Source organism: Miniopterus natalensis, chromosome 3 (genome assembly GCF_054644295.1).
Source record: "Miniopterus natalensis isolate mMinNat1 chromosome 3, mMinNat1.hap1, whole genome shotgun sequence".
In the NCBI taxonomy this organism is placed as follows: domain Eukaryota; kingdom Metazoa; phylum Chordata; class Mammalia; order Chiroptera; family Miniopteridae; genus Miniopterus; species Miniopterus natalensis.
This window is the reverse complement of record NC_142083.1, coordinates 67,512,310-67,656,488: the sequence shown is the minus strand read 5'-3', so window position 1 is coordinate 67,656,488 and position 144,179 is coordinate 67,512,310. Positions and strand designations below refer to the sequence as shown.

Here is a 144,179-nt window from a genome sequence, read left to right as displayed (position 1 = left end):
TCTAATGCACCATCTCAGAGGATCATGCCCAGGCTATATTGAATTTAATAACTTTTAGGGTTCCGGGACAGTGAAGCTGAATGCAGGAAGAGCTGAGGAGCAGCAAACAAGCTGGGATGTAGACGCGGAGCATGCCGTACTCTATCAGTTAAAAACAGAAACGACCCAGCACACCCACAGCCTGGAGAACAGTTGCCTCATTGTCATTGGACAGTCCGTCAGGCTCAATCAAATCACTTGGACTTCACTTGTAGGCACTTTTGCCAACTGGCTGATTCCTTATTTTTGTGGTCAATATAACCAAATTACTTTGAACTTTGTTTCACTGAATTTCAAAGACCCATTCTCCTATCATCACTTCACCTCTTCTCATTTCTTCCATTTTTTGTTATAGTTGCTAACACTATTTAATCGCATATGAATATGCATTAAAGACACCAGAATGAAATGCTTTTCCATTCCCCAGGGTTAAGTTCCACTTTTCCATTCCCTAGGTGGCCCAAGGGGATAGGTAACCAAACAAGATATATTTAAAATTCATTATTTCTGGAATTCTCCTACCCAGTCTGTTTACAAATTTTTTTCTTCCAGTCCAGTCTTGACACACAGACAAGTGTGTACCAACTGTCTACTTTTTATATTTGGGTGAATACCTGGAAGTGGTATGTGGCAGAAGACAAGAACGAGAAGGGAACACAAGCACACTGTTAACTTCAAGACTACTCCCCTCCATTTTACTCCAAGTGAAAAGATTCCTGGTTCTTTCTTTCACTCTGTTACCCATTCCGAATGGCCTCTTTAAAATGTGCTCCTTGTGTTGGATGTCATACCTACCTCTCTTCTCAATCATTTTCCCCTTATAGATCTCCAACTTCACATTTTCTTTATTCTACTCTCTGTGATGTTTTCAAACTACATGGCATCAAAGCACATATGAGCGTTAGTCTTTACCAAGGAACAAGATTTATATGAACTTCCTGAGTCCCAAACAAAAGAATTTATGCTCAACCCGGAGTCCTCTGACAATGGCATTAGTGCTCTGGCATTGGCCATTCAGTAACACTGCTATATGGTATGGGCTTTCTGTATAACACTATTTTCCACTTATATGAATTATCCCCAAAATGCAAATACAGTTAACTATCAGGAATATAGCCTTATGACAGACAACTTTCACTTTTCAGGTCAATGGGCCAGACATGACAGTTTAAGTCTTTAATATTGATATTCTAGAACCTTAAAAAAAAGTGACATTATTCCATCTCTCTTCCTCTTATGGTATATGCTGCAAAATTGCCCACAAAAAGAAAGTCTCAAGGTCAAAGTGAAATCAGCTGTGGACCTTACCAAAACTAAAGGTATCTTGATGTAGCTGTAGTTATTTATTCAATATTGTGAATAATAGTTTTGTCATTAAACAGCAAGCATAATGTGTGTCTAGACTATCTCCCATAGGGCTCACAAACACTTTCAATTGTCCCCAATGTGGTAGCCACATGTTTGTTTTCAGCTGGCTGAGTCTTAAGCCAGAGTTTAGAGAAAGTGGAAGAGAAAACCAATTAAGTGTCTCTTTAGGATGTGTCACAAAGGGTAATGTGTTTTCTCCCCTAAAGTAAATAAAAGAAAACAAATATTGCACACCATCACTGTTTTCCTTAGCTATTTGTACTCTGATAAGACATTTTTAAGTCTGCTGGATCAAAATTAAAAAAAATTGGTGAATCTCATTCAGCTATAAATTTTGAGAATGAGTGAATCTGTGACATTCATTGATCGCTCATCTGTGACAATTACCATTATGGTATATACTGCACTTCAGAGCATAAATGTGTTCAAAGTATTTGTAAAACAAAAAAATATATATTGAATTTCACTGATAGGAAAGAAGTAAAAGAGGAAAATGACAGTCTGCAAACTCTAGCTCACACGTAAAATACATCCAGTGTTTTAAAGTCCAACTGAAGAAGTTATTCAATTAAATAATAATTATAACGAAACATTATAGTGAATGAATTGAAAGTAGTCAGAATTACTTAGACATTCACAAAAATCAAAGACGTTAAAGCTAGGAAAACTACTTTAGAAAAGATCTGGATTAATTCTTGATTCCTACAGATAACTTAAGAGCCAGGGAAAGTAAATCAGCTGTCCAAAGATACACAGCTTTTTTGTACAAGCACCAGGATTGGAAACAAGGCTATTTTATCTGAGATCCAGCATAAACTTTCTTGCCTCCATTAGGAGCTGCTGTGGTCGGCCACTCTGACAGTGTGACCTGACCTCCGCAGCAGAGGTCTTCCCTCAGGACCATGTGGTCACGCACCAGCAGTTACAGGCCTCTCTCTTCTGGAACGTGCACTGCTCATGGGTGCACACTGAATCTTTTTCAGCTGAGAGATAATTATACTCTCTCCCTTCCTGCTACTCCTATAATTTGGCCTGTCCATTCAAATCATATACACCTGCTTCTTTTCACTCTATCTTCTCTTTGTGGGTTTGGGGAAGTTGAGAAGTTTAATTTTAACCACGGCATCAAGTCTGTGAAATGACCACTGGAGATGTCTCTGACCTTCACAGAGATAAATGACACGGCTGACCTGCCATAAGTGGGATTTGAACTTGAATTTTTATCTCTTTGTGACCAAAGATGTTATGTGGTCATGGGCAGGGCAAATCTAACTTGACTCAAAAAGAGCCAAACCCATCACCTTGGACTCAAAATTGTGTGATCTGACTAGCTGAGAGAATCAGCCACAACTCCCTCAGTGCCAGTCAGGGATCTTTAGGTAGGAAACAACAGAAATTGACTCTCATCAAAGGGACACATTGGAAAAAATGGAAGGAAAAGTCAAAGAACCCGGTGTTGGAAAGTGCTGGCATAACACAGCTCAGGGAATCTGTGTAGCAAGAGCCCACAGACACTTTCTTTGGTAGCAGGGAGAGTGGATGCCAACATTTTTGACCCTTGTATTATTCTGCTCAAGATTCAAATTCTAGGGAGACAACTGACTGAGCCAAGCTCGGATCTCATGACCACTACCTGAAGCCGGAGAAGTCTCATGAATGCTCAGTCAGTCCCACAATTCAACAGGGTAAGGGAAGTTTCCCCAAGGAAAATATGGTTGCTCTGACCAGAAAAAAAGGGAAATGGATGCTGGGCAGACAAGTCAGCAGATGTCCATGACACCAACAAATTGTGGTGATTAAACGTGGAGAGACAGCCTGGCCGGGTGTGGCTCAGTGGTTGAGCATCGACCTAGGATCTGGGGGTCGAGGTTCAATTCCAGGTCAGGGCACATGCCCGGGTTGCGGGCTCCATCCCCAGTCGGGGGCGGGCAGGAGGCGGTCGATCAGTGAAGACTCTCTCATTATTGATGTTTCTATCTCTCTCCCTTTCCCTTCCTCTCTTTGAAATCAATAAAGATATATATTTTTTTAAAAAGTGGAGAGCCAGAGTAACAGAGATAGCTGAATACTGAAGTATATCTAGACAACAGCTCAAGGATGACACCAAAGAAAGGTCATTACAACCCCCTATTGAGTCACAGTTTTAAATCAGGCCATTTAGCAGGGATTTTCCTTTGTAATATCTCCAGCACCGCCCCAAACCTGCCTGGTATGTGAGTAGCCGGTCCATTAAGCATCTCTCTCCTACCTCCCACTCTATCTTCCTACCCATTCCCCACCGCCACTCCCACTCCCTTCTCTTTACCAAAATCTGAATCCCAGCTGTTTCTTTAGCAACCTCTTTGTTTAAATTGGAAGCCCAATCAAACATCATAGGGCTTTTCAACATTTCACAAATGCTGCCTTACCTTTTTTTTTTTTTAATCCAAAGTAAAACCTAATTATTAGATGTAAAAAAGAGAGGAACAGGTCAGATAAAATGCTTATTTGGAGCTAGTTGTCCGAGTGCTCACAGGCAGACCTGCTCCAGCCCCTGTTCAATGAAACTTCCTGATGGACACTGTAGAGGGGAAACAGGGCTCTTCCCTTCCACTCCGGTACAAACCAGGCCAGCATTCTGAAACACAGACAGGTTTCCGTATTGCTGGCTTTTGTTCCCTGCAACATTTCGCTTTTAGTTATTAAAATATTCACTGTAGGAAACAAATTTGTAACCCATTTCTCATATTACCTACACACACAAAAACAAAATTTGATACCCTGGGGTTTATTTGCTGAGGACACTTCCCATAAAAGGAATGAGTATGCATCGGGAAATGTGTCTGGGTAACTCCTTATGGATAACCGTGAGTCACAATCGGTCCGCCCCCACCCCCAATTCTCGCCCCTAGCGCCCTCCCCACCTCCCGACTTCCCGCCTCTCCAGGGCTGGTGACCTAATAGCATTTTTCTTCATGCATATTTTGGCGTCGCCCCATGGCCTGGCTGCCTTCGCCTGTCTGAGTCTTTTGAAATTCCTGCATGTTCGCCCCAGATTAAACCGAGCGTGTCTCAGGATGTGTGTTCCGTTTTTGTTCTTTCCCCTTAACTCTCCCTGTGCAACGTGTCTGGGGGGAGGAGGGCTGGCCTGGGAGGGGAGGGAGGGGCAGAGGCGAGGAGCTGTCCCCTTGCACGTTTCCAATCGCATTACGTGAACAAATAGCGGAGGGGTGGCCAGGCCAGAACGGCTTGTGTAACTTTGCAAACGTGCCAGAAAGTTTAAAATCTCTCCTCCTTCCTTCACTCCAGACACTGCCGGCTCGCCGGGCCGCCGCGCCGCTCCCCGCCGCCTCCAGAGCGCTGGGAAAGCGGAGAGAGGCGGGTGCCACGTCCCAGCAGCCGCCTCCTGGAGAAGGGTCAGCAGCCCACCCTCGGCGCTGCGCGGTGGGGACTACGTACCGGCGCTCCACCGCCTCCCGGGTTGAAGATTTCTCCCTTCCTCACTTGATTTCCGTCCCGTTTCTCTTTCCTCCGATCGTCCTCCCTCAGCGGGGGCGACCCGGGGACGGAGAGATGCGCTTCGCCTGGCCCGCGCTCCTGCTGGGGCCGCTGCAGCTCTGCACGCTCCTGCGCTGCGCCGCGCCCGCCGCCGGCCAGCAGCAGCCCCCTCGCGAGCCCGCGGCGGCGCCCGGCGCCTGGAGCCAGCGGATCCAATGGGAGAACAACGGGCAGGTGTTCAGCCTGCTGAGCCTGGGCTCGCAGTACCAGCCGCAGCGCCGGCGCGACCCGAGCGCCGCCGCCCCGGGCGCCGCCAGCGCTGCCGCCCAGCAGCCGCGCACGCCGATCCTGCTGCTCCGCAACAACCGCACCGCGGCGCCCCGGGCGCGCGCCGCCGCCTCGTCGGGAGCCGCCGGGGGTCGCGCCAGGCCGGCCGCCCGCCACTGGTTCCAAGCTGGTTACTCGTCGTCGGGGGCCGGCGGGGCCGGCGACTCCGGCGCCTCGCGCGCAAGTAACCGGACCGCGCCGGCGGAGCGTCCGGCGCTCAGCAACTTGAGGCCGCCCAGCCGCGTGGACGGCATGGTGGGCGACGACCCGTACAACCCTTACAAGTACTCCGACGACAACCCCTATTACAATTACTACGACACGTACGAAAGGCCCCGGCCTGGGAGCAGGTACCGGCCTGGCTATGGCACCGGCTACTTCCAGTACGGTAAGCACCCCAAGTCACCGGAACCACCCGCGCACCCCTTTTCCCAACGTGGCTGGTGGCTCCCCGACGTGGCTGCCAGGGCGCGGCAGGCCCCAGTCCCCGCAGACCCTCCCCTCCCCCTGCGCCTGCAGAGGCAGCCCTGGAATCTGGTGCAAACCGCGCGCCTGGCCCCTCCTGCTTCCTTTCCACATCGCTTTGCAGCCGGCGGCATCCCCCGTGCTCCTGCTACCCGCAGCCCCACGGCCACACAGCAGTCCGTTGGATAAAGGTTGAGAAATCAGGGACATGGAGAGCCCAGGAGCCAGGGTAGGGGGCGCAAGGCTGTCTCACTGCTATGCCCATCGTCTGCTGACGTTTAGGTCTCCCGGACCTGGTGCCGGATCCCTATTACATCCAGGCGTCCACATACGTGCAAAAGATGTCCATGTACAACCTGAGGTGCGCTGCGGAGGAAAACTGCTTGGCCAGGTACGAGCTGGGGTATCAGCGGCCCACTGCCCAGTCTTGGTTCCGGAGGGGGGCTGATCAGGTGTCTGGTTCTGACTATTCTTGTTCCTACAGACAAGAGTTAGGAAGTTGTACAAGAGCTGGGAAGTAGGACCTGATCTCCTAGGCATGCTGACCTGGAGGGAGAGTTAAAAGTTTGAAGATTCTGTTGGTTCTCTCTTTCAAACTGCAGCACAAATCAGGGAGATGGAGCAAACCCTTCTCTTGGGGTGGGGTGGGGGATCTTGTGTTCGTTTTTCCAACTTTGGAGCCAACTGTTTCCAATAGCTTTCCGTTAAACAACTAACTGTTCAATAATGTGGAAAAAATACTGTAATGGAAGAGCTTGTTTAATACACCCTTACAAGACTGGGGGCTAATTTACCAGTGTGGAAACCCCTCACTGGCGAAGTTGAAGTTTTCTCCTTTTGTTTGAATCCATAACTAACTTAGTTATTTGGGTATTACTTCAGCCAGAAGAAGACCATGAGCAAGAGGTTTGTTTTTCCATCAGTCCTAAAATAAAATCATAGCAATTTTGGGAATGGATTTCTCTGAGGTTGCTGCCGGGAAGCCAGCAGAGGGAGCTAAAGGACGTTTTGCTAGGTCTCAAAATTTTTTTACAGTGTAACATAAGGTCATCAATAGTATTTGAACGCATATAACACAAAACATATTAGAGGGAACAGAGTCATGTTTATTTGTATATTTCTTCCACTCTGACCCATTATAACTGTCAGGCTAAAGGAAGGGAAGAAATCGAAGCTCATCATTTTCATTCTTGAGTCCTGGCGTCCCTCACACCATTCACTCCCTATGTTGTTATAGCAATGCTGTTGTTTTACAGGTAGTGAAGTTACAGAATTATTTGTCTAATCTCGTGTACTCTTTTAGAGTTATTTTCCCACTTTACATCTTAGTTAATTGTTCCCGAAATGTATTGTTTGCTCTGGCCGGTGTGGCTCAGTTGGTTGGGCAACATCCCATGCACTGAAAGAGATGTACTGTTAAATTCAAAGTTCTTAAGTAAATATGGGTGGTTTTTTTTTTTTAACCTGGGATAATTTCTGCCTCAGTTTCATTCATTCATATGGTTAAACTTGAATTGATTATAAATACATAGTTTACTTATCACACTGCAAAAAATTTATTTTGTTTTTGTTGATTTCAGAGAGAGAGAGAGAGAGAAACATCAATGATGAGAGTCACTGATCGGCTGCCTCCTGCACGCCCCCTACTGGGGATGAGTCTGAAACCCAGGCTCATGTGCCCTGACCGGGAATCGAACCTTGACCTCCTGGTTCATAGATCATGCTTAACCACTGAGCCATGCTGGCTGGGCTCACAGGTAAAAATTTTAATGCTAATTTTATTGTTTTTATATTTAAACTGAGGATTTCCATAGTTGTCATTCATTCACCCATTCAACACATATTCAGAGCTCTGGCTGCTCTCCAGGCACTCTCCTAGGATCTAGAGATTCAGCAGTAATAAGCTGGGAACCCATAGTCTAGTTGGGGGAGGGTGGGAGAGAGTCACCATTATACACTGGAAAGGCTTTGCTTATAGTTTTGTCTTTAGTTAATATTATGTAAAGATAATAATGTTTCTTTTTTTCAAAACGGCAGCTCAGCATACAGGGCTGATGTCAGAGACTATGATCACAGGGTGCTGCTGAGATTTCCCCAAAGAGTAAAAAATCAAGGAACATCAGATTTCTTACCAAGTCGACCACGATATTCCTGGGAATGGCACAGTTGTCACCAGTAAGTGGATGGGCCTCCTTGGGACTTCTGAGTTGGTCTTTCAGTTTTCAAATGATTCCTACACAAAGGCAGAAAATTGCTGTTATTTATATTTAGAATTTTTCTCTATGTAATCTGACATAATCAATGGTGTCTGTCTTTAGGATAATACATCAGTTACCAGATCCTGTTATTTTTTAAATTAGAAACTCTAAATCCAGCTTATTAAAATTGTTGACAGGATACAGCAGTTGGCTCCACTGGAATTTTATTTACTCTAATATATTGCAAGTAAGATTTATTAAAATGTCCACTGCAGACAAGATCATTTATAGTTAGTATTTCATAAAGACCACAAATTATTATCAAAAGGGTTCAGATACCTTTCCCAAAGAAAGGTGTATATGATATACCCCATGAGCTGAGAAGGACCTATCTCCATCTTTGAAAATACCTATATCAATACAACTTCGCCTGTTCTGTCTTAAATGTAAAGGTTTTCATATTATTCTGTAATTTGCCTGGATGAACTGCCCAGGTGTTTACTGCCAGAAAGCCCAGATGTGTGCCCTTAAACGCTCTGCAGTTCAAGCCATTTCCTCTTGTTCTTTTCTTAATGTGAGATGGACAACTCAGCACCTTCATGAAATGGTAACAATAGATATGAGCACCTAATTTGCTGATAAAATAGATTTATTTCCAAATAAAAATTTATGTTAGTTAAATAATAATGGTGGATAAAACATGCCATTTTTCCCTTTTGCATTTTAGTAATGATTTTAAATCTATGAGAATTCAAATTTTTAAAACCTCATAGAAACCTCCCAAGAGTCGTGTGCTCCTCTTTTTTGGAATGAAACATCACTAGTGGCAGCCAAGAGAAATAGACTAGAGAACATATGGCAAGTTTCACTTATACACAGAAATTTGTATTTAATATTCAAAGAAAAAACAGATATAATAGCAAAGTGAAGTACTCAAAATAGGTCTTTTATTACCCAAGTAGCAAAGTTAAAAGCTTACAAATTATTATTATTTTTTTAAATCCTCACCTGAGGATATTTTTCCCATTGCTTGTTCAGAGAGTGGAAGGGAGAGAGAGAAAGAGAGGAGAGAAACGTCGATGTGAGAGAGACACATCGATTGGTCGCCTCCTGCATGTGCCCTGACCAGGGCCGGGGATCGAGCCTGCAACTGAGGTACATGCCCTTGGCCGGAATCAGATCCAGGACCCTTCAGTCCACAGGTCGGTGCTCTAACCACTGAGCAAAACTGGCAAGGGCAAAAACTTACAATTTTTGATAGACTTCTGACCCTCCGTGGGGTGGGAGGGAATCATGCATGAATGTGGCTTTAAGAAGATAAACTTTATCTCAATTGTAATGTGCAAACAAATGCGTGAGGCAGCGGGAAGTCATCTAAAGTTCCCATTGCTTTTCCTCTGTATGTCACTGACCACCGTCCCTGTGTTTGTGGCACATTAGACATTACCACAGCATGGATGAATTCAGCCACTACGACCTGCTTGATGCCAACACCCAGAGGAGAGTGGCTGAAGGCCACAAAGCAAGCTTCTGTCTTGAGGACACATCCTGTGACTATGGCTACCACAGGCGATTTGCATGTACTGCACACACGCAGGTAGGTTGGCATCATCAAATCAGGAATCTGCAGGCTTCAGAGAGAAAACAAAGTGGTCTTCTATTTTCCTTCCTCCCACCTGTTCTTTTACAAACTTTCATTTAGGGGGTCATTACTGAGAAAAGAAAGTGATGGCTTGATGACCCCAATTATTTTTAAAGTATTTCATCATTACAGAAGGTCACTGCAGACTCATTATATTCCACAATCAAAAGAGGCACGCTACTCTCTGAAAAACTCTGAATGGTTTCCAATATCTGCACTCGTTCTGTATTCTTTAACAGGCTTGGTAAGTAACTATAGAAAATATACCTGTTTCCCCACCTGCAAAACCATTCCTTCCCCCCACCTAGTAAGCTAAAAATAGGACACCCAGTGATTGTGGTTAGCAAAAGGAGAGAAAATAGGTTTCTTAAAAAGCACTTTTAAAAACTGTCTCTTTTAATCATGCAAATAAGAGCAGAAGGATACAATTTCTTTCTTCACGTACATATATTTAAGCCTACAGTATAATTGATGTCAGATGTTCTTTGGGTGGATTTTTAAAAATCGTGCTGAACTAAGCAGTTTGTGTGTCTTATAACGGGAAAATCTGTGTCAGTTCAAAGCCATGCCAGTATTTCCATCAGAAATTCTAATTTGTAAAAGGACATTATAATTTCACTCAGCCAAAATCTTGGCAAGGAGTAGTGAATGTATGTGACTCAGGGCACAAAGGGATCAGCAGCTGGCACCTGGGGAAGCAAATTCCAGGGCTGTGGCGGGAAGTTTTTGGTGACCTAAATGACCGTTGCTTCTTTCCCTGAGCTTAGAACATCATAGCAGTTGGAGGGGGGAGGTTCAATTCCATGTGCCCTGAAGCAGCACTTATTCTTTAAGTAAAAGATGTAACCTACCTGCACATTACAGATAGGAGTGTATAGAAATTCCCTTTTCACTCAGTGATCTCTGAGTCCCACAGCACCTGCCTGTGCAGGGACCTGGAGTTTATTCTCAGTGCCTTTTAGAAAGAGGCACTGTGGACAGCCCACTGCTGAAACACTTGACTCTAGGACCATAGGTATTTGTAGCGCTTCCAGTCCCCAATGCTTGGAATAACTCCACTTCATTTTATATGGTAGCTTTCCTGCTAATCATCCTCCATTTGTGTCCTATTTAACTGTTATCTGCCAGGCCTTGGATTACAAATGATTTAAGTTTTTGTGTTTTTCACTTAGGTGTTTCATTTAAAGGAACAAGTATTTCTCACAAAGCCCCAATGTTGACTTAGGTTAGTTGTATTATAATGTTGATAAAGTGTATTCAAATATAAAACTAGATATAACTTCCTTATGTGTATACGTATACTTTCATATAACTTAGACAACAAACTTGCATATTAAATGTATACGAAACTAGAAATTATCATATTAACCTCATTCATCTAATGTAATGAACAGTTGTGTTTTGCTAAAACCAAATAGCTAATTTAGACATCCTCAGGTAAGGTCCTACATTTAATCTGTTTTTAAAGCATGACTTTGAATATATGAAATACCTGTTTGCTTAATGGCCTTAAAAACTCCCATATCTGCTTGCTAGTTCAAATAATCAGAGCTCATACTTAATTTCTGCTAGCTGAGTTATCCTACAGGACCAATTTCAGCATTCTTTAAAGCTCTTTTGTTCACTTGAAAGTAAGATAAACATTGTAGCATGATTTGGACCTGTAGCAAAGAGCTATCTAATCTAATGAATCCCTTATAACATAAATTTAGTGGTAGCAGTAGCAACAATAATAAAAGCTAACATTTATTAAGTATTTATTATGTGCCAGAATCAGAATAATATGCTGGGATCGGAAACAAAAAAATCTTGTTATATATTTACTCCTCAACATACTGTCAACATGTTGCTATGAATCAAGGTGTGTATATGGTTCTCACTGCTATGGATGGTGCAGGTACTTTTGAGTGTAGCCTGTCTGTGCTATGTTGTGTGCTGTACAAGAGCACAATTCTTTCTCTTTCTTCCCAAATCAGGTTATAGCCAAACCAGCACTGGTAGGACACACTTAGATGATTTTGTCATCTCTTTGGTGACCAAGGTGATCTTAAGCACCAAAGCAATTTTGAGTGCTGAAATTAAATGGCAGTATTGAGTTAAAATGATTCTAGCATGTGCTTTTTAATTTAGATTACCATTAGAACGAAAATACAACAGTAAAGCTTCTCACTAAGAACTAATGGAATCAAGAATATACCTACAGACTTCAATTTGAATAAACTTCTCCAGACTACAACTTTCTGCAGAGAAAGGACCATATCTAATTGGTATTCTCCTCTCAGCCTGCAGAAGTCACTTATTTTACTTATTTACATGAATACCTTAGCAAGTGGAGTGAGGTAGGATTCATACATTGGGACGTACATTCATCCCTTTAACGCGACAAGATATTTCAGTGACTATACGAGAGAGAGTACAGTGTGGTGGTTAAGATCAGAGACTGGATCTGATGGCCTGAACTCAAAACCAACTCAGCCACTTCCTCAGCCACTTATAGCCTTCCACGAGTAATTTGACTTTACTGCGCCTCAGATTCCTTATTTGTAAAATGAGGATAATACCAGCACCTACCTCATGCAGTTCTGGGAACTGAATTTATGTATGTAACATGTTTAAAATGATTCCTGGCATGGAATACACTGTTACTGTTAGCTATTCAAAAGTGCAGTCATAGACCCTGCCCTTGGGGAGCTTACGACTTGTAGTAAGAGATGTTTTTATATAGTACGATTATAATTCAGAGCATAAAAGGATGGACACTATAAAAGCTATACACACAAGAAAGTATCATGGGCAGAGCACAGGAAGGTAATTTCCAAAAGGGGGAGCTGGGGAAGGTTGTACTGAGAGGAGGACATTCGAGCTAAATTGACTATGACATGACCTTTATTCTTGAACTGGTGATGGTCGAGAATTTTGGTGGAGGCCTATTTTGTCACTTAAGATTGTATTTGTCACTGGTGACCTATGACACTTTTAAGAAGCTAGATGTACTATTACTTATATTAGTCCTGTATTTTATTTTAGCTGGAGGTGCTATAAGGGTGAGTAATATATACTTCTCAAGGGAGAGGCAATATAAGTATAGTTTTATGTCAGACTCTTGTAAGTACTAACTTAAAATTTAATTTGCAAATAATAAGCATATTCTTTAGCATACTCTAACCATACACCATCTTTTTAAATTTTTTACTTTGTTTTAGGGGTTGAGTCCTGGTTGTTACGATACTTACAATGCAGACATAGACTGCCAGTGGATCGATATTACAGATGTAGCGCCTGGAAACTACATTCTAAAGGTAGAGACCTTTAAAAATATGTACCTGTCGTTTATCTCCATTGTAATCCAATAGATCTCTTCCTCTGGATTCAAATGTTAAATAATCATGGCCCTGAAAGCAATGATACAGCTTCTAGAACTATTTCTAAATGATCTTAGATGAAAAAATTTATTTTAAAGAACTGGAGGGGAAAATATATAACCTCTCCCCAAAACGTCTCCAAAGTTGAACCACTTGCTTAAGTTCACCCTGTGCTAGCCCTGTGAAAATAGGAAGAAATTAACCAGTAAACACTGCTGATGAAATCTGAAACTTGGATGATGTTTGTGTTGCCTAGGTCAGCGTGAACCCCAGCTACCTGGTGCCCGAGTCGGACTATTCCAACAATGTCGTGCGCTGTGACATTCGCTACACAGGACATCATGCGTATGCCTCGGGCTGCACAATTTCACCGTGAGTCTTACTTGCCTAGCTAAGTGGTACTCTTTCCCAAAGCACTGTAGTTCATCGACAGGCATGACCCAGGATGTGTCTGCTGCTATCACTAGTGCGGCCTCCTTGTAAGCTGGATCAAGGAAGGGTAGGAAATGGTAGCATCTGCACTGTCATGTCATGAGAGCTGATTTTTTTTTAGGCATGCTAGAGAAAGGGGAATGTGCTCTGGTTTTTAGCATCGTAATGCTTAGACGTACACACAGAATACATTGTGTACCGAAAAAGCCTGTGTGGAGACTGAGTATGTAAAATATGCAATATGCAATGTGGGCGACCTTGTGGGAGCCCAAATGGGTGGGTTTCCTGCTGCTGCCAAATAGTCCATGAAAGGGCTCTGAAGAAATTCCTAGAGTTCTTCAAAGTTCATGCTGAGAAATCACGGCCTTAAAGAATGCAACCTAAGGGATCAGACTGCCTGCTCTGTAGAGACTGAGAGTTCACATATTTGAGTTCTAGAACAAGTCCTAGGGGAATATTCCGCAAAAGAAGGGATGTGTGGAGGTGCTTCATAAGTTTCTTAGTTCTGAAACCCTTCTTTGAATGAAATCTTAGATAGAATCCCAGCACATTAATATCAACAGGGGTGGTGTGTTGATGAAAGTACTTAGAGAAAGCTGGGTAGATTTTCTGCTTGTCTGATCCCTTAAGCACTGCCTGCTTTAGTGTTGCTGGGTTACAGATTCTAGCTGCACATGCCACCTGTGAGTGACACTTCCCAAACAGTAAGAACACAACTACAGTAATACTGAACTTCACTCGTCAGCTTTGCTTTGACGTTGGAGAGGACTCTAGGTCATGTGGAAAGGTATAACAGGTACACGAGAAGCTTACAATTAATAGAAGTTTCTCCCTGATGTACAAACCACAACAGTGGTTGACCACACATGAACCTGTAGTTTGTAGGTTTCCCCAAGACCACCAAACCCTGGTTGTGCAGGTCCTGCTGTACACCTGGGCTCCTGGCTAGGGGAAAATGGGGGTTAAAGCAGCCCATGCTCTATTCACAGAGCCAGGCACTGTGGCTTGGGCTGCACGCACCTTGCAGGAGTGCCTTTTCCTCACTCCCATAAAAGGAGCAAAGTCTGTGCTTGACAAGTGTCATCACAGCATTAAAAATAAATGAAACTCATAACAGCAAAGAGACAGTGCTGAAAAAATGATAACAAAATATATATTCTTCTGAACATGCCCACAATACAGGAAACCTGGATGGGTTTATGACCCACATTGTATAGAGCTAATCAGAGTATAACTGCAAATCCCCAGAACATCAGCGTAATTTGAGCTAAAATAAAGATAAGTGGGTTAACTAATTCCTCTTAATTTTTATAATTCCTTAATTTATTCACACATTCTCTACTTATTCCCCATGCTCTCACATTTGCACTTATGTATTTATTGAGATCTTACACTAGATCTTAGAGAGTAATGCAGAGATAAAGAAGGTTCCTGACATGTATTTGCTCCCTTGTAGACTAATTATAATAATTCCAATTCATTACTTAATGAATCTTGGTTTAATGTTTGTCTTCTGCTCTACTCTGTCATGGCCGGGACCTAGCTTCTTGTCTACTGTATACCCATCCCCAGGAACAGGTCTTCCATCAGGCAGCCTCTAATTCAGCACTTGATTAATAGATTAATTACCCTCTCTTTAGGAATTTAGAATTGAGAGGGTGAGAGAAATACATACATAACTGTAATAGAGAAACAGTCTGAAAAGTTCCATGAGGGATCAAATAAAATGCAGTGGATCCAGAGCCTCTGTTATAAGCTAGGTACAACCGCTGACCCTCCTCTAGGAATAGGTCTAGAGAGGTGACTCTGTTGTTGCACAGATTGTGTCTTGCTTTTCATCAGTAGAATCCATTGAATTGGATGTTGCCAGATATTTTGAGCAAATAAAAATTGTTATATTGCTCCAGCCTAGAGTTGCCTTTTTTTTTAAACCAGTTGCCACTAATTGTAACTAAACTGCAAGACTGGGTGAGGTAGAATTTTAACAATAATTGATCAGGTGAAAATATGAAAAAGTGTAATGGACCCATAGTTAGTGATTCATAACAAGACCACACTTACCCATGAGTGGAAAATAAAGGGAGAAGTGCAGAAACCTTGGCTGAGGGGGAAGCCTTCACCCTCGGATGACCCTCTTACATTCTGACTTGCACTTCGGCCTCAGTTCAGAGGAAGGACAACGTGCCTCGGCTGAGTCAGGAGTGGCCTTAGGACAGCGTTGGGATCGGGCCTGGAAGGCTGAGGAGGGAGGCCTGCCCTGGGCGTTAGGCAGAGCGTCTCGGAGGCCTCAGCATCGCCGCACCTACATGGCAGGGAGAGGCTGCAGGACGCTCAGGAAAGCAAGCGTTTGGGTCTGGCTAACACCGTTCCGTGGGGAAGAGTGAGGCAGGAAGGATGGAGAGGCAGCTGCACCCAGGCGAGGGAGGCCCGACGGCACGCTGCAAGGCTGAGCTTGGTTTTGGAGGCCACCGAGCCTGTCTGTCTCGGGCGGGGAGTGTGCCTGGCCTAAAGTTACCTGGTCAGGCCGGTGACCCTAAGCAGCGCTGGGTGTGATTCCCTCGGTAAAGTTGTACTTGTTTAACTCTTACAGACATGTCCCTCTCGGGTCACTGATGTTTGTGACCGTAATGAAATATTTGAGGGCATTCCATTGGTGGAACAAACCACCCGGTTAGGAAGCGTCTGCCTTGGACGTACCCTCTTCCCCGCACCTTCCTCACTGAACAGAGCACGCAGACCTGGCGACTGGGGCCGAGGTCAGGTCGACGAGGCCACAATGAAGTTCTCTCCTCACAGACAGTGCTGGCTGGACATGTATGGCTACGATTTGGACTCAGTGCATCCTTCCTTCCTTTACATGGGGATCTGTGGCCACACTGTACACACAGTGATGCTGATCACTGGCTCTGACCCGGTGTCCGGCCGGTCAGTGCCTCGCGGTGCGCCCAGGGTCGGGCTGGGAAGGACTAACCCGCCGGAGGCGCCACGCGCCTGCCTGGTGCGCTCGAGGGCGGCTGCTGGCCTGAGGAGCCCCGCTGACTCTGGTAGTTTCCGGGGGCGATCCTTTTAACTATAAACATAGGCATACGCTTTCTGCCACTGACACAGTTACTTTCTTTAAATCAGTGTTAAAATCAAGTACTGGCCCTGGCTGGGTAGCTCAGTTGGTTAGACCGTCGTCCTGATACGCCAAGGTTATGGGTTCGATCCACGGTCAGAATTAACCAATGAGTGGAACAAGAAATCGCTCTCTCTCTCCCTCTCTCAAATCAATAAAATAAATAAAAAAATAAACCAAGTATTAAGGGATAATTTAAGAAGGTGACTTGCTTAGGTGGAGGGAAAACGACACCTCAGTTTTTTAAAAGATTGACTTCAAACTTGTCTACTGTATTCGTTTATAATATTACCAGGTTAATAACTTGTCTTATTTTGTTTTTTAATATAGGTATTAAAAAGCAAGCCAAGACTCCCAATGGATAAATCAGTGCCTGGTGTTCTGAAGTGGGGAAAAATAGATTAACTTCAGTAGGATTTATGTGCTTTGAAAAAGAGAACAGAAAACAACAAAGGAATTTTTGTTTGGACCTTTTTATAACTAAGCACAAAACTGGATTTTGAACATTTAAATTGACATTATTTGGAAAAACTTTAATATTATTATTCACATTATTTTGTGAATTAACATATTTCAATTCTGTAGCTGGCACACTTGGCTCTTTCAAAGAAATCCAAATTTCTTAAGCGCTTTTTCAAATCATAATACAGAAAGGAAAACCATATTTCAATGAATGAGCCAAAATTAGTTTGAACTGGGAATTTTCTGAAGTGCTGTCACTTCAGTGAACCACCGTAAGAACTGGCTTATATATGTCCTGGCATAGGTTACTTTAGAAACGGGGCTCCTACTGTTTAAATAGGTATGGACACATTTGGTGCTGAGGAAGGAATAAACACATTACCATTGGTGTCAAGAAATATTACTATATAGCAGAGAAATGGCAGTATATGTATTCAGATAGTTACATCCCTATATAAAATTTATGTTTACATTGTTAAATTAGTAGGTAAACTACTTTCTTTCTGTCAAGTGTACAATTTCATTCTGACTTAAGTCAGCTTTTGTTTTGGAACAAATTAAGTAATTGAGCTGCCCAACCGTTCCCTGACATTTGTTGATACTCCCCTCTAATCTTTAATTTTCCTACGGGCAGAGGCCTTTTAAGTGGCATCTTTAAACTACCATTTTGGGGACTGGTATACATAGGACAGCTGTGTCAATGGGAAGTTATTCTGATGACAAATGTGGTACATTCAAAGATAATGCATAATTAAGTATATTTAAGTATTAGCCAAAAAAATTTCTTAGTGACATCAAATAAAATCATACGGACAAGTCCCTCAAACCACAACTGTCTCAAATACTTTTAAAAAATTAATGAAAAAATCTTAGAATTTTTCTAATTTTCTACATGTTTTAAAAAATGTTCAGCTCTAAAAAGAAGAATGCTAAAAACTTTTAAGTTATTCAGAATAGATGACATAATATGTATAGATACAGGAACCTTATCCTACGTCATCCAGGAATCAGTCATACATGTTTGTGTATGTGTGTGCATGTCTGAAATATAATCCAATTAGCAAAGCACACAGCATTACATACTTGAGGGGTTGGTGAATAAGGGAGGAAAAAAATACTTTCGGCAACACCAAGGAGTGTGCTGCATGATGAGACAGCTGTGATTTTATTTTAAACTGTGAAAGTATGTGCCACAACCGAATTTGGAGATTTTCTCTTTTTCCTAGATTCAAAAGGTGCAGAAAGAAATCAAGTTACATTTTTTTAGTGGTGCTTAAGCAGAAGTTTTCCTATGATAACCAGTATTAAAATCTCAAGTAAGGTATTTCAAGTGCCAGGACACATTAGGTAGAATTAAAAAATGAGTGAGCATCCCCGCCATGGAGTTGTAAGGTCAACACCATTCTGCACTCATTGGGTGCCTAGCACGGTAAGAGGGGCTAGAGATGGACAGTCATCAAGGGAGGACAACAGAGGGCCACACGACCCACATCCGCCAGGGCACATACTTACTGATAGAGAATACAGACAGCTTAATAGAGATCCAGAACTTTCATTGAGCTAGTATCTGAGCTATGGGATAGCTTCTTTGATGTACCTCTTTGCCTTAAATTGCTTTTTAGTTTTAAGATTACAAAATGATCCTTTCTTTTAAGTTGTAATCTTTTCAAATATTTTAACATGCTTTTTAAAAAAACAAAAAACTACTGTCAGTATTAATACTGAGCCAGACTGGCATCTACAGATTTAGGTTCTATAGTTTCATCAAGATTCTCACCCCTGTATTAAAAGCTAGCCAATATCATGGCCATTGGATACATATGAGACGACACATATGCTATCATTCATTCGGCCCTCCATCTGTCTGTCCATCCATCATCATTTGAGGGCCTAATATATGCCAGGCACTCACATGCTAGGCATTGGAATATAAAAAAGATTGTCTCTACCCTCAATTATGTATTAAAAATGTCATTATCACCCATTAGGTTCACTTTATTTCATTTTTAACAGCTGTAAGTACATGTCTAAAAAAATTTATTTTGAGCACTATTTTTCATGACCATATTTTATTTTAAAAATAAGTTAAAAATTAATAGTTATATGCATGTATGTGTTACTAATAATTAAAAATGTGTTTCCAATCCCTGAAATGTCTGCCTTTTAAATATAAAATGTACTATTTGGTTGATTTGGGGGGAAAAAAGTTTCAAATAGGAGACTAAAGATTCTCACTCATTCCTTATGTAAACATTCTTCCCCCTCCAACATCCCTAAACACTCCCAGATAACTCACAATATTGATTTAACACTCAGTATTTTTGAACCTCAAGGGGCCTCTTCTCTGAATAACCACAGAAAATGACGAGCTGGTAAAAATTATACATTAATAAAATAAGCAATCTAGCCTTACAAACTCTACATTAAAAAAATTAAATAGAAAGTAGAAATGATACAAAGAATGCTGAGTAGCGAAAAGAGACTGGCTTTTAAACTAATAAAGACTGTGAAAAAAAATAGGCTAAACAGGAAAATAATTTAGTGAGTCTTCTCTATGTCATTTTCGTGGCCTCGTAATTATTCACACCATAGTCTGGATTAGAGATGTCCTGATCCTGGAGGCTAGGATTCAGTCTCCCAACAGTACCAGAACATGTGAATCCACAACTTGCCTCTTTCTAGGAAATCTTTATATTTTTACATAATAAATGCATTCACAATTTCAGTCACTAGGCATTATTTATAATAATGAACAATAATTTTTTTTTCTTTGAAACCTCATAGAATAATCACATCTAAACATGCCGAATATTTGGATTCCAGAGGAAATGCAGTTCATTAAAATTATCACGGCACTGAGAATTCACCTTTAGCAAATCATGTGAAAATAAAGAATTTCTGCTCAGAAGATACCTTTTTTAACAATAACTTGTTCTGATACTAACAGTATAGTAACTGATAAGTAAAAAATTACCCTTTTTCTATATTTTTTATATTTAGAGTTCATATTCACAATTAATATATTCAAACAACAGCTATATTTCATTTCTAGCTACCGAAAGTCCTGGGCCACTTTTAAACACTTAAGCATTTCATTTATCCTTTAAACTAAAATGGTGCTGAATTACTTCAACTTGAATGTAAAATGTGTTGTCTTAGTTCACAGGATATAAACATTTAATTAATATATAGCTGCTTGCTACTAACTACATGACATGTCACTTGGTATTGTAGTATTTTTAATGAAGTTTTAGTGTCTTCCAAAGTTTTCAGGAATCCTATTTGTAAAACATCTCTAACTTTTTTGAGGAGCTCTTATTTTAAATGACCAGACACTGGCTTTATATTCTTCTTTACACTCTCCCATTCTTTCATTGTACGCCTATACTATGAGTGCAAAATTATATAAAAATGCCTCGAATAAATGATTTCAAGTACCTATAGTGGTCATTTGTTGTTACATATAAATAAATGATATAAATTTCATTTTAGGTTAAAATCTTATAGCCATGTATATGATTGGTGGTTTTGCTTAGTTGCCTTTTGTATTAACAAACTGTTTAATAAGCTCACATGACTTGAAACTTGTCTATGATGGATAAATAACCTAGCTGATGTTTTAAAAAAGAAACTATCATACTTGAACGGATCCTCGCTTTTGTCACCATTACCAGTCACTTCAGGGACACAGAGCAGGCACTGTGAGAACAACCACACTCTGTTTCAATTAGGATTTATAAGAAATATGCATAAGCATACATACACTCAGGGGACACATCCAACTCAAGTTACAAACTATATAAAGAGAAACATTGCTATCACAGAAATCCTTATTTAAACGTGTCCCAGATTAGCCTGGAAACTGGTAACCAGAGAGAATAGACCTGACCCAAACTGTGGAAAAGTGTTTTTTGGGGGAGAATTGACAAAATTAACACACAAAACAATTCACCTTTAAAGAGCTCTTGCAGGTGAAACAGATGTAGGCTTGTGGCTGGCAGTTTGCAGATTTGCGTTGTAGAATATTGGTGATAACTGAAACCACCAAAATCCTGCTTTCCTAGCCTGCTCAAGGTGGAGTATCTGAATACGCTTTCCTTATTAACACAAAAGATGATTTCCTTTGTTCCATCAGTGTTCAGTATTTTAAGCACTGTTCATCATTAGCTTATTAACCAAAGACGAGAGCACAGGTCACTCCTTTTTGTCAGAACACTTGACTGCCTTGTGCTACTTATTTATTAATATTTCTAATCCTTGCCACAGATGTTATCAACACACAGTTTGAATAAATCACTTCCATTGTAAAAATTTGCAGCTTAAATTTAAACAAAGTTCATGAACCATACCTCTTTTTAATTTGAATACGTAACTCTATGGTGGATATTCACAATACATATGCCATGTTCAAAGATTCTGAGAAGTCCTGTAGTAAAGAAACCACTTTATCTTCAGTGTTTCTCAGATTTGTTTTGCCATAAATCTCTTTTTAATAGCACTTACTATGCTGTTAAACTGTCTTTTTCATGAAAAACTCTGGGACATGCCACATTAAGTAATTATCAGTTCATAAAAATGAGATTATTTGCAAATTACTTAAAACAAATATATGACAGGGGCAGCATTTGAGTGGTAGGAGACATGAAACCCATCAATTTACTGCCTGCCTTGCTTCCTAAAAACTGCATGATTAGGTCAAACAGATGTAGAATGATCCTTTCAATGGATCTTTCAATCTCTAAACCATGTTTTATTTTAGAAGGAAATATAGACCTGTCTTATTTGTCAGAGAACTTGAACACTTTTAGGTACCTTTTATGAAAATCTCTCCTCTCCCAAACATTATTTGTTGATAACACTGAGGGTAAACCAATCATTTTCTTCATGATTCATTCATTTTGCATATCTGAAATTATTTTATGTTAAATATAATAGTATAATTTATGTAAATTTGAAACAAATCTTAGCACTTCTCAGAGTGGGGAGGAAAAAATAGGATTAGATACGAATGACTTGAAAGGATATATGCATGTATTTACAATTTGTTGCTAATAACTTGCTGCTTAACTATAGGTTATAAGTACCAACTTTGGAGAGAGAAAAAAAAGAACCACAAAACCAAAAGTTGAACCAGCAATACAATAACCAAGACTATGCCAAGGTCACTGTTAGAAGTACAATATTGCTAGTTCCCAATTTATTTACATACCAAGGCAAACCAGAGTTCATGACACAACTGTACATAATAGGGGTTAAGGACCAGTGTAATGATAGCACCTGATAAGAGACAACTCCTTTTTAGAAAAAATAAATCAAATAATGTTGGATCTTTATTGCACGAATATCTTACTGAACTAATGTATAAATTTGGAGCCTGAAAAATTTGGAACAAGCATTATCAACCAGTTATTTGCAAACTAGTGAATTATACCATTGTCATACAGCAAATATTAGAGCCAACCATTTTCAGTTATTACAATGCCATTCTTTTTTTAGAGGTATGATAGTAGAGAAACAAAACTTTTATAACAATCTATAGTTGGGTTGTTGTGATCACTTCACTTTTGTTTTGGGACTCTTTGGTTTCTGGTAATAGGAATATACTTAAACTTATTTGGTCCAAAGAGAAATGTATGGGTTCATGAATTCAAATGGGAAAGGCAAAGGTAGGGCTGCCCAGGAGCAGATGGAACCAGGAAATCAAACACCGTCAATGTTCTTGCTGTCTCTTCTCTGGGTATCAACTTCCTTCTTTCAGGTTAGTTTTTCCATGAGGATGGAAACTTTGTCGCCTGTAGATCTTAGGACACACTTACACAGCTTGTTGACCAGAAAGAAAATGGCATTAACTTGTAGCTCAAGTCTGAAAAATGTAGGGGAAGGCATTTCATAGGCTCGGGCTGAGTCATGTGTCATCCAGGACTCGGTCACTGTGGATACCACGATAGGTCCAGGGAGTCAAGGGCTCTTCCTTATTCAATCACAGACGTCAAGGAGACAGGGTCAAGTCAAGGAGACAGGGTCAAGTAAGAGAATGGCTACTTCCAGCCAAATCACATGGGTGCATTTTGGCTTTATATGTAGGTGTGAGGGGAAAGTGGCGGAAAGGAAAATGATTCTCCAGAGCAAGGGTGTGAGTTATCATGGATATTTTCAATGAGAAGATTACTGGGAGCCAACAATCCACCTACTTATGTTCAGCAAAAAGATTCATAAAATCACCTATATCATCCACCTCAGAACCTTTCCTTCCAAGCTGCTCATCCACCCAATTTCTGTTACGAGAATCCCATATTCTCAGAATCAAGGGGCTGACTTTTTCACAAGAAAGACATAATGCCACCTTCTTCTCCCTTTCAACACTATTCCTCTCCTCTACTGACAGGTCTAAGCAGCTTTCTCCCTCCCACCCCACCTCCAGTGTTTCATGAAGTCTTAGTAGGGCATTTCAGAAGGGAAGCTCATCCTTACAGGTGAGAGAAGATCCCAGTTCCTTCTAATTCAACCAGTCACACTGGAGTTGCAAAAAGGAGGGTCAATCCAAAAAGAAAAAGGGAAAAGAACTTGAGAAAGAGCCTCCAATTTTTATTCCTCTAATTGCTACCCATTCCCACTGCTCCCCTCTACCATCCATCCACCTACCCTGTTCTTTATCTTTGACCATTGGTGAGAGACTCCCTCTAGAAGGAGTGCCCTGGGGGAGGGGGCACTGCACTCTTTATTTCTTAGTTACATTGTGCTTTTAACCCATTACAATCCCTGCAGAGTGGGTGCAGTTCAATGGTAGAGTAAGGGGGCAGGGAAAACCTCAGAGAAAAGCACAGCAAGGTACTAGTGTTCTGTAAGAACTGCAGAGGCAAATGAGAGGCTAGGGTGAGAGTAACGAGTAGTCAGTATACCCGTCCCACTCCCAATATTCTCTCTTGATGTTCTCACTGTTTCTTTTAATCTAGGTATAGAAATATGTACATGTGGTTACGCTAGGGTGAGGAGATAGCAGTATATAGGTATGATAACTCATCCCAGAGGTTTTGGAATCTGAGCCCGAGAGCATCAGTAACTGTTAAATTTGCTTTACAGAGAGATCTAAGAGGATGAGGTCAGACAGATGGGATGGAAACATACAGGTGGCGCAACTTCTTCACTAACTTAGGCAACCTGCTCTCTGGAAAATGACCTATGAAGCCAAGACTTCCTCCAAGGCGAGGCTGACCAGAGATGCCTTTTGGTCCATAGGGAGTTATCCTGCTAGTCTTTCAGAGTTTGAGAAGGCTCATCAGGAGCTAGGCACACATAACTTTACTCCCTGTACCTTCTCCCCAGTTTTCTCAGGGGGATACATCTGAATATTAGAGACATGGAAAAAAATGACATTCTTCTTGCCCCTCTCCTCACGTAGGCATTTCACAACTTAGCTACAGGAGGCCCTCTGGAATTCCTTCTCTCTCAGTGATCAACAAGAGGCCAATGTGAGTGCTTTAACCTCAGACATTGGTCTCATTTGAATCTGTCAGAAAAAAAAAAAATCTAAGAGTGCACTTTGCCCTATCACAATATTTAGGATCTCCAAACAAAACACACACACTTCCATCCCGGTGACCCTAAAACTATTTACGTTGGTTGTCATCACTGAGGTAACTACTAAGGTGACAGTTCCTGAATATCATCAAATATCTAGTTGGTATGCAAATTTCACCAATTGTCTTATAATCTTTTCCCTACTTTTAAAGTTGGTTTGTTTGAATCAGGATTAAACAAGGACCACACATTGACTTTGGTTATTATGTGCTTTAAGTCTTTAAAAAAAATTTCCTTTTATCATTTTTGACTTGGTATTAATGTATGTGAAACAATAGGTATTTTAATAGAGTATCTATTATCTTGCAGAATGTTTCACATTCTGGATTTGTACATTTTAACCTGGTAGTGTTATTTAATACATTATTCTATTCCTTGTATTTCCTATAAAAAATCAGATCTAGAGACTTTACCAGATATAAGTTAGGTTTGTTTTGGAAGAGCAAGAAGACCTAATAAGTGGTGATGTGTCCTTCATAATTGTGTCACATGAGGAAGCCCAGGATACCTCTAGTTGTCTCCCAGCGGTGTTAAGAATGAACAGTGGGTACACTGTTGTCAGTTGGATTCACTCACTATAAAACCCCCTATCAGATTTTCACCTACTCATTTTAGCAGCCATTAATGATCACTGCTAGATCCATTATCAATGATCAAAAGTGATTTTTTTTTAAAAGAACTGAGAGTATTTCATAGTGCTTTTTGATTTGAACTGAACTATTTGTTTCTTTCATTAATGTACTTCATTAAATTAAACAACATTTAATATGAAACTTGATAATTGACCTTTTTTCCCCCCTTTAGTAATCTGAGATAGTTCTGGAACCTTATAAAAGACATTCAAGGTGCTGAGTTCTTTTCATAAGAAAAGCCAAAATGTTGTTTTTGGAGCTGTTTTTGTCATGTGCATGTGTATTTTTCTCCCATTATTGTAAAATGTAATTTTAACCTTACAAAAATGATCTGTTGATTTGAAATATCATGGGAACACTTTGACCTAGAACATTTTCAAAGAGGTTGGTTACTGGAAATAAAAGCTAAGGACACTTTACACAAGCACATAGCTTTCTTCTTCCTCAGCTTTTCCAATTTCAAATTTGGTTTCTCAATTTCTTGTCAATTTCAAGAACCCTAGCTGACATCCAAGGTTTACTTTATCAGGCCCCAATTCCCACTTCATGGCTTCATATCCTACCATTTTTATATATTCTCACCTAGGGCCCAACCAGACAACTGTCTGCTTCCCTTAGACCTCGTATATCTCCAGGGGTAAAGTAGTTCCCTCTAAACACACAGGGACTTTCCCTCTCTGAGCACCTACTATTACTAAGCACTGTTCAAGTTTGGGGCATGGCAGAGAAAAAACAGTCTATGCATTCACAAAACTTATATTCCAGATGTGGTGACTGACAACCATATAACTATATATGTCATATATGATGAATGTCACAGAAGAAAAATCCAGCAGGGAGGAAGCAGCTATAACCAGCTGATGTTTTCCAAGGGTGGTCAGAGAAGCTCTCCCTAAGAAGATGGCATATGCACAGAGACTGTAAAACTGAGGGACAGACCCTCGCAGATATCAAAGTGGATAACATGAATTCAAGCACTAAAGTAAGTAACTAGGCATTAATAATGCAATTATAGTGCCTAAAAATCTTTAAAATTTTGATGGGCCTGAAAACCTCTCCTTATCACAGGTAGTGCCTATGATAAAATAAAAATTCAAAAGTTCACCCCATTTCAGACAGGAGCTAAGTTGGTTGTTGTTAGTATATGTGAAGACCATGAACTTCTGTACACAATTCAGGCCTAAGCTGACAATGAATATTCATACCATGTTTAGTTTAAAAAATAAACACAAATAACCTTCTTCCCTTCATTGACCCTCTTAGTTTTGGCTGTTTTTACTGAAAAACATCCTTTTAATTTTATCCTGAAAACAACATGGAGAATGACTTTCTTTCACAACAAGTTTTCCCTTGAAGAGAAACACATGTTCAAAGAACAAACAACATTCCAGTATCTGACTTAAGGCTACTTAATTTCAGCAAGATGATGTCATACTTAGGCTACTAAATATTCCTGTACATACTATTTCTTCTGCAGTTCTATAATTTAGGCCTATTCATGGAAGCAGACCCATCACTTTATGCAATTAGAGAAAATAAAGAGAATGTGTTTGAAGTACAAATACTTCCCAGGTAACAAATAATTTCTAAAAGTAATCAAAATTAATATCCCAACATATTTTTTAAAATAAAATTTAAAAGATAATTTTAAATTTTCTTTATAAAAACAAAAATGATATAAAAATAGCCAAGAAAACTTTGAGAAAAAAAATAAAAGAGTGAAACAGGCTACTAGGTATCTAAAGAAAAAGCCAGGCTATAATAACTTGAAAATGTAGTACTGGATCAGAGAAATAGATAAGTGTAAAAGAGAAAGAGCCTAGAAACATTCCATGATTATATGGTGACATTTCAAATCAGTAGGGAAAGGATAACCCAACTACTCAAAAATAGCATTAGAACAATATTCATTTTGGAAAAAATAGTTAGATCTTCATTGCATAACATACATGTATTAGAATAACCCTAGCTGCAGTAACAGATAAACACCCTAAATCTCAGTCACTTAATCAGGCACTCACTGATTTCTTGCTCATGTAAAGTTCAATAGGTGGTTGTATAGAGTTGGGGGATCTTCTCCATGCAATCACGCAGGAATCCTGGCTGATAGGAACTTCACCATCTTCAAAATTTATCTTTCAAGGTTGCCCAGGATGTTGACAATTAGCTGGAAAACAAGGGAAGAAATATGGGAGACTGTTTGGAAAATGTTGTGGGGCAGGTGAAAATCATGTAATCATTTTTACCCATATTCTACTGGCCAGCATTTGTCTAACTTCAAGGAGGCTGGGAATTATAATTTAGCCAGGTACCTAAGGAAAAGAAGAAACAGATTCAGTGAACACTTAATACAGTTTTTAACACAGTATGCCCTTTTGTTTACCAAGTATCCTACCACACCTAGAGCACATTCCTTCTCTCCACAAGTGAGACGATCAAAAATTCTACCTAGTTATTGCAACCAGCTCAAAGTCCAAGAGCTCTGAATATGTCTCTTTCAGGTTCAGTGACACTTGTACTAACAACACAAGTTATAGAAACCTCTCTACTGCCACCTGGCCCAACATACTATGTTGAAGCAAGGACAGGGGATTTGTAATAAAAACTGCCATTTGGAGAGGAAACATGGAAGACACACAGAGGCACTGGTTGATCTGGCAGGCATTCTGAGGTCCCTGTGATCTGGCAGTGAGAACATCTTAATTTGAACTTTGCTATGTGGAAGGAACTACGTATTTTATGTTCTCCACAGCTCTGGATCTACCCTTATGCAGGTTCTCTTTTGTTCATTATCCCATTTGAAATAAATGATGGGGGTTGTGCCCTCCTTGGGGTCCTTTACAGTTTTTCTAACTCATATGTTCCCTGAGCAAGCTTGGGAGCCTCCAAAATACCTTTAATGACAGAACATCTGAAGGCTGCTGAAGTGCAGGCTTGCAATTCCGTTGCCATTACAAAATAAGCAGATTATTGTTTTTGAGGGAAAGCTATCTCTATTCAGTTACATATGCTAGTAGCATTTCCCAAAGTTCTTTCCTAAATATAATTCTCAAGCCTGCTTTATTTCCCCCTCCTTTGCCCCATGCCTTATAACTATCACGTTTAGGAGGAAATGCCACACGTTTACCCAGGTCTGTGCTGGAGCCAGAAGCGTTAATGGACCTCTATGCATAATCTCTTATCATCAGGGATTGGCTACTTTTCATCCTTCTACTTTTTGTTTTTTCATGCTGGCAAATTAAAAAAATTATTGCCACACCCCATTTCTTTTTGTCTATCACCTTGTTGAATGTAGGTAGTAACAATCAACATTCATGACCTACATTCCATTTTCCAACCTCTTTCCAAAGAGCGATGAGTTCCACATGTGACCCACAATCCAATGGCAAATAAGCATTTTAAAATGAGCATTTTGTGACTGCATGACACAAATCTTGTTTTCTACCCCTGGATATTAGCTTTCATCTTGACTGTCTGCTGGCCCAATACCTTGTATTTGGGATTTCTGTTATAGTGGCATCCTTCCTCTAGCACCAATTTCTGCATCAGAGTAACAATACCTGTTTTATTTTTTAAAATCCCCAATTCTCTTTGGTTTAACACAATATTTTTTTGATGATAACTTAAGTCCACTTAGGTTCCCAGGTGGATGGCTGTTTCTTCATTTTAAAAACAGGGTTTTCTAATGTCTCCCTGGGAACTGACATCCAGCTGAGGGACGAGAGAGTGGAGGACAGAAAAGGATTTTATGGGCCAGACCTGGAAATGGTTTGGTTGGTTTGTTTGTTTGTTTTTGTTAACCCTCACCCAAGTTTATTTTTTCCATTGATTTTTTTAGAGAGTGGAAGGGAGAGGAAAAGACAGAGAAACATTGACATGAGGGAGACACATCAATTGGTTGCTTCCTTGCGTGTGCCCCGGCCTGGCTGGGGATCGAGCCTGCAAAAGAGGTATGCGCGCTTGACCGCAATCAAACCCACGAACCTTCAGTCTGTGGGCCAGCACTCTAATCACTGAGCAAAACTGGCTAGGGCGACCTGGAAATGTTTTATATAATTTTCACCCATATTCCACTTAAGCAATTCTTAAGTGACATGACCCCAACCTAACTTTATGAGAGGCTGAGAGATGTAGATTACTTGTGTACTAATTGATTTGATTAAGTAGTTTGCCAATCTCTGCCCGGATACACAGGGATACATTCTAGATAAAGGTAAAGAAAGGTAAACATAAACCTAAAAAAGTACAAGTGGGAAATATAGATTTAGGGATGTCAAGAACTCTTCAGGGTATGCGAGTTCCATGGACCTACATAGGGCACTCAGGAGAAAGAGAACAGAACAGACCTTAAACTTTCCTTGGTGCAGGCCTGACAGAAGAGAGGCTGCTGCAGGAAAGACACAAATACCCACCAGGATCCTACCTCACTTTGAAAAAAGTCTTAAGCTACCATAAGGTCATCAAACACTGTCAATCAGGGCACAGGTGAAAACTCACTGTGGCATGGGTACAAGGAAAAACACTCCACCCCTGGGAAGAGCTGGGGAGCTATTCTGCACCCAGGTTAATAGATACATGGCCTAACTTGGGGAGGGGCAAGAAATACTCCCAAACAAGATTCACCAAATATACAATGAAGAGTTTAGCTGCCATAAGGAAAAGGGGTAGGATCACTGAGAAAGAGATAATCCTAAGATCCAGCCTCGAGCTAAGTATGAAAACCACAGAAAATAGTTTAAAGATCAAGGGCTCAAAGAATTCTTTCCATGAGTCCTTTTTTGAGGAATCTACTAGAAACTGAACTTCATCCAAACAAAAGATGACTGGGAAAACTTTAGCAATTTAGCTTTAATTGCAAAAATAAGGTCAGAACAAGTATTATATAATAATACTCTATGTTTTGTTTTGTATGTTCCAATGAAATAAAAACAATGCAACTAAAAATGGGAGGACAATGGAGATGGAACGAGGAAAATAGAATTAACTCATTAACTATGATTTAGACAAGTTAAGAAATGTTATTAAAAATGGTCAATTCAAATTGTGAATAAAAGAAATAAGGAATTAAGAGCACTAAAAAAGATTTAAGCACAAAGAAAACTAGAACAGACATATTAACCTTCCTAAAAACCAAATTTCGGAATTTCTTTTTTTAAAACACAGCCAACACATTATAAAGAGAAACAGTAAATATAATGATTACAGCATAAATCTGATAATTGAAAGCAAACATATGCATCTTATCAACAATTGTAGAAGGGTTTAAATTTGCCTATTAAAAGGAAAGATTTTCAACTTGGTTCATACAGATCCAACTATATGCTCTATTCAAGAGACGTGCCTAAAATAGAAAGGCTAAAAAGAAAAGGGTAGTCAAATGTACTCTAGAGAAGTGGAAACACTAAGAAAGCAGGGGCAGCCCAGCCAGGCGTGGCTGAGGTTGAGCATCGACCTAGGATCCAGGATATCGGGGTTCGATTCCCGGTCAGGGCACATGCCCGGGTTGCGGGCTAGATCCCCAGTCAGGGGCATGCAGGAGGCAGCCGATCAATGACTCTCTCGTCATTGATGTTTCTATCTCTCTCTGTCTCTCCTTTCCTCTCTCTGAAATCAATAAAGATATATTTTGAAAAAAAAGAAAGCAAGCAAGCAAGGGCAGCAACACGGTTATCAGACAAAGTAAAAAGCAAACAACAGTGGAGATTCTCTAACTATGACTCCAAATCCATATGCGAAAATGAAAAGAGAAACTGATACATCTGATTACGTAAAAGTGGCTGAGAACCATGATAGACAAGTAAACAACATAAAATCAAAAGACAACTGACAAATTTGGAAAAAATATTTGCAACACATATAACAGATAAAGGGCTAGTATCCCTAATGTAAAAATAAATCTTAAAAATTAGGGGGAAAAGACCAAAAAAAATAACTCCTCACCAACAGAAAAATGGGCAAGACAACAAATTCACAAAAATTGATTCAAAAGAAGTTCTTAAAAATTAAAAGTATTCAACTGTACCCATAAAAAGAAAAGTACACAGTAAAACTACACCAAGGTAAGGTAATTTCTCACTTATCCAACTAGTGAAAATAAAAATGTAAAACACCAAACTTTGTTGGAGAGGTTGCAGGGAAACAGGCCTCTCTCATACATTGCTGGTGGAAATACAAATTGGTACATCCTTCATGGAGGAAAATTCAGAAATTTTTAAACAAAACTGCTTATGTATTTACCTTCTGACATAACATTTCTACCACTAGGAACATACACACAATATGAAAATGCATCTGTTTTTCTTTTTCCTTCTGTATTTTATTATTGAAAGTACTACAGGCATCCCCGTTTTTTCCCTCCAGTTGACCCCCTCCACCTCGCTCCCACCCCCTCCCCAGGCCTTCACCCCATTATTGTCTGTGTCCATGGGTTATGCATGCATGTATATAACTTCTTTGGTTAATCTCTTCCCACCGTCCATCACCCTTCCCTCTTCCCTCTAAGACAGGACAGTCTGTTGCCTGCGTGAATGTCTCTGGATCTATTCAGTTTGTCAGATTCTTTTGTTCATTAGCTTCTTCTTAAAGAAGACCCTTCAACATTTCCTGTAATGCTGGTCTGGTGGTGATGAACTCCTTTAGCTTTCTCTTATCTGTGAAGCTCTTCATCTGACCTTCAGTTCTAAATGATAGCTTTGCTGGGTAATCTTGGTTGTAGGTTCTTGCTTTTCATCACTTTGAATATTTCTTGCCACTCTCTCTGGCCTGCAAAGTTTCTGTTGAGAAATCAGCTGACAGTGGTATGGGTGCTCCCTTGTAGGTAGGTAACTGCTTTTCTCTTGCTGCTTTTAAGATTCTCTGTCTTTAACCTTTGGCATTTTAATTATGATGTGTCTTGCTGTGGGCCTCTTTGAGTTCCTCTTATTTGAGATTCTCTGTGCTCCCTGTTCTTTCCCCAGGTAGGGAAAGTTTTTTGTAATTATTTTTTCAAATAGGTTACCCAAATGGAGTACTATAAAATTTGTTTTGTTTTAAATAAAGATCTCAATGAAGAGACTTGGAGTGATTTCCAGGTATATTTTTTAATGGAAAAAAGCAAAGCTCATAAAAGCATCTAGGCAATGCTAATTTTGTATATAGAAGAGGAACTAATGAAATACACATATATTTGTTCATCTATGTAAATAGAAACACAGCAAGGATACATCAGGGACTAATGAGATTGATTATCTATAGGGAATATATGGGAATGAGGTGGAAAGCAGGGAGTTGCCTCTTCTCTGAGTATAGCACTTTACGTGGCTTTAACTTATGGAACAATGTTAATGTTTTATATATTCAAAATAAAAATATAAATCAAATTAGCAATAAAGAAGGATAAATCCTTAAAATAAAACACCATCAGAAGCATGTGACCAAAACTGGATGTACTCCATAGAAGAAAGGAGGGGGAAAGCACTAATCCAGGTAACTTTATTATTTTTTAAATTGAGATACAATTCACGTACCATAATATTCACATTTTAAAGTGCAGAATTCAGTGGGGTTTTGTATATTGAGAAAACTGCAACCAACACCACATCCAATTCCAGAACACACTCACCAATCCAAAAGAAATGCCATACCCATTAGTGGTTATTCACCATGCCTCACTCACCCAGCCCCGAACAATCACTAATCTACTTTTGGTCTCTATGGAATTATTCATTCTGAACATTTCATGTAAGTGGAACTATATTTTGTTTCTGACTTTCTTAACATGATGTTTTCAAAGTTCATCCATGTCATGGTGTGTATCAATATTGCTACCCTTTTTATGGCTGAATAATTCCACTGTATGTATCCCTGACCCTTGAACATGAAGGTGAGGGGTGCCAACCCCGCAGTCAAACGTCTGTGTATAACTTCTAATCCCCCCAAAACTTAATTGTTCCTCAGTATTCACAGTGGATTGGTTTCAGGACCCTTGCTTCCCCATAGACAGCAAAATTCACAGATGCGCAAGTCCCCTAGGTAAAAAGGCAGTAAAACGTTAATGCAGGAAAATGTTTGCAGAATTTGGGTGCAGTCTATTGTGTAGCAAAGAATTTGGCCTTGCCCAAAGAGAATTGTCTTTGCCTTCAGCTTTTTTTTCTTTTTTTTTTTTTCAATAGAGGGAGAGGGAGAGAGAAACATCTCCTGCACACCCCTTACTGGGGATCAAGCCCAAAACCCTTGCATGTGCCCTTACAAGCAACTGGGGACCTCTCAGTTGCATGGGTGCATGGGATGACGCTCAACAAACTAAGCCACACCAGCTAGGGCTCCCTTCAGCTTCTTGAAGGCAATCTATGTTATACCTGATAGGACTATCTTTGTTTAGGGTAGGGGCTGGCTACACTAAAAGAGACAAACCATGTGATTTAGGATAGGGGCTTTGGGTCATGTGGTATCAGTCCATCTGGAACAATCATGTGGGCAATCAATCAATCATGCCTAGATATTGAAGGCACAGTAAAAATTCTGGACACAAAAGCTTGAGTGAGCTCCTCAGATTGGCAATCTGCATATTGATGCCAGGATGATAATTCGTCCTGAGAACAAGAGCAGCCTTTGCATCTAGAACCCTCATAGATGTGTTCTATGCATCTCTTCCTACGGCTGTTTATAACTTGTACACTTTCCCTGTAATAAACTTTGTGACTATAACTGATTTCAGCGAGCTGTTTTTCCAGCAAATTTCTGAACCTCAGAATGTATGGGGAACCTTCCACCCCACTCTCCCTCCCTGCACACCACCTCCAAACCTGCAATTGGTGTCAGAAGTGAGAATGGTCTTGTGTGGACTCTTCTTTGTAGTGGGCCCCTAACTCCTTGCAACTGGGGTAAAAAGTCTTGAGCAGGCTTGGCAGTTTGGAGAACAGTGCTCTCAACTTTGCAGTTTGGCTAAATCTGGGTAGGCATAGAGGCATTTTTCTTTCATTCTTTCCTGTAATACATTTTCATAATTAAAATTTCAATTGAAATTAATTTCAATCTTAAATAACTGATATTACATCAAAATAAAATTTGAAAGTAGAAAAAAACAAATTTTGCATTCAACACAGAAATGTATTTTTCTTTCTGCACAATCTCTGGAATTCCACTGCTCAAGGTAGCTACATTTTTAAGCTCTTGGAAAAGACAGAAATGACTCTCCAGGGCTTGAGAATTCATTCCTGCTAACCAGAAGGCTTTCCCTGCCATTAATAGCACCAACACATAAAAATCACAGAATTTAGTTACTTTTAGTTAACCAAGAACCTTTAATTACTCCCAGAGCAGCAAAAGTGAAACTTTTAAAGGGATTTTTAAAATCCTGTTTTCCTTTTAATAACAGTACTATGATGTACAGAGTAGCCCCTTCCTCAGTGAGTCACCTTATAACCTTTCTGCTCAGCTATCAGTAGAAATGCTCTTTCAATCCTACCTCCTTCAGAACTTGTTCATATAAATTCCAATCTTTGATTCCTCAAACAACGTATCTATAAGAGCACATAGCCATGTAATTAGATGTTGTACATTCTGAATTTAACAGAAATATTTATATGCAGTGAAATATAAAACCAATTTTTGGTTGTGTAGCTACATTTAAACAATGTATGTTGCCTAAATAATTAAAATATAATTCAGAAATCCAAAACTGTCCTGGAAAACTAAAAGTCAAAAAGTACAAGATCACAAATAATTAAAACTATAATAAAAATTCATATTTATTTGTATAATTTATTATCTGTACACCCATAATAAACATTACTATTTTTTTTAATTGATTTTAGAGAGAAAGGAAAGGGGGGAGAGAGAAAGAGAGAGAAACATCTATTTGTTGTTCTATGTATTGATGTATTCATTGGTTGATTCTTGTACATGCCCTGAACGGGCATGGAACCTGCATCCTTGGTGTACTGGGACAATGCTCTAACCAACTGAGTTACCTGGCCAAGGCCAAACACTGCTATCTTAATCTTAGTTTTCCTAACAAGAATAACTTTTAATAAAGGTGATCTATTTCAAATAGCTACAATTTCCTCATATTTTTCTATTATTATTTTAAATATACCACAACTTTTATTTTCAAGGCAAAGAAACACAGACCTAATCCAGTGAAATACACTTCATGATAAGCACAAATGAGGAAATCTGAGATATAATCTCAATTCTTTTATAAAGAATTCTTTTATAAAATTCTTTTATAAAGGGAACAGTCTGGGCATATTTTTAAAAACCAATTTATGTAGTTGGTTTGTGGAAGGTTTATGTAAACATAACTTGCACATACTTAAAGAAGAGAAATAAAGACAACAAACGTATTTCTCTACCCCTTCCAAAGAGACTTTTTCAAATACGGGTTTTAATAACAGGCTGGTAAGAAACAAAAAGAAGAAAAAGAATTTTTATATGGACAAGTTCACAAAAAGAACTACTCAATCGTCAAACGTAATTTTTTTCCCCTGAAACACAGCGATTTTAGATTGCTGCTCTTTCCGCCTCCTGCTTGCTTCCCACGAAGGATGGAGAGGCAGCTGTGTCTGCCGTTTTGTACTTTCTGGTCCTTTCTGTGCACTCTTCTTAAACTGATTCGTGAGCTGAGGGTCATTTTGCTCAAAAACTGGACCTGCGAAGAGAAAGCAAAAATAATAAAAACTAACTATATACCCAAACAACATACAAGAGAAATATATTTCATCTTCTCAAATCAGTATTGAAGAAGAAATTTAGTTTTACTGAAATGAAATACCTCACAATTTAAAATCTAAGTCCACCAGGGAACAGTGTGAAGTTGAAATATTCACCAGCAGGCAGTTTGGGACACATGCTTCCTAATCTTTGTAAGCAGATGTGTATTGTTTGCCTCCTAATATATGCTGTGCTGTCTTAAGAAATATCATTTGCTTATGATACCTGTGTGTGAAGCAGATATAGTCAGAAAGTACACATCTTTACTAAGATAATCTGACAGTGTTGATGGGATAGGTTAATTTTTAAAGGGCTATTAATTGATTTCACTCCTTTCTGTTACTGAACAAAGTTATTGCTAAAAGGTAAATTACTAAATCTACTCCAATACAAGACAAAGTTTTGTTTTAGTCATAAAGTTATCCATCAGATATGAGGGCGGCAACTTGTATTCTAGTCCTCACAGCCTGTTATATTATGAGGCACTCCAATTACGTTACTTTGAACAACAAAGTACTGTTTGGGAAAGATATACCAGCTTGAAACGACATGAATCAATGCATGCTTACAGAATCAGAAAGGAACAGGGAGGTAAAAAGTTTAATATAGATGTATTAAACAGTCCTAGGGATGTATAATTTCTCCATTGCAATTTAGACATCACTGTCAAAAGCCTTTTAAAGATCTCCTTAAAAAGCAAATGGCATAATGTTTTATAAGCAAGTGCACACAGTTTGGGATAATCTTTCCAAAATATCACTGTACACAGATTCAAAAGGCCCCACACCTTGTACAAATCACATGTGACCTAGAAATTTGTAATGCTCAAACAGGGACTATAGTGGTGAAGACGAGTTTAAATGTTAAATAAAACTGTTTCATGATAACTGAAGTTTGAATAAGACAGTATTTCTAAACTAAAAATATATTTTTATAATCATGCAAAGTAAATCTGCATGTGTAAATAAATTGATAAATATTACATATATATAAGTTAAGCAAAAACAAACCAACTCTTTTACAAGGGTCTCCTCATTGGGAAAACAAGGGGGTGCCTTTAGTTTAGTTATCCTATGTTTGTGAAAATAAGGTAAATGAGGCAGATGGCCATGTGTTTGACAAAGCTCATCTTCTTTTCCTTCTAGGTGCACAACCATAATGTATTTTCCATGGTGCTACAGTTAGGTGAGGCCAGATAACTGAGTTATAGCCACTGGAAGCTTCTATTCTCTCTCACATGGAGCCTGCTTCCCAAGTTCACTGCCAACCTTTAGCACACAAGATGCTCACTTTTCAGCGTCAGATATCTATTTTCTTACCACTGAACTGCTAAGCCAATGCCAAATTTTTAAAAAATATTTTTATTGAGTTTTAGAGAGAAGGAGAGGTAGAGAAAGAGAAACATTGATGTGAAAGTGCAACGCTGATCAGCTGCCTCCTGCACGCCCCCTACCAGGGACTGAGCCCACAACCTGGGCATCTGCCCTGACTGGGAATTGAACCAGAAACCTTTGGTGCATGAGATGATGTCCAACCAACTGAGCCACACCACCAAGGGCAAAATTTTTGTTATTTTAATGGCTCTACCCTATTTCAGAATACTACTTGCAGTATTATGCATAGTAGACTGTAACAAATAACCATCAACTTGGTGAATTTTTCTTATTCATCCATCTATCTGCTCCTTGCAGACTTTTCCATTTTGTGCCTCTAGTTCTCTTTGATCAGGTAGTAAATGTGTTGTGTGCCTTTCCATTTTCCCTTAACTGGTTGAAAGGTTTATTATAGTTACTTTGCCCCTCCTTTGACACTAAATATTTAGTATGAGTTGGGGGCAGGCATTTTTTTTTTTTTTTTAAATATGCTTTTACTGATTTTAGAGAGAAAAGAAGGGAGAGGGAGAGAGAGAAACATGGATGTAAGAAAGAAACATTGATTGGCTGCCCCCATCAAGCAAACTGACCAGGGACCAAACTCCCAACCTGGATACATGCCCTGACAGGGAATCGAATGGATGACCCCTCGGTGCATGGGACAATGCTCAACCAACCAAGCCACACTGGCCGGGGCCAGTTTCTTTTTTGAATGCACAGGTCACCCAATTTGGAGCAGTCACACCCATGAGACCTGATGGAAAGCACCATATCATCACTCACTGATCCTGGGCTTTGATCTGGATGGGACTTTGGGTCGGCTTCATTGAGAAGGAGGTAAGTGTGCTCTATGTGTGTGAGGAAAAGTGAAATGGGCATTTGGTGATCAAAAGGATGGTCATTACCTGTTCAAGAATTCTACTTTCTTTTTCCTTCTAGCCACAGAGTCAGACTGCATTTCTTAGCTCCCTTGTGGATAGGTGGAGTCATGTAACTGAATTCTGGCTAATGAAATGTGAGCAGAACTGATTCCTGCCACTTTCAGGCCTGGCCCATGATAACCACCTGCAAAATTCTCCATGAATTTTATTTCTTCTGTTGGCCAAATGGAGAATATCTGGGAACTGGAAAAGGAAGGAGCCAAAAGAAGCTTAATCCTTGAATGACTATGTGAAACATAGCCCCTCTGCTGATTCATGGTGGGCTGTGATGTGAGAAATAAATTTTTATTTTTTTAAATCAGTGAGAGTTTGGAATGTGCACAGAGTCAGCCTACCCAAATATATTGATTTACAACAATATAATAATTTAAAATTACTTTGAGCTGGCCAGAGTGGCTCAGTTGATTGGAATGCTGTCCTGTGCACCTAAAGGTTGCCGATTTGATTCTTGGTCAGGGCACATATCTGGGTTGAGGGTTTGCTCCCCGGTTGGGGCACATATGGAAGGCAACCGATTGATGTTTCTCTCTCTCTCTCTCTCTCTCTCTCTCTCTCTCTCTCTCTACCTACCTCTTCCTCTCTAGCATGAACTCCAGTGATTAAAAAAAAAACAAACAAAAAACTTTGATTTTACTCTCAACCCAGAAAGTAACATGCTTGTTACTGAATATTTAAAAGCACAGTGTTTACTAAGATATAACTCAAACAATAATTAAAGTAAGGAATGAATTAAATGCCCTGCTGGTGTGGCTCTGTGGTTACAGTGTTGGCCTATGTACCAAAGGATCGCTGGTTCGATTCCCGGTCAAGGGCACATGCCTGGGTTGCAGGTTCAATTCCTGGCCCTAGGCCAGGGCTTGTGCAGAAGGCAACCAATCAAAGTGTCTCTCACACTGATGTCTCTCTCTCTCTCTCTCCCCCTCTTCTTCCTCCTCCCCTCCCTTCCACTCTCTAGAAAGCAATGGAAAAAATATCCTCAGGTGAAGATAAAAAAAAAAGGATAAACTAAATAGACCCAATATTTCCCAATAACTTTTGTCTATACCTTTCCCACTGGCAGGGTTTAGGGGGAGAAAAATTAAATTTAAAATTACATTGATAATTAGAAGATGCTCTGATTCCATTTCTGTGGGTACATAATTCACTCAGGCTATTGAGCTACTGGAATTTTTTATTCTTCCACTTGGACAAGGCATTGCTTACTTGCATGGGGGTCAGGTAGCCACTGATAACATACCTGGGGTGCTGCTTTTCGGAGCCTGCTCTCTATAATTTCTAAAAGAAGAAAAACACCATTAGGACTTTTAAAAGATAAGCAGATCTTCTGACTTAAGAGTCAGAGAAAGATAAATACCGTATGGTTTCATTTACATGTAGAATCTAAAGAACAAAATAAAGGAGACAAACAAAATAGAAACAGACTCAGATACAGAAAATACACTGATGACTCCCAGAGAGAAGAGGGTTTGGGGGCTTGGATGAAAAATATGAACGGATTAAAAAAGTATAGATCGGTAGTTACAAAACAGTCACAGGGATGTAAAGTACAGCACAGGGAATATAGTCAATAATACTGTAATAACTACGTATGATCCCAGGTGGGTACTGGAAATATCGGGGCAATACTTTGTAAAGTATATGATTGTCTAAATACTATACTGTATATCTGAAATGAATAATGTTGAATGTAAACTGTAATTGAAAAACAAAATTTAAAAAGATAAAAATCTTCTGACTTAAGAAGATATGTAATAAAACTGATCGTTCAAATTCATTCAATGGACTATAGTACTCTCCCTCAGTCCACCAGCAATCTATAAAAAATTTTTAAAACCCCTAAATTTTACCTACATCAAAGGTTTGTTAGGCCCCAATATTACTACAGAAACACATGGGAAGCTTCCTCTCTCTATCCTTATATGGGCTTCTGGACATAAAATATCCTATGGTTACCTCTTATCTACTCTTGAGGACTATCTAGATAAAGAATTTCAAAAACATTCTCACAAGGGGAATGAGTCACATATAACAGAAATTAATATTTGCATTTTGTGAGAAAGGAAAGGGATAGTGATGTGTTCTTTTCAAATGAGAAAAAAAGGTTGCCTTTTGAAGCAGGTTTGGGAGATATAAGTAATATTTTAATTATTTTCAAGGCTCCAAAGATGGCTGTGTGCCTTTTTCATACTTCTACTTCTTTCAAAAAATTCTGAACATCACATTTTCTATTATATTAAAAATGATCCCTGACCTATAAATATACAGAAAAAGTTTACTGAGGAAAATAGCTATTATTGAAGAAATTAGCTTACTATGTGTGAAGATATCCCCTACCTGATTAAAATTACAAATGAAAATAAATATTGCTTTATAACAGAACAGCTGTGGAAAGTGGTGGTTAACAGCAGAGATAGGCACAGCAGCATCACTAAATACAAAGCAGTCTGGAGAAACTAGGTATTAGGGCAAGCAGCTGTATGTACTGAAATAGGAATACATAATAAAATAATTGGTGTTTACCATAATGGCCGTAGGTTAACAAACAAAAAAAACAAAAACAACAAAAAACCCCCAAACCCACTATATTTCTATTCATTTTGTTTAAAGATTGAGCCATATGAGACATTTTCAAAAGTTTTTCATCAAAAGCTAACTCAACATTCAAAACTTTGATAATTGAAGGGATAAACTTAAATTAGCTAGAAAAATTATTTGGCTATAACATCTCATTTTCTTATGAAGCTGGAAAAATGTGTCATTGCCATATGCGTGTTTGTATGTATTATCCTAACATAAAGTGGGACAGGTCCAAGTCACAGGATGTATTTTGCATAAATCAGAATTATGGAGGGGAAGTAGTCTCTTCTCATTATTAGAATGTGTAAATATTTAATATTTTTTTAAATTTAAGAACTAATAAGTATTTCCAAATACAAAAATATACCTTGCAGAGCTTTTAGCTCCAGATAAAGAATGGAAAAACACTGATTCAAACTTCCTTGCTTCTGTACTTGGCTTGTTTTTGTTATTCCTTATACCCTGACAAGTATCAAGTATATCTTCTTCAGGGTACACTTTTTGGGAGGATTTTTGTTCCAAAACTGAAGAATGGCAACTACTTTCCTTCTTTCGTGTCCGTTTGACTTTCCCAATGAAGAAGTCATCACCACTGTCACTATCCTCAGACACGGAAGACTGGTTGTAAAACCTTTCTTCTGTGCTATCATCAAAGTACTCCTTCTCTTCTCCATGTAATTCTTCTCCATCACTGTCACCACCAAGGGAGCTATCAGGCTCTTTCCTCTTTTTGGTTGGATGTAACGGTTTCATTTTACTGTCAGCAGGTGTCTTTGGGGGTCCAGAGGGAACTACAGAATCCTTTTCAGAAGGCTGTGATGAAGAATTTGAAATGTCCACTGTTTTGAGTCCATGTTCCATCTTTGCTATTTTTTCTTTTGAGGTATTTATTGGTTTCTTTGCCAGTATTTTGGTTTCTTTGTCTTTTTGCTCACTGATAATAGCTCCTTCATGCTGTAACTTAATGGCATCATCATTTGAACCTGAATTGTCCTTGGAATGGTTTTCTTCTGCAGCATTCTTTGGTGACTTAACTTCAGCATCATTTTGTCTTGCATCTTTAAAGGCTTTGACAGCAGCTGCAAGAGAAATAGCACACAACTTGTTTCAGCATAAAATGTCACTCTTTCAGTACAGTATTTTTTAAATTACTTAGAAAGACTTAGGATAATTTATGCATTATATTAAATACAATCATGCACCACACAATGACGTTTCCATCAACAGCGGACAGCATATGTGACAGTGGTCACGTAAGATTACAGTGGAGTGTAGGAGGCCATACCATCTTACTTGTGTAAGTGTCCTCTATGTTCGCATAATTACAAAATCTCCTAAAAATTCATTTTTTAGAATGTATCCTTGTTGTTAACTGATGCATGACTGTATGTATAATGAATGGGTCTGCTCACAAAGAAATCTGACTTTTTAGAAACCAAACTTATAAGAAATGCTCAGGAGTATCCATTTAAAATCTAAAATTAATTTTAAAAACATCATTTTATGCCTTGAAGTTCTGAAGAACAGTAAAAACTGTTCTGAATGCAAATAAAACAAAATGGCAACTTTAATTTCTGCAGGAATAATGTACTGACGTCATTGTAGAGTATTATAAACAGGCTTTCAGACATACAAATAAGTATCTTCTCATCAGTGACAAAAGCATTAATTCTTTCAATACATTTTATAATATACATACACATAAATTATGTGGCTAAGCAGCAGCAACATCAAAAGTAATATGAGTTACATCAATTATTAGAAAGCAACTGAATTCAATATTATCATGAATATGTTACATATACTCATATATTAGAATTTAGGAAAAAAATACAGATTTAGCTTTTCTTCAAATATCAAATACCTTCCCTATTAAGTACCTTCCCACATATGGAAATATGTGAAAGAGATATTTATAATATAAAAGATCCAAAAGAAAGAAAATAGAAGCAAAAACACAAATAAATCAACAGTCATTTATTCAAAGTAATATACACAAATGCATTTAAGTACACGGCTTAAAAGTCATTTAATTCATACCTTTGAGCACATCTACTTTTTTCTTCAGAAGAGGGTGCACTGCTAATCTGGCAACTGCTCTTTCAGTTGCAGTAGAATCAGGCTGCAAATTGAAACAATAAAATTCATGCTGACAAAAATACTACTGTCCTTGAACAATTGTAATTATCATGTAATCAATAAATAAATATTCCTTGTGTATTTAATATCTTTCCAAAACTGTGGTTGGCATCACAGGTGATATTTTAAAGGTATAACAGAGCTCCTGCTTTCAAAGAACATAAAAGATCGAGTTAAGACTAAATTAATATGGAAGAATCAAATAACATTGTATTAAGCGCCATGATATAACTTATGACTACTATAATGTTTGAATTTCCAATTAAGACACTTAGCAATTATCTACCTTGAAAAGATATGAGAGAATCTGAGAAAAAAGCCTACTGCTGGTATCCTGATCACTCAGTGACAAGCGGGGCTGCTAAAGTTTATGGGTAAAACATGCTTGCTTGAGTTTCATAGAAAGCATATTAAAAGCTGTAGCATAGAAATCCTAAAGAAGGACATGATTTTTCAGGCTGAAAAGGCTCAACACAGTATATGAAAATAGAGTTACATCAGCATATTGAAGTTTACAAGCTTTCAGAAAAAAAAACAAAAAAAACCCCACCAAAAAACCCCCAAAAACCCACCAATCAAATCACTAAAAAAAATAAATAAAATTCAGGAATCAGGATAGGAGGTCAAAGACAATAAAGCAATGCTTCTAAACCTCTGTAAGAAAATGATTTTCAAACATGCAAGGTTTAAAAAAGTTTACATTCCTTGAACCATTCTCCCAAGAAGCTACCGCCCCACTAATACGAAGGATACAAAAAATGAGGAAGGCAGGGGATATAAGGAAGAAGAGGTCCAGGCAAAAGGAATCCCCAGGATGCTGACAGAAGCTTTAGATGTAGAACACCTGGTGTATTAAATGTCTTCAGAGGAGATTTCAATAACTGTTGAGGAGTCTGCTGTTATGCTAGAGAGAAGATAGAAAACTAACAAACATAACAATTATAAACTATAGGAAACAGAAATATTATGGAAAAGGAAAAGTAATCACTCACTATGTGGCTTATGGTTAAAATAACATAACCACAAAACATTCACCTAACTTCAGTTTGGAGGGTGGAAAGGTACATACATGACATGGCAGAGGGCTGAGATCTAAATCCTTACAGACACCAACAGCTAATGCTCAAAGTGTATTAATAAAAACAGACTGATGCGAGGATCAATTCCATAAGAATCAACTTAAGTTGAAAGTGGAAGAAAACAAAGGCCTATTTTCACAAGAAATTTTGTAAAAGTATTTGACTCTTATAACTGTTGTTTGCCAAACTGGCCAATGGGCCAGTTCTCACCTGCTGCCTTTTTATAAAATAAAGTTTTATGGGAACACTCCCAAATTCGCTATATAACCAACCATTATACACATCCCAGGACCCTGCCCCTCTTTCAGGTTCCAAGGTAAAAGAAGACACTGCAGCAGCAGCTATTTATCTTTAATTGCTTTTTTCAGTATATTTCCTGTAGCAACTAAAATTTTGCTTCAAAGATAATCCCCAATATATGAACATCTGAATTTGAAAAACAAATAAATCAGAAAGTAACTATTCTCATCACATAGGTTAATTTCACATCTTTTTGATAAAAAGTTCTGGGAATCCCACAGATTCCGACTAAATGTATTCATGCAGAATTGCTCAAAACATCTACTACTGTTCCCAAATCCCTGCTTTGACAACTTGCTAAAAGCTTTGATGAATTGGGTATTTTTCTTTCCAGGGTTAGCTACAACTTTCCATCTTAGTTATAAAAAGTTTTAGAAGAGCAGTGGTAATACCTGAATGTCTGGTGTTGACTCTAGGCAAATACTGCTTTGTTAAGAATCATTTTATCATTGAGTTCATTTACCAATGTTATTTCTCTGCCCTGGAAGATACCCCATAGTGTCTAATGATCCAATTTCAGTAAATTCTACATATATATATATTTTAAAAGGCCCTAGAATAAGTTTAAAATTTTACAATTATGTATTGATCTAATAAATGAAGGTACTCTTATTTGTGTCTTCCTCTATAACTGTGTCTTTATGTTGCAAACTCTGTGGAGGACTTATTTGGGGGAAAATACCAGGCTAATAAGAAGTAAGACTGATTCAAAAAGAGCCATTGTACTGCATAATCCCAGGACTGCCACTCACAATCTAGTTGTCACAATTGGAGCTGTGCAGTGTACAGTTTATGCAGCCATATGTACCAGCAATGAGTTCAAAGAATAAAGGTTTGAGTTAGGAAACTGGTAGGTAATCTTGAAATCAAGTCAAGACTGTTAGTATAATTATTAAATAAAATCTTTGGTCTGTGTTCCCTTTACAAACTCTTGTTAAAATTTAAATTTAAACAATTAAATGATTTTTAATTGCTTTCTGAAGAATAAAATTAAAGAAAGGTTTAAAACATTAAATTTCACATTTTTACTTAGGAGAAATAAAAGTTTATTTAAATGATTGCTGAAATTTATAAAATTTGATATTTTTAACTGACTTTCTTTAAATCACTTTCAGAACTACATGTATCAAAGTAATGTTTCTGAATTCAGTCTAGTATGAGAATAGTTGTTGAGAAACAAGTTTTCTTCCAAACTATTTGAGATAACTTTCTCTCACTGTGTGACCCAACTCCAAGTCCCTCTTAAACCTTTTGGAAAGAAATCAAACATGAACACTAAAAAAAGAGGCTTGTGAAGCAAGTGGGCTCAGGTTCACACCTCTGGCAGTGCGTTGTGTATCTGCTGCCATTTGCTGAAGGCAGTGGGCTAAGTGTAGGAACTACAGGGATAAGCGGGCAGTGCATGCCATGAGAGGCTTCCTTTCTCTCCCTTAATTTCTCCCCTGCCCATCCTTCTTCCTCACTTACTACCCCCTCCTTATGTTTACTCATATTGATGCACTTTTACATAAACACGACTTATTATGTGAAGGTATGGTCTTACACATGAAGACAAACACCATCTTTTGATGCTCATGATCTTGCTCTAATTTAAAAGGTTAAGACAAATGCACAAATAACTATTCCCAGGCAGAATGTGATAAACTTCACAGGCGAGACAGAAACTGCTGAGGCTTATAGGAAAACTTCAAACACAGTCATACATCTTAAATTTAAATAAATTTATTTTGAAGCTTAAAAGGCTAAGTAGTCTCTGTGAATACACAGTTTTTACACCTGCATGAAAGTCTTCACAATATTGCAGGGTATGAAAGAAACCACAGGTTTCCTCATTTAAAGTTGACACAATGTTTGCCATGGAAAATTCTCAGGAAACTGTGGTTTAACACACCTCCAGTTTCTTCCATTTCAAATAAATTAAATAAAAAAGGGAAAACACCTAATTTTTTAATGGAAAATTTTTATTTTGGAGTATGGGTATTTATTGTGAGCATAAAGCATGTGGTGTTCAATTTTGAAAAGAATTTTAAAAACGTACATATGAATATAAACAACAGTCTAAAAATGCAAAAACTCTCTTACATGCAATGTTCATTCCTTTCAAAATATTCCTAAAACAAACCAGGAATTCTAAATGAACTAGGATTCTAAATGAACTGGTAAAGGTAGAATGCTAGCTGCAGTACTTTTAATATTAATTGAACTTAATTTTAATTCTAGGTTTTACCTAAAGATATAAATCAACACGTTAATATTTGTACTTACTAAACATTTAGGGAGATAGTAAGAAACAGTCCATTCAGCTGGATTTGAAGAACTGTGACAAACTAAGTAAATAGGGTTCACATTTAAGGGAACAGGAGACCTTTCTGCATTCATTGAACTCATAATCCCTATGTCACCATGATTCTAAAAATATGTGGAAACTTACTCCATACTTTTGTCCTAAACTTTTGTTTTGTAGGCCAAAAGGAGAAACCTGGGTTTAGACCTTGGACCTGCCATTTCCTACTACCTGACTATAGATATATTTTTTACCTTTCTGGGCCCACTGTCTCATCTGTTAAATGAGGTTACCATCATCTTCCCTGAGAAAACTAGCATACATAAAGCACATAACGAGTCAGGCAACTGGTACATGTTAACAAGTATTAATTTGCTTCCTCTTATCCTATAGTTGTTTAATATAACTGTCTTTTATTCCTAATGGATTATATAGTCCTTTAGAAAAACTGCAGTACATTTACACAATGGAATACTACAGTGTGGCTGTAAAAAAGAAAGACCTCTTACCCTTTGTGACGGCACGGAGGCATGGATAGACCTGGACATTATTATGCTAAGTGAAATAAGCCAGCCAGAGAAAGACAAATACCATATGATTTCACTTACATGTGGAATCTAATGAGCAAAATAGATCCAGAGGCATAGATACAGGGAACGGACCGACAGACCTCCAGGGGAGGGAGGTGGGGAGACTGGAGAAAATAAGGTGAAGAGATTAGCCAAAGAACATGTATGTATAGCTCATGGACAGCAGTGTGGCGAAGGGGGCGTGGGGAGAGCGGGGTAGAGGTGGGCAAATGGTAGGGGGAATGGAGGACATCTGTAATAGTGTTAACAATAAAAAAAAATACTGTCCTCTATTCCTTTCATATCTTCCACAGTGCCTAGCCAATTGCTATGCATGCAACAGATGTTTTGAATTGAGACGCTCCTGAAATTCTGGCAACAGCTGTCTGGAAATGTCAGCATTCCAGTCTCTAAACTCTCTAGCTTTAGACTCCCATCGTTATACATATTAATTGGCTACTTAACCTTACTGCCCTCTTCCCTTTATTTGAAAAATAAAGACACTACTATTATTACTACACACACAGACACGAATACTTTCTATATGAGATGACTGTTTTACACTGTTTTAAGATCAAATGAGATAAGAATACATAAGGAAGAACTGTGCAACCTGTAAGACATTACACAAATTAGTTTGTTCTGCTCTATTCTGATGGCCACATAACTTCAAATGTGCAGAGCTCTACGTAACAGACTTATTTCCTATTTGGTCATCTTCCATTGAGCCCCCTTCCTATAGCAAACTAAATAGCAGTCTTCCCTCCCAGACATCTGCCACTGGCCTCATTTTTGTTTTAGAGGTTTAATTTATTAACAGACTTTTAAATGAAGAAACTGAATCCAATAAAAGAATATCACAAATGAAATAAAACAGTAAAAAACACTGAAATCCAACAGCTTAGGAGGAATCCTAAATGATTCTTAAGCAGGGCAGTTTCCCTTGGTTTTAATTCTCTCACGGGACCCCTCAAGAACTCGGACGAAACAGAACTGTCTTACCTTCCTCCTTCTCCACCTCCCTCCCTTCCTCTTGTTGAAGGAAGGTACAAAAGGGCACAAATGTAAACAGGTTTCACTTGACAACATTTCAGTCAGACAGATACTAAACTTTCTATCTGAATTACTATTATAAATTTCATCACCACAAATCTAGTCATATACAAATGCATTTACTATTTCAAAATAATGATAAGCTAATATAGACATTTGTTTCCCCATTTTCAATTTAAATAATATTTCAAACACTGGAAGACTGAACAAAGAGCTGTAAATGGAAGACAGACAATACCCTAAAAAACTGATTTTACATATATTACACATACATTAACTAATAATAACCTTACAAAGTGAAAACAATCTGGCTGAGAAGTTAAAAAAACAACAACAGACAGACACATGGTATTTTATTTTGGATATTTCCAAGTTCAAGTTAAGTAATAAATATTGCCAAGTGTTACTGTTAGAGTTTAGATGAAAACATAATATTATTAAGGAACTAAAAATAAATTGCTTTTTACTCTCACCACAAATTAAACATTAATGAAATAGTTTTAGAACTTAGCAACTAAAAATTTCAAAAATGTATTCTGGTAAAAATCTTACATTATATTTTTTAAAACACTCAAGAGAAAACAAAAATATATTCTGCCATATTTTTATACCATTACCACTATTCTATTTAAGGTGTCATTATTTTGTGTGAGATACAGACCACACCAAAAGCTTAAAACTATAACAAAACTAAGTTTTTTCCTGCTCTTTTATGAACAAAGCCTATGAAATAATATTTACTGTAAAATCAGAGTAGTATAAAATAAAGAGGCTAATGTAAAATCATGCTCATGACTTTGGTGTTACTTCTCTGACAAGAACAATGATGGCAACAACAAATCCTTACGCCCCTCAAACAAACAAAACCATTTTCTATTCTGGCCTTCTTACAATAAAATGCATTAACACTTAACATGTCTAGCATTAATTAATTTTAGAGAAGTCAGTGCTAGTCTACATAAATGTAGACTAAGAGTATAATTTTCCTTAAGGTTGGAATAGGCAAACTGGCATGTATAGTTGGCGATTTCAACATACCTCTTTCAGTATTCAATAAAAGAAGCAGGCAGAAAATCAGTAAAGATATAAATCACCTGAACAACACCCTCAACCAATTTGACCTAATGATATTTATAGAACACTGATCCCAAAAGAATACATATTGTTTTCAAGAGCACATAAAATAGTCACCAAGATAAGCCATACCCTGGATCATAACACAAATAATAAAGTTAAAAGAATAAAAATCATAAAAAGTATGCTCATGTATCATAAAGAAATAGTAACAAAAACATACCTGGAAAAATCCCTTAGTTGCTCGGAAATTAAATATGCTTCTAATTAAACCATGGGTCAAAGATAAAGTTTCAAGGGAAATTTAAAACATTTTGAACTCAAATAAAATAAAAATACAACATCACACCCTGGCTGAGCAGTGGTTAGAGCATCAGTCTTAGCACTGAATGGTCCCAGGTTCGATTCCTGATTAAGGCCAAGTACCTGGGTTGCAGGTTCTATCCCTGGCCCTGTTCAGGGTGTGTGCGGGAGGCAACCAATCGATGTGTATCACATGGATGTCTCTCTCTCTCTAACCCTCTCTTACCCTCCCTCCCTTCCACTCCCTCTAAAAATCAATGGAAAAAATACCCTTGGGTGAGGATTAACAAAAAGAAGAAAAAGAAGAAAAAGAAAATAAAACATTAAATATATGAGATGTAGCTAAAGTAGTGCTTAGAGGGAAATTTATAGCATTAATTGCTTACATTAGAAAAGGTCTAAAATCAGTACTACATTAAGAAACTAGAAAAAGAGCACAGTAAATACAAATGCAAGAAACAAATAATACAGGGTAGAGCAAAAGTCAATGAAAGTGAAAACAGAAATGCAATATAGAAAAATCAATCAACCCCAAATCTGTTCTCAGGTAGAACTCTCTTATAGGCATTAGCAAAGTGGGTGGAAATATAAGAAGGCTAATAGTAAGGAAGAAGCAGGAGTGGCAAATCCAAGGGGCAGAAGATCTAGGTAAAAGTCCTATCTGTGCCACATAACAGTGACATAGCCTTAATTACCTACTTCATTCTTTCAGTTTTTCTCATTCATAAAAGGGGATTAAAAACAATTGTTCACAGGGTGAATGCAGGGGTTAAGTGAAAGACTCGTGGAAATTATTTGGAAAGAATAAAAATAACCATTCTCATTTGAATTAGCAAGATTGACAAACTGTTATGTAACACATAAATATCATATGTAGTTCAACATACCTTTAAAGATCTTCAAAACAAAATTCATGAATTACCATAAAATATATTTTTTAAGGCAATACTGGAGTTCAAGTGGGGAAAATTCATTATATACTAATAATACTTGGCTTCTTAATAGTTTTCTTATCAAGGAAAAAAGTCATAATTATAACTAAGAAACTCTTCCTAAAAGAAATACAATCTATTGCAGATATACCTTTTTGCAGATTTTTTCAAAATTGATATCATCACCAAGAGCAGATTTAGTTACTATATCAGGTTTCAATTCCTGTAAAAAAAAACACAAAAAAAACCCCACAAAATAATTTTAGTTATGAGTCTAATTTTAAACTGTCATTATTATTATGAGTTAAATTCTTAACTTTCAGAACAGAATAACTCCTGTCACACATAATAAGAAATGATCATGCTATACAAAAGCCACAGCAAAATGAATTTTAAAAGTTAATCTCCCTAAAACAATTATATTAAGATTCTATAAAAGCCAGAACATTCAATGTGCCATAAAATCTCCAGGATAAAAACATTTCCTTAATAAAAATAAGACTGAAATAATTCAAAATGTTACTTTAAGAATTCTTAAATTTAAATACATTTTTACTTATTTTAATGACATTAAAGAACATTGGCAATTCATCAATTTATAGAGAAATGTAGAGATTTATTGAGAAATACCTAATTTTAATTCTTAAGGAATCTTAATTTAATTTAAAAATGAAGATATGTTCCAACTGAATGATCCCCTAGTGAATGCCTAAAACTGGATAGTGCCAAATCCTACATATACACTATATTTTTTCCTATACATACATACTTATGGTAAAGGTTAATTTATAAATAAGGCACAACAAAAGAGATTAGCAATAACAATTAGAGAACAACAAGGATAAAACAGAACAATTAGAACACTATACTGTAATAAAAGTTATGTGAATATGGTCTCTCTCTCAAATACCTTACTGTACTTACCTTTTAGCTTAAAGGAATCACACTACAACTTCTCTTTGGCATGCCCAAATTGCCAGCATCACTAATCTTGCACTTTGGGGCCATATTAATAAAATAGGGGTTACTTAAACACAAGCACTGATACCATGACAGTCGATCTGGTAACACAGATGGCTACTGACTAACAGGAGGGGTAGCATATACATGTGGATATGCTGGACAAAGGTGATTCATATCCTGGGTGGGACACAGCAGGACAATGTAGGATTTCACCACAATACTCATAATGGCGCACAATTTAAAACTTACGAATTGTTTATTTCTGGAATTTTCCACTTAATATTTTCAGACCACAACTGACTGTGGGTGACAGAAACCTCGGAAAGAGAAACTATGGATAAAGGAAGACTACTGTACACTGACTCATAACTATATTACCAGTGATGTTGTCTCTGGTTGAGTGGGGTAAAGTATGTTTGCAACCAAACTATTTTATATCAGGCTATGGGGCAGAACACTGTACACAGACAAAAAATAACTTGAAGACAATAACCATGTAGACATTTTAAATTCCAAGAGGCTCTTATTAAGGCTGGGCTTTTAACTTAATAAAATATATAACTTGTTTGTATTTTCCAAAATGTGATTAAACTGAAATAATGATGTTATGATTATGAGGGGTTAATTCCCAATACAAAGAATTACAAGGTGCCAAGAAAAGTCTGGATTCTTGGAGATTTGGGGGGGGGGGGGGGGGGTCTATTTAAAAATGAGGCAAGAAATGCATTTCTTTGAAATAAAAAATCTGAAATAGCTTGTGAGAGAGCTATGGACATCCAAATCTTCATGCTTTTCCACAGATGGGAATCTTATTATGGTTTTCCTTCAGTGACAATAAAAACCTTATTTCCTAAATCCTGTTCTACTGTTTCTTAAATACACTTCTACCAGATGGAACTTCAATAGGTTATACTCTGTCATCATACTGCCAAGGAATTTTTCCAAAAAAAATGTATCTTTGTCTTCCTCCTTCACCTATTCCTGTGTTCTCCATTGCAGTTAATGGCATCTCCAGCCTTTGCTGCTCAGGTTAGACAGCTCAGACATCTGACTCTGCAGGCCTTCGTCATGCTTCTGTTATGCTCCCATCCCCCTTTTGCTTTCTCTGCTGTGGTGTCTATTGAATTTGTTCCCCTCCTTTGAATTACCATTATCCTACCCATAGGCTCAGGACTCCACTACGGATTGTGTGGATTACAATAGCCTACCTAGTTTTCCTCCCATCAGGACCAGTAACTCCAAAGCCCATTATATGTCACTGTCCTAAATAAAGAACGAAATCAAAGACCTTCGGCCTGAAGTTCAAATCCTTTCATTACCTGGCCTCAATGCATCTTTCCTTCTGCTGCTCTATTATTATAATGCACTTCTTCTAGGGTTTCATGTGCCATCCATTCAGTTTTACATAGAATCCCCTGAATAAATTTTCTATTCTCCCACCTCAGTATCTTTGGTAAACTGTATGCTTTAAAATTTTTTATCTGTGAAATGTCTTTCTCTAATTGGACACCTACCTTTCCCACTTCATACACCCCCAAACCCCCATCAAAATCTATCCAAATTTCAACTCTTGCTTGCTAGATACCACTAAAATGAGACAGAACTTCTTAGAAAAAAATGGCTGACAAAAGATCTAAGGCAGGAAAAGTATAAGCCCTGCAATATTTTGTTATAACAGAAAAGGAAGGACTAATGGTTTTCTCAAAAAGTCACATAAACTACCTTTGAAGGGATACCATTGGGAAAATTTGGCTGTGATAAAAGAATAATGACAATGACCACATAATTCATTACTCTGATGAGGATCCATTTGAGAATGAAATGAGGCACTATTAAAAATTATGCTGGGACACAAATTGTGAATACCAAGAGAGCCGCAGGAATACGTGGTCATATAGTCACCCTAATTATAACACTTGTCAATTCCTCATATCTCCAAATGCTCTTTATTTTCTCTTAAAACCACTTCAAGCAGGCTTCTGCTCCAATTACTCAACCAATGCTATTATTGTAAAAAATAAAAATAAAAAGTCACCAATTTCCATGTTGCTAAATCTAGTGAACAGGTCTCAGTCCTCCTCTTGGCTCAACATAGCAGCAGCATCTGACTCTTCCCTTCCTTGGCCTATCATACCTTTTCATAAGTTAATTCCTCCTTCTCTTTGATATGCTTTCTTTGTATGACTTTCAGGACCCTTACTTGGTTTTTATTTCTTAGCCTCTGTTGCTAGTTCTTCCTCTTCTTTCCAGCTTAAGAGTGGACCCGGATTCTGTCCTGGGTACTCTGCACGCACCACTATCTAATACTACCTTAGTGATTTCATCTAGTCTCATGATTTTAAATATCATGTACAAGTTAACAACTCCCAAGTCTCTTATCTCTAGCCCCAAACTGTCTTCTGCACTCATATTAAACTGACTACTTCACATCATCACTCTTCATCTTTACTACTCTGCTTTAATTTTCCACAGCGTGTCACCTACTAACATATTAAATAACTACTTACTATGTTGTCTTCCCCAATTCACCCCCAAAATACAAAAGATGAGAACACTTTGTCATCTTTTGTTTCTCAGGTGTATCTTAAGTGCCTAGAAAAGTTCATGGCATTTGGTAAATGCTCAAAAACTACTTGTTGAAAGAATGGATAATGAAGTTGTTTTTACTTGTTAGGTATTACAAATTGTTAAATGAATATCTCAGTTATCTCAATACTGGGTATAGGATAAGCTAGACCTGCCAGTAAACACTGCCCCTGTTCAGGAACTATAATAGAGAGTACATTTAATAACTATGTCTTTCATTAAAGTTTATTATTTTTAATTGTCTAAGTTAAAAACAAAACCCCCCCAACAATCTTTAATCTTGTCATGTTGAAATATAAATCCAAATCACTATCAAACTTAATACAGAACTTCATGTAGGGAAAACTAGTAAAATAATCTAAAAAATTTTTTATATTTCTTAATTCTATAAGTAATTCCTTTACAACTTTTCTAAAATAAAAATAATAAAGCACTATAAATTTAAGTCTCCCATCCTACAACTTGTGAAGTTATAGTCACCTTTTAAGGGTCAGCTTCATTCTACACAAAGCCTTCCATGAATCCTCAAAGTAGTATTAAGTGGCCTTCTTCCAATACATCTACGGGTGTTTTATACACTGTATTGAAATTCTCTGTTCACATGTCTATCTCACTCATTAGACTCTACGCTTCTCAAGTAAAACATCATTAATTTCTATATTTCTATAAACTAGCAGAGTATATGATAAAGTGCAGACCTAATATATTTTTGTTGAGCTGAAACAAAGTGCTTTGATCATGAGGATGGCTCTGAGATGACATGATACAAGTATGTAACTTTTCTGGCAAAGCTTCTGGTCTAAAGTTACAATGTAACATGGACAATGATGATAGATTAGGGGGTATAGATCTCCAAAAGACCTCTGTTCAGGATTTCTCAGTATTGAATAGTTTTGGCATAACTTTTCAAAATGGTATTGAAGGCAATTACTTTCTTAAGTAATACTCCATCTGTGCCAGTTACATGGAGTAAAAGACTACAGAGACTCAAAATCCTTTTTAAAATTATTAAAACAGCACTATGCTAAGAACGATACTGCATATTAGTAGTACAAAAACAGTTATCAACTCAGCTTGTTAAAATTTTCAGGAAATTATAGAAGTGGCTTTATTCTTCTTTACTTTTATAATTATACTCTTCTACATCTTAAAAGTCATCAACACATTGTTAATTTCACATCAAAAAATTCATTACAGTTGACCCTTGAACAACACGGGTTTGAACTGTGCAGGTTCACCTATAAGCAATTTTTTTCAATAGATATAGGGTTTTACATTCACAGATTCAACCAACCATGGATCAAAATCGATCCACAGCTTGGAATACACAAATGCAGAAGGCCAAGTATATGTACTCTCTATGGCATTTTATATAACAAACTTCAGCATCCACAGATTTTGGTATCCATGGGGGGAGTGAGGGGTGCTGGAACCAATCCTGAGGAACATCTGTAGTTAAGTTTTTGGGTGGGCTAAAAGTTATACATAGACCTTTTGACTGAGTAGGGTGATGGAGCCCCTAACGCCTGTGAGTCAACTGTATTTAAAATTCAAATTCTTAAACCTGAAGTGAAAACTAAGTAACAGTCTCAAGCATTATTATTAAATGGTGAATAAGAAAAAAGAGACTAAAAAATTCACAAACAATTGATAGAAATGTATCTTCACTTTGATTAGCAAAATTTAACAGTTTGGTGCTAAAATCTCTTTAAAAATCTATTTATAATAGTTGTGCATATTAATATGTGAAATATGTTACTTGATCGCCTTCTACAAGGCAGGACACCAGGAACTATATAAAAAGACAAATAACCAAAAAGAGTAGAGTATATAACATGCAAATGACCTTACATCATAACACAAAGGAAGATTCAATATAGTAGACTATTAAAAACTGATAAACAGAATAGATTCAATGACATGGAAGCATAGATCAGACCGACGAATGTCAGAGGGATGGAGGAGGGCAGGTGGGTAGAGGAGGAAAGAGCAACCGAAGAATTTATATGCATATATGCACAATGCAAGGACAAGGACAATGGCGGGGAGAGGGGCTGGGGAGGGGGAGGGGACGGGGTGGAACAGGTCATTAGGAAGAAAAAGGAACATCTGTAATATTTTAAACAAAAATAAAATTTTAAAATTAAAATAAATAAAAACTAAAAACTGATTACCTAAGTATTATACGTATGTATGAAGAGGAAATAGGCAGGGTAGTTTCTGTTTAGTGCTATAGTTCTCAATAGTGGGAGTAATAAAAAGATATCCCAAATACTGGGGGAGGGGGGGGAGTCCTTTCTCAATTTGCACAAACCTCCCACCCACATGATATTTGTCAACAGGTATGAATCCTCATGCACCTACCCCTGCCTCCCACAACAAAAGCACTGTTTAGAGGATGATAAAGGCTTTGACAATGATTCATTCTGGCTTTGTAAGATATGTGTGAGGTGATGGGGAATGCCCTGTTATCAGAGAAAGCTAGAGAAACTTAAAAACAGGAATGTACAAAGTATGTGTAGAGGACATAAAGTTAACTGTATTATGTAGATAAAAATGAGGATGAGAGATAAAGTTGGTCAGGATAAGAGGAACCAACTGATGAAATAGCTTTTAATACCCATGAGGAATCAGACCCCATCTGGTAGACAATGGGAAGCTAACTTAGGTTCATGAACAAAAGAGTAATATATAAAACAAAATAGGTTTACTATGAGGAAATTTTACTAGTTTCAGGTTTTGCTGGCAGCCAGTTAAAGAATTACTAAATGTCTACAAATAGTACTGTCTCACTTTAGTTCCAAGTTGACTTTCATGTTTAAAACTGAATCTTCATATTCTAAAAACTAAACTGCAATGCATCTTTCAACTATAAATTATTTTCATCAAGATATGAAAACAGTCACTAATGTGAAAATAATTATAATTTCAGTGAGCAAAAGCTAAAAAACAACTTGTAAAATTCAATAGTCCAAAGATCTGCATTACATTTAAAAGTAAATATTAACTAAGCATAAACATTATCAAATAATTTAGTCAAATGAAGCTGCAAAACCATCTTGGCATTAGATAGTCCTATCTCTCAGTAGAAATACCTTTTAGAAAATAGGACAAAAAGAGTTTAATGCAAGTAACTAAACATGATCACATTTTTAATGCCAAATAAAAACATCTAAACTGTTCTTGGAACATGAAGTTACCCACTTCTGAATGTTCAAGGCGGCAAGCAGAGAAAATGAGATGCAGCAATTACATCAGCCTAAAGGTTCTACTTAGAAAGCACTTCTGCAATTCTAAGGAATAAGTCAGAGTACACAGATTTATTTCATTTTAGAGACTCTCTTCTAACAAAAGCCTGGCCTTCGGGAGAAAAATTTACTATTTTTGAAATGGAATCTAAACATTTGTTTAAAAGTGCATAATTTTGTGAAGAATATATAGAGTAAATAAAATACTTAAAACTACTTTATTTTTGTCTTCTCAATAATATGCTAGGAGTAAAATAATTAGAGGAGGTGAGAGCTCTACAGTTATTTTTTTATTATTCAGTATATCAAATAAAAAGGTGACAAAAATCACAGCCTTATACATTTATTTTTTAATCCTAAATTTATATACATTTATTTGCAAGTTTAGTTTTCCTTGCTCAACACCACAGAGTTAAAGAAAAAACAAAACACACACCTCAAACTTAATAAACAATTACATAAGCCCATAGAACATTTTTTCCCCTTCAGTAAATTACCTAGGAAATTCATTAAAAGGCCTTAGGAAAATTATATTAGGTGACTGAGGCAGTCTTTCCCTATAATAGTGGAATTATAACTAAGATATAGGGATGTGCTGAAAAGGATTTAGGAAAATGGTAAAAGACAGTGGTTTTAAACTGAAAAACATGGAGGACAAAGCTTCAAGGAAGTCAAACTATTTGTTATTACAGTTCTAAGTCCTTCAAAGTATTTTCTTTAGAACTTCAAGTTTCTAGTAGCCTTTGTTAAGGAGATATATAATAATAAAATCTATACTTGTTTCTTTTTTTAAACTTATTTTTATTGTTGAGGGTATTACAGTTATCCTCCATTCCCCCTCCACCAGGCTCCTGCTCCACCCCAGGCTTTCACCACTCTACTGTCTGTGTCCATGGGTTGTACATATATGCATATAAATTCTTTGGTTAATCTCTTCCCACACACCCCTTCTCCCTTTGAGATCTGCCAGTATGTTTCATGCTTCCATGTGCCTGGACCTATTTGTTCGTCCATTTATTTACTTTGTTCATTAGATTCCACATATTAGTGAGATCACATATTCTTTGTCTCTTTCTAACTGGTTTATTTTGCTTAGCATAATACTCTCCAAGTCCATCTGTTACCAGAAAGGGGACTTAGCTCTGAGCAGGTCTGCCTAGGGCCCGCAGGTAGTGTGTGGGTTTTTGACTTTGTGTAGGAAAAATTTCACAGCACGAGTCCAGGTGACTACGAGGGAACGTTTATTAAAGCTGGGGACAGTAAAATAAGACAGGGCTTAGTACAGAAGAAACAACAGGAAAGCCTAGGATGGGCTGTCTTAGCCTCTGGGAAGTCAGGGAAAAGGCGACCTTGGGGACAGGTTCAGAGAATTAGCCTGGGATAAGCTGCCACTGCCCATTGCTCCCCTGGTTGCAAGCCTCCTGGGGTCCCTTAGAGTTTAGGAGATGCATGCCTGTGGGGGAAGAAGAGAAAGGGAATGACGAGGGCTACTCCCCAGAGGGAGAGTACATGCTGGGTCCTTTGTCTTGAGGATTTTCTTTCTTGTAGGCAGGAATCTTAGCAGAGGTCTCAGGGGAGGGTTTCAGTAGAATATTCACCAGTTTTCTAGGTGTGCTGCTTCAGAGTTATGGTCTTCACTGATTGGTAAGTGTCAGGGCAGGGCGTCCTTAGTCATTGCAACTAGTCCTGGTGTCCCCCACCTGGTTTTGCTGCTTTTCTGAGTCTGGAGCTGAAATACAACTGAGGCCTAGATGTTATTTCTAGGGAGATGACCTTCCATATTTGCTGTAAATTGCTCTACTGGTTTGTTCAGCTATCTGTTTCCCTATTCCACTTGTCCTGGGTTACTGGCTTATCTCATATACATGCTGTCTCAAAGGGTAAGAGATCCTTTTTTTTTTTTTTTTTTTTTTACAGCTGCATAGTATTCCATCCTATAAATGTACCACAGCCTTTGTATCTACTCACCTACTGATAGGCATTTGGGCTGTTTCCAGTTCTTAGCTATTGTAAATAACCCTGCTATGAACATAGGGGTGGATATACTCTTTGATTGCTGTTTTGGGATTCTTAGGATATATATTCCCAAGAAGTGGGATCGCTGGGTAAAACAACAATTCTATTTTTAATTTTTTGAGGAATCTCCATATTGTTTTCATAGTGGCTGCACCAGTCTGCAATTCCACCAGCAGTGTACTAGGCTTCCCTTTTCCCTACAACCTCACCACCATTTGTTGTTTGTTGATTTGTTGACGGTAGCCATTCTGGCAGGTGTGAGGTGATATCTCATTGTAGTTTTAATTTGCATCTCTCTGATGATTAGTGACTTTGAGCATTTTTTCACCTGTTTCTTGGCCATCTGTATGTCCTCTTTGGAAAAGTGTCTACTCAGGTCTTATGCACATTTTTTTTTTTTTTAGATTTCAAAGAAAGGAAGGGAGAGGGATGGAGAAACAGAAACATCAATGATGAGAGAGAATCATCGATTGGCCGCCTCCTGCATACCCTGCAACGCGGGCTTGTGCCCTGACCAGGAACCGAACCATGATCTCCAGGTTCATGGGTCGACGCTCAACCACTGAGCCATGCCTGCCAGGCATGCCCATTTTTAAATTGGATTGTTTGTCTTCCTTTTGCAGAGTTGTATGAGTTATTTATATATTTTGAAATTAATCCCTTATCAGATCTATTATTGGTAAATATGTTCTCCCATACAGTGGGTTCCCTTCTCATTTTGTGGTTGGTTTCTTTTGCTCTGCAGAAACTTTTTAGTTTTATGTAGTCCCATTTGTTTATTTTTTTCCTTTGTTTCCCTTGCCCTAGGAGATGTATAGGCAGGAATCCTGCTACATGAGATGTCTGAGAGTTTACTGCCTATGTTTTCTTCTGATTTTTTAAAAATATATTTTATTGATTTATTTCAGGGGGAGGAAGGAAGAGGGGGAGAGAGATGGAGATAGAAACATCAATGATGAGACAGTGTCATATCATTGATTGGCTGCCTCCTGCATGCCCCCTGCTGAAGATCGAGCCTGCAACCCAGGCATGTGCCCTGATTGGGAATTGAATCTCGATCTCCTGGATCATGGGTTGATGCTCAACTGCTGATCCATGCTGGCCAGGCATCTTCTAGGATTCTTATGGTTTCATTAACTTACATTTAAGTCTTTTATCCATTTTAAGGTTATTCTTGTGCATGGTGAAAGTTGGCGGTCTAGTTTCGTTTTTTTTGCACGTACCTGTCCATTTACTGAAGAGACTATCTTTACTCCATTGCATGCTCTTGCCTCCTTTGTCAAATATTAATTGACCATATTGGCGTAGGTCGTTTACTGGGTTCTCTGTTCTGTTCCATTGATCTATATGCCTATTGTTGTGCCAGTACCACGCTGTTTTGATTACAATGGCTTTGGAGTAGTTCAATATCTGGTATTGTGATCCCTCCAACTTTGTTTTTCTTTCTCAAGATTGCTGCGGCTATTCAGAGTCTTTTTGGTGCCATATAAATTTTTGGAATATCTGTTCTAGATCTTTGAAATATACTGATGGAATTTTAATAGGGACTGTGTTGAATCTATAGATTGCTTTGGGTAGTATGAACACTTTAATGATGTTAATTCTTCCAATCCAGGAACACAGTATATGCTTCCACTTATTTATATCTTCCTGTATTTCTTTTTCAATGTCCTATAGTTTTCTGAGTACAGGTCTTTTACCTCCTTGCTTAAGTTTATTCCTAGGTCTCTTATTTTTGTTGTTGCTATGGTAAATGGGATTTTTTTTTTTTTTTTTTTTTTTTTTTAGTTTCTCTTTCTGAGAGTTCATTATTGTTGTATAAAAGTGCCATCGATTTCTGGATATTAATTTTGTATCTTGCTACACTGGCGAATTCATTTATTAAATCTAGTAGTTTTTGGTTGTATCATTAGGGTTTTCTATGTACAATATCATGCCATATGTGAATAATGACAGTTTTACGTCCTCCTTTCCAATTGGATGTCTTTTCTTTTTTCTTCTTGTCTTATCACTGTGGCTAGGACACCAGTACTACATTGAATAAGAATGGTGAAAGCAGACAACCCTTATTCCTGTTTTTAAGAGAAACACTTAGTTTTTGCCCATTGAGTATATCTCCATGTGTTAATAGCTTAAAGAACCTATATCAATTAACACTAAATAGTGTTACATGCAAATTTGTTTAAAATACTGTGCCAAATTTAGCAAGGAATGAAAATGTTCAGAAACATAATCATTGCTACTAATTAATGGTACCTAGGGAATTGATTAATTTGATATTTAACATTATTTCTAAATGTTAAATGCACACACAAAATCATTTATGGATAACCAGGTATTCTATCTTTAGAAAGACCCAGCTATTCTAATTATGTCAAATTATAAACAAATCCAATTTTGCCCCCAAGAGGCAATGATGATAAATCATTTCATTATTATTTTCACTTTTCAATTAATAGTGAGCATTAAAATTATAATGCAAAAGCACATTTCTTTATAATACATAACTATTCTTGATAAAATTGTGCACTTAATATTTACAGTAAGAGAGGTTAGGTTTGTAGAGTGTTAAGAATATAGGCTACTGATTCAGACAGATTTGTACTGAATCCTGGCTTTTCCATATATTAGTAGTATAACTTTGGGCTAAGCAATTAATTTGTAAATCCTCAGTTTCCACATTATAAAATGGGGTTAAATAGAAGCCTTGAAGAGATACTATGAAGATTACAGATAATACAGGGGTTAGCAAAAGTAGGTTTACAGCTGTGAGTACAGAAAACAGTTTATTCTTATATTATTTTTTATTATTGTATTATTTTCCATGTGAACTGTAAACCTACTTTTGCTTACTCCTGTATATGTATGCTGTGGCCAAGAGCCTGGCACAGAGTAGGTGCTCAGTAATTAATAACTAAAATTATTATTTAACTGTTTATTAGCAGTGCTCTTACATCTGAAGTTGAGCTTCCTACTGCTATAAATAACATATAAGTCTGGGATGTGAAGCTGTTGCATAAAACAGTATCCTTGCTATCTAAATGGGATTCACTTAAAGACTATGAAGAAAATCATATCAATTTGGTAAATCAGTAACATTAATATTTTTTATTTAACTGTCACCTTTTCCAGGAAACCTTCCCTGATTATTAGCTAGAAGCATCTCTTACTCTTTTAAAATTTTCAAAGCACCCATCATAACTTAGCCCGTTTTTAAAATTGTACATACCAGCTCCTTTCTCTGATAGTATAATATTTTTGCAGAGCAGGAACAATGAATTACATCACATTTTACTTTCCATAAAGATAGGCTTAATAAATGTCTCCTTAGTGCATGAAAAAAATAAGTCAGTCATTGCTTCCTAATTAGTTACCTCTCCTCTAATTTCTTTTCCCTCTAATCCATCCTCCACTCTGCTTCAAATTTATCTTGCTAGAAAATACATATGATTACTCAAAAACCTTTGATTATCTACATTTCCTAAAAGGCCTTAAATTGTAATCTCATCTACAATTAAGCTACTATCTTCAACCTTTTGGTCCTCTATTCATTCCATAGTCCAGCCATGACACTGATTTACTGAAGAAATACTTGCTAAATGTCTGCTTTATGCCAATTAGTACACTAAGCACTGGAGATAAAAAGACAACATTCTATCCTCAAAAAAGGAGGCATACAAAGAAATAAGTATAGTTCAACATGCTAAATATTGTAAAAGAAACAGTATTGAGCAGTCCTTCCAAGTCACACCAAGTACTCTCAGACTGGTTGCTTTCTTCTTGGTGTGCTCTATTTACTAGACTGCTCTTTCCAAAGCAGAATCATATTTATTCTTCAAGTTCCAACCCAGTGCCCCCCATTTGTAAGGTCTTCCCTAACTCCTACAAGTAGTTAAATTAATTAACCCCTTCTCTAGATTCCTGAAACTCTGATTATACTACTGGTATAGTAAAGATCACAGAGAGACTCATATGCTTATTTCCCATAGAACAGTATGTTCCCTGCCAGCAGAAATCTATTCAGCTACATACATAGTAGGTCCTAAATTAAAATTTATTTAACTAACCTGAACATATAACTGGAATTTGTAATAGCTATTCTTGGAATTCCTGGTCTTTTTTTCATTTGTAGTATTTGTTTTTCTCTTCTGGTTGCAAATTTTATGCTTCTTAAGAAGATATATGATCATTAATAAGCTAGCATGCTATCTTAGATTGTGAAGAACAGCATTATTAACAACAACCAAAAACTACAAGTTCTATTTTAATATATTGAGCTTTACCAAAAATTAGGAATTAAAAAAGTGAAGATTTCTGTCCTTACCTTCTTACCTTAATATACCTTTTAAAGGGTTTGGTTAGTTTTTATACAGAAGGCGAGAATATAAGCAAAGAATACATTTTCATTGTAAATTGCTAAAGAATCATTTTTATAATTTAGCAGCAGATACAGAAAACAGAATAAACTTCTTCATATTTAAGGGAAAAAATAGAACATGATTGAGTTTCTCTTGTCACAAAATATTAATACTTTGAGTAGCAAAATACTAACATCAGTTATTCTAACATACAGTAAAAGAAAAATACATGGTTTCCATTACAATAGAAATCTAACAATGTAAAATATGTGGGAATGTTAATGAGTATAAATGTTTATTTATTTATTTATTTTAATTGATTTCAGAGAGAGGAAAGGAGAGGGAGAGATAGAAACATCGATGAGAGAGAAACATCGACTGGCTGCCCCTTGCACACCACTTACTAGAGATCAAGCCCAAAACCCAGGCATGTGCCCTGACTAGGAATAGAACCGCTGACCTCCTGGTGCATGGGCCAACACTCAACCAACTGAGCCACATGGGCTGGGCATGAGTATAAATGTTTAAAAATAATGTGTCTCTGTTTAATCCAAAATTAAACAGGTGACATCCCAGTTGAATAAAAACAAAAAGCCCATTTTCTACACCAGTTATTTATTCCTCTTATTTGCTGCTTTTCTCCAGGACTCTATGTCTCCCATTGTGTGTTTCAAACAAACTATGTTGTAATATTTGCCTCTTTTCTCAATCACCACATTATTTCATACTAACATTATGATAGTAGTATTGGTTGTCCAAATTTTTTGAATTAGCAGTTGAAAAGGGCTTTGGATACTTGCACAATTAGTAGGAAGGAACATGCTGCCAAGGTTGTAAGTTCAAATTTGCAGAATTACAAAACTTAAAAAAAAACACAAATCAAAATAAAACAAAAAGAAATAAAAAACATTTTTGACCTCATGTGATAATCCTTTCTTACTTCCTACCACTAAATCCTGTTTACACACTCAGTAGCCTCTGAAGTAGGCTTATCTAAACTGAAGCAATTCCAAAATCAGTTTTTTATTTTAAAATTAGGTGTGTATAATGACTCAGTAAATGGTAATAGCATTTTCATCACTTTTGTCAACAAGGATCTATAATTTTTCCTTTGTTTTCAAATAGAAGTAAGCAGGTTAAAAAACAGGGTGAGCGTACCATTTTTATTCGCCACAACTGCTCTTATTTGAAATATAAAAACATTTTAAGTCTACCATTGATTTGATATAACATCTTTATATCAACACAGCTTAAAGTGAAAATCACAACCCCTACACATTGAAAATGCAACATTGCTAAAGGTTAGAGGACTTATTCAAAATACTGGCTTAAAGTTGTAGAAACCACATGGCAGGAAGCAAACTGGAATTCCAACATGATGATCTGTTTCTAAATACTGTTTCATGTGTGTGAGGAGAGCAGTATATACTATAATGATCTTTCAAAGCACCACTATGACTTCCTGTTTATCATTTTTAATGTCACAAGCTGAGTACAAAAGGATATTAAATCAGGGCAGATCTTGTTCTGCCTTAAGAAGCAGTAAAAGCTGTTCCTTTTAAAAATTGGAATTAGAAGTTAAATAGCCTTAGAGAACTGACCAAAGGTGACTATAAAATGAACAGCCTATCCATTCTTCTATTTCTGACACTTAACATTAAAAGCAACAGGAAACAAAAACAACTCTGGTTAGAGATTCTTCTTAGTAATAGTTCAGTAATATTCTACTTATCTACTGAGACTGAAAGCAACCTCAAATTCTGTATATGTCAATAAAAGTAAGAAATTTTGCATTTAATGTCACTCAGTCAGCTAGCCAGGTAGTATCATTCACTATATACCTAACACATTACCAGGTGTTGGGACAAAGAGCTGGGTAAAACAATCTATTTTCTTAAAAAGGTCTCTGTGAGTAGTAGGAATGGCATGAAACAGACTCATACAATATAATAGTAGAAATGTATGAAGATAAAGGGGCTGTATCAAATTGTGGAAAATGATTATTTTGGGGTCAGAGTGGTGGTTTCAGGGAAAGTTTCCAAGAGCAAGTAACATAAGAGCTGAAGTAAAGTTGCTGAAGTAAAGAGCAAGTCTTTATTCAGGCGGGAGAGATGTGCTATGTGTAAAAAGCCTAAGGCAAGTAGGCATAAAATAGATTGATGTTTTGGGGGTTCAGTATAGCTTGTACAAAAAGTATGGGATAGGTAGATGTTATAGTTGGAGAAAACAGGTAGCTACAGTACATATCACAAAGGGCCTTAGATACCATACAGGACAGAATCTTGATCAAATCTGCATTTTAGGAAGGTCACCGATTACAGTGCAGAATGTGATGTGAAGTGGGGTGATACCTGAGGCAGGAAGTCCAAGTGAGAAATAATAAGAACCTGAACTAAGAAGTGGTTGCATATTTAGAACATAAAAATAATAGATCTTGGTGAAAGACAAGATAGGGGAATAGAAAGTAGCTAAGGGAGAAGGGAATTCAAAACAATTCTTAGACTTCTGGCTTAGGAAACTAGATGAATGATAGTGTTAAAACCAACGTCAGGAACAGAAGAGAATAACACCTGACTAGATTGTGGGTGGTGAGGAACAAAATGTTAGAATCTACATTCAGATACTGACATCTTTCGGAGTATCTGCTTATCCATCTTCTTTACTTTACAACACATCACCCTGTCCCTTCTTACCTCAATGCCACAGCTGACTAGACTTAGAATAGTGATGGTCATCTAACCCAAGACGGCCCAAGAACTTGAGTGAGTGTGGGTTCTGTCCATGAAGAGAAGGCAGGAGAATTCTGAAGCTAAGGTTGCAACTGTATGATGAGCCTGAAATACCTAAGGAATGAAAGCTGTTTGGAGAGTCAAAGAGAAGGGGAGTGAGAGAGAGCAGAGTGGACAGGGTAGGGGGAAGATGAGGAAAAGCAGAGATGAAGCACAAAATGGAGGGAAAGGGGATGGGAAAGAAACACACAAACAGAAGAGTTTCTGACAGATCTCCAGGTCCTGATTCTCATCCCTGCTGAGGTTAAAATTCAGTGCTTGCCCTTAGGCTACATAAGAAACCCCACACCTTAACCACACTTTTTAACTTAGCTCAGTGAACCATGTACAATGTGGGGTTTTGGGTGCATCTAAAAACACTAAGTAGAGCTGAATATAAGATCTTACAGGAAAAATTTGCATCAGAGAGAGATTATAGTGTCCAGAATGGAAGGAGCCATGTTAGAGAGTATAAAGTGAGAAAATAAAGAAAGAACTCAGGGAGAACACCAGCATATAAGGGTCAGTCACTCTTATTCAAGGAAACTGATTAAACAGGCAGATAAACTGAGCGGACTGCTGAGGGAATGGCAAGTGAGGAGGTCAAGTTCACAGTAGTTATGCTATTAGAGGTAAAGATGCTATTCTAATAAAAAGGGGAAAGGAAGGCACTGGGAGGCAGCTAAAGGATGATGATGGGTGGTAAGGCATAAACTACACAAGTTTATTAGCTGAAGAACATCCAGACTGGGGCAGTTTGAAGCTCTAAGTGAAATAAGGCATAGGTAATAAAGGAGGGAAAGAAAGGGACAGGGCACAGTAATGGGACTGGCCTGAAAGGGGAAAGACGAAAGCAACTTTCCCTCTGGGGCCAGTAAGAGCAAACGATCAATCTGGGTGACTTTGTGAAGAAACACAGACCTACAAAAATTTTTAGAAAGTTTCATTACATATTATTTTTTAAATACCAAAACCTTTGTCCCTTTATTAAGTATTGAAGCAAAGAAGATTATCATATCTAAAGAAAATCATCACCACCATAAAAGGTTAGATGTTTCAAGGGTAAACATTTAGAAAGGTCATTACCCTATCAAAGACATAAAATGAATAAGAAATTGCTGATTTAGTAAATTAGTATTTAAGTGGTATAAATATTATTATAATATGTAAAAACATGTCAACCACTGCTTTGTAATTAAAATATAAACTCCAATTAGACTACTTCAAAACAAAAATACTATTTCACTATGAAGCTAAAAAGCCTACACTTTTGCTCATGATTGAAAGAGCAAGGTAGCAAAGGTAGTAAACTCCAAGCTAATTGAGATTAAAGAATAGGATATGGGGGCAAATGACTTTAAAAAAAAAATCTTCTCAATCATCTTCATTTTATGGATGAAGAAACTAAAGCCTACAGAGGTCAAAGTTTATAACCTTAATTATACCTGAGTTCTAAGACTTAGAACCCAGTTTTGTAGTTTTCAATTCATACTCATTCCACGTTTTTGTTTGTTTTTCTTCTTCTGGCCTATGTGCAGCAGCAGTGTTAGATAAAAAGATTTTATATTTTCTAACAAAAAAGTAGACAAATGCATCTAAAGAAGAACACTACTCTGTTCCAACTGCTCTTAAGACTGTTGCAAACAATTAACCCAGTTCATAACTATAGTCACATAGCTGAAAATTTATTCTGTCAAGTACTAAAACAGCTTTATTCAATTTTTAGACTATTAGTATCTATTCTGTTACCATCTTTGGGGATTAACAGTATCATTCACCCCTCTCACAATATTCACAAAGCACAAGTTTGTGCCTAACTGCTATACAAACTTTTCTCTCATTTTCAGATTCAACTACATTATAATACTCCAGAAATATACATTAAAAAGATTAACATGACTGAAAATTTATTGTAAAAAATTAAATAGCAACACACATTAAGATTTTCAAAATTTGTGTGCTTCTCCCTCCCAGAAGCACATTCACATCTTTCTCTTCCCCTTTTTCTTCCTCCACAGGCTTGTATCTCCTAAACTTTAAGGAACCCTATGAGATTTGCAACCAGGGGAGCAATATAGCAGCGGCTGCATATCCTGGGCTAACCCCTTCAACCTGTTCCCAAGGCCTCCAGTTACCAGATTCTCCAGTGAGCTGACAGTAGCCCTGCCTTGGCTCACTTCTTTCCCATGTTTCTAGAGAGCCAAAGCAGCCCTGCCGAGTTTCTCTCCTGTTGCTTCTTCTATCCTAAGCCCTTCCTTTTCACTGTCCTCAGCTTTAATAAATATATTCTCAAAATCACCTGGAATCCTGCAGTGAAATCTTTCCTGCACGAAGTCAAGAACTCACACTCCACAGGCAAAAACGGCTATTAGCACTATCTTCAATAATGTTGGGGGGGAGGGGAGAGCCTCTCAGTGACTTAAAATCTTACCAGATAAATAAAAAATTCCAGCAGAAAAACAGACACAATTAACTGATTAAGTCACAGAGCATCAGTCACTGGGTGAAAGACACAGGATATTTAGAGTCTCAAAATTATCATCTCACAGATTACTTAATAATTGCAAACAGGAAAATGGAGAAGTACGGCAGACAACATCTAAACCAAGTGATTGGAACTCAGCATCAGCAGTAAAGGGACAAACTAGATGTGATATAATGTATTATTACTATATTATAGTATTTTAATTTTTCTCTGTGTTTAAAATAGTTTCCAAAACATTGGAGGAAAATACAAATAAGAGGGGGAAAAGCCAAAGGAACACTATTACAAACCAGAGAGAGAAGAACTGGATGGGGAGAGATTAACCAAAGTATTTACATGCATATATGCATAACCCATGGACACAGACAATAGTGTGGTGAAGGCCTGGGGAGGGGAGGTTGTGAGGGGGGGGGAATCAATGGGGGGGAAAAAGGGAACATCTGTAATTCTTTCAACAATAAAGATAAATGAAAAAAAAAATTAAACAGCTGTCCTGGGCAATCACTTCTTTACCAGGAGGAAACTCAAGGACAAGTAGGTGAAGGAGTTTAATCTACTTGCTAATTTGCTGATAACTGGTCATCCAGGTAAACAGGCTAATGATTTTTGTTAGAAGGAAAGTCTTTATCTGAGAATGCTTTTAGGAAGTTTACAGTAAACAAATCCAGAATCTAAGGATTTCTAAGGCCTGGCACACTGGAGATTATGTAAGCTACAAAACTGGGAGGTACACAATGGAAAACTTTCAAAATCTAAATTCTCTCTGCTATGAGGTAATAAGTAGACTTCCTATTTAGATATGTCATCTACTCTGGGCCAGAAAGTCCATGTCTGATGTAGAAAGGAAGGACCAGTGGGTTCATGCAGAGTCCCAGATCTCTCTTTGCTTAGCCTGTGCCTTCTGATTGCATGTGCCCTTGAAAGATCAGTAAAGGTGGATTCTACGTAATATCTCTACGTAGTATGATTTGATAATATAGTTCTTTGTATTAGTTTACAAATAAAGTACAGGTATATTTCAGAAGTCCTGGTTTTACTGAAGCAGTGCAGTAAAGTGGCCATTAGATTTTTAATCAGTTATGAAGCCCAACAAAAATTTAACTTTAGGTAAGTTGCTTAACTTCCCTAAGCCCTGGTTTCCTATTTTGTAAGATAGTAAAAATAACTATTCTTCCTTATAAGGTAGTGAATATAAAACACAGGATAAATAAGGCATCTTATACTTTATGGTAAATTTCATTTTAAGCCCTCATACAAAAAAATTAACAAATATACTGCCTGGCACATAATAAATACTCAGTAAAAGCTAACTACATTACTTTTATTTTTGAGGAAGGGATTTCTTGCATATTTAGATTAATTTTACTGTCTGCCTTAATTTTACTATCTTCTTCTCTAGCTATATAACTTAGAGATCTGTAAAAGCTGATCAGCTAATTTAATTTCCAAAGAAAAAGGAACTGTTTCAGAAGCCAGTATCAGAGTTAAAAGTAGGAATACTATGAGAAAAGGCAGCAGAGTTGGTATTCATACATTTATAGTCTATAAAATTGGAACCTATGACTTTATAGTATCATAAAGACCAGGTCCCCCTTTTTTCTTCTTGGCCAGAAAAAACAAACTCCCATTTCTAAAAATATCTCAGGTTTTCTCCTTGAGGAAGTCATCTTGCAACAAAATACCCTATTATCATAGAAAGCAAGTATAGGACAGTATGTCATGAACAAGACTATAAAAATGTAGTGGTATATGAGCCAAGGAAAAAATTCATCTGGGAAAACGAATAAGTAGAGGTTTTTCTTCAGATTTAATTGAGACTGTGAGTTTTCTGTTTTGTGACTATTTCTTTGATACTCCCATGTACATGATAAACAGTTCTTTAAGAAATTACAAACGACCTTTCACTTAAAAATGCTCTATATATTTGTTTCTTGTAGAAAAGTAGACGAATTCCATATCATAAATGAGGAATAAAATTTGACATGTAAGAAAAGCAAACACAGTCTTCCTCTTTTTTTCTGGTTTTTATATTTAAATTTAATCCAGCCTTTAAAAAGCATTACAAAAAGAGCTGAATTCACAGCAACCAATTCAGACCATCCTAACCACTGCCATGAATTCAAGGAAAAATATACACATACGCACATATATGTACATATATACACAAACACACACACACACACACACATATATTTACAATATTAATTTTATGAATTCCAAGACTATGTAGGCTATGCATTTTAGCTTTCTATGAGGCAACAGTTCCACAGTGGTGTTATATAATCACATACACGCACGCGCACACACACACACAAAACTATGGATGTGACACAATGCTGTAAACCTATGAACTTTTTATCACCAAGTTTGATTTGTTATTCCTGATGAGGTTTAAGAATAAAGGAAAACAAGTTTCACATATAGATCAAATAGGACAACTTTTCTCTGATTAACTTTAAATTAAAAGCATTACTGAGTTACAGAAGGGAAGTATTCTGAAGATTAATAAATATGTTTTGTTTTCAGAGTCTTCATATACTGCACATAGGCCTATTATATATAATGCATCCTTTCCATGGAAAAATAGAAATCAGCAATTACATAGTAGCTCAAAGCCTCTGAATAATTGAGGACTACAAAAATGACTTTTCAGAAGAAATTACAGGGAAAAATTTAGGTAATAATTTAGTAAGGACCTTGGTTAAGAGAAAGTGAAAGACACAAAGGGATATACAATAACTTCCTATCTTAGAGTTATCCTCAAAACAAAAATCTGTACAGGAAAAAAGGTATATGAAAAAGCCTAAATGATGTGCCATCCAAAGGGACACAAATGACAATTACGAGGCAAATATAGAGTATTTTGACTAAATGATGGGGCAAAAAGGGGGATTAAAACTTTAGAAAAGATAAATCAAACAGATTTCATACATTTTGCATCCTGTGAATAAAAATAACCCCACAAAAAAACAAAAACAAAATAAAACAAATAAAAACACCTCATGCCACAGAAAAATCATATCCTATATCTACTTCTACTCAGATAAACTGTGAAAAATAACTTTGACCTATGTAATACTTTACCATCCTGTTAAAAGGGGGGGAAAATGGTGAAAAACTTTGATAATCTGACTCAATTAAAATAGTTTTAGAGAATTCAATCATTCTTTTATCTATCTCAAAACTTGGATGTTATACCAAAATGTAATAGTCAAACATACATGCAAAATGACCCTGCAATTAAGATAATTGCTAGTACCAAATGTTGTTTTTAAGTTCTGCAATAAAAAAGTCTCCCAGACATTTAATAGTATGTCATTTGGTAAATGAAAGTTTCCACAAAGTAAGAGCAGTGAGAAGACCTAAAAATTATGCCAGTGAAGAGTCTGGCTGAAAGAAACAAAAATATGGATCATTTTGGTCCAACACTAATTTTATTTCAAGTTACTACAGAGCTGAATAAAATGCTGACACCACCACACAAAAATTTATTGAGTTGGCAATAAGCAAAGCATGATGTCAACCACCAATATCCCCATCCACATTACCAAATAGCATGAACACTTTAATTCTTGAACTTAACTTAGACTGCATGCCTAAAGTTACAGTAAAAATAAAAACCTTAGGCATGAAGCATTATTAAACATAGATGAGTTTAGTTTGGCAGAGTTTTTACTCAAATTAGTCAAGTACTTTAACAAATTTAGTGAAAAAGAAAATGCAAGCTTAAACATATTACAGTTTTCTAAATGTTCCACATTCTTCACCAAACAGGCCCATAAAATAAGTCTTGGTAAACTTGTAATAATACTCAAATAAGTAACAAAACACACACCAAATGCAGGCTGAGATAAGACACAGAAACACACATATACACAAACCCACACAAGTCCGTACCTTCATGGCATGAATTTCTTCAAGCAATCGTTGTGCCCGCCTTTGGTTTTTCAACATTGCCTCTTCAGAACCCCTGCAAAAAATACATTACAATATGTAGCCAGGAAAAGCATTTATTACAGACTCATATCATAATGAAAAGTCTCTTCATTTCTTTTAGAAAAGCACAGTAAATCTCTGAATAACAAGCAATCTCATCCTGCAATGCTTTCCCCAACTTCCAGCACATACCTCAATTCTATCGATAAACCCAAGTTTTTGGCAAAAATAAGCATTGTCCTGGCATAATATTAACAATTATTACCACTGATAAACAGTTTGCCTTCTAATTCCTTAATGGGAAGGCCAAAAAATACTTTTTAATTAATTGGTTAATAGCACATTGTATTTAATATAAGTTCCATAAGCTACAATTAAAGGTTGGATATAATTTTATTGAATGGAAACTTGTTCTATGGAATTAAAAGAATACATAAAGATGTCAAATATCTGATTATATCAGAGAGGAAGACCATCTTCTGAACATTTATGAAAGAAAGCACAAAAAATTAATCAGGAATAAAACACATTTGAAGACTTTGCAAGTATTCATGCATAAAGCATAAGAAATATAAATAACTTACTTTTTCTCTAATACCAGTGACACTGAAAATATAAAACACTATTTTTTCAAAAAATTAGATCGAACGCAATGTTTTGATAAACACTTCCACAAGATACTGAAGATGTCAAATTAATTAGCAATTCAAGGAAAAAAGTGATGTAAAATCTTTATAACTGATTGAAGGTATTCCTAGATTTGCTAACTATATCGCTATCTTAAAATAACTTATAATAATATAAAATACATAAATAATCCCAAAGGACTTTCGTTCTGAAAAGGCCAAAAGGAAACTTTTGAAAAAACAGCACTAGAATTCCTCATGTATTTTAAGCGAATGCAGTCCCAACTACGTAAGGACATGCTGCCACAGCACATTTTCCCTCACTCAGACCCTCTAAATATTAAGAGAGTGCTGTACGAGTCACATATTTAATTATTCCTCTAAGTCTCACCCTCAAATTCTGTAAAAACTGAGTAAAAACAACTTTTGACACTTCATTAGTAATAAGACCATTACTTTAAGTAACTGACTTTTTTGACTTCAGCCTGGCAACGCTCCTGACCAGTTTTCGGATAACCAAAACGCGGATTCTCTTCACTTCTTTTCTCATCTTCACAACCTTTGAAGATAAAGCCAAAATTAGAGAGGCTATTAATTCAAGAAGAAATATACTTTATTTTGAGGGTTAATATTATAGACTAAGTCTACCACTTGAACCAAATCTTTGTTGCACTATATTCAGAGTTGGATGAAATAAAACTTTTTCCATTAACGGTGAAGGAATAAAGGAATACATTAACATTTTAAAAACGTGTCTGAGGACTTAAGAGAAAGAAGTTATCTTTAAAAAAGTAATAGCATTCCCAGTGATTAGTATTTTAATATTACACTTATTATATCTTGTTGGGCTTGGAACATAATAAACTGTGAGTTCCCTAAGATCAGAGACCATCATATTAATCTTTGTATCCTTGTGGCTTAAAACAGAGCTTCGCCCATAAAAGTAAAAATTTAATTTATTGAATCAGTGTATTAACAAAAGCAAATGCATGAACATGATTATATTTACTTATTTATAGCGTACCCCTTGCATTTATTTTTAGCAATAAATTATTTGAGGTATAACTTTAAAAGACATGCCAAAAACATAAGGGCATATTGTGTGTGCTCACCCCCCCCCCCCCCCCAGAGAAACATGCTTTAAATCATCCCATTCGAGAGCGATACTGAATTCTAAAAACAGTACTGGCCAAGAGATGGAAATATTCTAATGATAAAGAACTATATGTTATAACAGTACTTAGTACAATGGGATGTTATCATTTTGACTCTATGTTTTGTCTATCATTATTCGGAGCCATACATCTACTAATTCCTCCTGTACTGTCTGTCTTCTCCTCTTCCACTTAAGGAACTATATAAAACTCAGTTCAGACATAACCTTTCCTGTGAAGCCTTCAATGACTTCTTTAGTTAGAGAAAACCACCCCATCCTTGGGGCTCCCACTATACTTTGTAGGTAGAATCTACTTCACCATACTGTCATTAATCACTGTGGCTCTTTTTCTACAGTTTTTCAGCTCCTAGAGGACAGGGGACTTGCAATATTTACAGTGTTTTCTGTGCCTTGCACGTGTGCCTGGCACACACAATCCTACTAATTCTTCTTACCAAAATAACAATATCAAGATCATCATGTTTCCTTAAGGCTCTTGCGTTTAGCTGTAATACCTTCCCTTACCTTTCATGAGTATCAGCCACCCTCTGTATTACATTGAAGGTATTGACAACCAATTTATAATCTCTCCACCCTAAGTTTTGCCATCATTCTTAGTGATATAGATGCCTACTTGATATCTCACCCAATATATCCTCACTTCTTGACTTCCTCTTTTCTAATTACTTAATTCATTCCATCTCAGTCATCTACGTTCATGGTCACACTGTTGTCCTTATTATCACTTATAACCATTCCGTTTCTAAAATGATCAGTTCAAATATTCCACAAGATTACAACTTCTATCAATTTGCTTGTTCAGCTCCACCCACCACAATCGTCTCTGACTTCACTGGGATCAGCAATTCACTGACCCCTACACTTTCTCTCAAATGGTTAGTCCTTTGCTTTTAATTTTCCTCCTTTTATCCAGTTTAGGTACGAGATCAACATTTGCCAATATCTTAAATTCCCCTATGGTTAGTAATCCCTCTAATTAATCTCAAATAAAAATAACATTCTGAGTTATCACAGTATCCCAACAGACAGGAAATACTTGATACATTCTATCTACTGTAACTTCATAACTAACCTCAAACGGGCCTGTATACTTCCTAGCAATCAGACATATATTTTTTTGCTCAATTCACTCTACAGTAACTAATTTAAACTTCTGTCTGCTCTCCTAAAATAATGGCATTCCTCTTCATCTCTTTTAATTTCATTGAGAAAATAAACATCAGACGGGAACCATCATTCTTCTACTACCATTAATACAAATTCACTTGCATCATCCACCCTCTTCTATTATTTAAGTTATATCATAAGAAATAATCCTACAGATATCTGAGGTTAATCTTTTAACTGTTTTGGATCCCATCCTTTCTGCTATCCTAGAACCCTTACTATACATTATCCCTTTAGCACTGTCAATCTCTTAAATGGATTATTCCCATTTGTTTTTATCATACTTGAGTCATTTGCATTAAGAACAAGACAAAACATCCTCACTAAAAAGTCCACCAGGAGCATCTGGTCTTCAACTGCCTCAGAGCCATCTTCTGGAGATGTTCAAACTCATTACCTCCATTTGTACATGCCACATAATTCCAGTTTGTGGAATTAGTTTGTGGTGTCCAAGACACCAATGATTTCTAAACATCCCTGAATCCAACAGGAATTTTTCAGATTTCATTTTACTTGAAATCTCAACGGTGTCTGACGCTGTTGACCACTTCCTCCTCCTTGAAACATTTTTCCTTGGCTTACATGACAGAATGCTCTCCTGGTTTTCCTTCTGCCTCTCTAGCCACTTTTGGTCTTCTTTGAAGGCTCATCCACCTCTAATCAGTCATGAAATGTTAGAGTTCAAAGGACAGTCCTAGGCCAGCTCTACTTCTCACTTTTTAGTCCTAAGTGATCTTATGTGCGTATAGTTTCAATTTGCCACCTAAACAAAGATGACTCAAAAATTTCTACATTCAACTAAGATCTGTTTCTCAGCTCCAGACCCAAATGTGCAACAGCTTACTCGACAGTTCCTTTGCAGTATGCTTAAAATCCCTTCCACCTCAACCCACGTTGATGCCTTTTTTAGTGTTTCAAGTTCCAAGGAATGGAACAATCTTTTCAGTAATAAACCTAGGACTGATTATAGATAGCTCCGGTTTCTAAATCTCTCATAATAAATCTATTATCAAGTCCTGTTAATTTTATCTCCTAATTAACTCTCAAATTGTACCACTCTTTTTATGTCTTGACCTCACCTCCTACGTCTCCAAGTTGAGTTTGGTAACTGGTTTCTCTACATCCACTCCTGCCCCTCTCCGGTTATCCACAACTCAGTCAGAATACACTTTTAACACACAGATGTCATATCACACCTTTATTTCACGCTCTTCAATGGTTTCCAATTGCTCTTAAGATGGCCACATGGGTCCTTTTTTAGACCTTCATCCTTACCATGCTCACATATACCAGCAAGTCTTTACACCTGCTGTTTCCTCTGGTAGGTATGCTCCTTCTCCCCATGTTAGCTTGTTAACATCTTATCCTTCTGATTTTGGTCCATTTTTCATTTCCCAGTAAAGCATTTTTTGGCCTACCTAGAGAGTCAAAATTCCCAATTATAAGCACTTAGGAGTGCTTATAGAACTTATCATGCATATTAATTTAATACTTTATTTTTAATCTGATTATATTTAATGCATCTTTCTCCCAGTAAGTTATCAATTCAATGAAGAGGTCAAGTATCTTGTTTTATTCAACATTGTACCTTAATACCTAACATAGTGGAAGACATACAGTTAAGTGTGTTCAATAAATATTTGTTAAATAAATGACCAGGAAGGTAGTAATACTCATTTGTTCACTCAATGTTTCAAAGAAATAGTATAGTGACAGAATGCAGAGCAACCAGGCTTCTTTTCCACTAGATATGTTAATCTCTTTGGAATTTGTTTCAAAGTTAGATCTAATTTAGGAAAAAATCCTATTTGCATAAATGAAAAGCCATTTAGACTAAGTTTAAGTGGAAAAAAAAAATTTCTACATTTCATAAGCAGCATAATAGGGGTTAATGATGTGTTTTTTGAAAGTTAAGTCATTCATAATATAAATTAATAACAAGTGATAAATTTTGCCTTAAAGTATATTAACAAATGTTTCTAACTGCCGTACCCTGCAGGTGCATGAGATTATATACCATTTGCTAACCACTGTTAACCAAACTTAACTAATAAGCAGTGGGCACAGTTGGTCCTTGGTTACATTCCAATCATGGGAAAGCTAGACTCCAATTTTAAAATTCCAATTTAAGAAGTACTATGTTTGTCATTACTGCATAAGGGAATCTAAAAGCAAAGGGAATGCTTCATGTTCTCAGTTTCATTCCAACATCAAAAAATGCTTCTCTAGGTTAACTTTCTCAGCATTTGTGTACAGACAGGAGGAAAATTTGATATGTTTCGTATATTAAAAAAATAAGTATATTCACTTTATGTAAAAATTGAATTATAATTTTATTTTATTTTTCTCACAACTGCTCACCCCAAGCACTTAGCTTTCTCCAAGTGTCTAAATTTATTTTGCAAAACTGATGAACAGCTACCAATAGGCTTTTACTTAGAGTTTAAAGGGCTGCCAAATCATTTGGCACTCAGAAATTATGAAGCTGGTTGACAGATAACCCAGAAGTCAACAAAGAGGACTAAAATGACCATACAATACACTTTGGTGAATTCTCCAACCAAAAGCAAATATAACTTTCATTGCTAGAAATGCTAAGAATATGACATTGTTTGAGGGGAAAAGAAAGGTAGAAACATGAGCAAAGAGGCATAAAAACGGAAACAAAATGTGCTGACAGAGAAGAAACAAAGTAAAAGAAAAGTGGAAGGAAGGAATTTTAAGACAGAAATTGAAGGACAAATTGGAAGGTCATGATCACTAAGACTGAGAAGCCTAAGCTAAATGCTTCCAAGCAGCAAAAGAATGCATTTAATATAATCTCCAAGAGCAGAAGAGTTAACACACACACACATGCACACACACACACGCTGAAAGTGCGGTGTCACCTAGAACCTAGACATACAGATGCCCTCAGTTAACCTGGTAAAATCTGAACATAGTAATGTAACACGAATCTCCCCTTGGATGGACGGTACAAAGATATGACCTAAAATAAATTAAGTGGAAAGCTAATGTACTCACTTGGGAAAAGACTATGTAAGCATATGGGGAAGAGACAACATAAACACAGGAAAGGGAACCACGAAACTAAAAGCTGGCATTGTCCAAGGCAAGGAGATTCCGAATTATACTAGAATAACTCAATCATAGGGACAGATGTAGCACAGTACAACACTGAAGCATGCAATTAAAACCTTTCCTGTGGTTCTATATTCCGAGCAGCCAATGTACATCAGTAGACAGGAAAAAAATGTGTTTACAATGTGAGCATTACTGTCTACATTAGATATATTTCTTAATAAACAGGGTTTCTCCTTAATATCAACTCTTACAAGCTTATATGGTTAATGTGAATTTGCTTTGAGAGAATGAGCTATACTTTTGGGATGACAATCACAGCAAGTTTCTGATATACAAAGCTGAGAGCAAACTTTGGTCCACAAAGGAAATACTAGTTTAAATTAATTTTTTGTATTTAAATATTTTTATTAAAGTAGGTGTGCTTAAATCAAAATATTTCCATTTTTAAAAATCAACTTATTTTCCAATTATGGTTGACATACATTATTAGTTTCAAGTGTACAACAGTGATTAGAGATTTATATACCTTATGAAGTGATCACCCCAATGAGTCTAGTACTCATCTAACACAATATGTACATAGTTATTACAATATTATTGACTATATTCCCTGGGCTGTCCTTTACATCCCTGTGATTATTTTTATAACTGGAAATTTGGATGGGGATTAGGAGGATGGGTGAACTGACTCTTAACTGACTATCTGCTAGCCAGCCAACTAGCCAGCTTCTTTTGGTAATGCACTTACTTTGACATTCATTTGAATTAACCTGTAACAAAAAAACATGGTTAGTAGAAAACAATTACTCCAAAATCTAGTATTTTGCTAGGGAAGTTTGCAGTGCTAAGAAAAATATGAGTATATTTGTGTTTCTTGTAATACATTAAAATTTCTAGTTATTCATTACTCATCTATCAGACTGGCAAAGACATAAAACTATGACAACACATTCTGTTGGTGAGGCTATAAGGAAACAGGCACTCTCATACATTGTTGGTAGGAATGCAAATTAGTATACTCCTTCCAGAGGAAACTTTGGCAATACCTAACAAAATCCTACTTCTAGGAATCTAGGTAGAAGACACCTCCCCAACAATAGCAAAAGGTTATGCACAAAACTATTATTCTTACAAAATGTTGCACAAGAAATAAAATATTAATTATATAAGGTAAACACAATATAGTTTTTAAACCAATGAAGTAGATATGCATGTATCATAAATAAACCTTGAAAATGTTTGGTAAAAGAAAGTATATTTTAGGGTGATACGCATACGATATCACATGCAAAGTTTAAAAATATACAACACAATACTATACACTGGATATAAGCATGGGTATATATGCTACTAAAATTATGAAAACTATGGATGAGAAAATATCACACTAAAAGAGTAATAATTACTTGGCTGAGGTTGAAAATATAGTGGGTGGAATTAAGCAGTATAATATGGCAAAACATTGACATTTGCTAAATACAGGAAGTAGATTACAAGGACACTTGTTAGATCATTTTCCATATATTTGAACTACTTCACAGTAACAAAATTAATTATGGTTTTATACGGAGGAATTTTTATTTGGACATTATTGTTGAATTATACTTATTTTTATTTCTGATAAGCAACAATTTAAAAATTCTAGATTGCTTGGTAATTATCTACAACTTAATCATTATTGAGAATATGCTGCCACCTAGCAAAACTTCCCAGAATAGTTTAACAACAAAATAGAATATGGTTTTCTTGTAATGGATGGACCCTGATTTACCACTTCCGTAAAAATTATTAAAGAGTATACACACTCAATTATGAAATAGGAGCTCTGCAACTTCAAAAGCACAAAAGTAGTTTCTGACATTCTTATCTAATATGTGGATGCAAATAATTTTGTTCTTTGGCACATTAACTTCTACGTTTACTATCTTACAGGAAATGGAAAGTAAACTTTCTAACAGGTTTGTTGGTAATCTGCAATCAAGAAAAACATAATGTCAGTTTAATATAAAAGCCTATGGCCCTCCTATGGAATTAAAGCACCCAGATTATTTCATCTCCTAATTCTGATTTTATATATCACAGCTACCAAAGGAACAGATGACTGGAGCAAACTCAGCTCTAGTATTCCAAATTCATTCCTCACTAAAAAAACAGCACCATTGTTTTCAACTGTGCATCCTTTCTCTAGTTCTAGTGAAAAGGGAGAGAAAAAGTCTACATGTAGGAGATTCCCCCCACCTCATTTGAATGTTAGACTCAAGTTGAGCTATCCATACTTTCGTGTGTCCAACACATTTACTTGTTACTACCTGTAGACAAGGTACTATGCTAGAGGTTAGGAAGTTCTATAAAAAATCACACCACATAAAGTAATGGTGAATATAAAGCATGCATTAAATAGTCATACAGTAAAGTAACAAATGATAGTTTATTTTTTAAAAAGAGTAAAATGTTACATTACTTCAGAAGAACAAATGTATTTTAAGGACCTAGAGTCAGGAAGCATACTATAAATGTCAGCCTAAATTTATCCCTTGGAAAATTTTTAAAAGAATGGAATTATTACAGGTAGAAGACATTGAAAGTTAGCATAACAGATGCCTCTGGAGGAAGGCTTTTATTTTCATAAAAGATATTTTGGGTAGTAATTAAAGATACTGTAACTTTTTAAAAGAAAAACTATAAAAATCACAATACAAATAATCCAATCAAATAAATCGCAGATATGAGTGCCAATATCCCAAAATAATACCAGGGCTTTATAGATGAACACCTAAGAACTCTTTTTCCCCAGAGACAGACATACAAATACCAAATTACACATAATTTCAGGCAGCTATAGTATCCCTGAAATACATTCCTGGATCTCAGTTAAGGAGAGCTAATTTGTTATTAAGGATCATAAAAATGATGCCTCAAATTACTCACTCAACAGGTACTGAGGATATGATAAATAAAAACTTAGTCAGGTGGAGGAAATAATCTCTCTCCCACACATTCACATACACACACACTAAGCAACTATTACAAGTGCTGAAAAGGGGAAGTAAATGGTCCTAAAAGAGCTTATAAAAGGGTTAAATGAACATCAAGAATGTTTCCCTGAAAAAATGACACGAAGAAGTATGAAATGGACTAACAGCTAAAAGGAACAACATAAGCAAAGGATCTTTAGAGTGGAGGAAGGCCAGCGTAGTTGAAGTACAGAGGCAGAGGTGGGGGTTTTGGGGTGGGGAGTGGTATAACAGAAGATGGAGAGCTTGGCTTTATTTAGATAGGTCTTTACCAAAAGCAATGGAAAGCCACCAAAGAGGTTTTAAGCAAGGGAGTCACATGATTACATTTGTTTTGAACAGAGCACCCCAGCTGCACTATGGAGATGAGATTGGAGGGACAGAAGAATCACAGTTAAGTAGCTGGGAGACCAGTATAGTAGTGCTGGTGGGAGATATAACGGTCTAGGATAGAGGTGGTGATGAAAAAGATCTGAAAGATAATAGTGAATTTGAACTCTTTCAGATACATTTTTTCCTTGGAGAAGTTGTTAATTCATTTCTTTTACCAATTTTCTATGAGATGGTTCTTCTTAATTTCCATGGCAGTAATGACATTAGCCATTTATCTGTTATATTTGCCTCCCTTCTTTTCCTAATTAGTTTTGTCTTTTTTCCCCACTTGGGATGTTTTTCAAATTTTATGTAGACAAATCTATTTGTTTTTCCCTTTGTAGTTTTCCTCCCATTAATTTAAAATGATAATACCTTCCATCATCTCCACTTTTTTTCCACCTTCATATTAGAACATATAAGATTTACTTTAGTGTGGGACATGTAAACTTCCTAATTTGTTAAATTCATTTAGTCATCCTGCAAACATTTATAGAGTACAAATGCTTTAGATGATAGACATACACACAAAAAGAGAGAAACAGGTAAACAAGTGTTTTCTGCGTAGAAAGCACTCTGGCTGCACAAAGAATAGACACTTAGCCCAGACTGAGGTGAATTAATGAAGACTTTCTAAAGGTCAAATTTTAATTGTTTTGAAAAGGCCTGGAAATTAGCTAAGTGGAAAAAGAAAAAGCCTTAAATGAGGAGTGGTATATGTCATGACTACTCTCCAAGTAATTTCAAAATTGAACAGGAACTCACTAGTACTTCCAGCGAACTCCCAAGAACCTCACTCCAATTAGGTCTTTTATACCCCATAGGTAATCTAATGCAAAAAATCCCACCAAATGTTTTCTGGGAACACAAGCTTAACATGTTTATGAATAGATAGGAAACACCTTTAAAATTTCCCTCTCCAATAAATCCTGCACTCCACTGCCAAGTGAAATACGGACTTACTAACCTGGCAGTAAGGAGGTAGTATATTTCAGTTTCATTTCCTACTTCATCCTACAAGTTCTCATCGATGGAGAGTTATGTATCCCTATACCATCCAAACAGTCTCCTACTACCATCCCTTCCCTGCTTATACTGACCCTTCTGTCTGGAATGCCTGGAATCTTCCCCTTCACTGAATCACTGACTGACATTCTGCATAAGATCCTTGAATAGAAAGAACAAATACTGCACTCACTTCTCTCTGCCTTCCTTGAAAACCTTTCTGCACTACTAGTTTTTCTGGGCATTGTTCTGTACCGTGCGCGAGTGTCGCCTACCTTTCCTACCTGAGTATAGCATAGGTTGCTTGCAAACAGAAAGTATGTGTTCCACAACTGTGTAATATAAGCAGTGAGCTGCTTATAGCAGACACACCTACCCACTGAACAAAGAGGTCGAAGGACTTCCTTTGCTGTAGCTGTGAGATGCTAATTTGATCCTTGCTCCTCCAACTTAATGTTAATCTTCACATTTATGACTCCCTTGAACAGAAGCAGAAACTGTAAAGAGAATAGTGGCAGAAGCGGTAGCCTGGTGACATTAGCGCCTTAGGTGGAGGGGACGAGGGGAAATGTTTGATGAGACTGGGTTTACGAGGAGGGGAGAAGGAGAAGTGGGGACAGCGAGTGTAAACACCTCTCAAAGTTTTGCTGTAAATGAAAGCAGAGAAATGGGGCTTTAGTTGGAAGAAGAAATGAGGCACTGAGCGTACATCCTCATAAAGGGTAGTCTCATTTAGGATCAGCAGTTTCTTAGGAGAAGCTGCATAAGGCAGGTAATGTCTACTGAGTATTGTCAGGCATTGCGCAAACACTTTATATACTTAAGTCAATTTCGTTCTCACAACCTTGTACTACACTATCATGAGTTTCGTTTTACAGAAGAGGAGCCTAAGTACAGATAGTAAATGAACTTCCCAAAGTCCCACAGGTATAAATTCACGGGTCCCGACGTCCAGGGACGGGTCTCCGGCTTCAGTCACCTAGAAACCTGCAGGGGAGTCACGGCCGCCACGCTCCGCGCCCCGGGAAACCAGCGTAGGCCCACGGACACGCTCCCTCAGCCGCACTCCTGGGCCTCACCCCGGCCAGACCACGCGCCCGTCAGAAAAAGGCAGAGGGGCCCTTCTGAGGGCCCGAAAGGTGCTCACCTCGTTATTGAGGTTCAGAGTCCCGGGCTGAGCCATGGTTGCTGTAGAAAGAGGACCCGCCGCAGCGGGCACGTGAACTGTCAGCCTCTGGCGTCTGCGTGGCCACGCCCCGTCAACGGCGGCCTCTGCGGCCCAAAAGCCATCAGTCGTCTGAGCTGACGAACGCTTCAATGAAAGGGACGCTGACGTTAAAGGAAGGAACCGAGCGGTGGGAGAACAACTTCCGGAGCAGAGGGCAACGAGGTGGAATTGCGCGTTTCTATGGGAACCAGGCGTCGGCAGGTGGCCTGCTGGGCGCTCTGAGGTGTTTCTTGCCCCGTACAGGAGTTTTTGAGGGTGCTGATTGTATTATATTCATTTACAGACTGGGCCTGCTTTGGAAGGACCTTTTTTTTTTGTCCCAGTGGAGGTGAGAGAGCTTATGTGAAAGCATCGCTTCTATCACCAGTTTTTGCTCTGAATTTTTATCTAGCACATGTGAAGATTCGTGTGCTTCCAGCAGCACGCCTTATTAAATCCTACTTTTTGTTTCATCCGCACATTATAACTTAGTTATGAACATACGTTCCTACACACTGTGAGGAAGTTTAATTAGGTAATGAACGTTTAAAGCAAAACCAGGACGCACACGTGCTGCCGCCTGTGCCAGTGGATATTTTGAAGTAGTAGCCTGCAAGCAGAGGAGACTTGAGGGAGTGAGTATGAATTAGATGATATATTAATTAATACTTAACACCTGTGGTACTGAGCGTTAACATGAATCAAGTGCTGAGACAAATGTTTTGCATGAATTATCTCCAAAATAGTCACAGAAACCCTATCAGATAGGAACTATCCTTATTTTAACAGACGTGGAAGCTGACTTCCAAAGAGCCGAAGAGTCTTTCCCAGAGTGTCTTTCTCCCTTTATTTCTGAAAGGCTGACCTGGAGCCAACCATTGCTCCAGGACCCCAGGGCCAGGTGTAATCTGTGGGGCCCAGTGCAAAATGAAAATGCAGAACCCTTCATTCAAAAGGTAACAATAAGTTTCTTTTGGGGTGTTTATTGACCTGTCCTATGTTTCTTATTTGGTATTTTAATTAGTGCTCCCTCACTCACAGGAATACTGGTGGGGCCTGTGTGCACCCTCACAGGCGCCTAGCACCCCTGCCCCAAGACTCCAGGAAGAGTGCAAGTACTGGAGCAGGATGGCAGCAGTTACTGGGCATGGGCCAGGGTATGGGAAGCCAAAGAACCCAGATGGGAAGACGTGGGAGGAGGACCACACATGATCTGAGACTGAGACTGACATGTGTTCCCCAGTTTCACTGCACTCACAAAACTTAAATTCACAGATAAAATTATTAAGAATTTCAGGAGTCTGATGAAAGAACATTTAATCCAGGCCCACTTCCGAATTCTGTCCAAGAGACAGTATACTGTCCAGAGCCCATGCTCTTAACTGGTGAGTCTGTACTCAATTTATAGTAACTCAGACTTGTATTTGGATTAGGATTCTTTTAGTTTAATGTATGATTTCAGCACAGATGAATGAATGGCTGACTTCCTGTTGGACTAGTGTCACATAAAGGTGGGGTTTTTTGCCATTAATGAACCATATACGGAATTGTAATTGTCTCCTTATCTATCAGCTTCTCCTCATTAAAGCTGAGCTCTTGTGTCGGGGATTTTTCAACCCAAGTGAATAGCAGATAATATACAATAAATACATAGGAAAGGATGTTTTAAAGCTAAATGTAGAGTTTCATGGAAAATATGTTTTCTTATTTGGGAGAAAGGTGTTATTATGATTCCATAATACTTCAGAAAATGTATTCTTAATATGAAGTTTGTCTGTAGCTCTTAAAGGCTGTAGTGTTTACTCTTGTTCACACCTCTTGTTTTCTAACACCTTGTATTTCTAGCAACTACATTTTCCTCAGGCTCAGCATTTGTTTTCTACCTCTTCTTAGCCCAAGCTCCCACCTTGGCCTATGATGCTCCTGCCAGCTATGCTTTCTCAAGCTCTACTTTACAAGAGTAGGTCAAATTCTATCTTCATGAAGAACCCTTCCCATAGACCCCAACAGAAGTTAATTTTTCTCTTCAGCAGTTTATTTTTATATTATTTACAATAGTCTAATTTGAATTTTCTTGTGTCCTGTCTGCTCCTTTACATGATAAGCTCTCAGAAACCTTAGATGCTTATTTTTAAAGTGACTGTTTTTCATTGTCCTAATACATCATCTCCAAGTCAATCCATCTCTCCCTTTCAATACTACAATCTCAAAAATTATTTTGATTCTTTACAGAGGTGATTCTACTAACTGACTCTCATTAAGCTATATACATTTCTTCTAGTAATAATAATGTATTTGTGTTAATCATGTTTCAAGTTTCTTTAGAAAACAACACATCAAACCATCTCTCCCTTTATTTCTGAAGGGTTGGCCTGGATCAGTTAAATGCTGTCAGATATGTGAAACAACAAAACTATTATTAAAGAAACTAGTGTGAGACCTTTTTCCTCTTTATTGCAGCATTCCAATAAATGGAAGTAAGGGTCTAAGTAATGTTTAATGGGTACTGGAGTTTCCCAATTTCAACCGTATTTGTTTACTTGGGATATCATAAAATACCACAGACTGGTTGTCTTAACAGAAATTAAGTTTCTAACAGTTCTGAAGTCTCGAAGTCCAATATCAAGGTGCCATCAGGGTTGTTTCTGGTGAGAGTTCTTTTCCTGGCTTACAGAGACAGCCTTCTTGTTGTCTCCTTATTTGGTCTTTCCAATGTACACTCCTGTAGAGACACTTCTCTGGTGTCTTTTCCTCTTCTTATGAGAATACTAATCCTATTGGTTTAGGGGTTCCCGCATGATCTCAACTACCTTCCTACAGGCTTCATCTCCAATTACTATCATATTGGGGATTAGAGCTTCAATATATGAATTTTGGCAGGATGTAGTTCAGTCCATAGCACCCACTTTCTTTGAGAAAAGAAAATTATCTCAAAAGTAACCTTTTCCTTATCTAACATGCCTGATTACTGCCATTTCTATCATTTTACTCTTCAAAAATTGTAATCATATATTTCTAGATTACAACTAGTGGATGTTTAGCAATCAGAATAGAGTTGTGAAATAGACCAAAACATATACAGACAACTGATTTGCAACAAAGTTGCAAAGACAATTCAGTGGGGGATATGTTGTCTTTTAAAAAATTGTGCTGCCCGGCCGGGCGTGGCTCAGAGGTTGAGCGTCGACCTGGGATCCAGGTGACCAGGGTTCGATTCCCAGTCAGGGCACATGCCCGGGTTGCGGGCTTGATCAATGACTCTCTCATCACTGATGTTTCTATCTGTCTCTCCCTCTCCTTTCCTCTCTCTGATATCAATAAAGGTGTATTAAAAAAAGAAAAAGAAAAAAAAACACAAAAAAAATTGTGCTGAAACAATTGGATATCCATGAGAATACTAATCCTATTGGTTTAGGGGATTCCCCCATGATCTCAACTACCTTCCTACAGGCTTCATCTCCAATTACTATCATATTGGGGATTAGAGCTTCAATATATAAAGCGATGTTTTTTGCCACATATAGGAGTTTTTGAGGATGCTGATTTTATTATATTCATTTACAGATTGGGCCTGCTTTGGAAGGACCTTGTTTTTTATTGTCCCAGTGGAGGTGAGAGAGCTTATGTGAAAGCATCGCTTCTATCACCAGTTTTTGCTCTGAATTTTTATCTAGCACATGTGAAGATTCGTGTGCTTCCAGCAGTACGCCTTATTAGATACTGCTTTTTGTTTCAGCCGCACAGAAAACAGTAACTCTGACCTACTTTGCACACCAAATACAAAAACAACTTAAAATGGATCATACACCAAAATGTGAAATTTAAAACCATAAAACTTCTAGAAGAAAACATAGGACAAAAAAAGTTTTGTTACCTATGGTTAGGCAAAGATTTCTTGGATATCAGAACAAAAGCAGAATCTCTATAAAAATACCTTGACAAATTGGACTGAATGAAGGTTAAAACTTCGACTTTTCAAAATACACTGTTAGGGCCCAGCCGAGCGTGGCTCAGCGGTTGAGCGCCGACCTAGGATCCAGGAGATCGGGGTTCAATTCCCCGCCAGGGCACATGCCCGGGTTGCGGGCTGCAGCCAATCAATGACTCTCTCATCATTGATGTTTCTATCTCTCTCTCCCTCTCCTTTCCTCTCTCTGAAATCAATAAAGATATATTTTTTTTAAAAAAAGTACACTGTTAGGAAAGTAAAATGAGAAGCCACACATGGAAAGAAAAATGTTGCAAGTAACATATTTTATAAAGTACTTTAATCTAGAATACATGAAGAACTCTCCAAACTCAATAAACAAACACAACCCAATAAAGGCATGGGCAACAGACCTGCACAGATGCTTCAACTAAAAAGATATGTAGATAGCAAATGAACACATGAAAATATGTTCAACATCATCATCAGGGAAATGCAAATTAAAACCACTGTATAATATCACTGCACATCTATTATAATAACTAAACTTTAAAAGTCTCATTATACCAAGTGCTGGTGAAGATGTGGAGCAACTGGAACTCTCAAGCACCATGTGTGGAAATGTAAAATGGTAGAATCACTTTAGAAGAAGTTTGGTAGTTTTTTGTTGTTGTTAATCCTCATCCAAGGGTATTTTTTCCATTGTTTTCTTTTTTTTTTTTTTTTTTAGAGAGAGTAGAAGGGAGGGAGGGAGGGTAGAGAGAGAGACACATCGATCGGTTGCCTCCCCAGCCCTGATCAAGGCTGGGGTTGAAACCAGCAATCCAGGCACGTGCCCTTGACCTGGACTCTAACCAGAGACCCTTCAGTGCACTGGCGATGCTCCAACCACAGAGCCACACCAGCCAGGGCTGTTTCTTAAAATTATAAGTCCATCAGCCATATGATCTATACATTCCCTTCCTATTAATAAAGAGATGAATACACATATCCATATGAAGACTTATGCATGAATGTTCAGAGAAGCTTTCTAGATTACAACTAGAAAGCTTTTTTGCTTTTTTGTAATAGCAAAAAAACAACAACTCAAATTTCCATTCAACCGACAAAGGAATAAACTGTGGCATATACACAGAGAGACACACAGACACACACACACAGTGGACCACCAAAAATGATATACACTATGATATGGATGAATTTTAAAATAATTATGCTGATAGAATTCAGACAACTACATACTGTGTTATTCTATTTATGTAAAATTCTAGGATATGCAAACTAATGTATAGTGACAAAATATAGGCCAATGTGTTTGCCTGAGGACATAGGGGAGGAAGGATAGAATGACGGGAGGGACAAATCACAATAGGTCAAAGAGAAACTTCCGGGAGTGAGTGATATGTTCATTATCTTGATTTTGGTCATGGTATCACATTGTATACCTATGTCAAAATATGTACACTTTAATTATGTGCAGTTTATTGTGTGTTAATTATACCTCAGTGAAGCTATTAAATAAATGCACTTACCATTGAACTAGCAATTCTATTTCTAGAAAAATATACTACAATTATATTGGTACAAATCCGTGATGCATATACAAGAAATACTTATTACACAACTGTTTGTAATAACATAAGGTTGGAGGAAAGGTATGCATCAACACATAACTGATCAAATTAATGGATTCATTGAGAAGAAGAATCAGCCCTAGCCAGTTTTGCTCAGTGGTTAGAGCATCAGTCTGCAGACTGAAGGGTAGAGGGGTTGATACTGGCCAAGGGCATGATACCTCAGTTGCAGGCTGGATCCCAGGCCCTGGTGGGAGTGGGGCATGTGGGGGAGGCAACCAGTGGATGTGTCTCTCTCACATTGATGTTTCTCTCACTCTATCTCTCCCCCTCCCTTCCACTTTCTCTAAAAAAAATCACTAGAAAAAATATCCTTGGGTAAGGATTAACAACAACAAAAAAAGAAGAATCAACTCTTCTATTTATTGGAATAGAAGGCCTATCTTAATATATTCCTTAACAAATAAATCAAGCAGCATTATACTGTAGTACACTATCGTTTGTGAGTGTTTGGGGGAAGGATAAGTATACACACACATTACATTTACTTGATTATATAGCATTTTTGTTCCCTGGAGAGGAAGTCAGTGGCTGGGAAACATAAGTAAAATCTTTCTACCTTGTTCCCTTTTGTATCTTTTAAATTTTGTACCACGTGGTAGTATAAACTTTTAAAACAAAATTTAAAATATATTCTCGTGTTTTTTGTTGCAATTGTGAATGGTATATGTTCTCTCATTTCTGCCTTTTAGTTGGTAGTACCAGTATAGGTATAAGCTATGAATTTTTATTTGAGGTTTATTTGTTACGCAATCACTTTTCCAAGTAATAAAAGATGTATAAGTCCTAGAGCTCTACTGTATCAATTGTAAGTGCACAGTACAATACTTTACTGTATATTTAAAATTTTGCTAAGAGAATTTATCTTATATTGTGTTTTTATCACCAAAAAAGTAAATAGGGCTGGAGGAAACTTGTGGAAGTGTTGAATATGCTAATAGAATAGATTGTGGTGATGGTTCATGCTGTATACTTATCTCCAAAGTCATCAATTTGTATATATTAATTACATACAGCTTTTTGTATGTCAATCATACCTCGATAAAGTGGTTGAGGTTTTTTTGTTTTGTTTTTAAGAGAAAGTTAGCCCAGCCGGTGGCACAGTTAGTTGGAGCATAGTCCCGTACACAAAAAGGTTGTGAAACAGCCCTGGCATATATGGCTCAGTGGTTAGAGCATTGGCCTGCGCACAAGGGTCTTGGGTACAATTTCGGCCAAGGGCATGTACCTGGGTTGCGAGTTCTATCCCAGCCCTGGTTGGGGCGTGCGTGGGAGGCAACCAATGGATGTGTCTCTCTCAAATTGATGTTTCTCTCTCTCTCTTCCCCTCGACTCTCTCTAAAAATCAATGGAAAAAATATCCGCAGGTGAAGATTAACAAAAAATAAAAAATAAACAATAAACATATCCTCAGGTGAAGATTAAAAATAATAATAAAGGGAAATTTATGGGCTGGTACTAACAAGGTGATTGTAAAGCTACACCTTTCTCTTACTTGGATGAGTCAGTAAAAGTTATTGGGAATCCTGACTTTGTTAAGCATATTTTTCAACCTTTAGTATTCAATCTATCATTAATAATTTACCTCACAGCCTGGCTGGGCGTGGCTCAGGAGATTGTGGTTCAATTCCAGGTCAGGGCACATGCCCAGGTTGCAGGCTTGATCCCCAGTGTGGGACTTGCAGGAGGCAGCTGATCAATGACTCTCATCATTGATGTTTCTATCTCTCTCTTACTCTCCTTTCCTCTCTCTCTGAAATCAATAAAGATATATTAAAAATAATAATAATAATAATAATAATAATAATTTACCTTACAACAGATTGCATCACAACTGTGTATTTCAATCCTGTGAGAACCTCAGCATTAAGTTTTGCAGTTATTCTGGCTCTGCATTTTCAGTCCTCTATCCCCTGGGTGGCAGTGTTGTTCTCCAAATTTCACAGTACAGTGGAAACTTGGAATGTTAAAGAAAACAATCTAAGTGAATGGATTATGATAGCATTTTCTGAATTAGAAGGAAAATAGATCTATCAGATTTTGTATTTCTTTAATGCCTAAGGCTAACCCTTCAGGTTTCAATGTTTTATTTGAAGTAAATTACTAAATAGTAATAAATCCACTAATTGAACTACTAATGGATTTATTTAAGATTCAATGTTTTATATTTATATAAATAAAACATACTGAAGAGTATAACTAGTTACAGTATAGGAGATAGGAAATTGGCAAGTCACTAGGCTAATGTTTACTAAATCAATTCTCCAACATATTTTTGTCTAAGTTTTGTTTGAATTTATACGGAATGTTTTGATTAATGTGTCGCTTTATATCTCTAGGAAATCAAAGAAAAGTTTCTATTCTTGGAATTTTAGATCTTAAATTCTTGAAATAGCGAAGTTATTGTTATATAGCCAAGTTTTACAGAATCTGAAGGGATGCAGCTGACACTTCCCAATTTAAGATTTTGGCTAAGAACTTTGGGTCTGGAATCAGATTAGCTGATATCAAATTCTAATTCTGTCTCTTAATATCTATGTGCCCTTGGGAAAATTATGTAAGCTCTATGTGACAAGATTTCTTTATTTATGAAAATGGGTTTGATAATCAACCTTACAGGATTATTTTGATGATTAAATGAAAATATAGTGTAGCGAATTCTTGAGGAATATTTCCGTCTCAATAATTTAAACTGTTATTATTTTCCATGATCTCATTTGATCTTGACAGTAAATTATGCAACAAAGTCTATAATAATTTAAAGATAAATTCAGAAAACATTATTAAAGCCTAATTCAGGTTAATTTTCAATATAGTGATTGGCTTTGATTAATTTTAATCAGCATTTAAAGGCAGCCCTCTCTCTGATGGCTGAGGACAATTGTTAGCCTCTACAAATAGAAAGTGAGGGAGTTGAAAAGAAATTTGATTTTTAATGTGGGAGGAAACCTTGCATCTATTCAAGGTGAAGCCAATCAAAATAGTTTGATATTACACATAGAGCAGAACTTTTTTGAACTTTACAAATATGGAAACAATGCGTTGTACATTAAAATTAGAAAACTGAGGCAAAGGGAAATAAAGGCAGGAAAATAAGATAGAACCAAAACAAGGTTAACATATAAATGGATGGCACAATGTCCTGGACCTTATTTTAAGGGTGTGCCATAGATTAAACTCTAAGATTATAGTGCTAATATATAGGGATAAATGCCGTAATTTTGATGCTCCAAGTTTCTATAACATAAAATATGTCTTGTTTTTAGAAATGCAATTAATGCTGATATTAAGATCAGAGAAATACCTCAACTAGGTCCTCCTTTTGAAACCATCATGTCATGGAAGGCATTCTCAACATCTTTACAGTAAGCAAGATTTTTTGTTTGTTTACTATGTATCTGTCATTAAAAGATGCTTATACTTTTGTGTCTATGGCTGGGGGCATCCTAGGTTTTGATTCATGAAAGTTTTGTTTCAAAATAGTAAAGATCAAGTTTTACAAAAGAAGGAGAGTGGTTCATCTCCCAGCCTTGAGAGACTAACAGTATCTGGGATTACTTTCTCCTGTAAACAACTAGAAAACTGGTTTAAATGTATGGAATTTCACATATAATTCATATGTAATTTTCATACATTGAACAACAGGCAGCACAGGGCTGTGATCCCTGAAAGAAAATGAACAAATGAATATAGACCTATTTAAGGTGTTTTTCTACGTTCTCAGTGTCAGTATTAATTAAACTTGTTCTAAACAACAAAATATATTTTATGTTATAGATATTTTGAGTTTTAAAATTATTCTATTATTGTATTATTTTAAGCACGAAAATCACCCCTAAATACCATGGTGTAATTTAATTTGTTCCCTAATGCCTACATTTCCTGTGATTTGGTACTTATAAAACGTTTCATTGATAATAATGTCTACCTCCATGAAAAGGCATGAATATTTGACTCCTGGGACATCAGTACCTATTGCAATCACTGTCTAGCTCCATTAACTTCTTAATGGTTCCAAAATGGTGATATTTTAATTATGTCATTTCTTCTTCATTTAGGAGTTGTTCTGAAAAGAAACTTTTCCTTTTCAATTACTTAGTTATGTTAGGGTACAGTTATATAGGAGATGCAGAATAAATGCTTGATAGCCTTTATCGGTTTTAAAAATAAATTGGTTTCCTAGCATGCTTGAAAAATTGGTTAAGGAGTTTTCTGGGTTTTAAAAAAAATGCTTGTTTTAGAAAACAAACTTTGGGGGGAAAATGTGCATCATTGGTGTTTTAATCCTACTCAGTTGATCAGTTGGTCAGTGAATAAGTAAAGGTAGATCATATAATGTCCTGTAGCTATCAGAAGTTACATATAGGCTACTCAACTACTTCCTCTCTTTTCCTAGATTCATTTCAGACAAATTGAAATGTTACTGCTCCTTGGTGGTTTTCTTTTCTTTTTTCTAGGAGAAAAACAAAGGGCAAGAGCAACAATCCTGAGGGGGAAAAAAATGGGGTAGTCAGAGGGTTATAGATTATTTTGAAGTGGAAATTCACAAACCCATTAGGTTGTTTGGGGAAGCTGTAGGTAGACTGCTGTTTAATCAAGCATGTTGATTGCCCAGAGTGAGCTAGAACAGAAAGACCCAGAGAAGGGGAACCAACTGTGTTTTAGGACACATCAAAGACAAAAAAACAACCACCAAGGAAACAAAGTTCTATTACTAAATTCAAGAAGTGATTGCTGATCTGAAAACTGGACATAAAGGAAAGAATGTTAGAGTCTGCATAGCCCCTAGGAGGGAGAGAAAGTCAAGATCATTGGTAAAATCAAAGGTTCCAAGACAATTGTTTTGAAAAAGTTGGAGAGTCCAAGGGTCATTTTCATTGAACCATTTACATAAGGCTTGAACAAAGATGAGGAAGAAAGAAATTTTTAAGATCCTGAAGCACTCAGTTCTTAATTTATTCTTGGGTGACCTGATTTGTTTTAGATTTTGGGGAAGTGGTTGATTAGGTTTGATTACATACTGATTTAAATTCTGTAGATATCTTTATCAGAATAGAATGTAGTTTTAGATGGAGTTGCTCTAATTTTTGCTATTTGGATGATAAAAGCACTGTTCATTCTAACAGTGCTTAAATTAGCAACCATGAATAATAACTTCTTGTCAGAAATCTTAGGTGGAAGGATAACATTGCTTGACAACCTTGTCAGCCTGCCATGCTACAAATCACCTTGATCTTCAACACTGAGATTTGGCAGCATGATGCAGGCCTATGACCTGACTCTAAATTAGAGAACCTACGAGAATTCTTACAGTTGCCTCAGTTTTGTTTTATTGGTTATAGCTAAAAGAGGATTATTTCTTATTTAGCATATGTCCAGTCATTAATATAAGAAATACTAATAACAAAATAAATTTTAAAAAACCCAAACTGCAAATTCAGTAGAACCCAAAGAACAATAGTATAAATAATGTTCTATCAATGGGGAGAGATCTGCAAGATTAAACAGATAGATCAAACACTAGATAATTAGAAAATTTTTTAAAGTTTTAAAAGAAATTATATTTCATGTAAGAATGCTAAATGTGTCTTTACTAACTCAGTGTGTCAAGTTCAAGTAAGGACAGATGTAGTTTAAAAAATGTCAACTTTGATTAGAATTTTGACAGTGTTCTAGCATTAAATGATTTTATATCCATGAGGTCTAGAATACTGTACCTACAAAGAACAGTAGATACTATTTTACTTTTTTATTAAGATTTTTGGAAGATAGTTTCCATACGAAGTAAAGAAAACAGCCTTTCCCTTTGGAATAAATGAATTTTTTTTCCAGTTTTCAGGAAGTGAACATTTCATTTTCATACTGTTATATTTAACATAAGCAAACTTCATAATATTAATATTTTTAAAAGCAGAAATCAACTGCAATGTATAGTTGTATATTCTTAATGAAAACCGATCTTTCCATGGATTCATTAATGGAGAAATTTTATGCCTTAAATATATTGGAACATAATACCAAAAATAAAAATGCATTTATGAAATCATTCTTAATTTTTTTAAGAACTCTTTTAGGGTCACACATATTTAATATATTTATTAAGGTTTAAGTTCATTGTTCATTGGCTTTGTATGCAGTTTTCAGATTGTAATTTTCAGATTGCAGATTGGCTTTGTATGTACTGTGGTGCCAGAGCCAAAATAAATTTTGGCCATCACTGCTTGTGGAATAAAGGAGCCATGTGAGTTCCTAGGTTAAAGCCAGCAAATTATTTGGAATACATTAAGTTTTTTTTAATCCAACTCTGTAACTGTTCTAAGAAAGCAAAGACTACACTTCCAGTTTTGTTGACTCCATACTGTATCAGGGTACATAATAGTAATAGGCTCATAATTGAAATGTTATAGCTTTTGAAAGTATTACTAAATCAAAAATGTGTATCAGAACTACACTTTTCTAACTCTTTGCATATATTAACTTATTAATGAACACGGTTACATTTTTTTCAAGTCAGAATGTCTTATGTTTTAATTGCATAAATCTCTCTTGATTCCTGTGCTTCTGTCCTATTAATTTGCATTCTTTTATTGTAATGTTTGGGCTAGCAGTAGATAGTCAGGGAGTGATCAGATTTTAATTCAATATTTAAAACTTCTAAAAGCTGTTTAGCGAGCCATACTCATTCCCTGATTCTATAACCCAAATTGTTACCATACATTTGCATTCAACCTCTTATTACAAGAGCAATTGATTATATTTCTCCTAATCCAAGTCCTCTCAACTTTTAAATCCTCTCAGCTTCCATTACTTCCTGTATAGTACTAGTTCCATTATCATCCTAGAAACTCAAGGTTGTTGTGAATTTCTCCCTTATCTTGCTTTTTGGATTAATTGCTGCAGCTTGTTGGTCCTTTTTTCTAAACATATATCATATTTCTTCATACTTCTTCCCCTTCCAGTCCCCCAAATCAGGGCTTCTGTTACTCATATCTCCATACGTCGTCATCCCAACTGCCACATTTCTAGTTCAGGCATTAACTGTCTGTCACCTGCCCTTGGAACAATCTAACTGGTCTTTCAGTTGCTAGAATGATGCTAATCAATCCAAGCTCTATACAGCATCCAGAGTAATCTTTGTAACCAAGACATGTGATTATCTTACTTCCCTCTGTACAATTCTTCAATGGTTCCTCACTGCTTATAGGATCATTTAAAACCCTTTCCACTTGGCATGTAGGACCTGAAGCTTCAAATATTAAAACTCCCATCCTTGCACTTTATGGACCACAAAAACTCAACTACTATACTGTAATCCCTGGAACGTTCCATTGTCATAACCTCTAAGCCTTTGCTCAGGCTCTTTCCACCGCTTGGAAATCCCTTCCAGGCCTATATGCCTGCTTTTGGCAAGATGCCCACATCTCCTCCCCTTCCATCACTCAGTACTTCATTACCCTGTTGGCCTCTGAGACCACCAGGACTATACCCATCACACATTTGATTTTTGTGTATTTTATTAAACCCCACCAGAAGCCCAGGCTCTCACCCCCAGGTGGCATGCATTTAGCCTTCTCTGACTCCATCTCTTACCCTATTCCTAATGTCAGTCCCTAAACTCTGCTGGTGCACTTTCTGGAACTTGTGATTTGTCCTTATCAAAATCTCCTGTATCTTTAACCTCTCCATTAAACACTTCCTTTACCTTCATGCTCTGACCAAGACTTGACTGTACACTTGCCATGCTATTTTTATGTAGCTTTCTCAGGTAATGGCTATTTTTCCTCCTTGGCCCTTGTGTCTCTGAGCCTGAAACTGGAATAGATGCCCTCTTTGTTTCTCTCTGTTGTATCCAGAACATTGTTCATCCCTCCTTCTAAAAAGCCTCCACCACTGAAGCTTCTGCCATCAGACTATTGTTCTAACAACAATATAGCTATTGTTTATGTTAGCTATACACAGGTCAGTTTCTCTTATTTCTTGAATACTGAATATTTGAATATTTGTTCAGTATCACTTTCTCTAGTACAACAAATATGGAATTTTGATGATTTCAATATCCATATAGATTCAAGTAGACAAACCCTCCAGTTCCCTGCCCTGGTTTCTCAATTCCTTGACTTGCCTTTATTTACCCTATTCTTCACCCTAAAACAGCCAACCGCTCTCATGTTCTTATTCTAAACTAACCATATCTAACAACTGCCGTCCTTCCTCCATAATTTTAATTGTAAGCACCCAGCTTTATTTTCCTTTCTGAAATTTTATTATAAGAAGTTTTCAATCATGAACATTTTAAAAGAATTTTACAGTAAAAATCTATATACACAGTACCTAGATTGTATCATTAATATTTTACTGTATTTGCTTGTCTATCTATCTATCTATCTATCTATCTATCTATCTATCTATCTATCTATCTATCTATCTATCATCTACCTATCTACCTACCTACCCATCCATCCATCCATCCATCCATCCATCCATCCATCCATCCATCCATCCATCCATCCATCCCACCCTCTCTTTATCATTAATCCATCTTATTTCAGGTGCATGTCAAAGTAAATTGCAGATATCAGTAAACTCCCCCTTTAATACTTTAGAATGAATATAATTAACTACAGTTTAAGTATTTGTTTACAATAATAGTAATTCTCTTTTTCTCTCCCTCTGTCTTTCTTTCTCTCTCACGCACACGTATTTATTTCCATCCTGTTTTACCACTGGACTGTGATTTTCTTGAGGGCATGCACAATGATCCACTTATATTTTATCCCTAGTGGCTAGCACTAGAGCATTTAGTCATTTAGTAACTGGTAAAAAACATTAGCTGAATGGATGAAGATCTCTCCTTACAGTAATACTAATTTAGTCAGTTAAGGTAATAGGATAAATCTCATTGGATCACTCAAATTCAGACCTAGGTTACCTTGACAAATCAGGCAGGAAACATTGCCAGGATGTCAGGACACAGACTCAGTTTCTAGACAAGTCAGGCTTTTTCATGAAACCCTTTTCTTACATTTCATTGTATTCTAAAGAAGTGACAAAATTGAAATTCATTGCATGAGCAAAAGTTATAATGCTTTATCGCTTTCTTCAGAAAGGCATGCCTATTGCTGTAGTCACACTTATTTTCTATTAAGGTTAAATATAGGCTAATATTTTTATTATCAGTTTACTATGCCTAGAATAATTATAGTTATAGTCTCTGAATAAAGAATTACTTTCAGAGTGCATTTTACCTTTGAGCTTACTTAAATAAAACTATATCATATATAGCATAAAGATGCCATTAAGGAATACAATGTTCACATCAAATCATTTTAGATTACATGGATCAGATATTTAATAAACTGGAGGCAACCTGACATGGCTTTTAAACATATGTGTTGATTTTTCATGGTTGCTTATAGTGTTATTCCTATGTCATCACGTTAATAAGAAAATTAAGACCGTGTAATATACCATACTCCCAACAGTGTAATGGGATAATTTATCCCTCCTGCTAAGAGAATCAGTAATCATACTTACTGAACAGATGCAAAGGAAAAAGAATTATATGATATGCTCTGACAAGATGACACCATTCACATTACTAAACAAGAAGCATGTGTCATAAATGTGAACCTTAAATGATAGAACAACACCTTTTGAAACACAAGTGTGATCATAAAACCATCTGTTTTATAATCAGCTTGCAAAGTGCATCTGGTATTGCTATATCGGCTCACCAAATATTTCCTAAATGCATTTTAAAAACGTAAAGTGAATACAGGTAGTCTAAGGGTTGAGAGACTAAATGTCCATATGGCTTCCTTTAGTACCTTTACTAATTTCATCATTGTATTTCTTAATTAAGCTCTCTCAGCAAGCATGTAACTGCTACCATTAAAAACGCATACTGATTAAATGAGTGTTTGAAGGACGCTCAGGTAACTGGTGGCTTCAGTTTAGTTGTGTAAGTTGAGTATAATTTCATTTCTACTCAATTATTTCTTCTTATTAAAATAACAAAAAAATACAACATCACTAGAGTCTTTCAATAGTAATATCATATACAATGTGACTATATTACAAGAAATGGCAAAGCTTAAAGTGGTAAATTAACATAGAGCAGACAGTAGGTCCTGACTTTAAACAAATTTTTAAAGGCAGTTAAAAGCTTTGTTTAAACTCAGAAGACACCTTTACCTTTTATTATCATTGACATCAGAAAATTTGTAATTATATTCTTAGTAAGAGTAACGCTTGATTTAAAAATAATCATTATTGCATTGATCAATATTTTACAGCAAATTTTTTTTATACTAGTTGGCAAAAAACTGCAAATAATTCATGGATATTAGATTATTTTAATTATCATGTGAACTACTCCTTTATTAGTTCTTTTTTTAAATTTAAATTTATTGGGCTGTCATATCTTAATAAGATTATATGGGTTTCAGGTGTATAATCCCATGGTACATGATCTATATACTGCATTGTGTGCCCACCACCCAAAGTCAAATCATCTTCTGCCACCAGATGTTTGACTCCTTTTACCCTTTACTACTCCCACCCTTTTCCCTCTGGTAACCAGCATACTACTGTCTGTGTCTCTAAGTGTTTCTTTGTTTGTTTTCCTTGTTTGTTCATTTGTTGCTCAGTTTTATATCCCACATGTGAGTGAATCATATTGTTAACTTTTTCTGTCTGACTTATTTTGCTTATCATGATATTCTCAAGATCCATTCATATTGTTGCAAATAATATTTCAAAAGTATTTCATCTTTTCTTATGACTGAGTAGTATTCCATTTGGTACATTTCATCTTTTCACATCTTCTTTATCCAGTACTCTATCAAAGGACACTTTGATTATCTGCATGTCTTTGCCACCATGAATAATGTTGCGATGAACATAAGGGTGCATATATCTTTGCAAATACGTGTTTTCAAAATGTGCAGCTAGATAGCTAGAAGAGGGACTGTTGGGTATTCTTAATTTGGGGAGGGGAGCCGCCACACTGTTTTCCATAATGGCTGTACCAGTTTACATCCCCACCAGCAGTGAACAAGGGTTCTTTTTTCTCCACAATCTCTACAACACTTGTTATTACTTGTCTTGTTGCTAACAGCCATTCTAACGAGTTGGAGGTGGTATCTCATTGTAGTTTTGATTTGCATTTCCCTGATAGCTAATAAAATTGAGCATTTTTTCATAAATCTGTTGGCCATCTGTATGTCTTCTCGGGAGAAATGTCTGTTCAGGTCCTCTTCCAATTTTTTAATTGGATTGTTTGTTGAGTTATATGAGTTTTTTATATATTTGGGGTATTAGCCCCTTGTCAGAGCTGTTGTTTGTAAATATCTTCTCTCACTTAATTGGTTGCCTTTTAGTTTTGTTGTGGTTTCTTTGGCTATGCGGAAGCTTTTTAGAAAACAGGCAAGAGAAAGAAATAAAAAGCATTCAAATTGGGAATGAAGAAGTAAAAGTGTCACGTTTTTGTAGATGGCATTATTCTTTATATAGGAAACTCTAAAGACTGCACACACAAAAACCTATTAGAAAGAATAACTACAGTAAAGTTGCAGGGCACATTATCAATGTACAAAAATCCACTGCATTCCTATATACTAACAATAAAATTTCAGGAAAAAAATTATTATTATTTTTTTAAATTGCAATTGCAACCAAAAGGATAAAATACCTAGGTATAAACTTAACAAAGGATGCTAAGGACCTATATAGTGAAAATTACAAAGCAATATTAAAAGAGATTGAAAAAAACTGATATAGAAAGATATTCTGTGTTCATGGATTGGAAGAAGTAACATAGTTAAAATGTTCATATTACCCAAAGCAATACACAGATTTAACTTAATCCCATCAAAATCCCAATGACATTTTTTAAAGAAATAGAAAAATATATCCAATTTGTATGGAACCACAAAAGACCTCGAATACCCAAAATAATCCTGAGAAAAAAGAACACAGCCAGAGGTATCATACTCCCTGACTTCAAATTCTACTACAAAGCAACAAAAATCAAAACAGCATTGTATTAGCAGAAAAAACAGATACAGAGACCAATGTAACAAAATTGAGAGCCTGAAATAAACCACATGTATATGGGCAAATAATTTTGACAAAGGAGCCAAAAACATACAGTGGCGAAAAGAAAGCCTCTTTAATACGCTGTGCTGGGAAAATTGGAGAGTCACATTCAAAAGAATGGAACTAGACTACATTTGTCCTCATATACAAAAATTAATTCAAAATGGATCAAAGATCTAAATATAAGATCTGAAACAATAAATTACATAGAAGAAAACGTAGGTACTAAACTTATGGAACTTGGTTTTAGAGAGGATTTTATGAAATTGACCCCAAAAGCAAGAGAAGCAAAGGCAAAAATAAGTGAATGGGACTATATCAAGCTGAACTACTCTTTTTATCATAACCCTTCTCATTTGAGAGCTTGAACTGTTTCCTTAGTTGAGACTTTAGGATTTACATTTGCATGTGTTTCTTTTTCCTGTCTGTATAATTCTATTACTTTTGCTATTCTGGGGAAAGGAACAAATGTTTCCATTATAATGTTTTCACATCTCTTAAAATCAACATTTAAAAATATTTTAATTTTTTAACCAGTGTTGATGAGCAAAAGGCCAGTGCTTTTGATAGGTGTGATAGGTGTGTAATACTGTAATCTAATAATTTTTAGAGAAATTTGGTAATATGTATTAAAATGTAAAATGTTTATACCCTCTGTCAGCAACCTATTTTGAGAAACATAAGTATACTTTGCAAATGTACACAGATATATTTACAATATATTCATGTTCATTGAGACTATTCATTGTACTCTCATTTGCAAATTGTGAAATATTGAAAACAAGAAAATTCTTGCCTAATAAGGGACAAGTTAAATAAATTATTTCCTATCTAAGCTTATCTTTTCGTTAAAAGGAACCCAAAACTGTAAATGCTATAAATGACTAAAAACAAACATAAAACTCTGTTAAAGTGTATGCTTTTTAAAATCTAATTTGTTTTCTTACTTCAAGTTTGGATCCTGGAAGACTTCGTTTTATGTTACATAGTTCTGTTATATTTAAATATTTTACAACCAGCATGCATACTCTAGTAAACTGACAAATAATAAAGATAATGAACCATTTCAATGGTTGCAGTGGATACTAGGAGTGATTTTAATTCCTTTATCCCTTACCCCTACATACAGAAACTGTGAACCCTAGCATTTCATACTACTTTTGAAATCTTTCCCTTCTTTTGCTATCTAAAAATCCAATCCTTCCCATTACATAGCTTTTACCCTTTCAATGCCAGTATGATATTCTACTTAATTGCACTTATTTAGAGTTATTATTTTTACTCTGATTTCCATTGTACATTTCTTTTTGAATATTTATTCGGGGTCCAGAAAAGTTTATATTCTGTATAGAATCAACAGACGTGGTTTTGGTGGGCTTATTTTGCCATTTCTATCACATAGTTAATACAGCACAATGTAGACTCTTTCCAGAAGTCTTTGCTGTAAAAAATGTAGAATTTCTCATACAAATAAGTGTCATTAGATTAATAATACAGACTATTTTAAAAAGCTAATAGACCGTGAAATACTTTGAAATAATAAAACAGTACAGGATTTAAGCAGTATGTATATTTCTTATCTCTAAGTAAATTTCAGTTGAAGTCACCATCATTTTCACATTCACTCTACAAACAGTAGGGGCCTTGACCTCTATAGGTTCACAAACAAGCATGCTGTAGTTCTGTAAGGAGAAATATAGCATAAATGCAATTAGAATGTTTAATTTAAAATCAATAAGTATAAAAGAACAAAAAGACACAGGTGAAAAATAAGGTAAAAACAAGAAAAAAACAGAATACATAGTGAAAAAATACAAAATGAAATAGCAGTACGTTTCAGTAACCACAGTAAATGTGAATATTAAATGTAGCTATTAAAAGAAACAGGGGCTCAAATTAACTTTAAAAACCCCCTCAAATCAAGATAAATGCTTATTATAAGAGAGATTACATGTATGTTCATCACAATACTGAATAAGCAAAGGAAAATGGAGTGTTTCCCAGTCAAAACAATTCATCACAAACAAGAAGATGTAGCAGTTGGAATCTTTACACCCCCAACAAATTTGCTTGAAATTTATTATACAATCTGAGAAATGTAAAATCTATAATCATAGTAAGCCGTTTAAATATCCATCACTCAGAAACAACAGATTAAAAGATTAAAAATAAGTAAGATTACTGAAAATTACAACCTTAAATACTAGGGTTGATCCAATAGAATTGTATGAATTTTCTATTCCTGAAACATAAGAATACTCATTTCTTTCAAACAAAAGTATCTTTTCCAAAATTATTTATGTTTAGGCCTTGAAGTGAATCTTAACAAACAGCATAACTTGCTTTTTCTGCAGATCAGGCTTCCTGATAGCAGAACGATATAATTAGATTTCAGTAGTCAAAGAAGCACACACAACTAGAAAGTAAAAACACACCTCAAAATAACATTTGTATTGAAAAGGAAATGCAAATGCTAATTATGAGCTGTTCATAATTGAATGACAACGTGTGCATCACACATCAAAATTTGTGGTTATGGCAAAAGCAGTACACTCAGAATATGTATGGCTTAAATATAATATCAAACTGATGAAATATTGAAAACAAATAAAATTCACGTTAAGAGATTAAAAGTAAAAACAAACTATACGTCCATTCACTTTAATTAAAATTTCAGAAGACTTTATCAGCGAATCTAATATTATTTCTTTGAAAATAACAATAGAAAGAATCTTTGATAAATATCATCAAGAGGAAAGCAGAAAGAAAAATAATTTCAGGTAGTTAGTCCTAACAGGTAGCCATGCAAAGGTGAAGACAAACTTTATGGAAATAAATTGAAACAACTAGAGGAAATGCCAAATTTCTAAGTCCATATATATGACCAAAATTACCCAAGAAAATGTTAAAATGAGTAGACAAATGAAATGTTAGTGTGTATTGGAGAGTTCATCAAATTAGAAAAGTATGATGTCAACATGAAAAATTAATTGCTCTTCTTTACCTCAAGAATAACCACTGAGAAAATGTTGAGTGGAAAAGATGAAATATTAGCTCAACAGTGTGATACTATTTATGTAAACACTCTCCGGAATTTAAAGATAATACTCTTTTTATCCTGTTACATATATATGTAGGTAAATATAATACAGAAAATTGTCTGGATGATTTGATGCCAAACTAAAAGTAGTGGTTATTTTGTAATAGGAAATGGAACTAGGATTGTGGTTGGTGTTCAAATTTTAAACACTATAGATAAGAATATAAGTAGTCTTATTGGTAAGGTAAAAGCAGAGATCTTATCTATAATTTAAGTAAAATTTACAGGAGATTGTCTATCGTTTTTTGCTTTCATAATTAAATATTAAGTTAAAAAGTAAACAAAAAGCCAATACAGTTAAAAATGAATAATACTCTGTTGTGAGGATATTTTAGTAAGAGAATGGGATGAAATGCTTAATCCTGCATTGCAGTTTGTCTTAGCAAACTCTTGTAAATCAAGACTGTCCTAGGCAAAGTGGGATGTATGGCCACCATAATTATGTTTATATGGGTTTCCAAATGCTACCAGGTCATTCTAGTTGGAGGTCAGTAGGCATCGATGATATTTCTCAGTCTCAATAAATACTTTCAGCTGCAGAACAAAAGAAAGGTTTTGGAGAAAAAGCAGAGACACCGTATAGGGACCATGTGCTGTTCATTTTTAAAACCAATTCTCTGTAATGGTTTTGCACTCAGAGTTTAAAGGTCCAAATGGAGAATTCCCAGCAGGAAGTCAGAGGGTTGTGCGTTTATTATGTACTTGCCCCATCTGACATTAGAATCTCGGTTTGCTTTTATACAGTCTATTTGAATCACAGTCAGCATAAATTGGATCTTTATGAATGACTTGGGGATGTTTTTCTCTGACCTCATGCCCAAATTCATCATTTCAGTTTTAAATTGTCCATTCAAAAAAGTATTTGAGTTTCCACTGTATTTAAGTCATTCACTCTTTTAGAAATTTCAACAGGAGTTATTATCACTACTCTTAAAGAACCAAAGAACTAAAATTCTCTAAGAATAGTGATTTGAGGAGGCTTCATTAAGAAGATGATGTGTGAGTTGGCTAATATTTTTGACACTTGGAGTTTTTTAGGAGATCCAAAATGTAGAGCCCAAAAAAGGCACAAAAGTTGGATTTCAAGTAAGAAGGGACATGAAAAAAGTTAATATTGAGTACTTTTTACCAAGCACTATGTGAGGCACTATCCATACATATTATTGAACCCTCACAACAGCTATACAAGGTAAGTCAGCTCAGTCTACATGTTTTCTGAGTATATACTCTTTTCTTGTAAATCTAAATTCAAATTCGTGGCTGGGACTTGGTGGTAGTATGATTTGACTATCATAGGAAGTTCTTATAGCAAAGAAATGGGAAAAAAGACTGAACATCTTTGTTAAAATCAATTTTTGATGCTTTTATCATCAAGCTAAAGACCTTAAATTTTAGTCTAGAGATTTTATAGTCATATCAGTAACATCTTCTATTCTTGACAAAGTAATAAGCCATTGGGGCCCATAGGGAAAGGTAAAAGAGCAGGAAGAAGGACAGTATAAACATCTCATTAAGGTACTAAAATGTCCAGCAGCAATATTTGTTTGACATTTCATACGTATCCTTAGGAACTCATTAAATGGGTCCTGTGTAGCTATCTGGATCAAATATCTCTCTAATTTTTCAGATGATAAAGGGCAGTGAAAAACTGCGTGGGGAAAAAGATAATTTTACACTCTTGTTTCTGGTAAGAGTTAGTTGTGAAAGATTAACTAAATGCTTTATTTATTATGTATATCCTTCTCACTTTCAAAAATGAAAATGCTTTAATTTGATATGAGCTTAAGAGTTAGAAGAGTTAGAATCAGAGGTTGTATGGTTAAACCACAGCAACAACAATAGAGAAAGAGAAGAAATGAAAGAAAGAAAAAGAAGGAAGGAGGGAGGGAAGGAAGGAGGGAGGGAAGGAAGGAGGGAGGGAGGGAAGGAAGGAAGGAAGGAGGAAAAAGGAAGGAGGGAGGGAAGGAAAGGAAGGGGAAAAGATTGGAAAGGTAGATTTAAAGAACCATGTGAGAATGAGGAATAAATATTTATCAATAAAATATCACTGTGTTAAGGATGACTGAATCCAAACCCTACTTTCATGAATTGAAGGCAGACAGAATTTTTGTCTTCAGTCCCTCCCACTTGTCTCCCCTCTGGTGGATAGTGGAGAGGGAGGGCAAGATGATGAATTTCTGATGATGACTGTTGTTGTGTGTACATATCGTACATCTTTAACAATTAGCCTCAGTGACTTTGCCAGTCCCTTTGCTGTACTGAAGTTGTCTATTTTAGTTTTACCTGAGGTACATCTGATTAATGTCCCAAGCTGACTGAAGCGCCTGAGGCTCAGGTCTCTAATTTGCCCCCTCCTCGACTCCCCCCATCCCAGCTACTGTCTGTCACAGTTTTTATGACAAAGCCCTTTAAAGAATAATTTGTTATTTTGGGATTACTTCCATGAAATAATTTTTCAGTCAGCACTCCCCATTACCAGGAGTTGGCCACATCTGTAATTCTCCTACCAGTTTTACTACATGTCTTCCTATAAGTTTTCTTACTGAGTTTTGCTTATTGAAGTATCATTTAATACAGTAAATTATACAAATTTTATGTGTAGAATCATGTATGTGTTATTTGCTTCTGAATTATTATATTATTGGCCTTTGGTATTGAAGCACTTGTGTCTAAAATATGCTAAGGTAGTGTATATTTAATTTATATTAATAGTATTTCTAATTTGACATTTAAAAAATAATAGCTCAAACTAGAAGTTTATGTCCAAAATAAAATAAAATAAATAATTGACACTTTATTTAAAGAATTTTATTTTTAAGAATTAATTTTATTACATTTACCCCCAGTATATTAAAAAAACCCCACAAATTCACACAATTTGAGGGAGCTAAGAATGGACAAAATTCAGAACTTTACCTAGTCTGACTTACAGATATCCTACCATGTTTTGCTTTATGCCTGTTAAATAGAACCTACTTTTTCTTAAATTCTTATTAGTATGTAGCATCAGAATGGAATCTGTTTTACTTTCAGTTTTGCTTTATTTTACATGGTTCTTAATATTTCTGTTTCAAATAAATTCCCAGAAAACCTTTTAAGAAGCACTTACAAACTTTTAAAGGCCCTTGGTATTTATTGTCCTTACAGAGTAACCACATGTATGAGTAGGTGAAAAAAATCTATGAGTATTATACATTATTTAAAATGCAGCACATTCTATTTCTTGGCTTTATTTGTAAAAGTTAATGCTTCTAATGTCACAATGAATAAAACATTAGCATTAAGATATGCCTGAAGATATTATCCTCTAATATGGAAACTAATTATTCTTTTTTAATCTTCGATAACAATTATGAATTAGTTATAGTAATTTAAGTTGGCCTCATTTTGATGCTCATTTTGAGGCTATAGTCAACTTTAAATTATTTTAAAATTATATTACTGTTTTTTCAAACCTAAGGAATTCTTGTAGAATTGTAATAAGTTTTGCTTTGTCCATGGACCACCCTTCCTATTATTTACTGGATATTTTCTGTTGAATGATTTTTTAAAAAGAAAATAGCCCTGGCTGGTGTGGCTCAGTTGGTTGGGGCATCCTCCCATGCACTGAAAGGTTGCTGGTTCAATTTCCAGTTGAGGGAATGCCAGAGGTGGCAGATCAATGTTTCACTCTAGCATCAATCTCTCTCTCTCTCTTCCTCTACCTTCCTTTCTCTCTAAAATCAATAAAGGCATGTCCTCTGGTGAGGATTAAAAAAAGAAGGAAACAAAATCTAAATGCTATTTTAGCCTTATCTTTATAATAGTATCACAGTTTTGATGTATTAGTAATAAATTTATATATATTTAATAAACACATTACCACTAAAATTAAAAATGTTTATCTGTGTACAAGTACACAGTGTTGTATCAAGTACTCGGTGTTGTGTACCACACTTTGGGAATGACTATTAAATTATGCATTATTATGTTATGAGGAAATGAGGTTGCTTGGGCATATCTCTAGCCACCAAGTAAAGTGCCATACAGGTCTACAGTCTCAGTATCTGACAATTATGGGCTACTAAAACCTGGTAAAAGGATCAACCAGTTGGAATCATAGGTTTCAGTGCACAGAAATTATAGATAAACTTTTAATTTCTGTTTAAAAATTGGATGCTAGATTAAGATATGTTAAGGTACTACAGTGTGGGCAAATGGTCCCACAAAAATGTTTAATTATCTTTGGAAATCTTGAATGCAAAATCTTGCCTGCTAACAGTATTGGTATATTTAACTATTTGTGGGCAGAAATAAGAATCAAAAAAAAAGGAGATACACACAACAGTTTGGTGAAGGCCAGAGGGAAGAGGGGTGAGGGCTGGGTGGAGGTGGGCAAAGGTGGAGAAAATGGGACATCTGAATACTTTAAACAATAAAAAGGAGAAGAAACTCTACGAATTTTAAAAAACTTTGCTTATTGACATAATGTTTGTTACATTCGTAAACCTTTTGTTAACTCAAACCATATTTTACTACCTTCTGTGTGCCGAGCATTTTGTGAGATGCTAGAGATACCACATGAAAAAGATTTAATTCTTGCTTTCAAGGAACTAGTCATGTGTGGTACTTTATAGAGCTGAATAAATGACAACTTAAAATGTATTAATAAGTGAATCCAATGTCAGTCAGAGAAAGGAAAACAGGTTGTTTATAGTCTTCCTTTCTCCTTCTCTAACCTCTTCTAAACTCTTGGGTGTTTTCTGGTCTTCCTTCATGCTTGTGTGAGTTTGGATTAGTTTTGTTTAGATTAGTTCATCAGTGAGGATTCTTGGTGATGACCAAGAGAAACTGACTTTGATTAACAAGCAAAAAAAAAAAAAAAAAGAATTTATAGAAAGGATAATGTATTACTCATGTATAAAATGATTCAACAAGGATTCTGGAAAGAATAGAAATCCAGTGTAGCTCCAGGGATCTCAGTAGTGAAGACTCAGTCATTTTCCTTAGAAATACCTCAATTCTGTCTGTCTTCTGTATGTGTCTCCACCTAATATTCAAATTCCTAGGAGAGACAATCTGATTTTTCTAATGAGCCATGTGCTCCTACCTTGGATAAGGGAAGAAGAAACAGCATGATTTATAGTTCTACTAGAACCATGTGGAATAGAGGAGTGGTTTTCCAAGGGAAAAGTGGGATGCTACTGCTAATGGCAGGTTAAAAGATACTGGGCATCTAAGATCAGTGTTTCTCAAAGCTGAGAAATGCATGGCCTCTTTTTAAGTGAAAAAGAATGATTACATCCCTCCTCAATGTAGTTTAAAGTTATTTTTATTCATCATTGTCAATATTTTAAAAGTTCAAGGATTTTGTGCTTATTAATAAATATACTACAAGGTTATTGAATGGGGTAGAATAGACAAATGATCACTAACTTTTGTTTCTTGGTTTAAAATGCCATGAGAAATTACATATACTAGTACAATAATAGTATGTTTCTCTTTTCCTGCCCAGTGGTGCTGTCAGCTGTTAGTGGGGGATGGAGAAGTAGTTCCCCATAATCATCATACAACCCTCCTCTGCCATAATCTCCAAAATAATTTTACCAATCAAATGCAAACAAAACTAAAAGAGAACATACAATTTTATTTTAAAACATTGCTTTACTGTGACAGATGATGTTGCTTGCTGTAATTGAATCATTGCTCAAAATATAAATATGAAACCAGCTGCTACAAAGCAGGTTCTTTTAAGTTTGGCATGCCTGTACCACCATATGCTCAGGGATAACTCAAAATTTCCTTCACTTTTGTTTAAATGGATTCAAAACCATTGCTTTGAGAATGTTCAGTGATGTTCACCTGACCTTCATTTGGCATAAAAATATTATGTGTATATTAAGTCCACATCTGTGCTTTTGTCATTAGCCTCAACAAATAAAGTGAACCATGTGATTTGTTTCAATGTAATGGTAAAGACAATGTAACAGGTGCTGAAATGATGAAGCTGCACTCCAAGTGTAAGGTAGATACACAGAATGTACTTATGTATAAAACTTTAGATTAATGTCAAAATAAAAACACAACTTAAAAATTATCTTGACTAGAACTCACATACCCTAAGAAACACTGTTTAGGCAATCTGGTTGTAGAGACCCGTGAAGGATGGAAGGAACAGACAGATAATTGCTGTTGGCAGGACATGTGTTATATCTCTACTCTTCCCTCTCTCCTTGACTTAATTTGGTTCAGCAGTCGTAGTGAATGCAAACAGCATTGGCTATATTTTCTTCTTCTCTTACAAAGGTTTTAATTAGGTGGCCAGGAATGAGAAAAAAACGTATATTTTGCAAGTTGATTTACTATATAATACTCATTGATGTGGATTGGGAAATATAGCTTCTCCAAATTAAAGAAGTAGACTTTCATTCATTTGTCATAGAAGATAGTAATCATGAGATTACTATCTGCAGTAGATTCTATTTCACACCTGGATGGAACTACAATTGTTAATGAAAATTATTTTAATTTGAACTTTGTATAAATTAGTATTTTCACCCATGGTAATAGAGTACCCAGCTTCTTATTAGTAAATATACTATCTCTTTTACAGGGTTGTTGATTGGGGGAGAATGAAGAATGGCTGCCTCTCAAGGATATGAATTCAGTATCTTGACAAAGATACTGAATACCCATGTTTATTTCAGCATTCACAATAGCTCATCAACTCTAGTCATTTAATAGTTTAATATGGTTCTTTGACTATATTCACAATAGTCAAAATATTGGATACAACCTAAATGTCCTTTGGCAGATGAATTGATAAAGAAACTGTCTGCCTTACTTGTGGTTTCACATTCTGTGGTTTCAATTACCTGAGGTCAACCACACTCTGAAAATATTAAATGGAAAATTCCATAAATAAACAATTCATAAGTTTTAAATTGTGTGTGGTTCTGAGTAGCATGATGAAATTTTGAGTCATCCTACTTCCTTTGTCCATTGTATCCATGGTTGTATACATTACCCACCCATTATCAGATCAGTTACCAGAGAGAGAGAGAGATCACATTCACATAACTTTTATTACAATATATTGTTATAATTGTTCTATTTTTTTATTGTTGTTGTTAATCACTTTTGGTGCATAATTTATAGATTAGACTTTACCATATATGTAGTGTTTGCTACTATCCTTGGTTTCAGGCATCCACTGGGGATGCCTGAACATATCCCTTGCGGATAAAGGGGGACTACTGTGTGTGTGTGTGTATCTATGAATTTTATATATAATGTATGAATATATATATATGAATTTTATTAAGCTATAAAAAGAAGGAAATCCTTCCATCATTTGTGACACATGGAAGGCATTATACTAAATGAAATAAGCCAGACAAAGACAAATACTGTATACTATCACTTATATGTGTAATCTAAAAAAAAAAGTTGGTTTCATAGAAAAAGAGCATAGAATGGTGGTTGCCAGAGGCTGGGAAAGAAGGGAAAAGATTTAGGTTAATGGATACAAACTTTTAGTTATAAGAAGAATAGGTCCTGAGGGTCTGATGTACAGCATAGGAACTATAATTCATAATATGATATTATATATTTGAAAGTTACTGAGAGTAGATCTTAAGCATTCTTACCACAAAAAAAGGTTAACTATGTGAGGTGAGGAATATATTAATTATCTTGATCTTGATAATCATTCTACTATATATTAAAATACAGGGTGTCCCAAAAATGTATACACACTTTGAATAATTATTAATTCCAATGGGTTAAATCTGAAAAGAAAGAAACATCAATTGAACTATTAGCTGTAAAGGGTGTATTCATTTTGGGGGGATACCCTGTATATATACATGAAATTATTACTGTTTATTTTATTTTTTTATAATTTAGAAGGCCATTTTTATTTATTTTATTTTTTATATGTTTTAAAATTGATTTTAGAGAGAGAAAAAGGGAGAGAGAGAGAAACATCGATGAAAGGGAGATATCAATTGGCTGCCTTCTGCATGCTCCCTACTGGGGACTGAGCCCTCAACCCAGGCATGTGCCCTGACTGGGAATTGAACTGGTAGACTCTTGGTTCATGGGTGGATGCTCAGCCACTGAGCAACACCAGCCGGGCATCACTGTCCACTTTAAGTATATACAATTATATTTGTCACCTATTCCTCAATAAAGTTGGAGGGGGGTGGGGAAGAAAATGGTTGCCTAATATTTTTCTTTTAAAGCAACATAAAAATTGTCTCTAGCTACAGTAATGTTAGGTTTTTCTTGATCTGCCTGTGGTGTTACTCCAAATGCACATACAGTTTGGATAAATAGATATTATGAAATTACACCTTCAAGACAAGTCCTCTAGCTATACTGAACCATATTGCTCTATTTTCATTTAGAAATTCCAGAGCTGCTGTGAAAACTCTAGCACTTCTGATACGTTGTTGACCCTCAAGAAAAGCCGGTTGGATGTACTTGACATGGGGAGACCCACAGATCTAACAAATATTTCATATTGATGAAAAAATTTAGCCTTTTAGCATACTAATATATTGTTATGTGAAGAAGTCTAGCACATATAAATGGGAAGAAGAGAGTTTAATAAACTTTGAAAGGAATTTGAACTATACAAATATAAAATAAACTCAATTTGCAGGGTAAACACAATAAACATAAAAATGAATTTATTTTGAAGTGATTAGAGAGATTCAGGGTTTAAGACCTTCACTTTAGTAAAATGGCAGAAAATGTAAACTTCACTTATTCTCATTTAGATAAGAATTTATACTTATTATCTGAAGTCAGAGCTAATAATCCCAATCTGCCAAAGGTCAGTTTTTTGTTTGGGTTTTATAGTGTGAAAAAACATTCATCCAGTGATTTTTCCACTAGAATAAACAAACATTTACTGAACACTAGCTGCACAGATTTGTGGAAGGTGCTGTCAGGGAAACAAAGGTGAATAAAGCGGGAAGGCTACAGATAAGATGCATACACACATCATAATGACACATACTGCAGCATACAGTTTGTTTGAGCTCCACTCTAGGAACAAAAAAAGTACACATAAGAGGTAAGAAGAGGCAATGATTGCTGTAACCCCAGGCGCTGGGAATACAGAGAATAAATAGATACCAGTCTTTGCCTTCACGGTGCTTGCTGTCTTGTAGCATAAACAAAATTACCCAAGTAATTATGCAAATATTTAATTAATCATGCATGCTATGAGCACTACAAAGGAGAAATATGGATGTCAGAAGAGTATGAAACAGTGGAGCCAACCTGTTCAGATTTTCAACAAAGGCTTTCCTGAGAAGATGGAATCTGAGCAGAGACCAGAAGGAGGCCAGGTGGCAAAGAATTGCAAGGAATTCATTGATGGCACCACTGAGGAGGCTGACCATACGAAGAGAAGCATTTCAGGCAGTGGATACAGTGGACTTGGCAGGACAGATCCAAGAGAGCCATGCAATCCTTTGGATCATAGCATGATTTGAAAGGGAGCAATGGGAAAAGGCACTGGAGCTGTTGGGTTCAGAACAGAGTGTGAATTTGAATGCCTTCCATGAATACTTACCAAGGTACTAGGACTTTATTCTACAGGCTTTCAGGAATCGTTGAAGCCATTTGAGCAGGATATATAACCAGAAGCAGGACGTGGAAAGATCACTGTCAGGAATGTGCACAATGCCTTTCCACAGGGAGGTGTCAGAGTCCCAGGCGTGGCCATGGAGTCTGCCACCTGGCCTGCTGGCAGTCTCGGGGCGAACAACTCCGGTGGCAATGGAAGGAAGCCTGGGGTTAGATGTGAGAGCGGAGGAAGTGGCACCGTACCATTGGGTTATACACTTGAAGCCTCTGTAATCTTGTTAACCAAGGCCTCCCAGATTAACTTAAAAATAGAGAATAAAACGTTTTGGTATGTAAATGACTAATCACTATGTAGTATACCTGAAACTAGTATAATATTGCAAGTAAACTGTAATTTAAAAAAATAATAATCATAAAAAGAATACCCCACAAGGAGAAAAAAGTGACTTGAAAGTTTTGAATTTGGATGGTTGTTCGTTGCCACTGTCAGAATTAGAGGACACTCACCCAAATGAATAAATTTTTTGCCGAGACATGAATGTGGTTTATGAACTTCAGCTAGGAAATACTTACTTTTAAAGGAAACAGAGCCACCTCATCGTAGTTGGGTAAATTTGTGTGGCAAATTTTATTTAATACAAATGTAGAAAAAAATCTAGGTTCCCCCTTGCCCCACAAATGTGTTTATTTGAATGAAATATAAATTATCTTTGTCTTGAAATCACATTAATTTTTGAATCTTTCATTTTTATTTTTATTTTTTCTTGTTTCTCAATAACGTTGACACTCTAGGGTTGTTAAAGAGTAGGGAAGAAATAAGTAGAAAAGGCTGTTTGTATTGTAATTCCTGCATTTAGCCAGCAGCCTAAATGGCTGTCCTCCAGGGAGAGTCTTGGCAGCTGGTCAATAGTGTGAGTCAAAGGCCAGACTGGAGCCAGGTAACTTGGCTGTCCCTTTAATGAGGATCTTCACAGTGGCTTGTTTATTTTATTTCCAGAAGCTTGATTTTTAACCTCAATCAATTAAAGAGTGTTTATGTAATTCATTTAAAAAGACGAAAGGATCAACTAATCCCACTTCTGCCTAGAATAACCAGGTTGAACCAATTCCAGGTCTCTTTAAAAAACATTAAATTGCATTTATACAGTTTAAGAAGAATGTTCTTGCTAGTCCATGATTACTTTTTATTTGCTCTTGAAAGTCTTATTCCATTTACCCTGCAGTATGGACAGAGTGAACATGTTCACTCAATCTGCATTCACATATTATCTTCAGTTGAGGAAGCTGCTTAATGAATGGACTCTCAGTGGATGGGAATGTGCTAAGTTCTAGGCCTAGTCCTAAAGCTGGTCCAGAAAATACACTTGATTTCGATGTTTTGGAGTTGGAAAGAATAAATGGTTTGAAGTAGAGGAACGGTGGATTTTTCCTCATTTCTGGTACACCTATGTGTTGGTCCCTAGAAAAATAAATAACCGCAGGTTTAGCAGCTCACTTGGGGAGTACCTGAGGGATGGAATAATCAGATGCCCTCTCATTACTGAGGACGGCACATTGTGAATCATTGACAGAAAAGATACAACTTCTGTAATTAATTGAAGTTTTCAGGTCAATTCTATACCAGTAATAAACCTGCTTTTGATTTGAGATTTCCATACCATCATGTGTTAACAGTAGTAGAAAGCCTTAACCCGCTAAATAAGACAAATCATGTGTTTTTTGCCTTTGCTATTGTTCCATTTGAAGATGACACAAATGAAATCGTGTGTGATTTTGAAGAGAATAGGACCAGGTTAAAAAGCAAATGTGCCTAATCCTTGCTGTGCATGAACTTGAACTGTCTCTCCTCTTCCCTCCCTGGCACACACTGCACTTACCTTCTCTGTGCGCTGAGAGTAATAATCATGCTTCACTGACTGAGGACACACCTGTAAGAAAATGTACTTTAAAGGCAACATTTGGCAGACACAGTTTTCTTTCCGTAAAAGTGCTTCAAACATTCCTGATAATAAAAATTTTAAAAGGAGAGGCTCGAAACGTAAAACCTCAAGAAGAATTTCCATAGACTGGAATCTGCTGAAAGATCATTTGGCAAAAAGCACAGTAGATTTGAGCAATTTTTAGAGATTGAGAGTTGAATTGGGACTTGGCTAAAGATAAAATGATACTTAATAAACTAGTGATAAAGAAGGTAAGTATAAACTCTATATATCTCCAAGCATCAGGTTTTGACTTATTTTGCTCTCTGCATTGTGGTGTGTGAAGGAATTTTATTTTACTACTAGATATTCCACAACAAAATGGATTTCTCTTACATGTAGGAAGCTGCTGGTGAAAGAATGTGCTCTCTCTGGTTTGCCACAGGGCCGATGTGAAGCTCTGCAGCTTTGACAATATGTTCTTGTATCTTATCAATATATACTTTCTCTCTGATGTTCTTCAGCCTTAAACACTTAAAAAGTATGTAATCCAGGGTGAAAGAGTGGAAAAATTGTTAGATTATAACTTTTGTTTGCATCATAAATACCCTGGTGGGGAACTGCATGGAAAAATGTGTTTGTAGTATGTCCTGTACTACCATGTAATACGTTGTTATAGTCCAAACATTTCATAACTACTTCCTTGTATATTCAGAAAAATCAAAATAGAAAAATCACCTGCAAAACTGGTTTACAATTTTCTTATCTCTTTTTAGAAATGGCATAGTCTAGGTTAGCGGAATTCAAATAAAAATATATAGAAAGGTTTTATTTTTAGTTATTTCATTCCTTTCACTGGTGCGTCTTAGCCTTGAGACAATTTTTCTACTCTGCAATTCACAAAGTGGCATGGCAAAGGTTCTTTATGAAGACAAATTGCCACTAGGTCTTGCCAGGCAGTAGATTTAAAATGACGTTATTTTTTAAAAGCTCATATAGGGTATGTAGCCACAACTGAATAACAGTTGAGGTTATAAAATAAAATACCCACAGGTATATCAAGTGCCAATAAATATAAGAAATCATTCTCTACTTTGGAAGTTGGCTGACTTTTATAATCTCTGTCTTGAAAAGTAAGCCTTATTCTGAAGAGATGCGGCTTTCCTGCTCTGTCCATAGAATTAGCAGTAACGGGAATTAGACAAGCACATGTCCTGCAAGCTCATCTTTGCTTTAAGTTGTGCCTGTCAAGTGGGGATATAAAATGAGATGTGCAGTTAATGCTTCAGTGCCTTGTGGACATATGGCAGGCTGCTAGCAAAGTGGCACCCTGGGAGTATATTTGCCTGTTCTTCGTGCATGGCACTGAGACTCTCAGCACTGTTTCTCCCCTAATGTCTAACAGAGGGGATAAGAAGAACAAGTGGCTGAATTTATGACCTAACAAAGAGTTATAAATTCATCATAAATTATGGCTAATATGAACCTTCATAGTTGAAGTTTATTTGATGCATTTTAACACATGGTATTGTTGTCCTCCATTCTAAATTTTTTCTAAAAAAGACTATAATCTCAAAAACAAAAATATAAACTCCTGTTACAGAAAGATTGGGGACTGTATCATGGAGGAGTGCCTGTGACTTAGATTTTGGAGAATCTATGATTTCACCAATATTTTAACATTATTTCATCTTTACCATACACTTTGAGGGAGGAATTAGTCCCAATTCAGAAACAAGAAAATAAGATGGTTTTGCCCAAACTATAGAATAGCGAGGTGGTGATTAGGCCCCAAGTCTGTGGGACCATAATTTTTTCATTATCAGTATTGATCAAACCTCTTCATTCACCTTTACCTCTCCGTCTCCTGGCCTAGAGAGACGGCATTAAAAGTTTACTAACTCTGTACCATGATTCTTTTATCCTGTTACAAAATATTAACCTATGAAAAATCACACCCTTTGATTATACAGTTATCGACTTTCAGTTTTCTCCCAAAATTCGGTAAGGATTTTGGATCGGGTTTAGCATCTTGCAGATCCTACTACTAACCTGAGTGATTTCAGTGTCCATCCAGCTTCCTTACCTCAAGTATTTCCAAGCTCCTCAATATCAATATCTTTTAGGCTCTCTACACTTTAGCAAACTAGTACTCTTAGAATCATTATCATCCTCAACTGCTCTATCCCTAAAATGTTAAATACGAATAGAACCATGGCAGAGGATTCTACTTACCTATCTCCAACATTTTTTACCCTTCATCTTAAGGATAGAACTCATGATTTGTAGTATGACTATCTAGAAAATATATATATATATATTACAGCTTCTCTTATAACTTGGCCTTATCCAAATAACTAAGTTCTTGTCTAGAAGATATAAGCAAAAGTTTGTGTAAAGCTATCCTCAAAGGAAGTTGGGGAAAGGGATTGCCCTCTTTCCTACTTTTTGTTGTTTTGACAGCAAATGTGATGCTTGGAGCTCCGGTAGTTGTTTTGGACCAGAAGGAAAGCATGAGCTGAAGATGACTGGACAACAAGAGAGAAAGGAGAGTGGTTCCCTGATTCTGTGGAGTGCTCTACCAGTCCTGCACTATCGATTTCTAGACTTGTTTTACATGAGAGAAAGAAAAACATCCTCTATTTTGTTTAAGCAAGCATTATTTTATTTCCTCAAATTCAGCCAAACCTAAACCTGATGTGTTAACTCAGATTCAGTATCAAGTTGTCTCTTATCTTACATTTCAACAGCTCTCTTCTGATGTCCATTCTTTTGCTTCACATTAACCACATGAACAACCACTTCACCAAAACTGTGCTTACTACTTTCCCAGACTTAACCCAGCAATCTGGGACTGTGTAGATTTTCTAGAATGCCAGCCTCTCCTAGAGTCTTTGGAAAATCCTGGTCTCTTAAATATAACATTTTTGATTATATCTTTACTAAATAATGGTATGTTAGCCCAGACTCAGATCCAGGAAGATTCTATAATTTAATACCACTTTCTTCTGGCCTAGAACACCTAGATACTTATATTGTCAGGCTTACTGATTTTCACAATTTATTTTTCCTGGGCTTCATATTTTGAACCAGTGACATTTCTAAGTTGTCAGCTAAATAGCCTGGGAGTTTAATTTATACTAATGGAAGAGATATATAAATATAAATATATATCTGTCTATCTGCCTGTCTGTTTGGCTATATCATCTATACCTTATAGAATTTTTGGAAGAAGAGTTGCTATGGTAGGAGCATGTTGAAGGATCTTTCAAATACAATGTTCAATATTTGCGTTTATATCTGACAGACTTCTTCTTCCTTCATCTCTAAGGAATTGAAACCTTTCAAATGGCAAAGTGAAATATGATTTCCAACTCTAAAAATGTATATGTCCATGATTTATTTCAATTTTGTTGTTAATGTCAAGTTATTCCTATCTAGTTGGAAGGGGGGAAAAAGTCTTCTAATTTAATTTTGCATGACATGAAAATGTACATCATAGTATTAATGGAGACAAGATTCTCATCAGGAATATTTATTACCTGTTCTGGCCAGTGTGGCTCTGTTGGTTGAACAGCATCCATGCACTGAAATGTCACCGGTTTGATTTCTAATCAACGTGCCCATGTTGGAGGTTTGGTCTCCAGTCGAGGTAGGTAAGGGAGGTAACAGATCGATGTTTCTCTCTCACATTGATGTTTCTCTCTCTCTCCCTCTCTTTTCCTCTCTCTCTAAAAATCAATAAAAACACATTTTAAAAAGTTTATTACCCAATATTTACAAAACCTCTAGTTTAAAAATTATAAAATAAGATTGGGGCACAGAGTATTTGCAAGCTGTGTTAAAATCTCTACATCTTCACTGTATTTGATATTATATCAGAATAAGTAGCGTAACAACAAATGGTATAAATAAGGAAATTCTGCCTAGATTTTTTAGTTATTTACAGAGTACTTAGAAAATTTGGCAACAATGAAATCTCTGAGAGGTTCAAACAAATTTATTAAGAAGTGGATTCATTTTATCATAATTTCTATTTCATTTATTTCTCTTCTAATTTCTCCACTATCAGAGATTGTTACTAACTGGTTATGCCTATTATAGACTATATATAGAAGATTCCCTAGATAAAATGTGATTTTATTAATCATTACTAATTACAATAGGGTACTTTATTTTATTTTCATTTATTGATTTGAGAAGGGTGGAGGGAGGGAGAGAGAGAGAGGGAGAGAGACATTGATTTGTTGTTTCACTTATTTATGCATTCGTTGGTTGATTCTTGTATGTGTCCTGACCAGGGATTGAATGTTCACTGCAACCTTGGTGCATGGGGACGACACGCTAGCCAACTGAGCTACCCGACCAGGGCCTATGACAGAGTATTGAAATACCTAGAAATATTAGCACTTAATAAAATGTAGTCTAGATCACATTTTTAGAGATGAGAAATATGAAGATATGATGAGTATTATTCCCTAGTTTCCAATGCATATTTTTACATTTTAGATTTTCTGGGTTACTTCATTTGGGATTAATAGAAGGAAGTCAGCTACTTAGATACCTCTTGCACCAAAAAGTCCCATATCAATAATTTTGAGCATTGTGATTTATTATTTTAAAATTTTTAAATGGAACAATAAGTAAGTAAATTGTGTGTGTGTGAGTGTGCATACAGGAAGAAAGAGAGAGACAAAAGCAAGCAAGCATGAAGGCTCTGACAAACTAATCCATGTGAGTGTAAACATTGGAAAGTTATTATGCTTTTCATGAAAGCTTTTCATAATTTTAATATACTTCAGTAACTCTTAATCTCAGCAATCGTGTGAGCAACATAAATAAATTGATATTGTAAGAGTCACCCAGGCATGCTTTTGAAGCATGCCTGGAAACCACACCAACTTGAAGACTTACTAGAAGCAAATGCCTGGATCCAACCCCACATCTACTGAATCACAATCTCTCAAGGTAAATCCCAGAAAACTAACCTTGTAACCAGCTATCTAGCCACTGACACTGGAGAAAGACTTCTTTAAACTTTTTGTTGGTAATTTTCCAAACTGACATTACCTAATGTTCAAAGCTGCAATGTTCACTTGATATCCTTTTTGTACACAGAAAAGAGAGTATCTTATCTGAAATGTAGGCTAGCTATCTCTAGAAATAGATGAGTATTTCAGCACTAGTACAGATAGCTGAACAATTAAGGTTATAAGAGTGAGACCTTTTCAGGCACTTCATTGATCTAATTAAAATTGAAATTGTTTAACTCCAAAACTGTTTCTTTGGTTGACAAAAGCCTCATTTTGTACCCTTTTTTCCAATAAAGGAGAAAACGAATTAGCTAGTTGTCCTAAACTCAGCTATAGTGAATCAAAGTTGAATGTGATGTATGTCCAAATGTTCAAAAGGAAACAGTTATCATTTGTCATTTCCCTGTCTCTACTAAAACGATGCCAGTTTAGAATGGGGGAATATGATCACACATGAACATTTGGCATATCTCTTTCTAATAACCAACCAAGGGTTGCTTTCACATCACTGGTGCTTGGTGAGTTGTCTACTGGTATTTCATATTTTTACACTCAAATAACAATATAGCTGATAATACGAGAGCACAACCATTCTTTCTATTTTGCTTTTGAAATTAAAAAACAGTTTCCTAAGTAAATATTAGAGTTTCTGATGATAGTTTGTGATGATGAGGAACTAACAGCTATTAACCTGGGTGCTACGTGATATCAATAAACTTCTCTATATGAACACATACCTGGGTTCACGCTCGGTTGTATCATGTCCTGTGCTATGATACCGTTCTCCAGGAAAAAAGAATGTATCAGAATCTTTGCCTTCAAGAGGCTGCATGAGAAATTCATACCTTAATCAGTTTTGATTTCATAAGAAAGTAATAAAATTATATTTTGAAGTTTTAGATATTTCAATGAGATCATTGATTAAAAAATATATTACTGTTATGACAAATTTCAATGACCCACTTCAAAAAAAATGAAGACAGTCAACAACAAAAAATACTTAAGAAACATTTTCATTAAAATAATGTTTGAATTTTATTAAAGGATATTCTTGTGGAAAATTTATTTTATTTTTTATGAGCATTAATTTTTATATTAAAATATCCATAAGCAGAAATAATATTCTTCTGTTAAAATATATATGAATTTATGATAAATGGCTGCTTTAATATATGCTATTTTAACTATGGAATAATTGTTCAAAACCCCAGCAAAAAACAGAAATATATTGTTAACTGCTTAGATATGCTAAAACACTAAAGTGAGCATTATGAAATACTTTCACGGCAGAAGTCTTAGAAACATTGTCTAAGATATGCTTATATTTGTCATACAGTTTCACAGAAAAGTCAATATATTTTAGCTGATAATTGAAATTACTATTCAGTTTGATTTTATTTAGTAGTTGCCCGCTAGGAGAATGATTCAGATGTTATTTAAATAAATATAGAAGATATTTAATGATGAAATAAATATATGTTCAATAAATCAATGACATAATTTAATAGAAAGGAATAAAAATCATTTTCCCCTTTATTTTCATCTTCCCATAAAGTCATTATACACTCAACATCTTTTCAAAATACACAAAAGGAAAGAATCTCTCAGAATATCATAAAAATTTAATCACATGCCCTGCAGGAACATTTAGAGATAATTGCCATATACCGTAATCACTTCCTCTAGTCCTGATCCTTTAGGTGTGTATGAGGTAACACTTATTGATGTTTTTTGTCTTTGGGGAGGTATCTGTAAGTATTCTGTGCCTCACTGGTCTGTGACTGTATGCTCAACACTTTAATGAGAATTGCCCTTGCCTTGTCTACACCATGCACTAAAAGCGAGCCAAATCCCCTTTCTGAACTTCAGGGACCCATTCCTTGCTATGTATTATTCATTTTAAGTAAGTTAATGTCACTGGGAGACAGAGTTTCTACCTTGCATAATAAAAGATTTTAAGTGAGGTACAGTTAATTATTATTGCCCATGCCCAAGTGTGCTTTTCCATATGGTCTTTTTTTTTAGCATATGAGTGACAAGAAGTCATCAGGGCAAAGTCATAAGCAGAACTTTTTATATTAAAACTTTAATGCTTCAGTGCCTGGGACACTAGCTAATTCCAGTTTTCTAGTTACAGAACCTGAGCGAATAATTTAGCAACTAGTGCTTCTTAAGATGCTTATTTTAGTTCTTCTATCTCTTCAATCAAATCAGAATTAGCTCTCAAGTGCTTCAATTGCATGTGTCAGTGACCTTGAAATGAAAGTTTTATGAGCAGGAATGTCTGTGTTCTCACAGGAAACACACTAAAACTTTTAAACCACAACTGTGGAACTAGTTTTGGAGTGATGAAAACCCAAAATGTGCATAATGGAAAGAACATTATAACATTTCTTTTAGTTGTCTTGGGTTCTACAAAAGAAGACAAAATGCTTCTTTTATGTTTTCTAATTATGAAGGTGTGCTTTAAAATGATCTTTGATTGATAAATACTTGTTCTGATTACTAGCCTTGTAAGTCAATACATGTCATGATTATTGGAACTGAAGAATAAAAAGTGTGAGCAGTTAAGCTCTAGAACGTCTACATCAGGGAAGAAAAGCTGGGGCCTGCAGCCTTGCTGGGAAGGTTGCATAAAAACCTGTAGTCCACGGTTTTTACGTCATTGGTCTGTGTGGTCTTGAGTGCTTTTGGAAATTTGATCTAAAGCTTCTCTATACTAGGCCTCAGTATGGCCACTTCATATTAAAATATTAGAAATAGAAAGGACTTCAAAGTTATTTTAGAGTAACTAATTTTCTAGTTGAGAAAACTGAGTGCTGGAAGTTAGAGTGATTCAGTTAAGGTTACAATTTAATTCTTTATGCTTTAATGCCATGAAATGCCTTTTAACATTAAAATAAATTGTAAACATGCATACATCATTTGCTATTCCTAAATAGGTGTCAAAAAACATTATAATAGCACAATTTTTATTTTTCCTTATTAAACTATCAGGAATGCTTCCTCTACACTGGGTATAAGAATATGATTATCAAAAGAGCTGGTGGCAACATAAGAAAGCAGACATTTGATATAACTGAAACACAACTGTTAGATGTATTTTAGTTTCATAATTTACACATTATGCATTAGTGAAATTGATTTGCCATGCGAAAGGGAATATATACTTGGAAAATGATTTTCACCAGCATTATACTTGTCTTATATTTTTATGATGCTATTTTTTTCTTAAATAAAAAGGGTACTTAACTGTAATCTTATTTGCCTTATACTGTAGTTACAATTTTATTTAAACAGTGATACCTTGCATATTGTCATTTTAGAAAGAGATATTTGGCAGAAGGTAGAAAAAAGAGAAAGAAATTCAGTATATTACTAATGAAATAAAACTGGTCAAGACTTCAAGGCAAAGCCCAATTTAGTAGTGATTAAATAGCAATTATAATTTTAGAGCTATTAAGACAACAGTGTGAACTGGTTTGGTTTCAATTCAGTCCCGTGGAGGGACAGATGCACATTGTGTCGACAGATGCAATCACTCCACTGAATTATGCTCTTGAGTGGGAATCAAGAGAGCTGAGTCTGTGTTCAGCTTTACTCATAATTTTGCAGAGCTCCTATTTTGTATCACAAAATTTTAGTCTATGGCTAAATTGCAATTTTTGCCTTTTCCTTGTAGAGAGATTTTGATGGTCAATGAATTCTATAAGATAGTGCTTAGTAAATTAGACAGTGCTTTGTATGTTTTTTAAATTTAAGTATAGTTGGTATACAATATTATATTAGCTATATTAGTTTCAGGTCTTCAACATGGTGGTTTCACATTTTTATACCTTATCATGTGATCACCCTGCTAATTCTAGTAATCATCTGTTACCCGGCAAGCTTATCGCAGCCTTAGTCAGTATATTCCCCTTCACCTTTTCACACATCCCTCCCCACCCCTCAGTAACCCCTTTGGTCTCTGTTTCTGAGTCTTTTTGGTTTTTGTTTGTTCATTTGTTTTGTTTTGTTTTGTTTTTAGGTTCCACATATAAGTTAAGCCATAGAGTATTTCTCTTTCTCTGACTTATTTCACTTAGCAAAATACCCTCTAGGTCCATCCATGTTGTCACAGTCACAAATGGCAGTTTTCATTCTTTTTTATTGCTTCATAATATTCATATACATATACACATATATGAATATTATGAATATATGTATATACACCCACATATATGTGTATATATACATATATTTATATATATACCACATGTTCTTTATCCATTCACCTACTGAGGAATGCCTAGGTTGCTTCCATCTTCAATATTGTAAATAATGCTGCAGTGATTCTGGGACTGCAAACTGGTGCAGTCACTATGGAAAACAAAATGGAGATTCCTCAAAAAACTAAAAGTAGACCTACCGTATGATGAACAATTCCACTTCTGGGTATTTATCTAAAAAAAACAAAAGCACTAATTCAAAAAGGTATATGCACCCTATGTTCATTGCTTTGTCTGTGATTATGTTGTTGTTAATTGTGGGTTTTTTTCAATTACCTCTGGCATTCAATATCATTTTATATTAGTTTCAGGGGTATAGCTATTATCAAATTTATGGAGTGATCCATGATAATTCTACTACCCACACAGCAACATACATAGTTACTACAATATTATTGGCTATATTCTCTGCTGTACTTGACATCCCTGTGAGTTTTTTAACTAACAATTTGTGCTTCTTAATCCCTTCACCTGTTTCACCCAGCCCTCCAACCTCACTCCCATCTGGCAACCCTCAGTTTGTTCTGTGAGTATCTATGAGTCTGTTTCTGTTTTGTTTGTTCACTTATTATAATCTTTAGATTCCACATATAAGTTAAATCATATAATATTTATCTTTCTCTGACTTATTTCACTTATCATAGTACTCTCTAGGTCCATCCATGTTTCATACCATTGCAGTCAGAAAAGATGCTTGATATGATTTCAATCTTGTTAAATTTATTGAGACTTTTTGTGGCCTAACACATGGTCTATCCTGGAAAATATTCAATGCACACTTGACTCTAACCACTGCGAGCAACACCAGTCAGGGCATCACTCCCTGCTTTGGAAAGTCTTTATCATTTGTTCACACAGCTAATTATCATAGTTAACTTTTGTTGGATTTTATCATATTCTCGACACTCATTTTTTTTGCATGTTATCCAGGTACTTTATTATTTTCTTTTTCACTCTTTACAAGTGTTTTAAATGTGTGAATTTATACTTCTGGGTAAGGCACCATTATTATTTACATTTTACAGATCAGAAACCCAAGCACAGAGTGGTTGAAGAGCTTTGCCTAAGATCAGTCGGTGGTGGAGTCAGGCTTTGACCCAGGCAGTCTGGCTCCTGTGTCTATGTGATTATCCACTTAGTCCTTATTGTGTCCTGGTGGTATTTAACCCTGCACGGACTGTCATATGCCCCAGTCATCTCCTTGAATTAGGGAAGACCCAGCCCCATGTTGTACATAGATTAGTTTGGCAGTAACAAGTGCAATTACAGGCAATTAGAAAGTAAGCCCTCTAGGACTATGTAAGGGAAAGCAGTTTGCGAATGATTTTTATTGTTAAAGTGCTTTTGAAAGGGCAACTATCCATAATGCTGCACAATCAATTTATATTACTTAGGGAGTAATTATTCATTTTTGTGACTTGCTTTTTTGTCATTTACTGACTTCACCTCTGGCCCATCATTTCTACTTTTTGCTATTTCTCTGCTCATTACCATGTCCAATAGAGGAAGAGAGAGGAGATGAATTCTAATCGTTCAGTTTTTCCTCCTTGTTGCCAGCTAGAGAAGGAAAGGTTAAACTGTTGGAAAACATAATGTTTAGGGCTATAGTGTGAAACTTGATGCACACATACTTATTTTTCATTATTATCAGTAATCAAAAACTCATTTACCATTTAGGAACCACAGGTTGTGTACTTACAATGTGCTAAGCTTTGTGAACTGCATCATTTGCTCTTCTAAGAAGTATAAGCTTTATTTTATATTTTTAACCTTTTAATATAGGTCCAACTTGAGAAATCTTATGAAATAATTTTTGACAATGTGCGTTAGTTAACTTAGCAGTGTACATACATGCACCTGTATAAAAATTTTTGCTTCAGGAAACTTGGTTCATTTCTCATGGGCTGAATATAAGCCTTCTCTTATCCCATTTCTACATTATACTTCAGTGTCAAGTCCCAGAATCTTCCCCAAGAGCATCCTTCTGGCCACACTGAGATGGTCCCCAAACATGTCATACACATGTGCCCTATGACCTTTGTCATACCTGGTGTACTCTCTCCATCCTTCTTTCTGTTGTGAGCTTTCCTCTCCTTTGAAGCCCAACCAAGCAGCAAGATCTCAAGGAAAGATCTCTGGCTCGTCCTCCTGCTATAATCTTCTGCAATGCTTCTTACCTCCACTGCTGACACTTAGTCTTGCTATTTATCTCTTTTTCTGTCCTGTCTCATGTATTGGTTTCATATAATAATAATACAAACTGCCATTTATTGAGCATTTTCTGAAAATCAGGTGCTGTCCTAAGGTTTAATAAACTTTATATCATTGACTCTTCACAGCAAACCTAGGAGGTAGGCATTAGAAAGGAAGTAACAGAGGCTCAGAGAGGTTAAGACACCTGCCCTAAACTATACAGCTTGTGAATGGTGGAGCCGCTGCTTTTAATCATGTTTCTCTTTGAGACCAGAGATCATGTATTATGTCTTTCTCTAAGGATTATTGTGAAGCATCAGTGAGATAAAACTTGTAGCACCTAAATGCACAAAGGGGACCCTAATTATCTGTGGGTAATCATACTACTTCTTAAGGTAAGCATAAAAAGTGTACAAATAAGTAAGAATAAAACCCTCAAGTCGATACTTCATTTGCATAAATTAAAATATATTTCTAATTATATAGTACCCTAAATAGCAATTTATTGATGGAGAAATGATATGAGAATACCATAATTTTATAACTTGTTGATAACCATAAAATGGGAAGTATTAACAACACCTTTATAACATTACAGATCATCACCATATTACAGAAAAAATAGTTGTTGAAAGCTTTAAATTCTCAAATTAATTTTATTGTTTAATTTCCCGATTTCTTATAACATCAATGAACCATTTTGTAATGCACTCTTATCCCTGTTGCCTTCCAGATTTTGAGAATGTTCAACTTGAACAATATTATTTTCCAGTTTTTATTAACATCTTCAACAATCCACAATGTCTCAATTAATGGGGAGTAACTTGTAAAATGTTGGCTATTACTAGAACTGTTTCTAAATTTGAATTTATATTTAAAAAAATATATATATATATATATGTATATATATATTCTTTACTTAATTGTTATGCTCCTTGATTTTTCAATTGATTACTCACTTTAGTGCTGATTTTAAAGTGATAGCCATATTTAAGGTGTCTACTAAAATAACATATTTCTCTCTTGTAGCATAATGATTTATGACACCTTTCTTTTTTGACAGATAACCTAGAATATCCTCAGCTCATCTAATATCTGTCTAATAAAAATCTATTCATGTCTCTGTGGGTGGGCACAGCCAAGGCATGAAATAGTGCTGAGTGTCAGCAGTGCTTCTTCTGTTAATAAGGATCCTGGAGAAAAATTTGGCTCAAACAGCAGGGGCTGGGGTTCTCTTTCAAGCCTCTTTTGGAAATCTACCAAGCCATTTTCATTGCTACATTTCAAATCTTGCAAAGGAGTTAAATAGTCATCTTAACATGGATTACAAGCAATCTTTTCACTGTGGGGAGTTTTATATGGATATTATTAAGTTTAAAGTCTCCCAGCTTGGTATATTTGGTCCAGAAGATGTCTTTTTCTTGTGTTTGCTTAAAAGGTGTATCTTTCATTCTTTAATCAACTCTAAAAATACAAATAAACTCTACTGGTATTGTTTTGAGAAATTATTTTTAAATAGTAATTATCTTAAGCTACCTTTTATTTAAAGGAATTTCATCTGATGTTTTTTCCGCTTGGTTTTCAGTTGTTCAGTGAGCTGAGGTCCGTGTCACGCAGTTACGTGATGCCTGTGCCTTTTCATGCCATCCTCTTCCCTCCTCTAGAAGACTGCTCCATAGTCAGGAGAGACTCGGCACCGAAGACAAGCTTTTCCTCTCCACTCCACCCACTGCCTGCATCTGGCTTTGGCTGTGTGACCTTTTCAAACTCCCTAGCTTCGTGGTATTTCAACATTCTCCAATTCAAAGATCTCAGACATCTGTTCAAGTTCAGCAATTCCCACTCACTGTTTACAACTTGTCATCACCTGGGACTGCTCAGTTTCATAGATCTCATGTCTTTATTTCAAACTTTTATTTCTGTCATGGAACCTATTCCTTTCCTTCACTTAACCATCAGTTGCTTCACTGCCTTACTGTTCTCCCAGCTGTCCAGCCATTTCCAGATTTTACATTTCTCCCTAGGCCAACCTAGACTCTTCTAGTCACTCATGTTCTCTCACCCTTAAACTTTGGGTACTTCTTCATTATTACCCAACCCTAGAGACATCCACATGTCTGATTTGCTTGTACTTGCTTTCTAGTCTTATTCTGTGACACAAAGTCACATAATTTGATAAACAATCTTCAGTACAAACTCTCTGATTTCCAAATAGAAAAGAGTGTTGGAAATCAAACAGAATTTAAAATGTTTGTTTGTGTGTTTTTCAGGGAAGTGTGAGTAGTTCAGCTGGTTGGGTTTGGTGGGGAATGAAGGAGAATATAGCTGGAAAGGTGAATTATGCCCAGATAAGGGCCCAAAGCATCACACTAAGGAGTTTAAACTCATCCTAGAGGTAGCAGGGAAGAATTGTGAAAAATTGAAATGGATACCTATTCTTAGAGCTACATTTTTAGAAATAAAATATTGGCAACAGTGTGGAAAGTTATTGGCATGTGAAGAATAGTTGAAGGCCATCAGACTAATTTGGGAGCTATTGAGGTTGTGCAGTCATGAGACCCAATTATTGGGCAGCTGGAATAGGAATGAAAGCTGATGCTCCTTCATTGTGTTCTTCAGTGATCTAGTGTCTTCCACAGCATTCATGATGGTCTGTGGTGCTATAGGAGACTTTCAGAAAAATCTCTGGGGTCTTTGACAGGATGACGTGTCAATTCATCTTTCTCATAAGAAACAAATTAGTTTACCAAGGTGACTATTTTACCTAGGTAGAGCTTCTTGTCTCTTTGCACAGATGGAATTGTTATGCACGCTACAACAAGGGGACAAAATATGTAATGTTTACAAAATTTCTTTGAGAAATATTTCTTTGTTTAGAAATTATGCCAGCACGTTGTTTAATTCCTATTAAAGAACAGAGATGGTCTTTTCCTTCAGCGCTCTGAATGAAGACCATTGAACCTGCCTAAAATTATTTAGGAAGGTTATAATTGAATTGTCACCAAGGTCATACAGTCTCTGCCAGGGAAGTAATAAAAGTTCGGAAATACTTTCTGGTTTTAAAGCAGCCACTAAACTTGGCCATAGAGCCTGGCTTAGAGTTAGCAGATATCTCTAAGTTGTCCGTAGGACCCCAGTGATCTAGGAGAGTTAAAGGTCCCAGATAACTCTGGTTGAGAACTTACAAGTTTGGAAGAAGGATGGAAGCAACAAGAATAAAGTCTAAATGTCCCTTGGCATTGCCTTGAATAAGAAGTAAAGGTACAGTACAAATTCTTTTGACTTGTCTCCTCCTTATCTTGTAGTACCCTGAGATTTCCAACTTATTGTAAAAAAAGACTTTAAGGTCTGGACTAAAAAGTTTTGTCAGATACTATAGCATTTCTTATAGTCAAGTCTTTTTTCCCCAATTTAAGATTATATGTGGTCTACACTGTAGAAGCAGCTAGAACCTTTCAAATGGCAGCTTCCCTTGAAAAGATTAACAATAAATCAAAATTATTTTCTGTCTACTCTGACTCAAGTTCCTTGCGACATAACCTTAGTTTCATAACTTGCTGTCATTTTGAAGGTTTTAGGAGGGTGCATAAGAAAGGCTTTTCTTTGCCTAGCTAGCCACTATGGAGCAGACATTCAATTATTAATTTAAACAAAGCCTATGAAGCAGACATGTACTAATTTAGCCTGCTTTAATAGGAGTGAAATTGATGTTTTACATAAAACTGTACGGCTTATAGTAGTTCTCTTCTGCTTTGCATTAAGGCTGGTGTGTTCTTGCTTTATCTGCGGCCTTCTGCTGTGTTAACTTTTAGAAGGCAAGGAATGAGGTTCTCCTTTGTGTATCACTGCAGCCTGCACAGACTCTTGCTATGTTCGTACAGGTGGTCCTCTCTGCAGTGACCCACGGGAACTGGGACTCAAAGAAGCGGAGTGAAAATGATGGTAACTTGGCTACTGCTAGTGCTGTGTGTAAAGAATGATTTTGTCTCTGGCTCAGGAGTGTAATACCTTGAAGCTGTGCCTATGATTCTGTGGTGGGCTAACTTGTAGGCTTGCAAATAGGGAGAGAATCAAACCCTGCAGCTTCTAACAGATATGAGAGGTTAGAACTGGTTCCCTACTATAGAACCAAATGGCATGAAAATATGGGCCCTCCAGAATTGTTCACCAGTGACACCACACCAAATTGTCTGTATCTTTTCTTCAAAAGTCATGCAGCTTTGTTACTGTTATTATTAGGAATATGGTGAGAACCAGGGTGATGCTTTGAATGCTGCAGGTGGAGAAATTCCCCCAAGGAATATTATAACAGGATGGTTGCATGTTGACTTTTTGTTTGTTTGTTTTTTACTTAACTTTCAAGATCTTAATCCTCTTCATCATTTTCACCTCTTCACAATGCTATTCCTTTGGAGATTTCATAGGGGACAAAGCTTAGGAGCATTACAGAAGCTAGTTAGGGCTATAAATTCACAGAGTATCTGCAGGCCCAGCCTCCTTCACAACCTTGTGGGGAATCAAGCAAATGGCAAGAGTGTTCTGAATGTATTGCTTATCATTTCAGTTCTTTGTTTGGTCTTCTCTGTACTGGGGCTGATTTTCATCACCTATTACACTGGAGTCCATATTGAAGTTAAACTTTGCCAAGTATTTTATTGGCCATTTTGCAAGATTAAAATAAAAACATTCAATGCCTTCAGTGGTGCGTGTGTGTGTGTGTGTGTGTGTGTTGTGAACCCACATAAGAAGCCTGGAATGATTCCCCCGTATCTATAATCAATCTCTCTCTTCACAAAGAGAGTTCTTAACAAATAAAAACACGGAAATGACAATTCTTTAGCTCCTTTTTTCTCTGCATCATCATTGACAATGGGATGTTCACTGACACATTTTAAAGTAAACCTGTGAATAAGGTAGTGGATTAAAGCAATTTTTTGTATAATTTAGTTCTGTGCAAATATCAGTTTCCTTTTAGATCATCAACTCCTTGAGGGCAGAGTATTGTTCAAAATTCACACCGGGTGTGAATTTTATATTGTATAAGGAAATTAACATCTTCAAAATGGTAGTTCTTACTGAGTTCCTTAGTTGTAATTTTTATAATAGGTCTAGTGGGGTTCAGGGATTTTTCAGAAGGACAAAATGGCCTCTAATTTTTAAAAAATTTCAAATAAATATCTAAAGTTAATTGATATAAACATATTTTGGATCATCTAGCGAACCACATACCATCAAGTACTAAATAGAGTTTGACGGTTGGCTTTTGGCATTTGCCTTGGCTGGCTTTCTCAACCTCCATACTACTGACATTTTGGACTAGATGATTCTTTGTTGTGGGAATATGTCCTGTACCTTGGAGGATATTTAGCAGCATCCCTAACCTCCCCTGTTAGATTAGATATTGGTACCCTCTCTTCCTACTTGTAGCAACCAAAACTGTCTCCAGATATTACCAAATGGGCCCTGGAGGGCAAAATTGCCCCAATGGAGAAACACTGTGCATTGGTGTTTAACAATGTGTTTAAGTGAAGAGATATTTTTAAATGGGGATAATATGAAAAGAATAGAGGCGGAACTTAATGCATAAACGATGCATTTTGTACCAGGTAAAGGGCAAATGATATTGCAGTGAAAGAGCAATTGAAGAGCAATTCACAATAGTTTTAATGGAGAGAAGTGTTTGAAGATGAATGATCAGGTATCACAGGATAGTATAAGCATTCTGAACTAAGATGGCAAGCCTGTGCTGCAGCAGTTAAGTGTCATAGTGACATTTAGGTGCAGCAGAATAATATCACACTAAATTAATGTTGTTAGTTTGAATTTTACTTCTTTTAAAGTTTTGTTTGTGTATATTGGTAAACTTGTTTTGGTTGTAGGATTAAAACACTAAGCATAAGCTTTAAGCATAAGGAGTTTACACTTAGTTTTGTGTTTATATATATTTAACAAACATAATAATAAAAATAACTTGTCAACACCAGGAAGCTTCCAATATGATTTTTTTTCATTGAAAGAGGTCAGTGCATTTCTGGAGTTTGAGAAACAGTGGATTTGGGGAGTTGAAGGCCGAATGGAAGGAGTGGCTGCAGGCCAATGAGAGGAGAACATTGTTGATAAATTTGGGGAAAACTCCAAACTTAGGTGCTGGACTTCTGCCACATCGTTTAAATTTGTGCCAAGGACAGAAGAAACAAAAATCAATGTTCCCTTTTAAAACCAGCTCACAAAACAACAGAGACTGCTAACTGGGTTATTCTATTTTTTTTCCTTTTGACAAAATAAAGTTTATAAACACACTTTTTCCTTACATACTCTGCCATGTGAAGAGCATGATTATTCAAGTGAGATAATTTCAATTTTGATTACAACTGAAGACCTAAGTATCAGGGACAGAATTTTAGGTATGTTTTCAGGTAATTTTGACAATTCATTGTGTTGCACTGGTCAAACAATATATGATGCCCTGGATTTTATAGAAAGTGAGAAATGGCCTTGCAAACTGCAGACTAGGCTCCTCTTACTTGATATGCTGCCATTCTCATCACCTCTTGTTACCATACTCCTTGTTGGACTGATTTGCTTGAAGAATCCTTGAGGCTCCACTGCCTTATACACCAAAGGAGCTGGAAAACCCTCCTTTCCCTCCCCTCCCAGCCATGATCCTTCACTTGTTTTTTCTCTTATTCTCTTCCTTTGGATGGAGCTTTGGAATTGTGGTCAGTAAAGTAAAGAGTGAAACTGATCATAACTGGTCATTGGTTTCAATGGTTGAAGTGGAAGAGCCCAACCCTTCCTCCCGAGCCCATTTATTTCTCTCTGTTCCCAGAATGGGGAGATTCCTAAAATGACTGGTCTCTTCAGCTCCAAGATGGCTGAAGATTATATACTCTGCTCTGAGCTGCAGGGCAAGTGGAAAAGTAATTAGGGATTGGATAGCATTTCCTAACTTTCTAGGAGAAAGGGACTTCTTTTTAACCTGTGTACCATGGAGATGACTGGCTCCTCTCTATCTCATCCCTCATCCAACAAAGGCCTGGATGCCTGCATTTCCATAGAGACAGCCAGGCCGGAGTCTCTCAGTTTAACCTAAACTCTAATGAAGCAATGTTGATTTTGAAGACTATAGAGAAAAAACCCTGGAAGAGAGAGAAGGGAACTTTCTGAGGATAGCATTTTGGAGAGCAATTTGGTTGCACTGGGAACGTTTTTTTCCTCTCTCCATTTAAGGGGAAGTGGAATGGTCAATTGTTTCATGTGTCTTTATGGCATTTGGGGCCATCTGAATATTTGTAGTGTACTGCATTTCTAAAAAGAACAGAAAAGATCCATTGACATTGAAGCATGCAACAGACTGTTGTATTTCAGAGGGAAGGGTGAGGCAGCAGGCAGGAAGAGATTAACCAATGAATTTACATGCGTACTTGCATAGCCCATGGACAGACAATAGTGTGGGGAAGGCCGGGGGTGGGGTGGGGGGGGTGGGTGGAAAGGGTCAATGGGGGGAAAGGGGGAAATCTGTAATACTTTCAACATTATAAATTAAAAATTTTTTAAATGCAAGCAATAAATTAGATGAAATTTCACCACATCATTAGGATGACCCTGTTAACTAAGATCACTCTTTTCTTCAAAAAAGTTAGACAATTCAGGTTACATTTTAGATCTAACTTTTGGAAAGAAACATTCTTTGGTACTTAATGTGATATAATTATCACAAAGTCTTAATGAAATGAAGACAGTTTATGCAAGAAGTTTTACCTGTCATGTATAAGCTCTCATGTATACCATTTATGCTTTGAGGTCCTGATGTTTGAAAAAGGGAACCCTTCAAATTGCTGTGATTTTGGAATCAAGTCTCTCACTCTTACAAATGAGCTAGCAGCATTATTTGATACAAGAATATGAGTTGCTGTTTTATAATGTCAAAGTCTAGTGAGATAAGTGATGAAAATGTAGGCCTAGTTTCTTGCAGGTACACTTGTCTTGTAAACTGCCAACACATTTGATGGGTGCAACTTGTACTGAGCTTGTTAAAGACATAGGAAGAATCCCCAAAGAAACAGGAATAGGAGACTTTAACCTTCCGAAAGTTTATAAGCTCACTGAAAACAATTGTTTGGACATGTTCCTGATTATCTTTGCAAAAGGAAGCAAGGTCTGATTTCTTCTGAAAGGCCACTCTTCCGGAGGTGCACAAATGTACTTTACACATTGACTTGTTTTTCAGAACTGTGAATGATTTAAATCAAGTTTATCTGAAATTTGATGAAACAAATTCTCCCTTGACTGTTTTATTTGTTGTCTCTTGAACTTGTATATATGTTATAAAGGAATAGACTGCCATAGTTATTTTAAAATTGCATTTTTGAATTCACTTATATTATGAATATATCTGGTTCTATATGGATAAGATAAAAAGTTAAATGATGTACAAATCACTCTTTTAAAAAGTAGTCTTAATTTTGTATTTTATTTTTCTCTTGGAATGTATTTTATTTATTTATTTTTATTTTATTAAAATTCTTCTTTATTGTTGAAAGTATTGCATATGTTCCCTTTTTTCCCCATTGGCCCCCCTTCACCCCACACCTCTCTCCCCCTACACCCCCCCCCCCAAGCCTTCACCATATTATTGTCTGTGTCCATGGTGGGTTATGCATATATGCATTTAAGTTCTGTGGCTAATCTCTTCCTGGACCCACCTCCCCTCTCTGAGATTCATCAGCCTGTTCCATGCTTCTGTGTCTCTGGATCTATTTTGTTCATTTTGTATTTTAAATAGAAGTTACTTCTAAATGGAATACTTTCAAGTATGTACCTTACAAGCTACCCATTATCCTTCATTGTTGAGGAAGAACTCTTTCCTAAGAAGATAATGCTTATGACTATGGGCATTGAAAGCTGGAGTTTCAGGTATCAGAGAAGAAAAGTACTTTTCAAGCCTTTGATCTGGAATGAAGAGCCATCTGAATGAAACAGAGTGATAAGTTAACCCCGGAGAATCTATAGACTCCCCTCTCCCATAGCCTGGTTCAGAGCACCTAAGTATATTTTCTTTTTCATTGCAACTGATATGCTTGTTATTCAAATTTCCCAAATACCAAGTAGAGTGCCATGTTGTTATACTCCATTTACACACCAGAGAGGAGTACCTAAGGAATATGGAAATATATTTCCATAGCTGAGCTTTGAGACTTATACTTCCTCTCCCTTCCACTTCTCTGCGTTTTCTTTCCTCTCTCCTCATTTTGGGGAGATTTTTATGTCCATCAGTAGTAGATTTAATTTTGCATGTAAAGGAGAGCACAGTGTCTCAGATGCTAATGAAGTTTAATTTCCAGCTGAAGCATTTTTCATGAATACTTAAAACATTAAAGAGAGATCTAAATAATTTCAGCCAGAGAGAGAGCTACACTTTTCCACGAACTTGGCATTCATTCACTCAGCAGCTATTCCCTGCATGCCTGCGACGTGCAGGGCACAGTGCACAGATCCATAGATTAATTAGAAACTGTTCATGCCTTCCTGTAGGAGGGATAAACACTTAACTCAAATTAGAATTATGTAAAAATATCATAAACCCATTCGTAGAGCCAAGAATTCTCCCTAGACTTTAAATGGCATTTGAGCTAGATCTAAGATATAAAAAACAATCCTACCAAGGAAGAGTAAAGGAAGGGACAACCCAAAGACATAGAAACCCAAGGGTGTATTCAAATACACAAAGGTAGTTACTTGGGAAAATATCTTGGTAGATTATATATTTAAACCATTTTTCAGTTCAAGACACAGTTCATCACTGGCTTTCTCCTTTAACAAACCATCTTTATCCTGTTATGACCTGCTCCTCCCAGCCCCAGCTAGAAGATCTGCACACCAAGTGCACCGTTGCCCGGTCTTTGGGCCACTCCTGACTGTTAATGGTGTTGGTCTCAGCAGAGTCTGGAATCAGTCCCGTTAACCTGAATCCAGGGTCAGCTATGCCAGGATGAGGCCTGGCCACCAGGTTGGCCCTGAGCTACAGACAACCTCCAGTTCCTTCTTTGGTCCTTTGTTCTGAACTCAGACCCTGAGGTCAGTAATATTCTGCTGATCTCTTCCTCTGGCTAGGGGTCTGCTCCCAACATCCTTGTTCCTCACCATCCTATTTTGAAAGGATTGATTGTTCCACAGTGACAACACAATTGCTCATATAAAAGTGTAGGTCCTGCTGTTTGTTCTCCTTCCATTGTGCTTTTTTTTTTTTTCTTCTTTCCTTCCTGGAGTGAACATCCTTTGATGTCAAGCCTTGGCAGAACCAATACTGATGTGGCCTCATCACTTTGATTTTGCTCTTGGAACACTGACTTTGGCTCCTAGCATCCCTTCCCTCTACTTTGAGGCCAGTTCTTGACTCAAGCAGCATCTCAGTGTAACACTCGGGACATTTTCTTAAAAGTAACAGAAACATATTTAAGCTAATGTAAGAGTGAGACAAAGATATATTTATTGGAAGAATATGGAAGTATCTCACATATAGACAGAAAAAAGCAATAGGACCATGTCTTAGAAAAGGCGTTTCTGAGGCTAAAGGCAGCAGGAACCGATCGACTGTTCCGGGAGTTATCACCATGGGGATAAATCAGCTCCACCACTTTTCTTCCTTCACAACCCAGAGCTCACTATCTGAGAGGGTTAAATTCCTAAGAGTAAGTGTGTGTGTTTGATTGATCTAGATTGATGTATGTTTTCCCCTTCCCTTTGGACAGGGCAAGGCAGGGCTCCTTAATTGACATCCTGCCAAGACCACAATCAGTGGGAACAGAATAATCCTCCAAACAAAACAGTAGTGCTGCATACAAAAGAAGTTGGAATGGATATTGGGCAAGCAAAAGCAATGCTGTCAACTGTACTTAGCCTCTGCTCTAAGTAGCCATCTCTTCCTCACTGGCTGATGTTATTTGGGTCCAGTATACATTGAGACAAACTCATCCCAATTTCTGACAATACAGGAATCTCTAAAGTTATTATTTTCCTATGAGACCTCTTCTTTGAGGATTCTCATTTAAAGTTTGGTCAGAATTGGGCTGCTTGCCTAATGTAATCAGAATCCAAAATCCTCTCTCTAGCCAAGGGACCACATTTACTTTATTTCTGTTTGACTTGAGAGGAATAGCAAGATGTAATATATCTGTTTATAGTTACTAAACTGCAACAAGGTTTTTAAAAATCTTAGTATCTTAAACACAGTATGGATATTTCCTAAACCTCTAAATTTAGATTGGATTAAAATTAATTATGGCTAATTCAGGTAATGTTTACTGATGCCTAAAAATGAAGAAAGTACTTTTAATACAAATTATATCTGTGCCTATTATAGTCTAAAATATTCTGTAACCATGAATTATTTAATTATTAATAAGATTTGATATTTCTTATCGTTACTTTAAAATTCAACACATTTTTTCAAAATATTTTTTCTTAACAGCATTGTAACATTTTAAATATATGCAGTTCTTGTTTAAAAAGAGATTTCTAATACCTACCTTAAAGCAGTCCTCACTCTTTTTAATTTTAACTACTGTTTATAAAAATAATCATCTAGTACCCTTGATCAAACCTCAGCTTCCTGTGCAATACATTTCAGAAATATTCCATGAGAACAAGAAAAGATACTGAACTGTCTTGGGTTAAAGGACAGTGCACATGTTGTTGGGAGGTGGGAGATGAAAGAGGCCCCTGATGCCAAATACAATAAGTTTTATGACTGGACTTCTTAGAAACCAATGGAGCATCCATAACCCAGGCTCAGCTCCATTACTTTCAATGTAGAATTCTTAATATAAATACACTGGATCAATCTGGATTCAATTGAAAGCAGTACTGTAATATGCAGAATATTTCTCTCATATCTTTGCTGCCAATGAATCAGCTCATGATAGAATGCACTATTGATTTCAATAAAAAAGTTATTAAGTGCATAGTGTGAGTATATAAAAGTATACTTTAAAAATATTAACATAACCAAGCAGCAAAAAAATGCTAATATTTGAAATTATTTAAAGATATATATTAGGAAGTACCTTAAAATATGACTTACTGAAGCATGACTCTTTTGCCAAGAGGTATAGTATGAAGGTGTTTTATCACAGGAAGAACGAAACCTAAGATTGCCATGAAAGCAATAGAATAGATTCAGAGAAAATCATTTTGAACTCCACATTAAGTGCCTATTATAGCATGACATTGTACTAACACACTAGGCTAATGATGTTTAAGGGTAAGGATGACATGCAACAGGATATATCATGGATTTTTCAAATAACTGCTTCAAGAGGATTTTATCAGTACCAGAGGGTATGTGGCATACAGAGATGATCTTGAAACAGCTACCACTTCACCTAGTTATTTTGAGAACGTCAAAGTCTTTGGTCTGGGTCAATTTACAAGGCATAGCAGGAGGTAACATTTTTAGAAGAATTAGATTAAGGGCTGGATATCCAAGCAGCCAAGCTACAAGTGACCTTGGATTTCCACGTGTGACTTCATACACAACCCTTTCTAATGACATATTCAACCTCTACAACTAAAAATTTCAAAATGAACACCACATTTAACCACTATTCATCTAAGCAGGTGTTATGTAAGGTGTGGAGGGCAACTACAGGCTCTGCTATCAACCCTGAGCAATCAGTTGGCAATCACCTAAAATCAGCATTCATGGAAACTGAAATTCTGAAAATGAATGATAAATGAAAGACTGCAGTCTACTGGAAAAGAGTATTTTATCTAATGTTTAAGCCCCTTAATTGCCTCCCGAGAGATTGCTCATTCAGGTTATTGGATGAGTCCAACAAAATTTGGACTATATCTCTGAATGTTACCTTCAACTATTTTGAGTGTGACTAATGTGATCCAGTTATAATTGGTGAGAAAAATGTGAAAGGAAGACAATCCAAATGAGTTTGAATATTAGGCATGTAATAAATCCTTTAGTCTGGATATGAAAAAAGAGGTTTATATTTATATGAGCATAAAAAAACCCCACCACACTAGATTTCCTCCCTCTGAGATGAAGGCTAAATTCATATTTCAAAACTTTGGACCTGCTGTAATCTAGGCTTTTAGCCTGCTTGGGCTGCCTTGGTTTGTCTTTGGCAAGTATCAGCACAGTCATCTACGGTTATGATGGATAAACAATACTTCAAGGAAATGCTAAGAACTGAGCTGGTCCCTAAAGGGAATTTAGGATTTGAATTAGAAAAAAGGGTGTGGGGGAGGGGCAGGTTGACTTTTTTTGTCCCTTGTGAAATGATTTTGTTTTAGTTAACTCAATTTTGAGTTCAATAAACCTATAGTCTTATGTATGGTCGAAAACAGTAAATGATCACATTTCTAAAACAGACAATTGACTTTTTTTTCCTTCTTTTTAGAGGATTAGAGACAGACTAAGAGCTATCTTCTATATTTCTCTAGGCCCTTCACCAAGACACCCGTGATGAAGCTGTTTAAACAGCCTGCTGAACCTTGACTTACCACATTAACTCCAACAGCCTCAAATCCATGATGGGGAAGGCAAGTCACCTTTGCAAGTCAAAGATTCTCATAAATTATTTTCATCATAGACTAACAGTCTGTGAATATTTAAGTCTTTTGAGGAGTCGAATGTATTGTTTCCTGTGTACTGTGGTGCAGTTGGGAAATTACAGCTTGTTTTTAAGCTTCAGTCATGTAGAGGACATCCACTCAGACTTCATGAAAGTACCATTTAAGTCTTCTTCTGATGGGATGTTTTGTGGGCATCAGTGCAGAATGGCGTTATTTCTTTTACAAATATCATGAATGATGAATATTTCACATTCTGGTCTATTTTCAAGTTTGGGCGGACAAATTAAATTGCATCCATTTATAATAATTATGATAAACTATCATTTTCTGCCATACCCCATTTGACACTGCCCAGTCGCTGTGATAAATGCCTCACACGCACTCTTCAGAACTCAGCGAGGAAAATGAGAAAACCAAGATAGAGAAAGCTCCTTGACTCACCCAGAGTAGCACAATTGGTAAGCGAAGATGCCAGAATTCAGACCCACACTAGTTTGATCAAAACTCATAGTTTTAATCTCTCCTTCATAAAGTGGGTGTAATAACTTTCCCAGAATTACTTGGCTGGTGTGTTAGCCACGATGCTTTACTGCAAGCAACAGAACCCAGCTTAAAATAGTTTACTAAGAGCAAAAGAGGAAAGTGTGTTGGAAGGATATAAGGATGATCCTTGGAATTTTAAAAATTCCAAAAAAAGAAAAGAAAAATCACAGTTGTTTCAGAGGTCAGGGATTAGAACAAGGATCTGGCATAAAATCAGATCTATTTCTCTTTTCATTTCCTGTATCACAGTAGAAGCAGAAATTTCACCCATACTACTTTATATCTTTGCAAGAATTCTCTGGATAACCTGCAATTATTTCTTTTAACAGCTGCGGTAACGAAGACATAAAAAGTGAATTAATTTGTCCAAGATGGGTGGCTGGCTGGTCCCAGAGGCAGGATTAGAGCCCAGGCCTATAGAGACTTATACAGTCTCTCTGATAATCTACCTGTGTTTTATAAAGCCCAATTGTATAATAATCTCATAAGTATTAAAACCTTTTTTATTTCAGATATGTAGTTAGGCTAATGGAGTTATTAATACTTTTTGAAGAGAAAACCTATATGATACTTGAGATTCTCATATACCTAAAATATTCTTATGAATATTGATCATATGCATGAGCAATAAACTTACATCTAAAAAGTATTCAGCACTATATTATAGTGATAAGTAACAGGTTACCTGTACTAATATAGATTTCATGAATTCTTTGTAAAAAAATTATTAAAAGGGCTTTTCTAACATATAACTATTTCAGAATATAACATTTGGTTTGTTGCTGATGCACAATGAGAAAAAGGCTCTTTTGATGGAAATTATTCAGTTCTTTTCCTAACCTTACTTACCCTGAAGTAGATATGCTAATAAAATAAAGGTGATGATATTGATTAATTTCTGTGATACTTAGAACATTTTTATCTTTTGCTATGTGATTTCAAAAAAAATTTTAAATTAGATGCCTCATCCACAAGATGGTGTCCTAACATTAGCAACAAATAGGCTGTGCTTACAAAAAATAAGAATTGACTTTACTTTGCAAAAATGTCTTTATGTTGAAAATGCCAAGTGCCCATGCATAAAAACAATTACTCCTCGGCCTGTGATTTTGTGCAAAATGTACTTGGGAAAATGTATTGTTCAACTCAATTTGATTAACTCTCTTTGTCGTAGATTTGTATTTATTTATGTTAATGCTACACTGGAACACTCAGTTCATTAACTTCTAATTTAGCTAAAACAGAGAGGAAAACTGTTTTCCATGCAAACCACAACAAATTTTCAAATGACATAGTAGCTGAACCGTGTGTGATGTACATTTTATTTTATGTCATCAGAGATCCATTTAAGAACTTAAGATTTATTATGTTTTTAAAATTATCATGTTTGCTTTTAAAATCAGGGTTGGTAACATCTACTTAATCTTGCACTTGACTGCATTTAAGATTTGAAAATGGTAAGTCATATGTTGTTTTCTGAATTGAACACCATTGTTTTCTGCTTTCAAAAACCAACACCGACTCCAAGGATGCTAAGAAATCTCCCACCTTCTTTCCATATCAATTTCTGACTTCTGAACAAATATTGAGACTTTCTTATACCAAATCTTGAGGGGAAAGAGGCATTCTATTGTTTTTAAGAGTCTAAATTTAAAATATTGTTTTAGAAAAAAATCAAGGAGACTAATAATAACTTCTTAACTATGGAGTTAAGAAAAGAGTTAAAAAAAAAAGTTAAACTTGTTCTACAATTGAAAGTAGCACTTTGCTTTTAAAAGATATTTTTCTTTAATATATCTTTATTGATTTCAGAGAGAGGAAAGGAGAGGGAGAGAGAGAGATAGAAACATCAATGATGAGAG

At 36.4% G+C, this 144,179-nt stretch overlaps 2 protein-coding genes and 1 long non-coding RNA gene across 4 annotated transcripts; 1 reads left to right on the top strand and 2 right to left on the bottom strand.

Annotated features, from left to right (window-relative positions):
• Nucleotides 1–4,590: 4,590 nt before the first annotated feature.
• Nucleotides 4,591–20,329, top strand: LOX (lysyl oxidase). Its single transcript, XM_016217803.2, has 7 exons — nt 4,591–5,599; nt 5,959–6,067; nt 7,714–7,851; nt 9,315–9,471; nt 12,720–12,815; nt 13,135–13,250; nt 16,759–20,329. Exons 1-7 carry the CDS (start codon nt 4,960–4,962, stop codon nt 16,763–16,765), a joined length of 1,263 nt encoding a protein of 420 aa, XP_016073289.2. The 5' UTR covers nt 4,591–4,959; the 3' UTR covers nt 16,766–20,329.
• On the bottom strand, nt 7,391–28,142 carry LOC107540922 (uncharacterized). The gene is made up of 3 exons (XR_001603566.2): nt 27,347–28,142; nt 27,122–27,267; nt 7,391–7,909 (listed from the first exon to the last, which is right to left on the bottom strand). It is a non-coding gene; the product is annotated as an uncharacterized LOC107540922 (long non-coding RNA).
• Nucleotides 28,143–35,425: 7,283 nt separating this feature from the next.
• SRFBP1 (serum response factor binding protein 1) lies at nt 35,426–84,518 on the bottom strand. 2 transcript variants are annotated; one of them, XM_016217802.2, is made up of 8 exons: nt 84,369–84,518; nt 73,873–73,961; nt 72,738–72,810; nt 50,568–50,639; nt 42,724–42,805; nt 41,051–41,762; nt 39,344–39,381; nt 35,426–35,730 (listed from the first exon to the last, which is right to left on the bottom strand). In XM_016217802.2, exons 1-8 carry the CDS (start codon nt 84,402–84,404, stop codon nt 35,540–35,542), a joined length of 1,293 nt encoding a protein of 430 aa, XP_016073288.2. In that variant the 5' UTR covers nt 84,405–84,518; the 3' UTR covers nt 35,426–35,539. The 2 variants fall into 2 exon arrangements, with proteins under 2 accessions (XP_016073288.2, XP_087671636.1); XM_087815510.1 differs by lacking the exon at nt 50,568–50,639 and having other exon boundaries at nt 84,369–84,471.
• Nucleotides 84,519–144,179: the final 59,661 nt, after the last annotated feature.

What these genes read in the sequence shown, in the direction of transcription:
- SRFBP1 (XM_016217802.2), bottom strand. Translation starts at nt 84,404, where the DNA reads ATGGCTCAGCCCGGGACTCTGAACCTCAATAACGAG. An exon ending in CTCTGAACCTCAATAACGAG is followed by an intron (nt 73,962 to 84,368) that starts GTGAGCACCTTT and finishes TTATCTTCAAAG; the next exon opens with GTTGTGAAGATGAGAAAAGA. An exon ending in AAGAAATTCATGCCATGAAG is followed by an intron (nt 50,640 to 72,737) that starts GTACGGACTTGT and finishes TTTTTTTTACAG; the next exon opens with GAATTGAAACCTGATATAGT.
- LOX (XM_016217803.2), top strand. Translation starts at nt 4,960, where the DNA reads ATGCGCTTCGCCTGGCCCGCGCTCCTGCTGGGGCCGCTGCAGCTCTGC. An exon ending in GAGGAAAACTGCTTGGCCAG is followed by an intron (nt 6,068 to 7,713) that starts GTACGAGCTGGG and finishes TCAAAACGGCAG; the next exon opens with CTCAGCATACAGGGCTGATG. An exon ending in CTGGAAACTACATTCTAAAG is followed by an intron (nt 12,816 to 13,134) that starts GTAGAGACCTTT and finishes TGTGTTGCCTAG; the next exon opens with GTCAGCGTGAACCCCAGCTA.